Source organism: Vipera berus, assembly GCF_964194415.1.
Source record: "Vipera berus genome assembly, chromosome: 2".
In the NCBI taxonomy this organism is placed as follows: domain Eukaryota; kingdom Metazoa; phylum Chordata; class Lepidosauria; order Squamata; family Viperidae; genus Vipera; species Vipera berus.
Genome location: NC_138203.1, coordinates 212,135,420 through 212,252,838, shown reverse-complemented (window position 1 = coordinate 212,252,838; position 117,419 = coordinate 212,135,420). Strand labels below are relative to the sequence as shown.

The following is a 117,419-nucleotide window of genomic DNA, read 5'->3' as shown; positions in this document are numbered from 1 at the left end:
GTGACAAACAATGAATTATGACCCTTGCTTGTATGTACATGATAAGGTCAAATGTGGTTATCAATTTTTTATATTCCGTGGAGGGATTTGTTTTAACGATAATCATACAAAGGGTGTGCTATTATCAGTAACTATTGTAAGCTAATTGAAAATGTTAATCCTGTTCATAACATTTTATTTAAATTGTAAATTTTCTTATCATACGTGTTAAGAGATAATAGCCTTAATTAGATAGAAATTTTTTTAAAAAGGATGAAAAGGAAACTATGCTTGATTGGTAATTTTTGCTAACAATCATAGTACTTTTGCATCAGCACTAATATACAGTACTGATGTGGTTTAGAATACCTGATATATTCTAAACGTATATTTCAAATATACGTGAAAGTTGTCTTCAAGAATTCTTGTGAGCAAATGAGCTATGGTTCCCCCCACCCCCCAAAAAAGACTGCGCAATCCCATCTAACACAGTGTATACAATTTTTCTTTTTTTCCCCTTTACAATATGTAAATAGCACAAAATAAGTTGAGCAGCACTAAAAGAAGGACAGGTAAGCAGACACCAGGCTAAATCCTGAACATCCTAAGAAAAACATATAAACTAGAAGAATTGGCGTAAGCCAGCTCTTCCCAAGCTACAGTTCTCTTGATTTGTTAGATTATAACTCCCAGAAAGGCACCGTATGCAATGCAGCATCATTTTATTATTATTCACCAATCCAAGAATTAACCATAGTATTCTGGTTCAAACGAGTCCCATTTCATTTCATTAAAATTATGACATTCCCCAGACAATGAAAAAAGATCAGAAATAATTTTGTGATAACAAAAAGGAAAAAGACAAACCTCACGTTAAACGTTTTAAGTGATAAAAATGCCATTATTTTAAAAAAAAATCAGCTGTAGCATACTGTATATAACATTTTGCTTGCCCAATATAGTGCTATTCCAGGGCAAAGAAAAATCGATATATTAATTTATAATTTTGTATGCAGCTTTTTATCTGACAGAATGGTAAACTCTGCAATATGAAGAATAAATTGCTGACTCTTGAAACCAGAAATTAAAGACTAATCTCATGGAGACATTCCTCTATGGTGGAGACCAATGATTTTGTCATATCTGGGATAAACCTCAAAGCAAAATCTGCTTATTAACATAAAACCTCAAGCTTTTTGTGGTAGTATAAGGGAAAAAGTTTGCCCATTTTCTTTCATGTGTACAAAAAATGTAAGCAAACAAATATTCAGGGTGCTGATTCTAAAAACAAACATTTGGCAACTCTGTTTATAAAACAACAAACCTACTACATTTTATCTTGCATAATTGGGCACAAGTCACAAACAAAATTTTAATGCAATTCCTGTTTAGAATAAGTTTTGTTTTATGCAGGCATCCACAAAGAAAAGAGGAAGAATGGCATTAATTCTTTACAGAAGATGGCTGACTGTGCGATGAATAATAATGATGATGATGATGATGATGATAATGATGATGATGATGTTGGAAGGGACCTTGGTCCAGCACCCTGCTCAGGCAGGAAACCCCTTACCATTTCAGACAAATGACTGTCCAGTCTCTTCTTAAATTTCAGCAAGATGCAGAGGTCTTCTACTAACTGTCTCTACATACCGGTATATTGTCTTGAGTGATCAATAGGTTTAATAGGTACAAAAGGCTGGCGCACGCAAAGTTGAATTATAATAGCACTACAATTTTCAAAAGCTATTACACCAATTCATAACTCTCATCACTTCATGAAGGTCTTTAAATTCATAGTGCCTTGTAAGTATATCTGTTATTATCTTTCCTGTGGGGTAGTAATCAGCTCATCAATCCCTTTCAGCTATGCATCTCATCCAGAATAGTAATTGACACCAATGTGCTTTACACAGTAATTTTCTATGATTTGGAAATTGGACTGCCAACTTTTATTGTCCTCATGCATAATTGTGGGACTAATTTATGCATCCAGATTAATTATCTTCAGGTATGTAGTCTGCTTCTGTGGATGAGAGGGTGACTAGTGATTGCTTTCTATTAGTCCAATTGTTCCCCCATAGTGAAATAAGTTTATACTCATGGATTTTCTGTACTTCCAGCCCATTTGTATCCATAACCTTCTACTTATCTGAAATGCTAACTACCGGTAGCATCAGATCTGGTTAAATTGGATGGGTGACCATCAAGAAACAGTAGAACCATAAGCTAAATTGGAAAAGAAAAATATCAAAATATGGTACTGTCGCCCCCCTCCATCAAAAAAGACATAGAAATATCCATAAGTCAACAAGACCTGAACTCAACTCAGAGAAAATTTTATCTGCCTAATAACAGCTGCCAATGCTTAGATTAATTTTTCTTCAATTTTGGCTCTGCTTGTTGGACATTCTGAAGATTTTAAGCAAATCGACTGGAAGACTCCAAGCTTAGAATAGAATTCTTTACTGGCCAAGTGTGATTGGACACACAAGGAATTTGTCTCTGGTGCATAAGTTCTCTGTGTACATACAAGCAACAAGTGATAAATCATAATCATAAAATATAATCATAAATCATAAGATTTATGATTGTGATAGTCATAGGATACTAAATAACAATCAACATAAATCATAAAAGGTAAAGGTAAAGGTTCCCCCGCACATGTGTGCTAGTCGTTTCCGACTCTAGGGGCCGGTGCTCATCTCCGTTTCAAAGCCGAAGAGCCAGCGCTTGTCCGAGGACATCTCCGTGGTCATGTGGCCGGCATGACTAGACGCCAAAGGCGCACGGAACGCTGTTACCTTCCCACCGTAGTGGTCCCTATTTTTCTACTTGCATTTTTACGTGCTTTCGAACTGCTAGGTTGGCAGAAGCTGGGACGAGTAACAGGCGCTCACTCTGTTACGCGGCACTCGGGATTCGACCCGCCAAACTGCCGACCTTCTGATCGACAAGCTCAGCGTCCTAACCCACTGAGCCACCGCGTCCCCAACATAAATCATAATAGGATACTAAATAAAAACAATCAACATAAATCATAAGGAAATAGGTAATAGGAAAGATGAGAAGGATAATAGTAATACAGCCCTACTAGGTTAGTGTGACATCCCAGGGCATAAGACAGTGTTGTGGGAATTAGTTGTTTAGCAGAGTGATGGCATGGAGGAAAAAACTATCCTTGTATCTACTGTAGTTGTTTTAGAATGCAATGCCCTGTAGTGTTGTCTTGAAGGAAGAAGTTGAAATAGTTTATGATCAGGATGTGTGGGGTCTGTTAATATTTTCACAGCCCTCTTTCTAGCTTTTGCAGTATACAGGTCCTCAGTAGAAGGCAGGCTGGTTGCAATTGTTTTTCTGCAGTCCTAACTATTTGTTGAAGTCTGTGTCTGTCTTGTTTGGTTGCTGCGCCGAACCACAGTTATAGAAGTGCAAATGACAGACTCAATTTCTTTGTAACTGTATCAGCAGCTTTCTGAGTTTTCTGAGTTGGTGCAGAAGGAACATTCTTTGTTGTGCTTTTTTGATGAAATTTTTGATGTTAGGTGTCCATTTTAAGTCTTGACATATTATAGAACCTAGAAATTGGAAGGTCTCTACTGTTGATACTGTGTTGTCTAGTATTTTAAGAGGTGGAAGAATAGGAGGACTTCTCCAAAAATCTACAGTATCAACCCTACAGTTTTGAGCGTGTTCAGTTCAACATTGTTCCAGCTGCACCACAAGGCCAGTTGATCAACTTCCCATGTGTGCAGATTCATTGTCAGCTGAAATGAGACAAATCACTGCTGTATCATCTGCAAACTTCAGTACTTTAACAGAGGGGTTCTTTGAGATGCAGGCGTTGGTACAGAGAGAAAAGAGTAGTGGAGAGAGCACACAGCCTTGGGAGGCCCCTGTGCTAATTGTACAGGTATCTGATGTGATTTTGCCTAGCTTCACCTGCTGCTTCCTAAGCTTGTGATCCACTTACAAGTGTGGTCAGGCACAGCGAGCTGAGTCAGTTTAGTGAGAAGAATATCTGGAAATATGGTACTGAATGACGAGCTGAAGTCTACAAAAAGGACCCTTCCGTAGGTTCTGGGAAATTCAAGATGTTGTAAGATGTACTGCAGTGACATATTAGTCTGCCAATCTATTTGCTTGACAGGAAAATTGCAAGGGGGTCTAACAGTGGATTGATGATGGTTTTCAGGTGGGCCAGCATTCCAAGGACTTGTTTCTATCTATCATTGAACCACACCAACATTTTTCAACGATTCCAAACTAGTGCTTTTTCTCTTGCCAAACAAACTAGAAAAATTACCCACAGTATTTGGGACATTGTCTTCCTTTGCAGATGGGTTGCTTGATGCTTGGAGCCATCATTACATTTGAAAGAAAATTATCTGTGACCATCTGATCAACCCAGAAGATGGAGCAATGGAAAATATAGCAAAGTACAGCTGCAATGTGCCTAGTTAAGAAGATTGTCCATAGCATACATACATTCTTGATTCAACATGAATCAAAGGAAATTATTCAGCTTCCTACAGGACTTGTTTTGTCAAACTTGAGATTTATTATAGTTACCATATAGCTTTTGTGGGCTACAACCCACAATGGCAGATGCCAGAAATACAACACTGATAATTCACAAAATAATAGTTTCAGGACACCGAGAAAGATCCTGATGTTCAGAATGAAAACAGAATCCTTCAGATGAATTCACTATTTCTTATTCTCTTGATTTATTGGATCTAACTCCAGTGGTCAGTGGATTTCATATGTAAACCAGCAATTACAGCTGCCAGAATGTGCTTTTTCTTTCCCAGTTTGTAAAAACTTTCTGAACAGCACTGGACTGGGCACTCTCAAAAGGCCTTTCTCAAGACAACAGTGTCTGCTGGGGTTGGGAAGGGGTCAACAGTGATAAGATGGTGAAGGGAGCATTGTGCTGTAAAGCCCAAGCTTTTTAACGTATGCTAAAGTCATTCTTTCTGCCTTCTTGTCTATTTTGGCTGCCACAGTGTACGCTTGCTGGCATTAGTCTTAAATAGGTCCTGTGGATAGTGGGAACTTGGTTACTCATAAAAGGAAATCAAATGCATAACTATAGGACGAAAGGTACTTGGCCCAGAAGCTATCTTGGAATTTATGTTGTTGTTAGTTGCGAAGTCGTGTCCGACCCATCGGGACCCCATGGACAACGTTCCTCCAGGCCTTCCTGTCCTCTACCATCTTCTGGAGTCCATTTAAGTAAATGCCTACTTCTTCAGTGACTCCATCCAGCCACCTCATTCTCTGTCGTGGAAATTATGGTTTGGACCATTTTTTTTTTAAAAAAAAACCTTCTTAACCTTCATTTCTTAATCTTAGCACTGGAGAATTCTGGGACTTGAAGTTCACACCTCTTAAAGTTGCCGAAGTTGAGAAACATTGATTTAGACTGTGGTGCTTTTCACGCCAGGGAGAGCAACTTAAAATATAGCCTCAACGATGATGTCAAAATTGTGGGTTCCCCACACAACTGACGTCTATGAAAAGAAACATGGAGAAAAATACTATTGTGGCTTTCACTCTACCTCCAGCACCGGCGGCGGCGGCGTCTTCTGGCAAGCAGCAAGTTCTAGACTCGCCACCAGAGGGCGCACCGAAAGGGCCATTCTGGTTACTGCGCAATGCGGTCCCCTTCGGGAGCTTGGTGGAGGCGCGCGCGACTTCTTATTTCCAAGGTTGGAGCTGCTCGGGGCCGTTGGCTCGATTTGCATGTTAAATTTTAAAATAAGGACAGGCGGAGGAATTTTAATCCGTCAGGGACTTTAGAACCCGAGGAGGCTCCTTAAAAGCAGACCTGATGGAAGTAAAAGATTGCACGTATGAATCCATCGCGCCATAGGCTTGGAGACTTGGAGAAGTAATACTCGCAGCAGCTTCTGATCAATTTTAAAACCGGAGGCACGAGAAAGTGGGAAAGAAGGATCGGTTTTCTCACTGGCATCTTTGGTGGATCCTCATCCTTGATACCGGGAAGATCTCTGACCAATGGGCGGAAGGATGGCTTCCGTCGTGGGCGGGCTTTAAGAATGGCCTTGAGTAGGCGCACGAATTCAAGGGGCTTGTGCCCAATGTCTTTGCAAGCCCGGAGGCATAGAGCGGCGGAGCTGTCAGTCTTCATCTCTCGGACGATCTTCTTCCCAGACCATTGGAAAAACGATGCCCATGTTGGCAGAAGGGGGCTTGGCTTATTGCATTGGCATCACCTTGCTTTGTCTAAGAGAGTTTGCAGCGGAGCCTTCAGGATGGACAGGTAAATGTTTGCCTCTCTCTGCAACTATGCACGCTAATATTATAATTAGAGCTGCTAATTGAGTAGACATCCAATCTATTCAACTAGACAGAGCAACTTGACTATGAGTGTAAATATCCTCAGCATTGGAAATAATGTTTATTTTTCCTTTAACCGGTAGCATTAAATAAAAGGGCATTTTGCTGGAAATAAATGCTCTCAGCTCTAGGGAATGGAGCAAGTATGAGATGTTAGCATTTCTGGGAAGAGGAAACAATGAGGTGTGTGGTTAGTTTTCATAAGTGCATAAGAATTTGTGCATAAATAACAGGCGTAGAACAGATTGAACAGAGGAGCAGAATTGCTGTTCCTCACCTCCTTGTTCTGCTTTTATTGCTACTGTAATTGTTCTGCTCCCAAGAAGGGTTAATTCAGAAGCAGTGCATTTGTTTGCGAAAAGATGTTCAACAGGTATGCCCAGGAGAAATGGAATTGCTGAATTTTTTTCCAAAACAACACCCACAACCTGGTGTCAGCAGAACCCCGAGGGATAGCTTACAGCAGCTATAATTTAAGAGTCACAGCCTCCAGTTGGATTGAGGTAGAAGTTTTTAATTTTAGTTTAATTGGAAAGGTAAGAGGAGAGAGAGCAGCTTGCCTGTTTCATGGTAGGCAAGTGGTTTTTGCACTATGATAGACAAGCCACTTCACTCTGGTCACTGCTGTCCTTGGTCATTTTTTTAAACATATTCTCTTTCCTCCCCTGAGAAGTTTTCAGCCAAATCAAGTGGAGAAAAAAATCTGCCACTTCCTCCTTTAGACTAAATGACAGGATGAATTATACATTCAAATATGTTTCTTTTCCAGCAGGTCTAGCACTCATCAGATGTGTCAAATATGTAAGGGAGTCAGTTGGGGCGGGGTGGGGTGGGGGTTGGAGGGAGGGAGGGATCCTACAAATGATCAAAACCAAATGTCCTCAAAGCTTTCCAGCCATGGATGGGAGGGATAAAGCAGCCGAGGAATCCACCAATCAGGGCAGTGGAAAACATGGTCCCCACAAAACATCACACCATCATTGGACAAAAGATAGAAAGGAGTTGAAAGTCAGAAAGGAATTCCTTGAGCCAGTGTTGCTTCCAGCTAGTTTACACACAACACTAGAGCAAGTTAAGGCTGGATAAGGAAAAAGCATGTATCAGGCATGAAAACTACATTTATTTATTTATTTATATCCCACCTTTATTTTTTATATAATTAATTCAAGGTGCTGAACATACCTAATATTCCTTCCTCCTACAATTTTCCCTATAACAACAATCCTGAGAGCGAATGACTAGCCCAAAGTCACCAGTCAGCATTCATGCATAAGGCAGGAGTAAAAACTTTGCTAGTTTCTAGGCCAGCACCTTAACCATTAGACCAGACATGTCAAACACAAGGCCTGGGGGCCAGATCTGGCCCGCAAAGTGGTTTCATGTGGCCCGCGAAGCCATCCTGGAAACAGTGAGGGAACAGCCCCCACTGCCTTGGCCCTGGCCCAGAGACCCTCCTTCTGCCAGAGACCCTCAGATCTGTCCCACTCCTGCCCAGGCCCCCATAGGCACCCTTGATGCGAACGATGTAGAGCTGGCCATGCCCACCCAGTAGGCCATACGCACTCTAGCCACGCCCACCCCGTAGGCCACGCCCACCCAGGCCACACCCACCCAGCCCCTTGAGGGCAACCGCAATGCTGATGCGGCCCTCAATGAAATTGAGTTTGACACCCCTGCATTAGACCAAACCTACGTTGCTGCTTGAGGTGGTCAGCGTAGGGTATAACTAGTGTCGATGAAAAATAATAGAGCAAAGATACAGCTAAGACAAAATACAGTAAAAATGATAGAATCTTAAAATAGAAATTGTATTATTGTCAGGATAATACAGAAGATAAAAGTAGTAACACCTAGAGCTGCAGAGAAGTAACAGTAAGAAAACAAAACTTAAATCAAAAATAGGATAAAGAATAAAGTATATGGAGGAATGCATTTGCCTCATCAAAAAACCTGTATCAGCTTTCTTATATTTACTTCAGTGAAGTAAATAACTTTCTTTTCTGAACATTTTAATAATAAAAGACTGTTTAAGTGTAGTAGACATTGTTTCACTTCCTGCCTGAATCTGTTACCATCCACAAACTGAACCAATGATGACTAAGAGGCTTATGCTTCATGTCAGGGATCCCCAACCCCTGGGCCACAGCCCACTACTGGGCCGTGAGCGGTTTGGAACCGGGCCGCAGAAGTGGCAGGTAAGTGTGCATGAGTGCAGGAAGATTCTCCACTTTGCGAGCAGTGGGCAAGTGTGTGCACGTGCACTCCATTTGCGTGACCGATGGGTGCGCACATGGACCTGCGTGTGCTCTTGACAGCTGCTCACATGGAATCATCCCCTCTCCCCTGCCCACCTGCCGGCCCACAAAGCCGGATAGGTTGGGGAATTCTGCCTTATGTAGGATAATACTTACGTTCTGCTCTCAGCAGTCACCAACCAAACCTAGAGATAATGTGCTTTGGGACAGCCTTTTTAAAAAATGGTTCCTAAACCTTGATTGACACACCAATGGCTCCTCCAAAGTACATCCCTTCCCCAATAATTGTTCATGGCCTTTGTAATGATGAGCACATATCTGAGCAGTAGCTTCCCTGCTCTCTTTCTGTGAAAAAACTTCTGATCAATTTAGAAATAAGGATGATTATAAATGGAATTACACATACCTACAAAAATAATAACTCCTTTTTCTGGTGAAAAAAACCGGTGACCAAAGATGATACTTGAATGTTCTGTTTTTGTATCTAGAGATCAGGCAATGTTTCACAAGACAGGTATGATCAGTGGTTGAGGGAACTAGATATATGTTAAAGAGAAGAAGTAGGAAGGACATGATAACTATCTAAGGGGTTGCTACAAAGAAGAGGAAGTCCACCTATTCTCCAAAGTACTTGAAGGCAGAACAAGAAGCAACGGATGGAAACTAATCAAGGAGAGAACCAACCTAGAAGTAAGGGGAAATTTCCTGACACTCATAACAATTAATCGGTGGAACAACCTGCCTCTAGAAGTTGTGGATGCTCCAACCCAGGAAGTTTTTAAGAAGAGATTGGACAACCGTTTATCTGAAATGGTATAGGGCTTCCTGCCTGAGCAGGGGGTTGGACTAGAAGACCTCCAAGGTCCCTTCCAACTCTGTTATTCTGTTCTGTTCTAACACTATTTTATTTTTCCGATATTTTTAAGTGTGTAATATGGTCAGATAATTTCTGTTGCAGGGCATATCCCAATAAACAATATGATGACATACATATTGGGTATGTCTAGTTTAATGAAGAGAAGGACGAGGGGGGACATGATAGCAGCCTTCCAGTATCTCAGGGGCTGCCACAAAGAAGAGGGAGTCAAGCTATTCTCCAAAGCACCTGAAGACAGGAAAGAAGCAACAGATGGAAAGTAATCAAAGAGAGAAGCAACCTAGAACTAAGGAGAAATTTCCTGACAGTTAGAACAATTAATCAGCCTCCAGAAGTTGTGAATGCTCCAACACTGGAAGTTTTTAAGAAGAGACTGGACAGCCATTTGTCTGAAATGGTATAGGGTTTCCTGCCTGAGCAGGGGGTTGGGCTAGATCAGGGGTGTCAAACTCAATTTCATTGAGGGCCACATCAGCATTGCGGTTGCCCTCAAGGGGCTGGGTGGGTGTGGCCTGGGTGGGCGTGGCCTACTGGGTGGGCGTGGCTAGAGTGTGTATGGCCTACTGGGTGGGCATGGCCAGCTCTACATCGTTCGCATCAAGGGTGCCTATGGGGGCCTGGGCAGGAGTGGGACAGATCTGAGGGTCTCTGGGCCAGGGCCAAGGCAGTGGGGGCCGTTCCCTCACTGTTTCCAGGATGGCTTCGCGGGCCACATGAAACCACTTTGCGGGCCGGATCTGGCCCCTGGGCCTTGTGTTTGACATGTCTGGGCTAGATGACCTCCAAGATCCCTTCCAACTTTATGATGATGATCATGATGATAATGCTGTTAAAGACGGAATATTTGGAAAATACTAGATGGGTCTTTTCTAAAAATAAAGGATACTGCTGAAGGGAAGTTGGAAATATCTAACATGATAAATGCTGTTGCTGTCTTAATGGATTATGAATCATGGGTTTTTTCCTCTGATGAATTTTACAAGTTCATAATAGATCTTTGAGCAATTCCTTATATTTCTCCAGCAATGAGGAACACTCCCCAGATGCCCCATGAAATTATAATCCCTCAGTGGAGAGCGGATGCAAGTTCAGGCAATCACAAGGTAGGTTTCTAAATTACAATTGCTAGCAAAGATTCTGTTATTCTGATGATTCTTCCAGATACTCATTTTTGATCTGCTCATGGCAAGAATGGCTTGCCTGTGGCTGGTTGCTCGGTAGCTGCAGTGAAGAACCAAAGCAACATAGTTTGCTTGTGTTTGTGTATGTGCGTGTGAGAGAGAGAGAGAGAGAGAGAGAAAGAAAAGATGTAGCCTTTTGAGGCAATATATAGGAAGACAATTAGACTGAAAGTTAAAATGAGTATCCCATTTTGAGGTTTGAATGGTTTGATACTAATAATTTCCTCTTCTGCAGAAGGAATCAACCTTTGCCAAAACCTGTCTAAATGTTAAGCGTTTGTTTTTCCTTCTCATGGGTTTGTTCTGGGGGAGAGGGTTTAAAAAAAGTCAAGATGATAGCTGAAAATTTGCAATTAAAGTCCCTGCGTTTTAACATCCCTTGTGCACACGACACATATAAAGAAAAAGGGAGGTCGATCACGCAGGCATTGCACCCATTGTCACCTTTAAACCTTTCCAGTGGATGTCTCTGCTGCTTCTCCTAGAAGTATCTATAAGATTCAGCTGAATCCAAAGTGAGTTGAATTGGAAAAGTTCAGAAGTTGTCTGGATCAAAGCAGGGCTTCTCTAGATAAGATGGAATGTAAATCCTTTCTCAATGATGTGGAGGAACAGGAAATATATCTCAGAATACTGATCACTTTTCTTCTTAAGCTAAGGAAAGCACCAGCCTACAGAGCTGCCCCAAAGTAGCTGATTGATTTTAAATGGTTCATCATTCGTCGCCATTCTCCAACTGCTGCACTTAGATTCTGAAATTTAGCAAAATATTGCCTGGATTGTCAGTGGAAAAGAGAGACTATAGAGACTAGTGGTTAACATATTACAGTTACAAGTGTGGGAAAACTGCTGGGTGTCCTCGGGCCAGTCTCTCCCACTCAGTCCTAGGCAGAAAGCAAGAGCAAACCACATCCACAAATGTTAACACCCCCCCCCCCCCAAAAAAAAAGAAACTTCATGGACTTGTCCGTGTAGTTGCCAGAATGAGAAGATCAAAAGGGGGGGAAAAGCAGAGAAACAAAACAGTGATAATAAGAGAAAGAGAAGAAAAAGCATATCAATTCTTTCCAACTGTAAAGGTACTCTTGTACAACAATTTTTCAGTCCAGTGAAGCAAATGAAGCAATGAAGCAAACTGGATCCCCTCAGAAGCAACCAACATGCTGAAAAATCTTAACTCAAACCTGCTGACAAACTATTAAAAAAAGAGCAGTTCTGTATATAAATACAAGGTGTAAATAAACCTGGCATATACTTGCATATATTTTATTTATTCATTTATATCCCGCCTTTATTATTTTTTACTCAAGGCAGTGAACATATCCCATACATATTTGTCCTCCTATTTTCCCTACAACAGCAACCCTTTGGAATGAGTTGGGCTGAGAGTGGCCCAAGGTTAGCCAGCTAGCTTTCATGGCAAGGGCGTGATTAGAACTCATGGTCTCCCGCTTTCTAGCCCAGTGCCTTAACCATTAGACCAAACTGGCTCTTTATGTACAGAGAAACACACAGACACACAAACACATGCATAGAATCTGTTATCCATATACAGGTGGTCCTTGCTTAACCACTTCTGTTTAGAAACCATTCAAAGTTACGATGATGCTGAAAAAAGTAGCTTTGGAGTCAGTCCTCATGCTTATGTCCTCCATTGCAGTGTCCTTCCAGCCATGTGGCACTTTGCAACCAGTAAATGGCACTTATGACCATCACAGCGTCCCAGAGTCATGTGTTTGCCATTTTCATGCTTTACAGACAACTTCCAGTAAACAGTCAGTGGAGAAGCCAGCAGTAAATTCACTTCAGGCAGTCCTCAACTTATGCCAATTTGTTTCACAACTGTTTGAAGTTACAGTGACACTGAAAAAAGTGAGTGAGAACAGGTCCTCTCACTTACGTCTCTCACAGTATCCCCCAGCCACTTGATCAGAATTTGGGTGCTTGGCAACTGGCATATAATTATGACCACTGGAGCATTCCATGATCACATGATCACCCTTTGCGACCGGAGGACTTCTGATAAGCAAAGTCGAGGGGGGAGGGGGAGAGCCAGATTTGTTTAATGACTGCTGTGATTCGCTTAACAAGCATGGCCAAAAGATAGGAAATCAGGTGTGACTCACTTAACAATTGCATCGCTTAGCAACAGACCTTTCAGTCCCAATTATGGTTGTAATTGACTATAGCAGTTGCATGATGTCTTGCTTAATGACCATGAGTGCTTCACTTAATAGCTGCAGCAAAAGTAAGGTCATGGCCATCACAGTCATATGATGTCTTGTTTAATCACATGTCACGTGACAAAGTTGCTGATGCCAATTGACATATTGTAATTAAGCAAGGACTAGCTGTGTGTGTGTGTGTGTGTGTGTGTGTGTGTGTGTGTGTGTGTATAGGGGGAAGTTATATACTTCTTTCCCATTTTTATCCAACAGACGTTAGGAAGCTTCAGATTTTTAAACTGAATATTTGGATTTGACTTTGGCAAGTCAGGTGATCTCTACATCAGTCCAAGGAGATTCATTATATTTTCTCAAATGGGCTCTAGACCAAAGTTTGAAAATTCAAACTTTGATTCAAAAAAGATCCCCTGGTTGCAATATTTTATGATGTACAATCCATAGCTGGTAATGCAGGTGGTCTTCAACTTATAACCATTCATTTAGTGACTGTTCAAAGTTACAACAGCACTGAAAAAAGTGACTTATGACTATTTTTCACACTTATGACCATTGTAACATCCCAGTGATCACGTGATCAAAATTGGGATGCTCGGCAACTGGCATGTATTTATGACAGATGCAGTGTCCCGGGGTGATGTGATCACCTTTTGTGACCTTTTCACAAGCAAAGTCAGTAGGAAAGCCAGATTCACTTAACAACCATATTTGCTAACTTAACAACCGCAGTGATTCACTTAACACCTATGGCAAGAAAATGGGGCAAAACAACTTAGCAACAGAAATTTTGGCTTAATTGTGGTCATAAATCAAGGGATGCCTGTAACCTTTACTGGAACCAACTGGTTATACTTTTTTTATATTTCTGAGGTACTTCTAGCAAATATGCATAATTGCTATTGTGCAAATGAAAATACTTTTTAAAGCTGAAGAGCCTTTTGTCTGTTAATAAATGTCTTGCATAACTTTCTGCTTGGTTCCTCTTGTTGCTTCCTCTTTCATTACCTGGGATAATGTGTGAAAATGCTTATCTCAGAGTAACATATTAGTTTTCATAGTAGTGAAGCTTTTGATGTGGAGGTCATTTTACAGTATGATAGAGGTCCTGAATAGAACAATGAAATTATTTGTGTATAGTTCATATAAACACTTCATCTTTTGAATCATCAATTTTTATTGTGGATAAAAGAGGAAATATGCAATATGTTACCACAGCATTAGATGGGTTGCCTCTGAATTGCTCAAACTGCCACAAAAAAGATAAAATTGCCTTTATATTACTAAAATCTCATGCAAGAACAGAATGGCATTGAAAAAAGTGACTTATGATCATTTTTCAGACTGTTGCAGCATCCCGATCCATGGTCACATAATCAAAATTCAGATGCTTGGCAATTGACTCATATTTATGACAATCGCAGTGCCTTGGGGTCATGTGACCAGCTTCTGCAACCTTTTCACAAGCAAAGTCAATGGGGAAACTAGGTTCACTTAGAACTGTGTTACTAACTTAACAACTGCAGTGATTCAGTTAACAACTGTGGAAGAAAAGTCATAAAATGGGGCAAATTTCACTTCAAAAATGTTTCACTTAGTGACAGAAATTTTAGGCTCAACTGTGGTCATAGGTCGAGGACTAACTGTATACAAATAGTCCTCAACTTACAAAGATTTGTGTAGCAACCATCCAAAGTTACAGTGGTATTGAAAAAAAATTATTTATGACTGGTCCTTGCACTTACAGCGGTCATAGCATCCCTCCAGACACGTGATCAAAATTCGGGCTCTTGGCAACTGGCATCCATTTATGACAGTTGCCTTGTCCCAGGGTCACGTGATCGCCATTTGCAACCTTCTCAGCTGGCTTCTAACAAGCAAAGTCAATGGGGGAAAGCCCGATATTCTGTGTGGCCACGTGATTCACGTAACTGCAGTGATTCCCCTAACCATGGCAACCCAATCCCCCCCCCAAGAACTGCTTTGCTTAGCAACAGAAATTCTACTGCCAATTGTATAGTAAATTGAGGGCTATGTTCTGTTCCAGCCTACTACCGGCCCTGCAGAAATGTCACGGACAATCCCTTTTCAATAGTCAATAGGCTGAAAGTAAGCCAACCAAATTTATTTACACAAATGAAACGAAACAGATCCAAAACAGAGCAAAACAAATACTAACCACAACTAAATCAGAAGCTGTTCAAACAGTTGCCTTCAGCAACCAGCACCTCCCACACATTACCCTTTTAAACACAGTTTCAAGGCGTGGCTTCTCTTTGCCTCCTCCCGAGATGCCTCATTGCCCTCCTTTGTTCATTCCTGCTTGTCTGCCTCCTGCTTCGAGCATCCTTGAACAAAGCCAGCTGTGAATCGTCTTCGTCCAAGCTTTCAGGCTCACACAGCTGGGTCTGAGGAGGAACAAGATGGGAGGGGCCTGGCTGAGAGCTCTGTGATGCCTCAGAACTTTCCTCTGCAGGCTCTCCAATCCCCCCCTCCTCCTCCTCCTCAGAATTGTCCGATTCAGCTGCCGTACCCACAGGCTGATACTGAATCACAGCAGACTACCTATATTGGTAGATGCAGACTTGGGTGCAGTCAGGACATTGTTTCTTATGCCTAGTTCAGGACCATTAAAGAAATCCTGAAAACATAAAAAAAAATCTTGTTTATGCATTTCAATTGGTCATATGGCTCTTCCCAATTATTATATATTTATTGCTTTACTTTATAAACCTCTTTGTATATTTGGGCGTCCATAGTCACTTTTTTTTGCCATCTAATATCTTTGGTAAAGTGACAGCCCAGACTATACACTGTGATAACTGCTGGCTCTTGCTTAAGGAACTGGTGTTATATACAAGACTCGGATAGTATGAATCAGGAGTAATGATTGGATTCAACCTCTCTTCGTTTTCTATTGCTCCAGGCCTCGGGCCAATGTTGAGCATTCTTTTAGTCCCTACCCAGTTATTTTCTATAGAAAAACAAAACCAAGTGCAGGGAGCAGGTTTTGGTGATATGAGATCATTCAGTTGTTGGTCTTTGCTGTTCTGACTGTATGGTAGCAGCAACCAAAATACAGTGAACACACGCAGAATGTTATTTCCTTTTCTGTGCATGTGGCAGTGTGCTTTGGTTCAATATCCTTTGAGTTTCATTTGTGACCAAATCTTGCAGAGTAAAGGATGGGAAGGATGTGGTAGCCCTGTGCCTCATGCAGGAAAGAGTATTGTTATTCTGTTTTTTGTTTTTCTTGAGTTCAGTGTTACATAGATTGCCTAACAAAGAAAGGCATTGCACAGAGAGCTGTCAAGCTGGAACTCTGTCCACCTCTTTATCCTGGGGGGTGAGCTGTATATCTGTGCAGCCTGATTAACTTAAAGGAAGAAAAGTTGTGCTGAATTTATCCAATGGAGAAAGGGAGCTAGCGATGCTAAACTGCAGACTCAATATTTATTATCTTGTCCTTCAAATTGATCATATTTTAGCATTGTGCATGAATTTAACTGAATGTAAACTGAAAAATTCTAAGAGGAAAAATTCCTGGTGGGTAAAACAAAGAGTTCTTCCATGGCATTAATTTGAGCAGTCCTAAGGCATTGTGAATGTCCTGTCTTTCATTCTACTGTAACCTCTGTTCTGATTCATATTCCCTTGCTTCAGTTAAATTCGAAGAGAAGGAACAATTTCTATGGACCTTTGGCATCTTGGGAAGCATAAATTGAGACAGTATGCAATTGAAAAATGTAAAGATCATAACTAGGGAAAGAACAGCAACCACAACCTCACAGACATAAATACGCTTTAAAATGAAGTAGAACCAGTGCTTTTTTCCTAAAAAAAAAAGTGCCGGAACTCAGAGGTGCTGTCACTGGGAGCAATGCTGGAGTCTTGCTACGGTGTTGCTGCCCATCCTTTGCACCCCCGCCCCTGCAGCTCGGAGCCACACGCCGCGGGGATTTCCCTCCCCACAGCCGCCGTGGGGATTTCCCTCCCCACAGTTGCCATGTCGTGGCCCATGCTGAGCCCCCACCCGGAGCTGCTCTGAACCCCGACCCAGAGCTGTGTTCCTCGTAGCAGTGGTCTCCGGCGCCAAACAGCTGATGGCCTACGGCACTGGCACTCGTTCACTTACTGCCCCATTGCTTCCAAATGCAGTGAGTGAGCAAGCAAGTGGCATTTGGAAGCGTTTGGAAGCGACGGGGCAGTAAGTGAGCGAGCGAGCAAGAGGCCTTTGAAAGAGACGGAGTGAATGGGGGAAAGACTGAACGAGGTGACTTTGAAAGAGATGGAGGAGTGAGTGACAGCGACTGGAGGCTTTTGCGAGCAAAGGGTGAGAGAAAAAGGGAAAAGTGAGGGGGAGAAGGGAAAAAGAAAAGGCACTGACTTCTGACTTCCTGTTACAAGAGTAGAAGGAAGCATTAACATTGAATCTCAACTTTTTGCTTTTCTATAATATTATAAACTAGCCATTTCTATAACAATAAATGAATCTAACCAATGAAACCCAAAATATCCCCTTTTTTAGTCATCACGTTTTTGACACCTTGTTAAGCACTGGTGGTGCTTGAATATTGTCATGTCCTAAAAGTGGTACAATTTCTGAAAAGGTTGAAAAGCCCTGATGTAAATGCAGCCTAAATAGTTTATTGCCATCCTATTTGCAAATAATATCTTACTTACCTAGTTGAGATGGTGTAGTTGGGCAGCAGGGAGGGGTGCAAAGTTCCTGCCTTCGCTGCAGACAACTTGCCTGTGCAATGTTTGCTGGCTGGGTCTTTTGGCGCACTCAGCATCAATTCCTATTGGCTTTCAAAAGCCAATAGGACAGGCATAGGCAACCTTGGCTCTTTTATGACTCATGGACTTCAACTCCCAGAAGATGTTACATAACATAACATCAACTGGAAGATGTTAAGCTGTCCTTCTGTTTCTTTCCTTCCCAAAAATTGTGTTAATGAGTCCTCTCTAAGCTCTGCTGATCAGCTTGTCCTGGATTGTTTTGCCGCAAAACAGAACATCTCATTTTAGATATATCACATATAATTGAAGATTGTAATTAGTTGCGTGTGCACATTCAGCAAGTGTGATATATTTGTGCTGGCATTTCTAGGCCTCTTTCCAACCACATCCAGAAAAATTTGTAACAAACGTTAGAATTCTTAAGGCCATGTTTGGTATTTCCCAGCAATCTGTTATTGGAAGGAAAAAGCAATCCCTGCTGCGTTACTGATCCCAGAGAAGCATTTGCATGTATGCAGGTATCCTTAGGGTGCCATAGTTATGGATGAGAAATATTGGTTGCAAAGTTGGCATTTCTGGATGTAATACATATATTTTGGACTTATTTTTGTTTCTTTGCATGTTTGATATTTTTAAAAGGGCATATGCTACTGACTACACTACCAAACATGGCCTTAAGAATTCTAACGTTTGTTACAAATTTTTCTGGATGTGGTTGGAAAGAGGCCTAGAAATGCCAGCACATATGTAACATCTTGCTAGGATACATGACCACTGCTTGTCCAGAATGTGAAAAGTGAAAGATTGTGACTAAACAAAATTTTAATGTACAGATAATACCACCAGAAATTATTTTAGCCTTTTTAATAAATGTTATTGATGTTAAGCTCACCATGGAAAACATCATATATTGTTATGTATATACTAGGTTAATTATTTAAAGACTGAAGTGCAACATAACTAGATTCTAAATAATCTATTTTTCAAAACACACAAGTCCAAACAGTAAAAGTAAAGTCCAAATTAAGAATATTTCTTTCTTAAGAATTGTTTAATTTAAAGTGGTTTAGTTGTAATAGATGGTTAGATTCAAAATAGTTTTCAAGAGTATGTACAAAAGATACTATTTTTTTCTAGCATCAGCTAAATTAGACATATTATATTGAGAAAAATGTTTCTCTTTTCTTTCCTGTTACCTTTATTGATTTCATTGCAGAGATGTTAACATAGGAAATAGATTATTTTGTTATCTAATTTTACCTTCCAAAAGACAGAAGTAGATGAAAAATGTGAGGTTCTTTCCTGTTGGCTTTTTTGAATTACCGTATATACTTGAGTATAAGCCGACTCGAGTATAAGCCGAGACCCCCAATTTCACCCCCAAAAACTGGAAAAAGTTATTGACTCGAGTATAAGCCGATCCGCCGTTCTGCAAGCCTCTGCCGCCAGCAGAGGCTCGATCCGCCATTTTGCAAGCCTGAATACACAGGAATACCCTGTGTGGCCGCGGCTCGTCGGCAGGTCTCCGTTCCTCCTGCCGACCTTTGGGGAGGTTTGGGCGCCTCCCCAAACGTCGGCAGGTCTCCGTTCCTCCTGCCGACCTTTGGGGAGGTTTGGGCGCCTCCCCAAACCTCCCCAAACCTCGGCAGGTCTCCGTTCCTCCTGCCGACCTTTGGGGAGGTTTGGGCGCCTCCCCAAACCTCCCCAAACCTCGGCAGGTCTCCGTTCCTCCTGCCGACCTTTGGGGAGGTTTGGGCGCCTCCCCAAACCTCGGCAGGTCTCCGTTCCTCCTGCCGACCTTTGGGGAGGTTTGGGCGCCTCCCCAAACCTCTGCAGGTCTCCGTTCCTCCGCGCAGACCTGCCGACCTTTGGGGAGGTTTGGGCGCCTCCCCAAACCTCGGCAGGTCTCCGTTCCTCCTGCCGACCTTTGGGGAGGTTTGGGCGCCTCCCCAAACCTCCCCAAACCTCGGCAGGTCTCCGTTCCTCCTGCCGACCTTTGGGGAGGTTTGGGCGCCTCCCCAAACCTCGGCAGGTCTCCGTTCCTCCTGCCGACCTTTGGGGAGGTTTGGGCGCCTCCCCAAACCTCGGCAGGTCTCCGTTCCTCCTGCCGACCTTTGGGGAGGTTTGGGCGCCTCCCCAAACCTCCCCAAACCTCGGCAGGTCTCCGTTCCTCCTGCCGACCTTTGGGGAGGTTTGGGCGCCTCCCCAAACCTCCCCAAACCTCGGCAGGTCTCCGTTCCTCCTGCCGACCTTTGGGGAGGTTTGGGCGCCTCCCCAAACCTCCCCAAACCTCGGCAGGTCTCCGTTCCTCCTGCCGACCTTTGGGGAGGTTTGGGCGCCTCCCCAAACCTCCCCAAACCTCTGCAGGTCTCCGTTCCTCCGCGCAGACCTGCCGACCTTTGGGGAGGTTTGGGCGCCTCCCCAAACCTCCCCAAACCTCGGCAGGTCTCCGTTCCTCCTGCCGACCTTTGGGGAGGTTTGGGCGCCTCCCCAAACCTCCCCAAACCTCGGCAGGTCTCCGTTCCTCCTGCCGACCTTTGGGGAGGTTTGGGCGCCTCCCCAAACCTCCCCAAACCTCGGCAGGTCTCCGTTCCTCCTGCCGACCTTTGGGGAGGTTTGGGCGCCTCCCCAAACCTCGGCAGGTCTCCGTTCCTCCTGCCGACCTTTGGGGAGGTTTGGGCGCCTCCCCAAACCTCCCCAAACCTCGGCAGGTCTCCGTTCCTCCTGCCGACCTTTGGGGAGGTTTGGGCGCCTCCCCAAACCTCGGCAGGTCTCCGTTCTTCCTGCCGACCTTTGGGGAGGTTTGGGCGCCTCCCCAAACCTCGGCAGGTCTCCGTTCCTCCGCGCAGACCTGCCGACCTTTGGGGAGGTTTGGGCGCCTCCCCAAACCTCCCCAAACCTTGGCAGGTCTCCGTTCCTGTTTGGGGAGGTTTGGGCGCCTCCCCAAACCTCCCCAAACCTCGGCAGGTCTCCGTTCCTCCGCGCAGACCTGCCGACGTTTGGGGAGGTTTGGGGAGGCGCCCAAACCTCCCCAAAGGTCGGCAGGAGGAACGGAGACCTGCCGAGGTTTGGGGACGTTTGGGGAGGCGCCCAAACCTCCCCAAAGGTCGGCAGGTCTGCGCGGAGGAACGGAGACCTGCCGAGGTTTGGGGAGGTTTGGGGAGGCGCCCAAACCTCCCCAAACAGGAACGGAGACCTGCCGAGGTTTGGGGAGGTTTGGGGAGGCGCCCAAACCTCCCCAAACGTCGGCAGGTCTGCGCGGAGGAACGGAGACCTGCCGAGGTTTGGGGAGGTTTGGGGAGGCGCCCAAACCTCCCCAAACAGGAACGGAGACCTGCCGAGGTTTGGGGAGGTTTGGGGAGGCGCCCAAACCTCCCCAAAGGTCGGCAGGAAGAACGGAGACCTGCCGAGGTTTGGGGAGGTTTGGGGAGGCGCCCAAACCTCCCCAAACAGGAACGGAGACCTGCCGAGGTTTGGGGAGGTTTGGGGAGGCGCCCAAACCTCCCCAAACGTCGGCAGGTCTGCGCGGAGGAACGGAGACCTGCCGAGGTTTGGGGAGGCGCCCAAACCTCCCCAAAGGTCGGCAGGAGGAACGGAGACCTGCCGAGGTTTGGGGAGGTTTGGGGAGGCGCCCAAACCTCCCCAAAGGTCGGCAGGAGGAACGGAGACCTGCCGAGGTTTGGGGAGGTTTGGGGAGGCGCCCAAACCTCCCCAAAGGTCGGCAGGAGGAACGGAGACCTGCCGAGGTTTGGGGAGGTTTGGGGAGGCGCCCAAACCTCCCCAAACGTCGGCAGGTCTGCGCGGAGGAACGGAGACCTGCCGAGGTTTGGGGAGGCGCCCAAACCTCCCCAAACGTCGGCAAGTCTCCGTTCCTCCGCGCCCTGCCTGCCTGCTTCTTTCCGCTGCGGAAAGAAGCAGGCAGGCAAGGCGCGGAGTTTGGGGAGGTGCGCGCGCACCTCCCCAAACCTCCCCAAACTTCGGCAGGTCTCGGACGGCGGTGGCTTGGGAGAGGTGCGGGCGATCCCGGAAGCACCAAAGCCTCGGCCGCGCACAAGTCCTCGGTAAGTTTTTTTGTTGACTGGAGTATAAGCCGAAGTGGAATTTTTCAGCCCAAAAAGTGGGCTGAAAAATTCGGCTTATACTCAAGTATATACGGTAGCTGTTTTAGATTCTAAAAGTTTAGTTCCTAAAGAAGTAACCCTGTAAATAATTTTAATGTCCTCCTCTAGTGCAGGGTAGGCAACCTTGGCTCTTTTATGACTCAAGGACTTCAACTCCCAGAATTCCTGAGCCAGCATGGCTCAGCTTGGAAACCTCTCCCTTTCCCCTCAGCATGGCTGGCTCAGGATTTCTGGGAGTTGAAGTCCACGAGTCATAAAAAAGAGCCAAGATTGCCTGCAATAGGCTTTCGAAAGCCAATAGAGGGAGCTTATTTTTTTTTTTTCAAAAAAAGGTGCCGGAACGCCATTCTGAGCGTTCTATGAGAAAAAAAGCCCTGAGTAGAACACATACAGTAAGCATCTTTTATGTGGGCGGAGGTATTTCCAAGGATTTGGAAGTGTTTGATATTGACATAGTATTAATGAAAATGAACCAAACAACCCAAAAAAGATGGAGGTTAAATAAAAAGAACAGAGAGAAACTAAAATTATCAACCAATATTCTAGTTTATCCAATTACCAACCAATATTACCCAATTACCAATCAATATTTTACTTTATCCAAAAAGAGGAGGCGTCCTCTGACAAAAATAAAAAAAAATCCAAAGGCTTTGTAGGTGGAAAGGATTGTGGCATGGCTGGAAAGCTCATTGTAATAATTTGAGGAATGTAGGTAATAGAACTTTAAAATTAAAATAGACATTTTCTTTCATAGTTAATGAAATTGTATATATAAGATGACATCACAGAGAGCTACCAGAGTGTAGTGACCTAAAACCTAGGGGTTGGACTAGGGCTGGGGAAGTCCAAACTATTGTCCTCCCTCAACCAAAGAAGCCCTCTAGGAGCCTTTGGGGCAACTCACTTAGCCCAACCTGCCTCACATGGTTGTAGCTGTGAAATAGAAGACTACCATCTGAAATTCCTGGAGGAAAGACAAGATATATATCTAACAAAGAATAAACAGATAATGGATGGATGGATGGATGGATGGGTGGATGGATGGATGGATGGATGGAAGGGGTCAGCAACATTTAACAGTGCACTGAGTCATAAAAATATGCTTGGACTCTAGATAGAGTACAGTACATATTCTTTATCTTATTGTTTGTGTGCTCAGCATTTAGTGAATGAATGAATCTGTAATTATATTTAGTCAGCTGTAGCTGGGGGATTTATATTTGTGTGGTGTATCTGTATCTATGGTTGACCACAGGAAGTAATGTTTTAATGTGATGTTATCTGAGAAGATAGAATCAGGTTTTTAGATGTTTTTTGAGGTTGAAAGCTTAAAAGTAAAATAGGTATGTTGTGGCTTAATAATCTATTTAGCTTTTAATTTTCAAGAACACCACAAAAATTATGCTACGGAAAACAAGTGATTTGCTTTCAACTTTTATCAGTGTGGTCTGGGGAGTTAGCCTCTATAGATTGTGAAAAATGAGCTGGGGGACTGCATACAGGCTTCATGTTTCTATCCCACATGAAAAGAGAAGTAATTTAATTTTACAAAGAGAAAACAAGACCTAATCCATGATGGTTAAAAAACAAGGAATCTATTCACCTAGATCAGGGGTGGGAACCATGGTTTCCCACCCCTGACCTAGATAGACTATGTTCCCTGTATCCTGTCATAGATATTAGGGTAGAAAAAAGAATGTAGAATACAAATACTGTACAGAAGGTGCAATGTTCTACTAAGTAGAATGTCCTACTAAGACTACAGGGGACAGATGGTTATGCAAAGCTATGAAGATGACAGCAATTCTTTAATAATATAATTTGAGCTGCAGGGGCCCAAATTGCCATTTTCCTTCCTGTTCATTGACAGTTTTAATTCATTATATCTAATATGTATGCTGGCAAGGTTATGCAGGGGAAGGAGACAACAGCTTGTTATTTTGTTCATGTTTGTTGCAGTGCCTATATTTGGTTCCTCAGCTCATAGTTGACAGTCACACAGAAGATCACTCTAATTGGCCAACTTCCCCACAGATGTAGCAAGAACTCTATTACCTTCTTTTTCAGAACCTGCTGCCAGTAACTGTCACAACACATTAATTTCCTTTTAAGCTGGGTTTTCTCTATACAGTTGGTCATGTTGCATGTCCATATACTGTAGAAATGATGGTGGCAATTAGAGAAAAGGAAATTCTTCAGATTGCAACATCTGACACCAAGATGTTTTAACGGGCTCTTAAAGATACTGAGTGGTATGTCAAGGAAAAGATTATAACAAATGTGGTTGAAAATACTTGGTGATATTTCAAGAGGCCCCTTGTTGTACGAAGACATTTGGTTTGACCCCTTTTTCCAGAAGCCACCTATTCATCAAACTGGTATCAACCAGAAAGCATTGTACAGAGGTAAATTGGTACACATGCAGAATCATAGCTTTGAAGGAGATGACTTAGATTATCATGTCATACCCTCTACTCAGTAGAGCAATCCAGATAGAAACATCTCTAACAGATAATATCAAGTTTGCACTTGAACACATCTGGTGAAGAAGAATTTCCACCTCTCTGGGTAATTGTTTCCACTGTCAAAATGCTGGTACAGCTAGGAAGGTTTTCATCACAATTAGTAAGAAACTGTCTTGCTGCAGTAGCATGGTTAGGAAGGCATGCATTCAGTATCATTGAGCTGGAATGCAGGAGTTGAATTTTAATTCAATGTTCATCAGAAACTGACTCCAAAAATCAGCTTCTCACAGTTTTTCTCTCTTTTTAATTGTAATTCAGTGTACCATTTGCAAGCACAGAGTAGATTAATGGATTTGAAGTATAGTATCAACTGATCAAGAAACCTATGTCAACAGAAGTAAGGAAGAGCATGAAGCTATAATTTGAAGTTGGCTTGCTCTGAAATTTGAATCCTGAAAATTCAAATGTTTACCGAGACAGCAAAGGAATGGGTGTATGTATCCACAATGCTTCAGTGTATGGATATGTATTGATTTGGTAACTGTTAAATTTTATATTCTATGTAGCATCCATTGAGAGCAGAACTCAGGATAACAGCTGAAGGAAGAAACTTTATTGTGGATGTTGAAAAGAACGAGTAAGTACTTGAAATCTTATTGTCATAAAGAAAGGTATAAATAGTCAGACAGTGCAGTGCTTCAGACTGGATCTCCAAATATTGCTTTGGGGCACAGGTGTAGCCCTTCCCTATAATACTTTGAAGTAGCTGTGACTTCTTCCAGGATCTCAGAGCCCTAATAAGTGTTTTTTTTAAATTCATTAAGCAAAAACATGAATGTCTTTTAGTAAATGTGGTCTGGCTGTATTAAAATTGCAAGCAATAATACATGGTATTTATTACTGTAAAGTAGCTTCAGTATTTGCATATCAAAGCAAAAAAGTGCGATATCAACTTCTCAGCAATGAAAATTAGCATAAATTCTAGTATACTAAATGAAAATTAGCATGAACCTTCATTTGGGTTCTTAAGAAACAAAGAAAGGTAAATATACATGCATTTGGGCAATGAGAGAATAGCATTAAAAACATTTAGTCTAATCCTATTATGAAGTGTGCATCTAGCTGCCAAACTCTCCCTCCACAGAGAGAAATTTTCATCCTGTTTCCTAGTGATTTGGATCTACATCCTAGTATAAACATGACTCTCTGACCATCTGGCCTTAAATTTCCAGCAATATTTCTGAGTTGTATAAAGCAGTACAGGCAAAGCCACTGATGCAGCAGAATTGGAAGAAGCAAAATCATAAGCAAAATTTAGTCATATAGTAGCATGGAGGACAATGATATAACCACCAGATATAATGAAAGATAATGATATAAAAGCATCCTGGGAATTAACAGTGCTATTGCCATGCAGGACTTGCTCTCAACAGGCTAGCAAATATATGCAATCTTTACTTTTTTAAAAAAATCCCATTTATATCCCGCCCTTCTCTGAAGACTCAGGGCGGCTTACAATCTAAGAAGCACAAATCAATGTGCTTAGCAATAGCCTTCATTCTATGTATATGCCTGCTTATTAGGGCTTTCGGGGGCCCCCAAGCGGCATTTTTACAAAGTCAGCTTATTGCCCCCAACAATCTGGGTCCCCATTTTACCTACCTCGGAAGGATGGAAGGCTGAGTCAACCTTGAGCCTGGTGGGACTCGAACCTGCACTAATTGCAGGCAGCTGGTGTTACTTAGGGAGGCATTAGCCCACTGCTTCACCAAGGCTCTTGCCCAGTAGGCTCACAATTCATCCAAACGTTCAAACATAGCCATTCAACTTTGTAAGGGATTGAAAGAAACAATCGATATGGATTCATAATTTTGTGTACTGTATGCACATAAGTACTTTAAACTTAACCTTGTGTAGATTTGAAGTATTCTATACATTAGCTATTTAGTTTTTTGCTAGTAGAATTTTTCTTATTTATTTATATCCCACCTTTATTATTTTTTACATACAACTCAGGGCACAGATGTATCTATTACACCTTTTCCCTCCTATTTTCCCCACAGCAACACCCTGTGAGGTGACGTGGGCTGAGACGGACTGACCCAAAGTCACCCAGCTGGATTTCATGGCTAAGGCAGGACTTGAACTCACACTCTCCCCCTTTCTAGGCTGCTGCCTTAACTACTAGACCAAACTGGCTTATTCTAAACAAGAAGTTATTGAACCCCTTGGCCATCATCCAGATATTCCAATACCACTGATTTTGTAATTTTAAGACACTGAGGTAGGGGAAGAAGGAGATTTCTTTTTTAAAAAATGCAGTGGTTGGAACATAGAAAAAAATCCGTAGAGTTTGTATATTAAAGGTAAAGGTAAAGGTTCCCCCGCACATGCATGCTAGTCGTTTCCAAATCTAGGGGCCGGTGCTCATCTCCGTTTCAAAGCCAAAGAGCCAGCGCTTGTCCGAGGACGTCTCCGTGGTCATGTGGCCGGCATGACTAGACGCAAAAAGGCGCATGGAACGCTGTTACCTTCCCACCGTAGTGGTCCCTATTTTTCTACTTGCATTTTTACGTGCTTTCGAACTGCTAGGTTGGCAGAAGCTGGGACGAGTAACAGGCACTCACTCTGTTACGCGGCACTTGGGATTCGACCCGCCAAACTGCCGACCATCTGATCGACAAGCTCAGCGTCCTAACCCACTGAGCCACTGTTTCCCTTACTGAGCCACTGCGTCCCTTGTTTGTATATTATAATAGGTTAAAAGTGAGGAGAAGATAGAAAGCCCAGCGTCAGGCTAATCAAATATGTAGACTAGAGATGGGCAATTTGAGGGTAAATGGCCACATTTAATATTTGTAGAAATACAGAAATTTAGGGCTTTGATGTGCTTCATAAGTATTGTGCTTATGAAGTCAGCCAACGTTTTCCATTTTATTTCTGGGTCGTTCAAGAGACATTTTGAGGTACTTGCTTTAAAAAAAATCCCCATGAAAGAAAATTGTATTAAACCTTCCTTAAAGTACATGTATTCTGATGGCTAGAGCTGAAATCCTGTGCATAGGGAACAAATCCTGTCGACCACAGAGAAGCTTGTTTAAGTATTAGGAAACAGCAAATAGTTGCGAAATTCTCTTTACCAGCAGATGTGCTTGATTTTAGCATCTGTTCAGAACAGGATCTCAGTTGGTATATCCCATGAAACAGGAACATTTATCTTCTCTATTTGGAGACCATTCCCAATCTGGCAGCCAGACTGGGAAGTTAAAACCTCTACAGCTAAGGATTTATTATTTATTTTGGTATTAAAAGTGAGGTATGAAATAAGCATTTTTCACACTTTTTTAAAACTTTGAAGTCATCTGAGTCCAAACCTCATTTGGCTGGGATCCAAAGAATTGGAGCCAGATGGAAAAAGGTCTTAACCTGTCATGTAGCCATGAAGCAAAGTCCCTAGTTCAATAATTGGGTTAAACGCCCAGGCCCATGAACCCCTAGCAAGTCCAGTTGCTGAGGGTGCTCATACCCAGAGGACAATGCATCATCACCATCAATGAACTTGATAGCTTTTTCAAAATTCCAATGAATATAAAGATTGGCAGTAAAAAGAGGTAGGGACAAAATATGAGGTAGGTCCAGGGCAGAATAGTAGCATTCTGGAAGGCGATTTTGGATTCTACTTTATTTGAGGCTATTTGAAGATATACTGAGCACAGTCTGACTAAGATTAATTTACATTTGCCTTGATATTGCCAGCATTGTGTCAGTACAAAGCACATTTAATTCCACAGGAAGTTACTCTTATTTACATACAATCTCTGAATCGATTCCCAAACACCCGGTGCACTCAGTTTGTTTTTCAAAAATGGGTTGTTGAGATGTTTAAGTTCTGCAGCTGTAAAACAGAAAGCCCAGAGTAGAAGGATATCATGAGAGTATAACATTGGCCATTATTGTCAAAGAGCATCAGATGTTCACAGATGTGTTTCAAAGCATAATTTTCTGGAAGGAAAAAAGAAAGAAAGAAGCCAGTCCTCTGACTGAACTTAAGGAAGTCTTGAAGTTGTGATAAAAACAAATACACTGTTGTAAGTCTGTGTTTAATAAGAATTAATTGCTTTAGGTCAACACTGGCCATCTGCACAGGCCAACTGGGGACACGTTCAGGAAGGGAAAGAGAGGATATTGGTTTAATAATGGAGGCAGTAGCATCTTCAGGGGGTGGCAAGGGAGGTTAGAGTGATACAAGTGGAATCCTGTGACTTGATGCAAGATTTGTCCCCTTTTTGATGCACATTATTGTGTCCTCCACATATCCCAAAGGGGCAGAGTTATAGTTCAATGTTGCTTTTTTCATTGTGACCAAGGCTGCAAGAGATTATAGATGCTACTGAATGGTTGTGATTAATCATTTTAAAAATATTTATTTATTTATTTATTTATACATACATACATACATACATACATACATACATACATACATAATTGTATGTTGCCCATTCTAAAAGCCTCTAGGCAGCTAACAGTCAACAGTTCTTTAAAAGCAAACACCTAAATCAAAATACAGAAAGAACATTCATACAAACCAAACAAGCAAACAAACAAAAAAGGCAGAAACCACTGACTAGTGTGTTGTAAAACATCCTCTTTCTGACTTATTGGAAGAAGTGAGTTTTAGCAAAATCCCAGACAACCTTTTACTTTTGATAGGCCCAGGAGACAGGAAATAGACCGAATCTGCACTGGGAGGAAGTTTAAAAGAACTGGGGCACTAATGGAAAAAGCCCACCGTTTTCTGACAGCAACGAGGCCTGGAATTTGTCTGTATGATCTGGTTGTACCAACAGATAAATACAGAAAAAAGCAATCCCTCAGATAAGCAAAACTGGAGCTGGGTAGAGTTTTATACAGGTATCCATAGAAGAGGTTATCTGTAGCTCAGGGTTGAAAATGAGGGGTCCTTGATGCTCCCTGAGCTTGGTTGTTGTCTTGCAGCCATTTTATTACCAACCTAGGTAACTTCATCAGAGAGCATCAAGGACTCTTCTTTATACAGGTGACAACCACCACCTTGAATCATACCTGAAAGCCCATTGGCAATGAATGGAGTTCTCAAAGCAGAGAGGAAGTTGAGGAGCACACGTTCATCACTGCCTTTTTCAAGAGGCAACTGGGCTTTCTTGTTTTTCTTTGAAGACATTTCACTTCTCATGCAAAGAGCTTCTTCAGCTCTTAGCAACGTCTTCTTCATCCATGACCTGGATGACTGAGAATCTCCATAGACACATTCAGCACTGTTTCAAGTGCCATATTTTGTAGTAACTGTAACTTCCAGCTTTCAAGGGCAGCCTTATGTAACTCTTTACACTGTGTCCTGGGGATGATCAAAGCATGACTGACAGAGCCTCCCAGTCGAATAATGGTTGCAACTGGTGTATCAGATGTAACTGTGCAAAAATCTTCCTAGTCGCATCTGTCACCTGTTCCTCAAAGCAGGACTTGTGAGTCTAGGAGAATTCCCAAACTCTGAACCATCTTTGAATCGGGGGACAAAGATGGTGCTTTCCTGGAATGTTAGGCCCAAAAACTCAGAGCCAATCTCTCCATTGATAGATTAAGCTTGAGTCTCTTTCTCCCCATTCAGCTCCCATCAGCCTCTAGGCATTGGATCAGCGCTTCTCTCGCATTTGCTTGTTCAGCGTGGAGCTGAGATGTATACAGGAAGTCCTTAGCTTAGGACCATTCAAAGTCATGACAACCTTGGAAAGTGTGTTTTACAGGTGCTTTAAAGCATTTCTGGCCCTCATAAAATGTCATGCCAGCCCATCCACTCCTCCCCCGTGACCATATGATGTCCCGCAGCCACATGACCACAATTTGTGACTTTTTTTGCTAGTTTATTGCAAAAAATACTTGTTTCAGATAATATATTAAAAAATGTGTGATTCACCTAACTACATGATTCAGGTTTAACAACCACATGATTCACTTAATGACTTCTGTATCAAAAACTGGGTCCAGTCAACTTAACTTAAGACCAATATGATTTATGAGGGCAACTCAGAAATAAACCTCCGTTTGGTTATCAATGACAGACACTCGCAGATACAGAACTTTTATTATGCACATTAGAAAACTCCAACATTACATTACTTTTCAACATAGTCACCATTCAAATTGAGACACTTGCCATAGCATCTTACAAGGTTTGAAATTCCTTAGTAGTAGTTGCTCAGTGCCAAATCTGGGCTATGGGAGTGTGTGATCAAAAACATCCCAACAGAACTGCTTCAAAAGTTCTTGGGTGCGTCTAGCAGTGTGAGGGCGAGCATTATCCTGCACCAACACCACACCGGAAGTGGTGCCATAGAAAATCCTGCCAGATGTGAAGATGCCAAAGGAGTACTGCTAGTGAAGTTCATGGAGCGTGGTTCAACCATCAGTTCAGAACTCTACAGTGAAACGTTACGAAAACTCAGACAAGCCATCCATAACAAGTGTCGGGGTATACTGACTTCTGGTGTGGTGTTGGTTCATGATAATGCTTGCCCGCACACCGCTGGACACACTGAAGAACTTTTGAAGCAGTTCTATTGGGATGTTTTTGATCTCACACAGACGCACACACCTTATAGCCCAAATTTGGTGCTGAGCAGCTACCAGTAAGGAATTTCAAACCTTGTAAGATGTTATGACAAGTGGCTCAATTTGAATGGCGATTATGTCAAAAAGTAATGTAATGTTGTAGTTTTCTAATGTGTATAATAAAAGTTCTGTATCTGCGAGTGTCTGTTTTTGATAACCAAATGGAGGTTTATTTTTGAGTTGCCCTCATACAACTGAAATTCTAGTCCCAATTGTGGTCGTACACTGAGGACTATCTGTAGCTGAATATCATTCACATATTGATGATATCACACACAGTGTTGACAAATGAATTCTCATGGTGGTTCAGATTCCAATAATCTAATCTTGTCTTTCCAATTTACTTCTTTTTTAAAGGAATTTAAGCAAAGAAATCTGTTTTCTGTAAACTGTTTCTAATAAAGAATGGACAATAACCAGAGCCTCAGTTTTGAAAACCCAGGACCAACATATACTTTTACTTTTATTAAATTTGTATACCGCCCTTCTCCCGAAGGACTCAGGGCGGTTAACAGGGCATATATAAATAAAAATACAAAAATTAAAAAGGAATTAAACAAGTGCCCAGTTAAAAATTACAATAACAATAAAAGACCCATTAAAAAACCCTAACGTTCCCCATCAGGCCAGACCAGCTAGTTCAAATAAGTGGGTCTTCAGACCGCGCCGGAAGGAGCGAAGGTCCGATGCCATCCGGAGCTCAACCGGCAGTTGGTTCCATAGCGCCGGAGCGCCCACAGAGAAGGCCCTCCCCCTGGGGGCCACCAGTCGACATTCCCTGACCGGAGGCACCCTGAGGAGGCCCTCTCTGTGGGAACGCACAGGGCGGAGGGGAGTTGACGCCGGCAGCAGGTGGTCCTCGAGGTACCCCGGACCCATGCCATGTAAGGACTTGAAGATCATAACCAAAACCTTGAATCTCACCCGGAAGACAACTGGTAACCAATGTAGCTCGCGGAGCAAAGGTGTAACATGGGAGTACCAGGAAACTCCCAAGACAACTCTCGCGGCCGCATTCTGTACCAGTTGGAGCCTCCGAGTGGTCTTCAAGGGAAGCCCCATGTAAAGAGCATTGCAGTAGTCCAGGCGAGAGGTCACGAGCGCATGAGTGACCGTACACAGGGCATCCCGGTCCAGATAGGGCCGCAACTGGTGCACCAGGTGAACCTGGGCGAAAGCCCCCCTAGTCACGGCTACTATATGGTCTTCCAGAGTAAGCCGTGAATCTAGGAGGACTCCCAAGTTGCGAGCCCTATCCATGGGGGGTAAGGACTCACCCCCCATAAGAAGAGGTGGAATATTTTGAATGCACAGAGTGCACAGCCACTCAGTCTTGTCAGGGTTGAGCTGAAGTCTGTTCCTCCCCATCCAGGCCCGAACCGCCTCCAGGCAACGGGACATCACATCGAGGGCATCACTGGGGTGGTTTGGGGTCGAAATGAAAAGTTGGGTATCATCGGCATACTGATGATACCCAACTCCAAAACCACGAATGATCTCACCCAGCGGTTTCATGTAGATGTTGAACAGGAGAGGTGAGAGGACCGACCCCTGAGGAACTCCACAAACGAGAGTCCTAGGGGTCGACCTCTGCCCCCCTGCCAACACCGACTGCGAGCGTCCCAGGAGATAGGAGGAGAACCACTGAAGAACTGTGCCTCCCACTCCCAATCCCCTGAGACGCCGCAGCAGGATACCATGGTCGATGGTATTGAAAGCCGCCGAGAGGTCTAATAGGACAAGGACAGAGGAATGTCCTCTGTCCCGAGCCCTCCAGAGATCATTCACCAGAGTGACCAATGCCGTCTCCGTGCTGTACCCGGGCCTGAAACCCGATTGGAACGGGTCTAGATAATCCGCTTCATCCAGGACCAGGGGAAGCTGATGCGCCACCACACTCTCAACAACCTTATAGTGTTCTCCATGAGGCCACATTGGTTTTATGTATGCCATTAAACTTTCTGTCAAGTTAGTGCTGTGCAGGGCATAAATGCTGCTGCAGCAGTTTGTAAAAGCATAATTCATAGCTTTTAGTGGTGCATGATCCCAGTTGCTCATGATTTATTCAAGAAACCATAGTTTGAAAATGTATGTATGAACTTAGACATTAGTTTGGAAAAATCTTATCATCCACCAAAATCGCTATCCAGTTCACCTAGAACCAGGCTATCCATAATGTAAACCAGCTACAGCAAGTATTATATCTGTAATATATGTAAGTTTAAACACTGTTCAATGTAAGAAATACTAGTGACAGCTCCTTTGACAGCTGACAGCCGTACACGCGGTTTCCATTGACAGCCCCACACACGGCTACAAGTGACAGCTGAATCTGACAGCTGCACATGCGGTCCGCACGGATTGGAGGAAACCGAAACGGCGGGAAATATCCTAAGGCGGGGATTGGACAGAGACTCACCAGCTCTATATAAGGGGGGTTCACACTTGCTTGTCGTTCCTGTGAGGCAATAAACAGCTGTTTGAGTTGAAGCCTGCTGTCCTTGAATCTGTACCGGGAACCCGCCGCAATACGCTACAATATCTGCCATATATCATGTGAGATCTATCATCTAAACTATTCTGCATTGTGTTATCTGAATGATATCCAGGAGACTGGGGGAGGTTTGCCAACTTGATCAGGGCAACAACCCAACTCAGGAAAACAGTGCCTAGGTTCTTACCTCATGCTGAACCATCGTGCATTTGCTTGGAGTTTCAGAAGTTGTGTGAACCCAGCCCGTTGTGGCTTACTCATTTTGTTATGGCTAGCACTATGTGTAAGCCAAGTCAATGTGGAAATGCATGAAGGCAGTCTGAATACTATTCTTCCGCCTGCAAGTTTTGTGAAAGAAGAAAGAAAAAAGACACGGAGGCCATGGCTCTTTGTGTTTCCTGAAGTTTCATTGTGAAGGATGTTTGCCCTGAGATGTGGCATTTTGCCAGAAAAATTCCTGAGTAGCCAAGATGTGATGTAATTAACTCCATGACTAGACCAGCTGGCACAGGAAAAAGTCCTGGCATCCAGCTGTATTCAGAGATCTAATTTTAGAATTACTGTAGTTTGGAGCACAAAACTCCCTCATTGCCAAGCATACTGTACCCTTCCTTGTGTCAGGGCTACTCTGAATGTCCTCCGGAGGTGGACAAATTCGACTGTGCTGTTAATCATTGTCCATCATTTCCTGCCTTGCGGTTTCCTTTCCAGTGTTTCCTTTAGAGATTGGAAAGGGGAAAGATTGTTTTCAAGTTTGGCTTTGGGTCGGCAGGATAGCAGAACTTTTCTCTGCAGGGATGCCCTCGCATTAACTTTTGCTGGTAATTTCCTAGATGCAGGGATACTAATGGAGGCTAATGATTGGATGCCTTGACCCTTTCCTGCAGAGTTTGCAAAGACTATCTGAATGGTCAGAAGAAGAAAGCTGCCACCTGAGAATTTTTAGTTCATCTTCCTTCTGGAATAATGATTTCATTTTCTGGAGGCCAGGCAAGGAAGCTTGTCTATCTAAGTTATCTGTTCCTCATTGCAAAATTTCCTGGGAGGGAAGTATGCTTCCTTCCTTTCCTTCACTGGTGACTTTTTGGCTCTGCAGTTTTACAGTGCAACCCCTTTGAGTGATAATAATTTAAAAGAGGGGGGGGAGGAGAGAGAAGCAAGCATTGCTTGAAAAGTTGCATTCTTCACAAATAGGAAGATGCTGAAGTAAAGAGGATTGAAATCTCTAGCTTTGGCAGAGCATGTTGAACATCAGCATCTAAAAAGGATGACTTTATCCTCTTTTTAGCTTAGGGGCTGGGTGTGTTAATGAAAGGGTGGCTTTCATTCTTAGCCTCTCAGTGATCCCAGATCAGCAAAATATAGGCTGAAAGATGTCAGTGCAAGCAGCTTGTCTAAAAATACAAGCTTGAAACCATAGTATAATAAATTGTGTGGATACAGCAGATAATCCTCACTCATACAGGTGATTATTTGCCTATAGCAAAGAAGCATTGATGTTCCAATCCCACACAAAAAAGGTTCCCCTTGAAATTACATTTTTCAGGAGAGTTGGTTCATATAGTGGCCGTGACTAGGGGGGCTTTCGCCCAGGTTCGCCTGGTGCGCCAGTTGCGGCCCTATCTAGACCGGGATGCCCTGTGTACGGTCACTCATGCGCTCGTGACCTCTCGTCTGGACTACTGCAATGCTCTTTACATGGGGCTGCCCTTGAAGACCACTCGGAGGCTCCAACTGGTACAGAATGCGGCCGCGAGAGTTGTCTTGGGAGTTTCCCGATACTCCCATGTTACACCTTTGCTCCGTGAGCTACATTGGTTACCAGTTGTCTTCCGGGTGAGGTTCAAGGTTCTAGTTATGGTCTTTAAGTCCCTACATGGCATGGGTCCGGAGTACCTTGTGGACCACCTGCTGCCAGCGTCAACTTCCCTCCGCCCTGTGCGTTCCCACAGAGAGGGCCTCCTCAGGGTGCCTCCGGTCAGAGAATGTCGGCTGGCGGCCCCCAGGGGGAGGGCCTTCTCTGTGGGTGCTCCGGCCTTATGGAACCAGCTGCCGGTCGAGCTCCGGACGGCACCGGACCTTCGCTCCTTCCGACGCGGTCTGAAGACCCACTTATTCGAACAAGCTGGCCTGGCCTGATGGGGGGATTTTAGGGTTTTTAATTGGTTTTTATACTGTATTGTTTTATTGGGCGATTATTTAATTCTCTTTTTAATTTTTGTATTTGTTATTTATATGTGCCCTGTTCACCGCCCTGAGTCCCTCGGGAGAAGGGTGGTATATAAATTTAATAAATAATAATAATAATAATAGATTTGACTGCAGGTTAATCAAACGTGAAAACTAAGTCTGCAATGATTAAAAGTAAATGTTGTCTTTGATAGATGAATCTTGGTTCTTGGCCATTACCTAAGTCTAGTATTTGGTACTGAATATATGCAGTCATCATTTTGTATTTCATAAATTCCAACACTTCCTTAGAGAGATAAGATGGTTTTACAGAACAAAATTCCTCTCTGCCCTTTTAAACAAATACACATGTAAGAAGAGCTGTGCTAGAACAAGACCTACCAGAGAGTTCCATAGAGAATTGTTCAGTATGAAACAAGGATAGGAAACCTGGTACACTCCAATACAGCACCCAGCGCCCCTCAATGCTGGGAATTGTAGTTCATTAGTAACAGGATGAATGTAGGTTTCCCATCTCTGAAAGGTGGCATATTTGTAGCCTTCCAGATGTTAACCAACAGTTTCTACATCCTCAGCCATCCTGACCAAGAATGAAAGATTTCTGGGACATAACTTTTAAAAAAAAATAATAATTTGTATACAAAAATCAGCAGGTCTCAAACCAGAGGAGGTATCTGGTATGGTATCTCAAGTTCTTCTGGAAGAGACTTTATAACAAGTGCTTGAAACTGCACCCTTGCCTGAAATAAAGGGATTTGTGAAAATAGCCTTGGTCTATTATAGTCTTCATCAGTTCTCCAGAGCTGTTGGGTCTACAACTCTGAAAATGTTTAAGTAGCATGGCCTCTGTCTCTGCTGTCTCAGAAGTGCTGACAGTAATAATATAATTTAAAGGACTTTTGAGATTTTCTGTATTTTATGCCAGTTAAGATGTTACTACCACCCATTCTCAATCACTAGGTACTAAAGAGAGTTGCTCAGAGTCGCATTAACGGTGAGATGGGTGAAATGTAAAATTAATAAATAGAGATGTTCATCACAGATGGTAGACTTTAGATTGAGATAAGGAATGGATGACATTTTCGAACTGTCAGAAGTTACAAATCTAGGCATCCCAGACAACATAGTCAATGAAAAGGAATATTGGGAGTTGTGATTCAAGAACAGCTAAAAGCCCACAAATTTCCCAACTGTGTCCCGAATAGTCAGAGATATTGTCAGTGTTATGGATTTGTACAGGATTTTGTTGTCTTTTAATTGTGTTACATCAAATAAAGATCTCACCTTCTTCCATCATGGAAGAAAGAGTCTCAAAAGGCTCTTGTCTTACATAACTGCAAGAAATAGACAATCCTGGGTCAAAAAGCAATGTTAACTTAATATGAACATAGTTGAAACAACATAGTCAAAGCAAGGAAGGTTCTGAAGGAAGTTTCAAAATGTTAAGTAACAGGCATTGGCAAATTTGATAGAAATAGGATTAATCAAGTTACTTCATAGTTTTAATGTCAGATTGATACAATCATTGTTTTAGTGCTTGAATTACTTCAGGCAACGGCTTTTATTCCAGAAGCTTCTGGTTTTCACTGGCCACTATTCATAATCGTTAAATTGAATTATGCTTTGTGACTTGTTTTGGAGGTATAATTTACTCTGGAGATATGGTTCCTCGGTTCAGATACTCTGAACTGGCTACTCTTCCAACAATCTGGTGTTTCTCAGATCCCCCACTTTCTTCTGTTAAATGTGGGGAAGATGTCTTTGATTTTGTATTGGAATCAGAGTGTAGGATTGGGAATGGTAGAAGATTATTCTGCTGAAGTATATCTACAGCACGTAAACAAGCTCATCTTGTTTATTTCCTGTATGTTGGACATTAGTATGTAGACAATGAAGATTATGAACTTTGCCTAATCAGTATTGTTCCTGAGTTTTCACTGAGTAGTGCAATCACATGTACTATTCCCAGATTAATCTCAATTAAGTTATGAATAACATTGAAACCATAGTTGAAAATTATTGAGGTAAAAAGAGTTAATCCACCCTATCCCGAAACCTAGAAGAATAGCCTTGGAAGTATGGAAAGCTGAGTCAACCTTGAGCCCATCAGGATCAAACTCCTGACTGTGGGCAGAGTTAGCCTGCAATACTGCATTCTAACCACCAGCGCAGTGGTTAGAAAATTTGTCTTAGGTATGTTTATCCGTTCTGATGAGGTTTTCCCTTGTGTAAGAGATGATGAACTCAGTAGAACAGTTTTGCAACAAAGAAACTGTGTGTGTCTATACTGGCATACTGGCATTTTCTACCCAAAATTTCCATCTGCCTCATTCATAAACTATTTGCATCCCTTCTCTTCACATTGTGTTAATGGCGTTAATGCCACAAAATAGAAACCCCCTTCACTGCAGGCGCCTTCGTTGCTCCATCCCCTACTCTGAAGATGGAGGCTTTGCTCGGAACAATGGTGTCATTGACACAGTGGAGCATAGCCAAAAATGTGCTGAATAGGGCTGGAAGGGAAATTCAGCCTTTAAAACATCTGTATGTTGTGGCTACAGGCCAGGTTCTCGCTCATTCTCTGGATGGGGCTCTGCTCCTGAGATTTCTACTGTAATGAAAAGTGGCAACAGCTGTCTGCTTTCAGCCAACATCTGTATTTTAGCAGAAAGGATGCTAACTCTGCAGGCCACAGTTAAGCTATATTCACCACACAGTGTATTCTTTCAGTGAAAAAAGAATGCAAACTTTTGATCCTAATAATCCTAAACATGCAAACTTGGAAGTTAAGTCCTACTGAAATTAATTGAGCTTACTTGAGAATAAACAGGTCTGAGCCCAAACTTTATATAATTCACGGTTATTTTACCCTCTATTTGTTCTTTTACCTGGCGTTTTATTTTTCTCCCTATGTTTTTTCAGATGCACGTCCAGCTAAACAAAGCAGCTGCAGCAGCTAGAGATAAAGTCAGCCATTGCTATTTTCTATGATTGCAGCACTTCAAAAAACAAATATAAAATTTACCTTATCACTTTGAACAGTTTCCTTTCCCAATCAGTGTGGTCAAAATTAGGTCACTGGTTGCGTTGCTGTACTAACAGCAGTTTAAATAAATATTGCAGGTAGTCCTTGACTTACAACCATTCGTTTAGTGACCATTTGACGGCACTGAAAGAAGTGACTTACACCTGGTCCTCACACATACATACATTGCAGTAACCCCATAGTCACGTGATGAAAATTGAGGTGCTTGGAAATCAGCATGTATTTGCTACATGTTACAGCATCCTGGGGCCATGTGATCCCCTTTGCAACCTTCCCAACCAGCTTCTGATAACCCAAATCAATGAGGGAAACCAGATGCTCTTATTGACTCCATGCTTCACTTCACAACTGCAGTGATTTGCTTAACCACCATGGCAAAAATAAATTGCAAAATCCAATTTCTTAGCAAACGATATTCTGGTCCCAATTGTGATTCTAAGCTGGGGACTACCTGTATTTGACTGATCGGATTTACAAAAGGAAACCAGTGACCTTGAGGACACAGATAACCTCCAAATGGCCTCAAGGACTCTCTAAAAGAATGCAAATGACCAGCTTTCTGCAAGGAGTATAAATCTTTCTGTTCCCCACCACTCAGTTAGAGCTGAAGAAGCTTCTTGGATGAGAAGTGAAATGTCTTCAGAGAAAAAGAAGAAAGTGTAGTTGCCTGAAAAAGCAGCTTGGGGACAATCATGACCTGGATGACTGAGAATCTCCATAGACATTAGGTTAAAAAGGAAAGATTAATTATAGCAAAAAAAATAAATAAAAAAATTCATAAGCTCTATTAATTTATACTTTAATTCATTGATTGGCCGTGAAACACCTATCAGATTCTCCTATCAAAATTGGGAATCTCTGTAACTTTGGCCATCTGAAGAACAAAGTGATTTTTAGCTTTTTTTCTTTCTCCTGTTTCTAAGATTCCGTTTTTTTCAACGTAAAGAATACAATATATAACTTCTGAAAAAGGCTTCATCCTGAGGTTAAGTCTAGCCCCTCTTAACATTCTTCACAGATATTTTACAGGTGTAGGAAGAAGAATACAATTGCAATTTTCACAAAATGATAACCCCCCCCCCCCAAATATTTTGGCCCCAGTTTGAGAAATCTGCTCCTGAATATTCGGGGAAGAGCATGTTGGACATTGTTCACTGTCTTTAAATATAACACATAATTCTTGGGACAAGAAGCAAGTATTTATCTCATTGGTTAGAGACATGGGTATTAGAGTAATTGGTACAGCGACCCACTTCTTTCAAGTAATATTTCATCATTTTGCAAAAAAGTTATGGTTTTGTGTCTTTTGTTGTGGCAGTTACATGCAGGGAAACCCCCATGTACATTATCTTGTTCTCTCAAAGAAAAGCAGGATACATAGGCAATAAATAAAAGCAGCAAAATATCTGAAGATGGGGGGGAATCTTAAATACAATCAGTCAGTTGAATGATTATGTGCCATCAAGTCATTATCAACCACATAGATGGATAATAGTTTGTCCCTAATCTTCCAATAGTGCACTCATCAGTCTAACATCAAAGATCAAACATACTTAAGGGGGGGGAAAGGAAGTGGTTCATTTTGTTTCAGGAAAATAGTGTAAACTATCACACATAGACCACATTGATCTTAGTTCCTCCAAACTCATTAGCCACATATTCATAAGGTTTGCCATTACATACATTTTTGTGGTAAGATAACAAGGAAATGGATGACTTTGAATAAATAGGTACATCAGATTTTATCATGTTCTTCAGGGAATAAAGACCACAGTAGCCATCATCATATTGAAATAATTAGTCATTCATCTCTCTATGGAGATTCTCAGTCATCCAGATCATGGTTCCAGTGAGGTCTTTAGTGGACTTTTTTACATCCACAGTCAAGAACCATTGTTGAAGAGCAAATTTTAAAGTTACTAAATATGCTCAGTCCCAATGACCTTGGTAGATATCTATAGGTTTGCATTGCTCATTTATTTCCACACTAGCTAAGAATTGTTAGTATTGTATCCCTAGCACCAGGTTGAGAAAAGCTAACATAAGGCTTACATTATAGAATAATTACTGACCCTGTTGCTAGAGAATCAGCTTAGTGTAGTTCATGAAGTTGTTTTGTGTAGTGGATTAGAAATTGGAATAGTTTAAATTCTAATTCTGCCTTAGTCATGGAAGTTAGGTTAATGTAGGCATTCTCTCTCTCTCTCTCTCTCTCTCTCTCTCTCTCTGCCTTAGGAAGAAGGTAGTAGTAAACTACTATCAAAAATGTTGCTAAGAAAACTTGGACTTGTCAATTTAATTGGTAGACTGATTTAAAGGTACATTCACAAATATACATTTTCTTTGTTAGCATTAAACATTGGTTTGTATATCTAAGATTCTGCATCTTGGTGGGCATCTACCACCCAGCTCATAATGACCCTGGATCAGTGGTGGGATTCAAATATGTGAGCAACTGGTTCTCTGTGTGGATGCCATTTCCGGAAGTCCATTCTGGGCCTGGGTAACAAAAAATTAGTTACTGGTTCTGCCAAAGTGTTGCGAACCGGCTGAATCCCATCACTGCCCTGGATGGCTTCCAATTGTCAATGAGAACTCAGTAATGGGACAGGAAACAGACACCTTTTAAAGTATATGTTTAGTAATGAAATGAACATGTAGTGCAGCAAAATGATTTTTTTCAAGGTCCATCCATTTTTTATGTGTTCAGATTGTCTGTGGGCTGTGAGCCAAATGAGCTCAGAGGTAATGATAATGATGAGCATGGATAGAGATAGAGCACTAAGCAGTAAGCCCTTTCTATCATTAAAGTAACAGCTTCCTGATGACCCCAAGTAATTAGAGGGGGAGGCTGGAAAGGAAAGTAACCAGGATACCCGAGAAGAAATACAAAGATGATGGGCAGAAAGTAGGGTGGCAATGGCTCAGCGACAGAGTAGTTATGGTGACATGGGAGATGGAGGATCCCCTTAATTCAGAAATAACATTTGAGTCCCTTGCCTTTTTTCTTATTGCAACCAGTGTCTATGCAGCTTCTTTCATCTACTAGATTTTCCTACTGAATTCTGACATCTAGTAAGCAGATTGTGTTGTATAACAAGAATTTTGGAATTACTTTTAGGATTATAGAGGTATATTAGTTACTAATAGTGTCTTCTGATAATTTTACTAGGGAAACAAATGTTTTTTTTTTATTGAAAAGTTTTACAATACATTTTATCTTTAACAATCCCTCCCCCCCTCCCTCCACCCAACCCTTCCTAACCCTCCCTAGCCCTCCCCCCACCCCTTCCCCCCTCCCCGACTTCCCAGAGCTAAATACAAGGTATAAAAGTAAAAACAATCATAAACAACCATATGTTAACAACAATAAACTATTAAGTCTATCGCACTCTAGCTCATATAAAATGACTACAAGCAGTACTAATATCACATAAAAAACTTATACAAATACTAAATGAAACTTTTTATTTTTATTTTATTTTAATTCCATTTATATCCCGCCCTTCTCCGAAGACTCAGGGCAGCTTACAAGCTTAGCAGTAGCCTTCATTCTATGTATATGCCTGCTTATTAGGGCTTTCACACACCCCCAAGCGGCATTATTACAAAGTCAGCTTAATTGCCCCCAACAATCTGGGTCCTCATTTTACCTACCTCGGAAGGATGGAAGGCTGAGTCAACCTTGAGCCTGGTGGGATGCAAACCTGCACTAATTGCAGGCAGCTGGTGTTACGTAAGGAGGCATTAGCCCACTGCTCCACCAAGGCTCTTTTTAGTCCCATATTTGTTCTGGATATAATCAATCCACTTTTTCCACTCCATAATATAACGTTGTTGCGAATGGTCTTTCAAATAAGCCGAAATCTTTGCCATTTCCGCCAGGTCAGAAACTTTTAAAGTTCATTCTTCTATAGTCGGCAGTTCCTCCTTCTTCCAATATTGACCTACTAAAAGTCTTGCTGCCGTAATTAAGTTCAACATCAACTTAGTGTCCACGACAGTATTATCCGTAGTTACGCCCAATAAAAACAATTGCGGACAAAACTTTATCCTTTGCTTAAATATCTTCTGCATATTCCACCAGATTTTAATCCAAAAAGCTTTAACCTTTTTACATGTCCACCATATATGAAAATACGTTGCGTCTTCTCCACCACATCTCCAGCATTTAGGTTGATAATTCGGATACATACTTGCAAGCTTTTTAGGATCTAAATGCCACCTATAAAACATTTTGTAAAAGTTCTCTCTTAAGTAGGAAACAAATGTTGAATGGGTCAACTAAATGTTGAATGGGTCTGCTATAGGATTTGGGAAGTTATTACTCCATCTCCAGCTTTTATTAGATTTACTTATTATATTTATTCTATAATTGATAAAAGGATAGTACTATAGAAGTGGAAATGTGTTCTAAATTATTTCTCAAAAGTAACTTTAGAGGGGAAAAAGGTCAGCTTTTTAGTTGTTAAACTGACAGTAGTAAGACAAGAAGAGACTAGAGCTAAGTATTAAACTTTACCCTTTTCATATTTTAAAATATTGTACATAATGTTTTACTTTGGAGTTTCATACAGACCTGATAAAAGTGTATTCCTATGTAAGGTACATGGCATTTCTGACAGAGATGAGATATTGATTAAACTCAACTTGTACAGATGGTATTACTGTCTAAAATGTTGGTTATCCTAAATTCTAGTTTTAGGATTTAAGGAGCCCTTGATGAATCCTTTATTTGCAGAAAGCAAGGCATACAAACTGAAAATTCTTTCTCTGAGATTACATTTTAGGCAAAAGGAAAATGGTAACAATATTAAAGTGGTTGTCTCTCATCTGGGAACAGTTTTAGTCATCTTGATAGCATCCCAAAATCTGTTTTGACTATTGTTAATGTTAAATTTGTGTTACTAGATAGAAATCAGATGATGCAGTTTTGTTTGTTCCTTGTAAATAATCCCAATATTTCCTGTTTCTTTTACTGTCTAAAGAATGGCATCATAGGCTGGAGAACAATAAAGGGAAATGAAGGGATAGAAAGACAATATAAGGAATATATAAACAGTATTAATTGTATATATAGTGCTCTTAATAGCATCACACTGTTGAGGTACAATTCAGCCATTCTCATTTGTTTGAGACCTGAAAGTTGGAAGAGAGCAAAGATATTCAAATAAGATTCAATTATGGGTATAAATATATGGGTATATATAGAAAATGTAGCATATTTGCATATACTTGAATAAGCAGCTATGTGGGTAATAAATAAGCAGGTTCTGAACCCTGAACAAATGTAGATCATTGAGACTCAGACATAATAATAAAGTTTAACTGCATTTAGTTTCACTACTCCACAAAGCAATCTTGACTCAACCATTCTCCTGGCCACTCTTTGCTAATTGCTAATGTCGTTTTCCAGACAAGAAATGGCAAAGAAAATGATTGATTTTTGAAGATGCATGCTGTCCAGACCCTTGGTATCATAGGATATATAACTGAGCTTATTTTGCAGTTTTGTTTGTGGCTGTTTTGGTTAACCATAGTCTGAAGATGCAACATTAACAAAGAGCAAGGGAAAAGCAAAATTAGATTTGTTAGAGTCTTACAACGAGAGGATAAAAGCTTCCATGACTGATCCATTAACCTGAAGTTTTTCCAGAGCACATTTGGTGTACAAAATACTTAAGTTTCTCTTATCTTTTCTATGAATTCATGAGGTGAAGAATCACCAACCTATGGAAGGCTAATGACATGAACAATCATATGTTTATAGAATTATGAATGGTACAAAAGGAGTGAAGAGAGAAAGACATTTTTCTTTCCATCTCATATTGCATTATGCAGATTGTTGAAATGTCAGATTGGCCACAGGAAATCAGATGTCCAGCACAGTTTTAGGAAGACTATTTTTTCACCTGCTAAATTGGTTTTACTTCATTTTGCCATTTTTCTTGACACATAATGTTGACATTTATTAATCATTGTCACAACTTTAATCTAATTTTTTCATGAGTCTGATTGGTCACTTTTGCTAAATGTTAGAACTGGTTACTGAGGACATAGTTACAAGATTTCATTGAATATTCAAATAATATTAATATTATTTTTTTCCTCCACCCCATCCTTCTCTGTTTCTTCATTTTTGTTGGTAGGGATCTCTTTGCACCAGATTACACTGAAACTCATTATACTAAAACTGGAACAGCCCAAACTATCTTCTTGAACAAAACAGTGAGTATCAAATGTAATTTGATGAGACAAATCCATTTGAACACAAACCTGGTTCCAACTTTGATAGGCTTTACACAGAACAAGTCTTGATTTCACCCTGAAAAAAATGATTTGGAGGCACAAAAAATTAAAAAAAAAATCAAGCGAGCAGTTTCAAATATACTCTGTTTCAAAGCTGGGGAAGTAAATAAAGAAACATTCATTGGTCTTTTGCTTTTTTCCAGATGAGTTCATTGCTAAGTGTAATGATGTAATATGGAAGTAGTGATTGAATAAGAATCTGATGGGGGATTTTTGATAGTGGCTGCTACAGTTTTCATTTCTTCACTGAGTTATCTTTCTTTGAGTAAATATGATAAGCCACTGTATTTTTTTTTATTTCTTCACTGCCCAGAGTAATTTTGGAGTAGTATTTAACATTGAAACTTCAACAATAAATAAATACAATTCAGATGAGGCAGAATACTTAAAACAGCCAAAATAGAAATAAGTTCTATTCCTTTTCCAAACTGTGATTTTATTTTAAAAAGTAAAACTCTTGCAATTTGCTACATCCCACATTAGCAATTTAACAAATATTGTTTCACAGAATCCGCTGAAATGTTGAGTGAAATTGTTAAGTGCAATGATGAAGAGCACCGCAGAGCACTGCTGTTACAACTGCAGTGATCCATAACTACGTACGTAGAATTAGCTTGCAATTTGGGTGTGGCCCTTGAAATTCCATACAAAATTGGCAATGAACTACATTGGTGTCTCTAGTGCAGTGCTGTCTTGCAATGATATGCTGATGGCCCCCTGAACTATAGTGCCAACCCCCCACACCCCAAAACACTAGAACTATGCAGCTGAACTAATATGAAGCCGTGCTATAATGTGCATTCTTTCTGATTGCCATGTTTTGACCTCTCAACTTGCACTTTCTACTTGTGTATTGTCTTTTTATGCTCTAGCCCAGGCATGTCGCAGGCATGTCAAACCCGCGATGTCACATGACGTTGCGCGACGTATCGCGACATTTCCCCCATTGCCGGCAATGGGGTGAGCACGGTTTGGGCATGATGCATCTGGCCCACAGGCCAGCAGTTTGACATGCCTGCTAGCCCATGCCCTACATCATATTATTATTATTATTATTATTATTATTATTATTATTATTATTATTATTATTATTATTATTATTATTATTATTATTATTATTAATTTTATTTGTATACCACCCTTCTCCCGAAGGACTCAGGGCGGTGAACAGGGCAGTACTTGTTAAAAGACAAAAGACAAAATACAAAAATACAAAAATTAAAAGAGAATTAAACAGAATGCCTATCCCTTGCTTTTTTCTGCAGAGGACTCTTCCTGTTATAAAACTAAAAAGATTGGCTATAATCTTTTCTTTTGCCTCAATAGCAAAGCTCCATATGTGAAAATCCCAGATTCTAAATTTGTGTGTTGTTTCTACCTGGATGTGGTCCAGGAGCTGACCTCTCAACTTCTGCTTTCTGCTAAGTGGGATCTGAAAGCTTGTTATCCTCTCAAGGCCTTCCAAAACTAACTTATGCCAGTTGGCTCTTGTCCAGCCGGACCTCTCTTATAAATTAACTGACTGGGAAAAATGTAGACTGTCTAGCAGCACTTCAGATAGGTTTACAAATAAGTGTACATAATAACACCTTTCTTCTTCTCTTTACTGTAGTTTTCTAAAAGAGGCTGACTGTGCAAAATTGTAATGGCTGTTGGGTTGCGGATTTTTTTCTCCCATTTGCTAGTTTTCATAATGGAATTCTATGTAGTATAGTTTTATCATTTTGCAATATGTTGTGGTTTTTCATAAGAAGAAAACTGTAAAATACTAGCTACCCCAGAAGTCAGTAAACATGTTCAGGATATTTGCAATTCAGGGTTGAAATGAAGGGTGCTTGGTGCTGTCTGAGCTCGTCCATAACATAATTTCTGGCATTGTCCAAACCTTTTGCTAAGCCATGTTCAATTTAAATGTTGTTTATTGGATAACTACAATTGCTGGGGTTTATCAAGACAAAATTAACTGTAACTGTATTATGGTTTAGACCAATCTGGGACACCCAGCCATTATGGACAATTCAGCTATAAGTTTTTATTTTACTAGGGGTGAGTAGAGGGAAAGATTGAAAAGCCTTCCTATCTCCAGAGGGTTAAATAAGCCATAATAGCGTCACTTTTATGCCTTTCATGCCTACTTTTCATGTAACATTGACGTAGATCCCTACCAAAGGAGCGGGGAAAGATAAACGAATCTGCAGAATGAGATTACTTGCTCTTGACACTTCCTTTCACCCTCTCAGGATAATTGCTTTTACCATGGAAGAGTGAGGGCCATTCGTGAATCAAGTGTGGTGCTCAGCACATGCAGAGGTCTACGGTGAGTTTCCAGCTCTTTCATGCGTTCTCTGTCTACAAAGTAACATTTGCACAATCTCATAATTTGCTGTTAAAATATAGAGTGATGACCAAAGGACTTTAAAAATACTAGATGAATCAGGGGTCTTCAAACTTGGCCCTTTTATGACTTGTGGACTTCAACTCCCAGAATTCTTCAGCCAGCGTGCCTGGCTGAGGAATTCTAGGAGTTGAAGTCTACAAGTCATAAAAGGGCCAAGTTTGAAGACCCCTGAGATAAATGAATAGCTAAATAATGATGGACAAATGAGAGCTTTTCTCTGCATGAAGCTCTGCTATTAAACCAATATTTCTGAGGATGATCTCAGAAGGAGTCAGTAAGCTTTATTTCTACTCTTCCTTCCAAATACCACAAGATAGGGAGGGGCTGCTTTTGGCAACAGGACTGCTGCTGCTGCTCCCTTTCCTTCTCCTCCTCCATCATCACCAACAACAACACTAGGGACTACACTGAGATGATCGCATTCGGGGGTGGGGGGTACTGATACACTCATTTGTTTTAAGAAACTTGACTTTAAAAAAGAAGTATCCAGCTACACCTATTTTACTACTTTGTAAAAAAAAAAGCTGCTTCAGAGTTTTGCAGCAAATTTTTCTAAACTAATTTTAAGAGGCTTCAAGGGCCATAAAAAAAGAAGATAGACTAGCTTCACATAACTCACAAGTTGGAAGTTAATTATCCTTACTGTAAAAACAAATATGAATTTGTATCTCCATTTTCTGGGGATCTATAGAGTCTTCCTGTTTGGCTTATTTGGAATAAGATAATTGACTGTCTATCCCAGGGGTAGGCAACCTGGGTTCTTTTATGACTTGTGGACCAACTCCCAGAATTCCTGAGTCAGCATGGCTCAGCTTGGAAACCTCTCCCTTTCCCCTCAGCATGGCTGGCTCAGGAATTCTGGGAGTTGAAGTCCACAAGTCGTAAAAGAGCCAAGGTTGCCTACCCGTGGTCTAGCCCGGTATTATCCATCTTAACTGATAGCAGGTCAGAAGAATTTGGGGTAAGTGGGTTCTTTTTCCAAGCATCCCTGGAGACATCAAGGATGAAATCTGGAATTTCTGTATACAAAGCAGGTCTCTTCAAAAACAGTACAAATAATCCCCAGTTCTCACAAATGCCAGGATCTTTCCATTTTCATTCATTCTTACCTTTCTGCTTCTTTAGCCTGATACTATTTATCTCAGAACAGTTTTCTGAATTTTATTTTGGTCTTGTGCAGAGAAGAGCAACAAAAATGATTAGAGGTCTGGAGGCTAAAACATATAAGGAAGGGCTGCTGGAATTGGGTATGTCTATTCTAATGAAAAGAAGGACGAGGGGTGACATGATAGCAGTGTTCCAATATCTCAGGGGCTGTGAATGCTCCAACACTGGAAGTTTTTAAGAAGAGACTGGACAGCCATTTGTCTGAAATGGTATAGGGTTTCCTGCCTGAGCAGGGGGTTGGACTAGATGACCTCCAAGGTCCCTTCCAACTTTACTATTATGATTATGATTAATATTTGTAGCAATCTTGCAAACATCTGATCCTTACTATAGTATGAAGTTCTCACTTAGTAATGGGATTTTGTAAAATCCTTGGATAGCAATGAGCCTTTGCTGTTGATTAACATATGCTAATTCTAGAGTGCACTTAAGAAATTAAACACATTGTTTTTATAAACAGGACTTGGTTTCCTTTTGGTCACTTCAGGGCCTATTGAAAGCTGGGCTTCTGTCCAGTTAGGAAATAGCTTTGGCCATTTTTTTCAAATCCTCAATAGCCTCAAGCCAAACTTAATGTAAACAAATTGTCTGGGTTTATAAACAAAATAAAGTCTGCCTTTTATGGCTGATACACAAGGCCTGCACAAAATAGAAAGCATCACAGGTGCAAGGTGAGTCACTTTGATCCATCCCTCCTTTTTCAGGTGTTTTGGCCCTGGCTTCAAAATTTCCAACAAAAATTGTAGTTCATTGTTGTTAATTTTTTGATCGACTGTACAACTGTTCCATATACTGGCCATTCTTTACATTGTTCTAATATCAAAATAATTTGGGATTCCTGGTAAAAAACTGAAGCTAAACTTTTGCATATATTTTTAGCTCTTATGGGAAAATAAAGCACAACTAGGAAATGGACTGACCACAATAATTTCTTGCTTTGTAAATTGGTTTTCATTAAAAACCCATTTGGAACTCAGTAATTATTTCTGAATTATAGCATTTATAACAAATATAACAAATATAACTTAATATTTAAATAAAGCAGTTCTATATGTAAGTGTTTACCTGAAACTTAATATTAGCTTTTCTGTAGAAAACAGGAGTAGGCTGTGAAAACAGCAATATTGACTAAAACTCATTCCACATATATGAAAACATGCCAGGCAATAGTGCTATTAGCTGTTGATCACACTCTTATTTTTTATTTATTTATTTATCTATTCCCATAGCTACTTACCTTACAGACATGACTATGTGGTGTAACATAAATAACTGTAAATGAATAACATATAAATATTCCATATTTTTAAAAAAGCAATATTATTAAAAGACTATTTACTGGCAGAAAAACATCTGACTAAAGAGAGAATTTGGTTTTTCAGAGGCTGATCTCCATAATAGTTTGCAATAGTCTTCAGTGACTTAGAAAGTCTTCCTTCCAGAAAAGACTGAACTTGAAAAAAAAGAGACACTACTAATTAATTTGTTTATTTATTCCTTTGTTTCAATCAATTTATATGGCTGCCCATCTCACAGCAGTGACTTTGACATAAAGTTAAAACTCGATTTTAAAAGAACAACTAATAACAATAGCAGTAAATTGACATAGACTGGTTAGGTTGCTTAGACCTCTGTATTTTAAAGGCCTTTCCATTTTATCATGAAGCCTTTCTACTTCCATTACTAATTTTACTTTAAGATTCTTTTGTTCTCTTTGTTTTATTGTAATATATTCAATATTAGTCTCCTTATAGCCATTTAATAAAGTGGAATGGTCTTTTGGGGGGTCTTAGAAATAACCATGTCTTTTCTTTGTTGAATTCAAAATTTAAAATCCAGGATTTTATTAAAAGTCCTGGTTAGCTTTGGAAATCAAGAATAAAATGGGCTTAGCAACTTTTCAACATTACTAAATGTCACTCGTGTAAATACCAAGTCTGAACTACATCTTACTAAATTCTGCTGTTGTTCTTTTTCTTTGTTTTAGCTGATTTGCCTTCCCTGCCTTCTGATGGTTTGTTGAATTGTTTTTCAGTGGCCTTATACTTATAAGCAACAACATCAGTTACGTCTTAGAACCTCTTCCTGATAGTCAGGAGCAGCACTTAATCTACAGGTCTGAGCATCTCAAAGTTCCTCATGGAAGTTGTGGAAATGAGCATTTGGAATCAAAGGTGACAGATTGGCTTGCAGAGTTGACAGGCCGAACTGAAACACGTCACCACAGGGTATGTCTGAGTTTTGCCTCTTATCTTACAGGGTGTAGCAACATCAGAGTGAGGGGGGAGAGTGGGAGGGAGTGAGGAAAAAATAAATGTTGCTTTTTTCCAGCTTTCAAATTGCTCTACGTGGGCTATTTCAACAATCATTCAATCACCGACAGTTAGAAAAAATAGGCTAGTTTATTATCCCAATGCTAATGGATAGAAAGCTGAAGCTGAAAAGTACAGGTAGTCCTTGCTTGTTGACCACTCTTTAGCGACCTTTTGAAGTTGCAACAGTACTGAGCTAGTAATCAGTCATGTGATTACCAATTGTGACCTTCCCTGCCAGCCTCCCATAAGCAAAATCAAAGGGGAAGCTGGCAGGGAAGGTTACAAGTTTTTCAAGTAAATCTATTCTCTCCCTCCCACCCCGCCTTCCTCAGGACTCAAAATCATTCATGCACACCACACCACTGCAACCACTGCTGCTGCAACAACCCATACATCCTTCTCCACCTGGTAGCAGCCAGCCCCAGGCCTTAAATCACTTGCATGCACTTTTGCAACCTTCACATGCTCCCCCTCTCCCCCCCCCCCGCTTGGCAGCAGCCACCAACACCCTCCCTCCCACACACACATACAACTGTTTCATCTCTTTGTTGGCAAACAATTGAGCAGCGAAGAACCAATTCATTTCTGATGTCCTTATAATATTTTCATTGCTTCATAAGTTGCCCTTTTCTATCCTGAAAGTTCCGGTAACATCTGTGGGAGATGAGGTAATCATTCTGGCATTGTTTATTTATTAAGAAGGTATATTCTTAAATAAAAATAAATAAATAAATAAATAAACAAGCCCAATGGTTTTTCTAAAGTAGAATTCAGTCAGTTCAGAAGGCTAGAAATATTTTCTATACTTAGTGACTTAAATAAATCATAATTTAAATCTTGTGATAAAGTAATAGGAACTAATATTTATAGGAGAATAGTTCAGTGAGTATTCTGGACTAAGGCTTAATGTATTGATAATAAAATAAAATGCAAATAATTTGTAATTATATATCTCTGTGTGTGGCCGATAACTGAGAGTAGGACTGAAATGAAGTGTAGACATGATGAATCATCTGTAAAAGAGCAATTCCTATATATAGCTTAAAATGTAGTTTGCTTGAGAGAAACCACTGATGCTTATTATGAACAGTTGCTCCTCTAATGTATGACTGGTCATTATTTCTCTTAAAATGAACATATGTACAGAAGTTTATTGTTTGACCAAAACAAACCCCAAGCGTATATGTATATGTGTATATATATATATTGTGTTTCTGCCATAGGTGAAGAGGGATGATCAACAATCAATGAAATATGTGGAGCTTCTATTAGTAGCTGATTATGCAGAAGTAAGAAAGTCTCTTATTATATCTGATTAGTGGTGAACCCAGGGCAGATAAGAGCCTATCTACACATAACATGGACAAATCAGTGATTCAAAGTCCCAGTTAGGTTATGTTAAGAGTGGTTATGGGGAAATCCTAGTATCAGTTTTGTGAGAAATACTTTTGATTGCATACTGCCAAAGGTTAAGAGGCAATTCTGCCATGTGCCCAGTCAGTCTAGAACTCCAACTATGAGGATATGATTGTTTCTGAGTAGCCTGCCTTTAATTGTTGATCCTTAGTGTACTGAGGAGCTCTGGGAATGAAGCAGCTGAAAAGGCACCCAGAATACTGAAGGCACAAAATAAAGAAAAATATAATTAACACAGATACAACACAGTAAGAATGGTGCAACGTCAGGACAGATTTATTGTGTCTGAGGATTTATCCATGGCAATGTTTAAGGTAACCTGCATTCTGTTTGATCTGGGCATGTGAGAAGATTTCCCACTAGGCCACTGTGGCTGATTTTCAAAACATTTGTAGACAAAATCCCTCAGAGTTAAGTAACACTGATACAATGAGCTAGCTGAGATGATATTTTATAATGTAATCTGGGATTCCTTGGAGTTTGTAGACTGTGCAATAGTAGCAGGGTTTTATTTTTATTTATTTTTTTATTTTATTAGATTTATATACCGCCCACAGGGCATTTTAAAATCATACCAATACAAAGTACAAGTTAAAAGACAAATAAAAGATTAAATTATCTCTGAAAATAAAACCCCAGTTAAAATTCTCAGCCTGGGTCAGAGAGCTCAAAGAGCCAAGTCTTCAGGTCTCGGCGGAATGAACGTGGGTCAGGGGCAGTTCTGAGCTCCACGGGCAGCTGGTTCCAGAGGGCAGGTGCACCCACAGAAAAGGCTCTCCCCCTGGGTGTTATCCGCCGGCAATCTTTTATCGGCGGCACCCTGAGAAGACCCTCCCTCTGCGAGCGCACTGGATGAAGGGAACTTGATGCTGGCAGCAGGTGTTCCCTTAAATATCCCGGACCCAAGCCATTTAGGGCTTTATAGGTCATCACCAGCACCTTGAATCTCACCTGGAGGGCAACCGGAAGCCAATGAAGCTCACGGAGTAGAGGTGTTACATGGGAGTATCGGGAAATCCCCATCACAACTCGCGCGGCTGCATTCTGCACAGGGTTCTCGGCAAATGAACTCTGCCATCTGCACATTGGACCAAACCTTTTGATGGTTTTAAGCTTTAGCTAAAAATTTAAAAATTTAAGAGGAGGCAAGTGTTTCTTTGATTGCAGCGCTTACCTGTTTAGTTGAGTTCATTCTTTGTCTTCCACCAGTGGCACTCTAGATATCTCTTAATCCATTTAATCTCTCTTCATTCTTACATATATCATGGATAACACCAAGTTCCCCAGGTCAGGAGAGACCACTTGGGCACAATCTTGTCTAAACCTCACTCACTTCCCTATTCCAGATGGCGACTAGGGACTTGGCAGGACTAAGCAGCTGATCTCAATAACCTCCTTGCTCAGGAGAAGATCATAGCTACCAAACTGTGATCTGACAATGACAGAGGGAACAAACAAAGGATTACTAATTCCAGATCACAAAGATACCACTCCTTCAAGAACACCAAATTGGGTGTATGATCATTATTCCTAGCTGTGTCCTGGAAGAATAGATGGGTCCAATAGATAGAGATGTAAAAACATTCTGCCTTAATGTGTCTGGAATCTGTTTCTAATCATTTTCTGGAAGTATCTAGTATCATTCCCAATAGGACATTAGATCATTCATGAATTTTTAATTTTAATTCCTTTTCCTTCTGCCCTGTTCTTTTCAAAGACGGAACTTCTGCTGACATAATATTTCTGGGGTAATTTGATTGTCTCACCGGCTATTTACTTGACTTATTTTTTTCCCTACTTTTAATTTATACTTGATATAAAGAAGTATATATTCCCAGCCATGGTGACAGCCACATTCATAGTCACAGCACGTATCCATACATCGTGCACCTGAGTCTTCAAGTATGTCACTCAAAATTTGCAAAGTATAAAATGCATAATATTATACCCAATAATTTTTTATTCAATTATGTTAGAGTGAATAAACCATCTTGTCTTACTCATGAATTATAGCTAAAATTGTGCAGATCCTGCTGAGCTATGGCTATAATATATTCTTAATGAAATGAGCAAAAGTGTCATTTCAATTTTCTTTCCCTCTAAGAGAAGGTTTGTGTATGTATATGTGTGTGTGCATGTCTGTGTGTATGAGAGAGAATGAACAATAAAGGAGATTCTTGAGATTCCAAATATTTCCTTTCCATTTTTGCTTATATAAATTAATGCACTTAATTAAATTCTGTTTCCTAAAACAGAAATGGGCAAGTTCTTCATAATAAACTCCCAAAAATGAATAAATAAATATCTTACATCATGCTTTATTAAAGAAAAAGTTTATAAAGCCCACTTAAACCCATGGAATGGAGGGGATGACAAGGGAGATGCAGTTTTCTAGATATTCTTCCAATTAACTCTCATTATCTCCATGAATTATGCCCAACATAGCAAATTACAGAAATGTATATTCATACATTCAGGAAGGATGAGTTGCCATAAGGCTAAATGTAGGTAATGCAACCAACTGACCATGAGGAAAAAGGATTAAAAATATTGTTTCCTAAAACACTAGCTTTTGTTCCCAAAGATCCAAATGCTTCTGAAGTCTGTGCCTAAGACAGTGCTTTAACTGTTGTAGGTAAAGAATGGAACAAATGGGAAGCAAAGTTTCCCAGATTTCTCTGTTGGCTTTGGTAGTTGGGATGCCATTCATATGTTATTGTTAAGCACTTAGCAATAACAATAGCCCTTAGACTTATATGCACTTCATAGTGCTTTACAGCTCTCTCTAAGCAGTTTACAGACTCAGCATATTGCCCCCAACAATCTGGGTGCTCACTTTACCAACCTCGGAAGGATGGAAGGCTGAGTTAGCCTTGAGCTGGTCAGAATTGAACTCTTGGCAGTGGGCAGAGTTATCCTGCAATACTGCATTCTAACCACTTAGGTGGTGTCTACTTGGTTTCTTGCTGTGCATCTCTATCATGCCCAATCTTGTTTCCTATTAATACAATACAGAGTTTGTTGCCCCTTGTGGGCTATGCTTCAAAAGAGATAGGTCAATTCCAGGTTTCTGTTATTCTAGTGAAGTGAGTGCTGTAAACATCTTCAAGACTTCGAGTACCCATTTTATTCAAAAGTCCTACCACCTACCTATCCCCAGTTAAAAATTTCAACCCATATTTGCCCTGTCCATTATGTGTCAAGTTTCGAAGCAAGGTTTTGCTGGTGTGACAAATATTGCTTCTCAGCTTGCCAAGGAACTTGGGGGGAGGGAAGAGGTGTGGAATGCAGACTTCAAGGATTAAGAAGCCAGACTGTGAGACTAAAGGACATTACACCAGGTGTCTGGCCAGACCTAGAGATACTTTCTCATAACAATATTTTTCCACTTGATTGGGCAAAGTGACTTGGCCCAGAGGGAAGAGGAAGAATTGAATGCTTTTATTATATGGGTTTGGGAGGGGTCTTGCCAGAGCTGGTTTTGTTTTCATTAGTGCCAAACTGATGTACTCAATAAAGTTTTACACTGAGTGATTGGAATGTCTCGAAGGTGTTTGCTTGGTTGGGTTCATCAGTTGGAACCTTGACATTATGGGCTGGTGCTACTTACATATGGCCTGCAGGCCGTACTTTTTGCAAATGTGATGGAAACACTATTTCAAATTTCATATGACCAAAAACATTAAAACAGTGAAGGAGAACACTCATTGAATAAACATGTGTACACTTTACATTATTTATTTGGAGTCAGTGTTTCATTTAAACATGAGAATAGAAGCTAGGGAAAAGAAACTTCATTAGTCATGATGATCTTAACTCAAAACTTGGTTTATAATATCCATGGGATTGACTTAGATTTCAAATCCTGGCAGCTAGGGCTGTAACAGGAGCTGAACATAGTATATTGTCTACAGCTAGAAATGGCAGCACCTTATTCATTGTATTTATGAAAATGTATATTGTAACATAATTTTGACTGATTTTTTGACAGTTCAGCAGCACTGATTGTGGCTGAATTTCTTTTTCTATTTCAGTTTCAGAAAAATAAATATGATCTTCAAGCAACCAAGAAAAAACTACTGGAAGCTGCCAATTATGTAGATAAAGTAAGACCAGATATATGTTTTGCAGGAAAACCTGTTATCTTTTAAAATAACAAATCAGGAAAAGATGCATATTTAACTTCCTATTCTGTGTAATTTCCCACATTTTCCAAAAAAAGAAAAACAGAAACTAATGGATAGAAGAAGAAGAAAAAAAAAACTTGGAGTAAATATAAGGTTGTGGGAGAGTTGCCTTTTAATTTAATTATTCTGTTACTGAGGAAAAAAATACAGCCACAGAACAATTAATATTTATCTTCTAAAAATATATATTCTTTTTATGCAAAAAGAAAAGAAAATTAAAGAAAAAAATGAAAAAAGGAACATACAACTATAGGGAAAAAAGTTTAAATACTCAGAAAATTCATGTTATTTTATATATCATGCAGCCAAATTTTAAGATAATATGTAATAAGTCTTTCCATGCTATCAATGGAATGTCACTTTTTAAATGGAAAATATTACATATCTGTAATCCTGGATGGTAAATCCAGAATAACTCTGAAGTAATGATTTTCCTTTCTACTCCTCATCCATGATCACATATCAAAATTTGGGAATCTGCAGTCATGAATAATTATGGATATAACTATAGATTCCAAAATTTTGGTATATAGTTTGAGGACATCTTCACATCTTTAAACAACAGTGATCTTATCATATGTGCTGAGAGCAAGTTTGGTGGAGTAGTTAAGGCGTCAGGCTAGAAACCAGGAGACTGTGAGTTCTAGTTCCGTCTTGGGGCACAAAAGCAGCTGGGTGAGTTTGGGCCAGTCACTCTTTCAGCCCATGGAAGAAAGCAACGGCAAATTATTTCTGAAAAAACCTTGTCAAGAAAACCTCAGAGAGTTGTCTAGCTAGTCTCCAAGAAATGGACACAATTGAGCAGAAGATTAAAAAAAAAAGGAGTAAGTGTCATAATACAGTTATAACCAACACTTTGTAGACATTATGTGAAGAGTCTATTGCCTAAAGAAATTATTTAACTTATCTCATTTTAAGATGTAGCAATATGGTTGATATTTTAAAACCCTTTCTCATTGATTCAATAATATAGGATATCTTGAAGATGACTAATATCAACCTTAGTAATAAGAATTTTTCTATTTCATTTTTCCTCTGTGATATTGAAAATGTGATGGCAGTGTTGAATGAAAGACCACTGATGGTGGGTGGGTGCTTTTGGAGCAGAGAAGTGGTATAGGCTGCTTTCATGCTTCGCAATACCTTTTTTGTTTGAAGACCAATCCCAGAAACCTGGAAACCACAAAGAACTCAATTCAGCAGAAGTTCTTTGGAACATCATCATATTGTCTGTCATGGACATTTCCTTCTCAGGGAGAAATAATAAGAAAGAATCTGGCACAAAACCTTCCTAGGAAGGTGGCTCATATTAGAGCTGTTACATAGAGACAAAGCCTATTGGTTAACTAAAACTTTTCTACTTTCCCCCCCCCTCCTCAATTTTTAGTTCTACAGGTCGTTAAACATACGGATTGCTCTGGTTGGACTTGAAGTTTGGAATGACTATAATAAGTGTGACATCTCTGAGAACTTGCATTCAACGCTTTGGTCATTTCTTGCTTGGCGACGCAAATTGCTAATACATAAAAAGCATGACAATGCCCAGTTGATTACGTAAGTTGCTGATTTTGGAACCAGCATGACTCCTCTTCTAGATGCCAATTACAGCAAGACCAAATCTGGCCTGCTGGGCTGGATCAGTACCTTCTCTTGTTTTAAATGGAGGAAGGGTGAAGCTTCCTCATAAGTCTCTCTTCTTAAGTTCCTCCCTGTGAGATCATCTATCGTACTTCGGATGGTATGCAAAGTTAGATCTGATCCAGTTCCTCACTGTTGTCTCAGGAGAGTGTGTAGTGCAAGCAGTCATCTTAGGTTACATAAAATCATCTCCTTTCAAAATGTAACTGCATGCATACTGTAGATGGACAAATTTTATTCACCATTTGGTTCTCTCTGTCTCACAACATGGTACAGTGGGATGTCCTATGGCAATACTATTGGCTTGGCCCCTCTGATGGCTATGTGTTCAGCTTATCAGTCTGGAGGAGTAAATATGGTAAGTTACACTTGATAAATAAATACTTGCCTTGTTCAAAAGAGTGAAATAAATAGGAACAAACCCAGAAAGAAAAGATGTTTTGTGCTATAGGTCCCTCCCACCTTTTCTTAAAATTGGTGGGTTGTTTTTGTTTTGTTTTTGTCAAAAGGGTGGAATTTCAGGATCTAGTTCCTTTAATAGACATTAGCTCTATGGTTTGCTTTAAAAAACAAGCATGGGGAAGGGAGAAGAAAGAACGTTTTGCTGGTAAGTTTGTCCACAAAGGGGTGAAAATAATCAGCGGGGCGCTCTGTTTGTTTCTGCTAGTTTTTGCCCAGATTGTTTTATACAGGCTGCAACTTTAACCAAATAAGACATACTCACCCAATAAAACTTGCTAAGAGTAGTTATTTAAGCATTATCCTAATGACAAAGTGAGGTCTCTGTATTAACTTGATGATCCAATAGTTTGTTTTGTTGACCAGCTACCACAGCATTCTCAGGAGTCTTCTCCAACACCAAAGTTCACAATTGTCAATACTATAATAAAGTTGGAAGGGACCTTGGAGGTCATCTAGTCCAACCCCCTGCTCAGGCAGGAAACCCTATTCCATTTCAGACAAATGGCTGTCCAATCTCTTCTTAAAAACTTCCAGTGTTGGAGCATTCACCACTTCTGGAGGCAGGTTGTTCCACTGGTTAATTGTTCTCACTGTCAGGAAGTTTCTCCTTAGTTCTAGGTTGTTTCTTTCTTTGGTTAGCTTCCATCCATTGCTTCTTGTCCTGCCTCCAGGTGCTTTGGAGAATACTGTTTGTATGCTGCTTCTTCAAAATCCAAATTTCACTTTCATTGAGCATCACAGGAAAAATCAGTGCCTGCACAAATCTGATTTTTATTGGTAGAAACACATCATGGTATCTGAATATCTGTCCAAAGTCTTTATGGTCACTGTACCAAGGGCCGCTGTGTAGCATGTTTCTTGACCGATGGTTCCTTTACTGTTGATAGTTGATCCTAAAAGGCAAAATCTATCCACCACTTCCATATCTTCATTGTCATTTCTAAGTCTGCTTGCTGTGCCTATTGTCATTAGTTTATCGTTCTTTATACAATAAATTAGATTATATCTTTATAATCTTGCATTCATTTTTATTGTGCTCCATGACTTTCATTACCAAATGATGTATAAACCTACTGCAGATTCCTGTGCTTATTGTAGGTTTTCCCGAATTTTTACTCAGGGTTGTATTCTTATGTAGTCATGTATCATTATTTTTAATCGTATTTTTAATTTGTTTAAATATTTTTTTCTTGTGCAGCGATGTTTAAACACCCAAAGTTGTTTATTTCAGATGGGCAAACTTATACATTTAATAAATACATTAAAATAGATGGATGCCATTGAGCATAGTAAAAATGGACAGGTTTGGGCTCTGATCTTAATGCACTCTGCTTGCCTGAATGGGCCAGGAGGGGGAATATAAAGCAGAATAGTAATATTAAGTCACCTTAATTCTATGCTTGGATAGGATCACTCTGAAAATGCCATTGGAGTTGCTGCCACTATGGCCCACGAGATGGGTCACAATTTTGGCATGAATCATGATTCAGATGGCTGCTGCTTTGCCAGTCCCAGAGATGGAGGGTGTATTATGGCTGCTGCAACAGGGTAAGTTGTTCGTGCATATGTACAAAAAAATCTGCAGTAGTGGAAGTGTTTCACTTAAATTAAGTCCTTCACAAGGAAAGGGACTTTATCTGAATTACTATTTTGTCCATGACCGATACAGGATCAAAACAAGCAAGATGATGGACAACAGTGTCATAAGGCAAACACCATCCCTTTTTTACGTACAGATGTTCAAAAGAGTCAGGGCTTATATTGTAACATAACAAGTTTTTAATATTGTATTTAAATAATATTAAATAATTCAATATTATAAAATAATTTCATACTGTATATGACATTGCACTACTCTTTTTCAGTCTTTCAATAGAATTTAATTTACTACTAAAATCAGCATTAATTTTAATTTTTTGAGGTGTTTTGTACATAAAGAATTGAGCAAAACATTGTTAACATTTAGAGGGTATCAGTTCAAAACCAGATTCTTTCTTTGACCCCAAAGAGGTTATGCAATGCTTGTTTTCACCTTTATAGGCAAATGTTTATGGAGATATTTAGTCATTCAGGTCATGGTTGTCCCAAAGGTGCTTTTTCAGGAGGCAATTGGATTTTCTTTTTTTTCTTTGGAGACGTTTCTCTTCTCATCCAAGAAGCTTCTTCAGCTCTGGCTGGATGGTGGGGGATAGAAGGATTTATATTCCTTGCAGACAGTTGGTCATTTGCCTTCTCTTAGAGAGTCGTTGAGGCCATTTGGAGGTTTATCTGTGTCCTCAGGGTCACCTGAGTAGTGTAAATGTGTGTGGAGCCTTCTTGGCTGCAGGATGTGAGGACACAGATAAACCTCCAAATGGCCTCGGTGACTCTCTAAGACAGGGGTTGGCAACCTTAAACACTCAAAGAGCCACTTGGACCCGTTTCCCAGAGAAAAGAAATCATTGGGAGCCGCAAAATGCACACGCGCATGCACACACAAGGGGGAGGAGCTTGATTGAAGAATTTAGTTAAAAAGAAATAGAGGCTGCTGTGCATGAATTCTCTCTCCTTCCCTCCCTCCCTCCCTCTCTTTTCCCCTCCCCCTCCAATCTTCTGCTCACCTGGCAAGCTGGCTTCATGCTGTTCTCCAGCAAGCTGACACACATTCTTATTGGACTGGTTCTCCTGCCCTTGGTCTGCCAGTCCTCTTCCCCCACTCAGTGTGAGTATGTGTGTGTGTGTGTGAGAGAGAGAGAGAGAGAGAAAGCTGCTGCTTTCTGCTGCTTCCTGCAGAGACACAGCAAAGGCAGGAGCCTCACCCAATAAGCTTGTCAGCTTGTTAGAGAACAGCATGAGGCCACTCTCTTTTTTACACACACACACACACACACACACACACACAGAGAGAGAGAGAGAGAGAGAGAGAGAGAGAGAGAGAGAGAGAGAGAGAGAGAGAGAGAGAAGGGAAGCACAAGTGCCTCTCTCTGTCTCTCTCTCTGCAAATGGCAGAGGACGATTGGGAGCTGCAGGAGAAGGCTGAAAGAGCCGCATGCAGCTCCAGAGCCGCGGGTTGCCGACCCGTGCTCTAAGAGAAGGCAAATGACCAGCTGGCTGCAAGGAATATAAATCCTTCCATTCCCCACCATCCAGTCAGAATTGAAGAAGCTTCTTGGATGAGAATCAAAATATCTTCAAAGAAAAAACAAGAAGGTCCAGTTGCTTCCTGAAGAAGCACCTTTGGGACGACCTTTATAGGTAATTGATCCAGATGTATCTCTGGCTCTTCAAAAACCAAACATCTTCCAAAGGCAATTTTTTCCGACTAGGAAAATAATCACAGCAGCTGGCAAGTTAGAATTTGTCTTTCGAAATTGTAGCCCTTGTTCTAGAATCTCTAGATGATTAGGGACATAATTGTCATTCAGCCAACATCAACTTTCCAGCAAAGTGGACCAACTTTTTCCCCCTTTTCCTTCCTTCCGATCAAGTAGTAGTTCTCCTTTTAGGGAACTAAGTCAAGTGAGTCACCAAGGTTACAATAATATTTATTAAAGGAACAAGTAGAGCTTGTGGCTTGGGGACTGTTGTTAGATTTTCTGCAGGATAAAGAGAAAAATGAAGTTTTGACTTTAAGATGTGAGGATTAGATTGTCAGATAGAGGTAGTCCTTGACCACAATGGGGGCCAAAATTTCTGTTGCTAAGCAGGACAGCTGTTAAGTGAATTTTTGCACTGTTTCATGATCTTTCTTGACACAGTTGAGTGAATCACTGCAGTTAATAACATGGTTTTTATGGGCACATGAGCCAGTTGCCAAGTGTCCAAATTTTGATCATGTGACCATGGGGATACTGCAGTGGTTGTAAGTGTGAAAAACTGTCATCATTCACACTAACACACTATGTTAGTGTGTATTTTATTGGTTTTTTTTTTAAAAAAAATAATTAATAAAGCCCAACTCTGGAGCTTTTTGGAGGTAATAATGCTTAAATAATATCACTCAGTTCCATACTGCTCCTTGGGTTTTCACAGGGCGCCCTTCCCCAGAGTCTTCAATGAATGCAATAGGAAAGAGCTGGAACGGTATCTGCAATCTGGCGGTGGGATGTGCCTTTACAATATGCCAGATACAAGGACCTTATATGGAGGACAGAGGTGTGGAAATGGGTATCTGGAAGAAGGGGAAGAATGTGATTGTGGAGAAGTAGAGGTAATTCCTTTTGGTTGGTTTCACAGATTTTCAGAGTCAACTGGAAATTAGTATTTAGGTATTCCTTAAGAAATAATGAGAAGTACAGTATGTTCCTCTAGTTGCCTTTCCCATTATAGCCTCCACCAAATATTTTTCTGGTTTGAAAGCTTCTGTTTATTCTAGACATGCCTTAATGTAACTTAGTGAACATGGGGAGAAGCTTCAGAGTCAGTTCCTTCCACCCACACCTCCTCATTTCCCTTTTTTGCTACTTGAGAGGAACATTGCTCCTCTTCTTTCTAGAGTTTAGAATCTGCTAATGCAATCCAAAAACATTTGAAATTAATTATTCAGATAAAATAGCAGTGAGCCGATATTGATGCTATTGTCCGAGAAACTTAAGAGCAGATTCCATTGTTTGATAAACTCGGACCTGATGTTTATTTGAGAATTGAAGCATTTGAACCCCAGATGTGACATGATTAAGAACCAACTTTGAAGCTTCTTGGAGATTGTTATGCTTGGCATGAAAAGTAAAAGCATGTCTAGCTACAATCTTACAAGCCACCCAGAAAGACAGCCCAATGCTTTCCAACATTTTTAGATCTAGAACATCTGTTCTGTAAGTGCAGCACGTGTCATTTCTGTTATTTCTTCTGCAGGAATGTCATAATCCTTGCTGCAATGCTGCTGATTGCACTCTGAAGCAGGGTGCTGAGTGTGCTCATGGAATTTGCTGTCAGAAATGCAAGGTGGGATCGCTTTCCTTTTATCTGTGCCTTTCAATTTCTGTTTGGTTTCTTAATTTTAATATACATAATAAAAGGCCTGAATTTCCATTTGAATCAATCACTCTGATTTGGAAAGATTGTAACTATTGTGTTGTGGGTTGTGGACCGCATGGCAATGAGGAGGCAGATGAGTACCGCATGTCAGCTCTTTATTTGTGGTAGGCGTGTACTGGACAAGGGGGGGCTACCTGGACCCCTTATATACTTAGCTAGGTGATGCTCTGGCCAATCCATCCATCCGTATCTCCCGCCGAAACCCTTTCAGCCAATCCAACCACAGCACAGCGCCCCCTGGTGGTACCTGCAGAGCTGCTGCTCACACCCCATACATAACACCAACCTCAGGGCACACATCCTCTTCTGAGTCACTGCAACAGGAAGAAAAGCAAGGTTAGGTTACATGACTGCTTCATCTACTGGTTAGAGGACTGGTTGGTGGCACAATGTCGCTAGGATCCCTATAGGAGTTGGGGAAGGAGTAGAGATTGTGGGGAAGGCTTTAAAGAACCCCAGCTTCAGTCAACCAGTTAACCATCTATCAAGCAGCGTGTGTTAACATGCCACACTCTTCAAGGCTCTATGGAAGGCCAGCAGGATTGGGCCAACCTAATCTCTGGAGGGATCATGTTCCAGAGGGCTGCTGCCATTCTTCTTTAGGGCCCCACCAAATGACATTCCTTGGCTGACAGTACCCACAGCATGCCTCTCCTGCCGCATTGCACAGGAGAGATAGAGATAACCAGGTTCTGATTTTCTCAATTTTATATCTTTGGGAAGCCACTCAAAGCAGCTGTTTTGGCTAAAATTAGTCCCACCCTAAGATTAGAACAACTACAAATGGAAAGTGTGTCTTTCAAGGAGGCAATTGACCTAGCCGGGTCTGAAGTTTAAGCATTTTCCTGCTTGCTTGGGTTACCAGCCTTTTTATATGTAGTATCTGGCAAGACAAAACCTCATTTAAGGTTTTCTCTGACCCTGCTTCTTACTGATAGTTTTCTGTTCTCTGTTATATTTTACATCAGAATTTCTCCACAGATTGAATTTCATTTTTTGGTAGGGTGGAGAAGATAAAATATACAGACAAAAGATTCCTGTGTATCACTTTACATTATAGCTTTCCTAGAAAAATGTACTTAAAATAGTCTTGGTATGCTGGGTTTTTCCCATGCTCCTCCTGGAGGCCTTTTTTTCATAAATGCATCCCTTGACCCTACATTTGTGGCCAACTGGTCCGGCAAAGCCACTCAATATGCAACATTTGGATTTTTGCACACCACTGCCGTCTGATATTTTGGATTGTTTGTGGTGGCATTCAAAAGCTTAGATCTTTACATGGTGGCTTTAAAAGCTTAGTCCTTCACATGGTGACAGCTGAATACAGCTGTCTGGATACCATCACAGAGCAAAAGTACCTTCCATGCAAATTCAAGCACTGACCACACCTCATGTTATGGTTAAAAGTGACAGTGTTTCTTAAGTGTTGCATGCACACAGCAATTCCTTTCCCTTTCTTCCACTTGTTAAACAGATGAAACTTCAGAATCAGCATTGGGTGCATGATCTTCCTGAAAATAAACAGTGTAGTCTAGTGCTATCAGAATATTGGCTGTTAAAATAATCATTTAAAATTTTTATAACATATACCAGACCTTCTACATAAGACAGAAATCAACTTCCACTTGCTCTGTCCATTAAGCCACTTGCTAAAAGTTATCAGTGCATCCACCAGGAGCTTTTAAGCAATAAATACGATTTAAAAAAAACAAAACAGAAAATGCTGGGAATTGAACATGAAATATTTTCCATCCCAACTTTGTGCCCTCTCTCTCTCTCTCTCTCTCTCTCTCTCTCTCTCTCTCTCTCTCTCTCTCTCTCTCTCTCTCTCTCTCTCTCTCTCTCTCTCTCATCTGGGCTGTCCTGTGGAGAAAAGGTATAAATGATTGGTAATGAAGATTACTGAAAACAAGTCTAGATTAGGATATGGTCCAACATTGCCTTTGTTTGAAAAAGTTTCCTCGGGTATTTGACAAAAAGAGATCCTTATTATAGAATTGAGGCAACAAAAATGTAATTTGGAAACAAATAATAAGACATTTCTTCCCTTTAGTGATGCTTCTAGAATGAGGTTGAATGGAAATGATATTTGCTATAACAGAATGAAGGGAACTGAAAGTCAGGCTTGTCTTCAGAATAAATATATGATATATACATATTTAAGTGCCTAGATCAATGCTTAGCCACCTTAACTGCAATTCCCAAGTATTCCATACTACCCTGAAATAAACGCCCAATTACTTTCCTTCGTTTAGTTGGTTTCACCTGGAACACTTTGCCGGGAACAGGCGAGAACATGTGACCTACCAGAATTCTGTTCGGGCAAATCACCATTTTGCCCTGCAAACTTCTATCAGTTGGACGGTACACCCTGTGAGAATGGGAGGGCATATTGCTACAATGGAATGTGTTTGACATATGAGCAACAATGTTTGCAGCTCTGGGGATACGGTAAGGACGACTAATCTCTGTGAAAGACAGAGGGCCCCTTGCATTCACAGGTGTAAGGAAAAGGAAGGAGAAGATTGTTCTTATTTTTAGTTTATGGAACTATAATTACATCAAGGAAGAAGAACAGAGAAAGGGAAAATCCAGATGTTCATCTGCAGAGGCTATTGTGATCAATAAAGGCCAGGCAACTACTTTTATGCATAGTTCTGAGCCTTGCTTTGCTGAATTATGGTTTGTTGGATAACATGTTGATTGAGTCCATATAACTCTACCTTAATCCTAACGTGAACAGCTGGGTTCATACATAACACACTAAATCAGAATGCCACAGTGTGACCCTAGCCAAATCAAGTCTGGGTGATTTTTTAAAAATTTTATTTTTAAGTTGAAAATTGATTCCAATTTTCATCCCAAGGGCTAAAAAGCCTTTTTAAAATGCAGTGTGACATTTCTTATGCTTATATTACAAATGATGATACATATAGATAGATATGTGAGGATGGAGGTTCCTTCTCAGCTTTTTGGTTGGTTTCCAAAAATTTTGCAACCAGGCTAGGTAACATCTTCAGTGAAATTTGGGGGGGGGGTGTTCTTCTGCTTATAAGGGCTTCATGTGGTCAGTGGGTCTTGTAATGGGGCGGTCATGTATCTATATCTAACATATCAGCATACAGATATGTTGGATATAGGTAATGTTCTGAACCAGCCCTCTTCTAGCCTTGTAGTAAGGCAAACCCCTATTCAGATAGAAGAGACTGGAGAGCGTTCAAGGCTAAAAGGCGTCTGCCAAGATTTATTACGCAGTTAACAAAAACACTAGAGCTTGTCTTCTCAAGCGGAAGAGTTGCTTTCAGCAACCAGCCCCTCCCCAAACACTCCTTTTATTGAGAGCTCAGGGCGTGGTCTCCCTGTGCCTCCTCCCGAGGAGTCCCACAGCCTTTCTTTGTTTGTTCCTGCTCGACTGCCTCCTGCGTCGGGCGTCCTTGAACAGGGCCAGCTGTGGGTCATCATCCTCCGCACTCTCGGGCTCACGCAGCTGAGAAGAGGTCCCCGGCTGAGGGCTCTGCAAAGCCTCCAAACCATCATCAGCCGGTTCGTCTCCCTCCTCCCCCTCATCTGAGTCATCCGATACATCGGAGCCGGCTGTCGGACCCACAGGCTGGCCCTGAGTCACAACAGGTAATCATAGATTATTTGCACATGAATAAACATGTCTAGCAAACCCCATGTGGATTATATGAAATATATTTTACAGAGTGAGCTAGGACAGTTTTTCCTGTCCAAGTAAAGCAACAATTTTGTCCTTACTGATAGGTTCATACCCAATGCTACGCAGCTGTGTGATACAGTTGATAAGTTACCTTTCACAAATACCATACATGTGAATCTTTTCCATACAGGAGCAAGGCCAGCCCCTGACCTTTGCTTTGAGAAAGTTAATGCTGCTGGAGATTCCTATGGGAACTGTGGGAAGGATATCACTGGGAATTACAGGAAGTGCGACGCAAGGTAGAAAGACACAAGGATAACTGTTTTCATGTGAGATGAGATAATTCGGTATCCTCACAAGTTAAAAGATGAGAAAATGAATTTGGTCTATATTACGAATAGCTGCAAATTAATTGGCAATTTTGTTGGACAAAATTGTCACTTTTGCTTTGCTTATATTAAATCTTTCAGAACAAGTTCATACCGTGACTTGCTGGTTGTGAAAATAGTGAGATTATTTTTCATGACCTCCTATCTATGAACATTTTCCCGCTATTCCTTGTTATGTACATAAATAATATGTTAATTAAACAGCAAAGAAAGGACTCATGAGTTTTATTTTTTTTTAATTTTAATTCCATTTATATCCCGCCCTTCTCCGAAGACTCAGGGCGGCTTACAAGCTTAGCAGTAGCCTTCATTCTATGTATATGCCTGCTTATTAGGGCTTTTGCCCCCCCCCAAGCGGCATTATTACAAAGTCAGCTTAATTGCCCCCAACAATCTGAGTTGTGTGAATATGAATATATCATCTAAAGTAAAGAAGTAAGAAGCTCCTTACTTCTTCCAGCAGATTTCTCTGAAAAATCTTTTGAAACTTAAAGCTTTTCAACAATTCCAGACTGTTTTCATAAGTAACCCCCCTTTTTAAAAAAAATGTAGGAAAAAAAAGAAAATCCATCAATACTTTGGTCCCAATATGGATCAGGACTTTCCACACTTGATACTGATTGATTTGTGCTTTAAATTGTAAGCCGCCCTGAGTCTTCGGAGAAGGGCAGGATATAAATGGGATTAAAAAAAAAGAAAGATATAGTGTTCCACGGTGGGATATCAAAATGCTCTTTACAACTATAAGCATGCTCATTTTCTTGCAATTCCATAATCCTTAGATACACAGGGCCAACAAAGGTTATATTAATGAAAAGCAGAATTAAATTTAACTCGGAAAGTAATAGAAAGTCACTGTAAATGTTTGAGTACATGTACATAATTCTGGAGATCCACCAAGAAGTAAGTCATTGCTTTTTTCATCAACTAAAATCTTTTCTGTGGGCAATGTCATACATAAAGGTTTTTAGTTGATGAAAAAAGGAATGGCTTATTTCCTGGTGGGTAGACTCTATATGAAATTGGGTTTTTAATTACCCTGTTATTGGTAGGGTAATCTTGAGGTCAGTGAACATGAACTAAGATATTCAGTATCTAAGTAATATACTTTTCAGCACGTAACATGGAATGTGATTCACTAGGTCCCTCAAGACTCTTCATTTTATTGGAAGTGAATAATGTTATGGAAGCCTGTGTGTTGGGTGGGCGTGAAGTTAGGATCTTAGCCAGACTCACACATTTTTTTTCTTTCCAGAAATGCTAAATGTGGCAAGATACAGTGCCAAAGTTCTGCTTCCAAGCCTGTGGAGTCCAATGCTGTTGCAATTGATACAACTATCAAATTAAATGGAAGGGAAATTCATTGTCGTGGTACCCACGTCTATCTAAATGAAGAAGATGAAGGAGATATATTAGATCCAGGTCTTGTGATGACGGGAACCAAATGCGGTGACAGCCATGTAAGCCCTGGCTGCCTGTTGCACCTTATTCCACTTCAAAAATACATGTTTGCCTCTTCCCAGAATTAACTGCATGCAACAATTTGTTTTAGAGGTTTAATACATTTCTGAGAAAAAGAGAAAAACCCGAAAGGAGTCCTCAGAATCAACAACTTGGAGTAAGAAGGACACGCTGGGTGTAGCTTCCCTCCCTTAGAGCAGGCTGCTCTTTGGCTAAGATCAGTGCTGTCACTCCCATCATAAATCTTGAATCTGGATGTATTCACAATCTGCACAACATGTTGGATGCTGCACTACAGATTTATGGAGTTTGGGGAAGGGTTAGTTTAGTAACCCTTCATTCCTCATAAACTGTTGCTCCTTCTTCCCTTATATTAACTTCCCTTATATTAACCATGCTAGGCTTAAGCAGATGCTGACAGTAATGGTCTTGCCTATGGGGTAAGTGCAAGAGTTGGCTTCTCAGGGTTGATGCAGTGGTTTTACACCCCAAGCCTGCCTTATACCCAAATCATTTAATAGCATTATTCCTGTACTGCAGCATTTCTTAAACATTTTTACTATATTAAAAATTACTCTAGTATAATTCTGAATGTTTGGTTTCTCCTACAGGTGTGCTTTGAGGGCCACTGTCAGAATACCTCCTTCTTTGAGAGTGGAGATTGTGGAAAAAAGTGCAACGGCCATGGAGTAAGTATCTGCCTTGTATTTCTATACCATGTGACTGTATTTATTCCTTGCTTACTTGGCCAGCTCTCATTCTTTTACTTGCGTTTCAGAAAACTAATAAGCTATCTAGATAGCATCCATGGAGAAAGATGTCATATCAAAGATATGCTTGGTTGTAGAAGGACTTCCAGTTCAATTAGAGTAGGAGAATTAGTTTGGTATGGTGGTTAAGGTATTAGCCTAGAAACCAGGAGACTATGAGTTCTGGTCCCACCTTAAGCATGAAAGTCAACTGGGTGACCTTGGGCTACTCACTCTCTCAGCCCAACCCACTTCACAGAGTTGGGGTGGGAAAATAGGAGGCGGGAGTATGTCATGAACATTGTGTATGTTCACTGCTTTGAGTTACTCATAAAATAATAAAGGTGGGGTCAAAATCATACAAACAAATAAACAATCAATCAGTCAATCAACCAACCTCTGGAACAGGAATCAAACACATTGTTTAAAAACCATTCTTGTTTAATTTTTACATTATCCAAAATATATTTTAGAACAGAAATGTACACTATATGTGTCCTTCTAGCACCTCATCTGTGCTCTGCCAGCATCTTGAAATAATGTGGCTAAAATTTGGCAGCAAAATGCTCATTTTTAGTAAGCAAAACAGAATAGGAATTAATGAGAACAGTATGACGAAAACAGGAATAACAAATATAGCCTTCTCCCCTTTCACTGAACTTGGCATGTCAAATGGCTTTCGGTGGCTTTTTTAAAGGTACCAAACTTTAAAAAAAACACATACACTCTCATTTTAGGAAAATAATTTTTCCATCCTATATTAACACATGAACTGCATAATAAATAAGGGATTAAAAATGCATGCCTGTGCAACAGCTTTTAATTTAAAGTAAAAATTCAATTACTATAAATGCTTTTACACTTTCCATATTTTGACCTGAGAGAGGTTCAGCAGAAGTTAAGTGGAAGAAAGAGAAACAAAGTGCAAAGCATACTTTTGTATTTATGATCTGTTTTTCTTGGAATTTGTTGTTGTTAGTTGCGAAGTCGTGTCCGACCCATCGCAACCCTATGGACAATGTTCCTCCAGGCCTTCCTGTCCTCTACCATTTCTTGGAATATTTAATAGCAAAAATCGGATTGTTCACTAAGCAGTCGTGTTTATGGCAAAGTGATGGTTGAATGGTGAGACACAATAAAAATGTTAGAGTAGTTGTCCATCATTCAAGATTGAATTGACGCTTTTCTCACAGTTTTAAACAAATCCTAGGGTTCTCTTCAGATAGGCTATGAAGTGTTATATAGATCTTAAATATCAAATGTTGGATGTGGCGGCTTTCCTTAAGCTGTGGTTTTACATTTGAGAAGAAGTTATGGCCATTTGTTATGGAGAGGGTATTTATTGGGAGGTTAAAAATAGTGGGATGTCATCTCTGTTCCTCTTCAGGAATGCACATATAAGTAACAGTGAATTTTGAAGGATGGAAATATATCCTTTGTGACTTAAGTGTGAAAAATGAAAAGAATGTTCGAACACTGCATTTCTTGGGAGGTATGATGGATATAACCATGGATTGTCTGGGTGACTTTTAGATACACTGAGTTCTAACAAAACCCAACGCAAATTGCAAAAGCTTCTTGTGCTCTTTGGATTGGCATGAGCAGGGTGTTTACTACAGAAATAACACTGATGGTGTTCTCTCAATACAGACTTGCAACAACAATCACAACTGCCATTGTTTCAGCGGATGGGCACCTCCATTTTGTGATAAACCTGGAAAGGGAGGAAGCCTGGACAGTGGCCCCATGCTTGAAAAAAGTGGGTCTAATTTGTATTTTAATTTGATTAATGACATTTGAACAGAGTTTGTGGGGCATGAATTTGGGTGAGCAGATGAGGTACAGGACCACAATGTTTTGAGTGGTCCATACCAACATAACTGAGGGAAAGATAAGAGTTTTTGGCAAGTGAAGCTTTTATCTCTTTCATGTTCAGCATTGGGACACATGACCCAGATATGTCATTCACTATTACCTGTTCAAATACTGGCATCCTACAGTGGGGTTTTTTTTGTGTGTGTGGTGGTTGTATTGTAGCACAATCAGTGAATTTGAATAATTTTGCCTTTTTTTCCTGGTCCAGATCCTATTCCAATCATCATAGGTGTCCTGATTTCCATCTTGCTTTTGACTTTAATTGGAATAGCTTTTTGCTGTTACAAATGGAGAGCCAAACTTGTGCCAATTAAGAAGACTATCTTTGCTCCCAAGAAAACCCAACAGTCCAGGTGAATGAATGAATGAATGGTTTGTCAGTAAATGAGAAAATTGCTTTTTTTATGATAAGTAGTCATGAGGGTCAATGTGATGATGTTGCTCATATCCCCTTATATTTCTTTTGTTTTCTGGATACATATGCATGACAAGCCAGTATTCTTTTATTTATATCTGTATTATAAAGGTACCATTACAGTTTCTGGAAAGGCTTTGGAGACCATATTTAAGACTTTTAGGGAAAGGTTACCTATGGCAAATCTCAGTCTGTAGATCTCTGTCCTAAATTGATTTATAAACACAGTGCCTGAGTACCTATAAGAGGTGAATTACACATAAGAGCCTTAGTATAGTGTGTGAACTATAGTTTGAAATATATTCAGGGCATAATTCCACTTAATTTTTAGATAAAACATTCAAACCTGTCAGTACTATAGATCTCCTGCTAGAAACCCTGTTATGAAAAGAAGTTTCTTGTTATACTTAACAAGAGATTTCACACATAGAAATATGAATTGTTGCAACGTGTCTACTGAGTATATTGGTCTTTTTCCAATGTTAGTCTACATAAAAACATGTGATTTTATTTGTAAGACATTCTTTATACAAATAAAGTAAGTGCAAGTGCAAAAATCGTTTATAATACTTGTTTGTCTCTATTGTTTGGATACAGCACACCTCCTTCCATTCAGAAAGAAGTGAATGGACATGCCAACCCAGCATTCAAATTGAAAACTCCACAAGGACAGAGAAAGGTACTTTGAAATGACTAATTTCTAATCAAACCTCTGTTGAGCCATGCTCTGATTCCTCAGCATTTTAAAATACACCATCAAAGGAAATAGCTGTACAACTGATTTTCTTGTTATGTTCTAAGAAACTTGTTCTATTTGTCAGTTACCATAATCTATGAACTAGACCATTTTGGGATCTTCACCCATTTTTTTTCTCACTGCAAATCATTATTTATGTATTTATTAATTATTTGTTAATTTATCTTATACTCGAGGCAGTGTAAGTAGGGGATCTGTCATTTTACTCGTACAGCCATTCCCCCAGGGGAAGGCTGGTCTGAAATATAATACCTGACTCAGTTACTCAGTGAGTTACTTAGTCAAGTGGAAGCTTCCAAGCTCACCATCTTAACCACTATACTATATTACAACATCTCTTAACTTTGTTCTATTTTAGAGTTGCAAATCGTATTTATTGCAAAAAATATTTCTAATGAGGAACATGTATAGATTATATTTTAAATGTAGTCTTCCATGAAACCAAGTGCTGGAGCCTATAAAAATAAGGACACAAGAATAAACAGAAAAATCCACATATACATATATATAAACACACACACACACACACACACACACACACACACACACACACACACACACTAAGGCAAAGCAGCCAGGACATAAAATATATTTGGCAGCACTCATTCAAGAAAGATACTTAGAAAACAGAAGTGTAGTGATTGCTGTGAATGTGTTTGATCTCTGTGAGTATTTGCCAGAGTAGGGAAAAGGTAAAGATAAAATGAGTTTGACTCCCTGTGACTTAATGGACACATTCCTCCAAGCAGTTTGGAGTTGTTCTTTGACTTCCAACTCTCACTTATAACCATGCAAATCCCTTGAGATCCCCCAATTAAGCATAAACTAAGTCTATCCTGGTGGGACGCGGTGGCTCAGTGGGTTAGGACGCTGAGCTTGTCGATTAGAAGGTCGGCAGTTTGGCGGGTCGAATCCCGAGTGCCACGTAACAGAGTGAGCGCCTGTTACTCGTCCCAGCTTCTGCCAACCTAGCAGTTCGAAAGCACATAAAAATGCAAGTAGAAAAATAGGGACCACTCCGGTGGGAAGGTAACAGCGTTCCATGCGCCTTTGGCGTCTAGTCATGCCGGCCACATGACCACGGAGACATCCTCGGACAAGCGCTGGCTCTTCGGCTTTGAAACGGAGATGAGCACCGGCCCCTAGAGTTGGAAACGACTAGCACACATGTGCGGGGGAACCTTTACCTTTACCTTAAGTCTATCCTACTTCGTTTTGATCTCAGATTGGGTCAGTCAGGTGCTGTCTTCTGCTGTAGCCGGGGAAAAAGTTGGCTATCAATCAGTCACAATAACTAATAATATACCGTAGAAATGCCATCTTCCTCTTTGTATAATCTGTTTGTAGATTACTGCTATACAGAATGCACTCTCAAAATCTGAAGTGCTGTATTGCCAGCCACCTGCAGAGTTCAAGAGACAGGGGCCGCCACCAGCCCCGGCTTTTCCAGCTAACTCTACAAAGAAACCCCCCTTTCTGGAACATCAGACCGAGGAGAAACATTTGCCCAAACGAACTCCACCAAGCAGGCCTGCACCTCCACCTCCCAACGTCATGGTTCAGCAGGTGAAGAATTTATATAACTATGAAATCCTCTTTGTCAGTAACTCTGGGTAAGCTGTACAGGTGTTTTTAAAAATAGCGAACATTGAAACAACTACATTTGGTATTTGCTAGGAAAGGTGTGCTAGTGAAACTTTAGAGTTTTGCTTCAGTGGGACTGTGCATTGTGTATAATTGGACCGTATATTTTTCTCAACACAGATATAAACCGTGTATCATTTGGGTGTGTCTTATATGAGATTGACTGTCACTTGTACTGACATGACCTGGCCTATAAGGAGAGCGCTCATCGTTCTTTTGTGTAAGCAAGTATTGGCAAGGAAAATAAATAGGATTATATAGGGACAGATGGGTTTTTGACTGCTGAATTGATGCAGCAAGGGAGCCTAGTGGTTGATGCGGTAATATACTGAAAGTAGTCCAGGACTCAGCATTACCGTAAGAGAAGTGTTTATTCTCAGAATGGTTTTGCTTGTATATATCAGAATGAGAGAACTAAGCTTTTTTAAAAAAAGATTCCCATCAATAAATAGCAAAAGACTTGCATTTCTGTATTTTGGTGGGATTACTGTCAAAGTTTAGCAGAGTAGTATATAGGGGCTTGAGAGCTGCAAAAAGGGAGAGGGAGATGCTCCTCACAAACCAGATTTCTCTTACTGCCCTTACCACTTTGTCTCAAACCAGGTTGAAGTTGGTTGGCAAAACCAATAAGGTTGAAGTCACAGCACCACCTTGTGTCTGATGAATTTCCCTTCCAATCTGTTTTCTGACTAGAACATCCCCTCATTTCAGTGGCCAGGAGGTGTGACCAGGCAGGACTTTATTTTTGGTGTGGCGTAATGTGTAGTTGGTTTAGTGAACCAACTACAGATTTTTAACTTAGCCTCGTGGCTGAACCAAAGCATGTCTCAATATTATCTTTCATTAGTTCCTAGGCCCTGGCAGGCTATAATTGTTCATTCATTGAAACCAAGGGTGCCCAGCTTTTCCTGAATTTGATTTTGCAAATACATTGTGGATGTTTGGACATGACAATTATGATGCTTAGATTCGGAATCTGTCTGATCCGATTTATCTACAACAACCAGAAAGTCTGGCATGGGACTGGAATGAAGAGAACTATGAAACTGATGCAGCCTGAAGAAAATACTGCTATTGTATTTCATACTAACTGTTGTTTCTGGACTTCCTGTAAGATCAGTCTCATATATAGCACATTGCACTACTCTATACAACTAGTTGCTAGAGCATAAACATAGAAATAGAGAGGCAGTGCCATATGCATATAGGTAAAACCAGGGATAAAATGGGCCTTTCAGAGGAAAAGAACAATGATTTCTTCCTACAGATTCTTAAATCCCATTCCATACTTTTTCACATTGATTCCTGACTGATTTCTGCTTTCTTATATGGAAAATCAGCAGCAGTTGAGGAGGGGTGTGTGAGCCCTGGGCGGACAGATAAACAGATAGCAATAGCACTTAGACTTTACAGCCCTCTCTAAGCAGTTCACGGAGTCAGCATATTGCCCCCAACAATCTGGGTCCTCATTTCACCCACCTCTGAAGGATGGAAGGTTGAGTCAACCTTGAGCCGGTAAGGATCAAATTCCTGGCAGTGGGAATGCAGAGTCATCCTGCAATACTGCATTCTAATCACTACACCACAATGGCTCTTGATACACACACACACACACACACAGAGAGAGAGAGAGAGAGAGAGAGAGAGAGAGAGAGAGAGAGAGAGAGAGAGAGAGAGAGAGAGAGAGAGAGAGAGAGAGAGAGAGAGAGAGAGAGAGAGAAGCATGGTGGGAGAATTTACTATGTTTTTTCATATACATCTTCCAAAAATGCAAATCAATGCATATTTCCTCTTATTATATAATATAATTCATAAAGCATGAAAAGGAAGAACAGATTATGATTACCTTAAATTGGCCTTCTCAAATCTGGCGGCCTCCAGGTGTATTGCATTGCTGCCCGTGAATTCTGAAGTTGCAACATCACCACATTTGGGCAGCTTCAAGTTGAGGAATACACCTTAAATCATGGATAAGTACTGTTTCTTCTGCCTAATAAATTGCTTTTCTGAGCTCTTAATAGATATCTATTTATCTATCCAGTTATAAGATCTGTATTATGTTTATTCTCTCCCTCTCCCTCTCCCTCCCTCCTCACAAAAACTGAAGAATTCTTACTTTTTGCCCTAGGATTCTTCCAGACAAAGACCACCTCAGAGAGCGCTTCCGGCTAATCCAGTCTCTTCGAGCAAGAGGACGGGATTGTCCAAAGTGAATACAGGAACAGTACCATCATATGGCACTGCAAGGAATACAGGAATTCATGTGGTCTCGGCAGAGGTGAGCTATAAAATGGTAACGAGGATATATAAGCAAAAGATAAAGGAAAAAAATATTCAACTGGACACCTAATATCATTTTTCCCCGTTGTGTTTTGGAAAGGACAGAAAGATAAGTTGATGTAAGAGAAGAGTAGTAAAGATATTAAGATAATTGTAGCATGATATTTTCCAGGAGTAGAAAAGCCTAAAATTCACCAACAGATGCAAAAAGCTTGAGACAGTGAAATGTCACTGGAAAATTCTCAAGGCTCCAGGTAAGTCTTTCATGGAAGACTCTAGTCCAGGGGTCTTCAAACCTGGCCCTTTTATGACTTGTAGACTTCAACTCCCAGATTTGCTCAGCCAATTCGCTTCATGAAAAGTATTAAACCCTGAATTAAAAGGTGAAAACAACACATTGAATCTTGGCCCAGGAATGACAGGGAAGGAACAGAGTCACAGATCTCCTGGGAGATGATGTGTGATTGGGTCCAGGCAGTGGTAAATGCATCTCTGAAGATGGTTCTAATGGTTCCCCTGGCTCTTAAAGAGGCAGTGGTTTGTCCCCTCCTCAAGTAGTCCTGCCTGAATCCAACGGTACTGGCAATTTTTGTCTGGTTTCCAATTCTTCAATTTAGGGAAGGTTAAAGGAAAGTCATCAGTTTACAGCTCCTGTAGGCCAGCATAATGTTGGTTGAAGATATGAATATGTGTATACTTTGTATGCGGACTAAACCAATGTTGTTGACTGGGAACTCACATGATTTGTGGTAAATGCCCAGCTGATAGAGTGAGGAATACGGATCTTAAAATTATTGTATCAAAGCTCAAGGTAGTTGTATTTTGGGAAGGAAATTGAGTGAATTATTGCAATGTGTACCTGAATGGTCAGCAGTTAGTGCAAGTAGGTACATTTGTGTACTTGGGTAGAAAATTTGCTAAATAAGGGAATATGCAGAAATTTGAAGAATGCAAATTCTGACAGAAGCCTAGTGGGTAAATAGGTAGTCTAACAGAATATTCTTGGAAGGGACCTTGAAAGTCCAACCCCCCTCCTGAAGCAGGAAACCCTATGTCATTTCAGACAAATGGTTGTCCAATCTCTTCTTAAAAACCTCCAGTGTTGGAGTATCCACAGCTTCTGAAGGCAAACAGTTCCACTAGCGAATTGTTCTGTTAGGAAATTTCTCCTTAGTTTTTGGTTGCTTCTGTCCCTGATTAGTTTCCATCCGTTGCTTCTTGTTCTACCTTCAGGTGCTTCAGAGAATAGGTTGTCCCTCTCTTCTTTGTGGCAAAAATGGCTAGAGCCTGCTTCACCCACTTTATAATATGGAAGTGAGACTTTAAAGTGTTAGGAAAAATTAGAAGTCAGCTGAATGAAGTGGAGAATGGATGATTTAACTTGCCGGATAAAAAAAGAAGAGAATCAACAATGAACAGGTGATGATTGAGTATAGATCAAAAACAAAATTGAGTATTCAGTATAAACATTTGAGTGGGGATGTGTAGAAGGAGTAAATGGCTGAACAATAAAGAGTATACCAAGAAAATTATGGCTGGATGAAGTTGATGTGATCTTTAAAAAGAGAGTGGTAAATTTGAAAGAATAAATGGCAATATGTGAAATTGTGTATGGATGTAGAAACAAGGAAAGTTGCAAAGCTGGAGAGCTACTGAATAGTTGCTGTAAATTCATTCCATTCAGATTCTTCATTAACTAAGAACAACAACGTATTTTTATGGTCAGTGATCAGTGCAAACAGGAAGTAAATTAGAGAAAGCATTTTAGATTGAGATACAATGCATATTTAGTAGCCATTCTATTTTGTTGCATTCAGCAGAGCTATGTGGATAAGACCATAATTCACTTATGGAAAGAAATGATGTGTCATTTAAAATGTTTGGATGTTGGAAATCTCCATTGTTCCACCTAAATGCAAATATACCTCTAGTTCAGGGGTCTTCAAACTTGGCCCTTTTATGACTTGTGGACTTCAACTCCCAGAATTCCTCAGCCAGCGTGCTCTAGTTTCTTCTACCTGAGACAAAACAATACTAAAATTCTTTTATCTTTTGTAGAATCAAGCCATGAGAAGTCCTGGAGCAGCACATACTATGAAGTTTAGAAACTGAATTTTGTCCTACGTTTCTAAAATCTACATCAATTCCATTTGGTTTCACCTGGAATTTTCAAGGGCTTTGTTTTTTGTACAAATCTCAGGCCTAAAGTAACTGAGGCCAGTTTCAGAGCAATCTTTAGGAAAGGACCCATATTTTGTGGCATGGGCTGATGCAATTCTCTAGAAAAGGTCTACAGATCTCCCAGTACATACCAAGGACCTTTCTCCATTAGATTTGTTTATTTAAATTCACATGCAGAGAGAAGAAGAGGACTTAATTATTCCTGTAATTTGTTGTTTCAACAATAGACAGATTGATTAATCAACTTTGCATCATGGAGCCAATACATCTATCTCTGAACACTTTCGGGAACAAAATCTGAGGTCCTTTGAAGAAGAGGGAAATGTGATGCACTAACAGCATCTCATGCTGGTGAAAGATCCTCCCAAACTACTTTACATCATATAGAAGAGTTTCCTAATTTGAAGAATTTTGCTGTATATGCATTTAAGAGAAGAATTTTCTTTCCTTTTAAGGAATCTTCTACTTACATATAGGTAAAATCTTATATTCTTCCATGGAGACAGCTGTCAGCCCAAAGTTTTTTCAGTCCGTAGTTTTTCAGAATTCAGAAATTTTAAAATTTTAGCAATGTAAGTGCAGTGAGTTCATATTTTGCCTTGAACTTCCACAGTCCTCTGAGGTATACTCAGGTCTACTTGCCTTGGAATTGTAACAAGTACTGACCAGCTATGCAGGGGTGTTTTTGTGATGGCAAATGTTTCCCTTCAACCTGGATGGTCTTGGCATTATTTCTGCTCAGCTGTATTTGCTTCAGGTATCAGCTGTATTTGCTTCAGGGATTCAGCCAGTTTGCACCACTTCAGCAGAACCGGTAGCTATTTTTGTGTTGCCCAGGCCCAGAATGGACTCCTGGAAGCGGCATCCACCCAAAGAACTGGTTGTTCATATATTTGAATCCCACCACTGATCTTATGTATCTCTGAAATGCAACTTTGGGAAGTGATTGCTGAGTTTTCCTTAAGTGTTATATGAGGAAATTCCAACAGAAAGTGAAGAATGGAGAGATGCTTCCATTATGATGCCCTTCTCTAGCCCAAAAGAAAATATGTTGAAGTGAGTTCATAAACCTTTTATATGGAGGAAAGTGGGATGTTTTAGAGGGGACTCGAATAGAGAAGAAAATGACAAAAATTAGTTTGGATTGTATCATGCATGGGGCAGGGGCAGGATTTTTTCCCCCTGTTTTTTTGTAGGTGAAGTAGGGTAGGTTATTTAAAGCTGTATTATGCCTATTTTAGGTAACTTTAGAGTTTATTTATTGTCTGTCTTGAAATGACAGGAACCAACATTTTGCGGTACAGTTGGAGAAGGTGCAAAAAAGAGACTTTTTAAAATTATTTTACTCTGAGGGAAGTTGCAAACCCTTGTCCCAATACCCCATGGTGTGCCAGCTTCTCCTGACTCACGAGAGCCAATTGTTAAATGTTCTTGAATTTTGTGAGCTGATTGAGAACAGAACTCTGAGCTATAATGCCTAGCATATTTCATGCACCAGGAGATCCTCATGGATTTTGCTGCATGGATTTTACCTTCATGAGGACAAAAAAGGCTGAGAGATATTATCCAGGGTCCACACAGTGCTTTTGTCACTGCTGCACCTCAGTTAATATTACCAAGACACTCTACTTAAGGTAGTTCTTTAAAATGTATTTATCTTTCATATAAAGGTAAAGGTAAAGGTTCCCCCGCACATGCGTGCTAGTCGTTTCCGACTCTAGGGGCCGGTGCTCATCTCCGTTTCAAAGCCGAAGAGCCAGCGCTTGTCCGAGGACGTCTCCGTGGTCATGTGGCCGGCATGACTAGACGCCAAAGGCGCACGGAACGCTGTTACCTTCCCACCGTAGTGGTCCCTATTTTTCTACTTGCATTTTTACGTGCTTTCGAACTGCTAGGTTGGCAGAAGCTGGGACGAGTAACAGGCGCTCACTCTGCTACGCGGCACTCGGGATTCGACCCGCCAAACTGCCGACCTTCTGATCGACAAGCTCAGCGTCCTAACCCACTGAGCCACCGCGTCCCTTATCTTTCATATAGACTGAGATTATTCACTTAAAACATTTCAAAACTGTCCTTAATGTAACTAGTAACTTTTTATACTTTCCAATTTGGCACTGGCATAAAGAATACAGCAAATTTATAATAAGAACAAAGTCATCAGATAAAGTACCACAGTAACCATTATAACGAGGAATTTCCTGATTAAAATGCAATGCAGAACTAATTATAAGTGTCCTGTTGATTAGTGTTTTCCTGCCATTCTACTTTACTCATCCAACATTCAAAGTTTTATAAGTTTCTCATTCCAATTCATTTGAGGATACCTAATGATTCAGCTTAATTAGATATCCATCACAGTTCACAAAGCTCAAAATAGGCCTTTTGATTCATGGTGCTAGTTGGGCAGTTGATAAAAGTCTATTGTTTGTCTATCTGTGTTCCACAAGTTGTCTTTGCACTGTAAACAACCATGAATCCTAGTGATATAATTGTAATACTGAGTCATATACGCGTGAGTTGTAATGGGGGTCTCCCGATACTCCCATGTAACACCTCTACTCCGCGAGCTGCATTGGCTTCCGGTTGCCCTCCGGGTGAAATTCAAGGTGCTGGTTATCACCTATAAAGCCCTACATGGCCTGGGTCCGGGTTATTTGAGGGAACACCTGCTGCCGGCATCAAACGTCCTTCGCCCAGTGCGCTCTCACAGGGAGGGTCTGCTCAGGGTTCCGCCGGTGAGAGATTGCCGGCGGGTGACACCCAGGGATAGGGTCTTCTCAGTGGGAGCGCCTGCCCTCTGGAACCAGCTGCCGGTAGAGTTGAGGACTGCTCCCGACCTCCGATCATTCCGCCGGGGCCTGAAGACCTGGCTCTTTGAGCTCTCGGGCCCAGGCTGAGGAGAAAATTTTAACTGGGGTTTTAATGTACAGGGTGAATTTAATGCTTTTTAATTGGTTTTAACTTTTGTATGTTTTGATTTTTAATTCCCTGTAAACCGCCCTGAGTCCTCAGGGAAAGGGCGGTATACAAATGCAAATATTAAATTAAATTAAATTAAGTTCTCAGATTTTAAGCGGTGCTTCTTTTATCCTGTGGATTTTTTTCCAGTTTGTTTTGCAATATGTTGGTGCTAAAGAAATGATGTTTGGTTTCTGATGATGTAAAATTACCATGGTTAGTCTACGTCAGTTATCCTACATGCTAGTTCAAGAGACCATACAGAGAACTAAAACCATGTTCCTGAAAATATTATTTCAAGTTGGGCATCAGCCACTTTTGATTAATATTGGGCTTGTCAAATAGTATTTTAATTGCATACCTACATTGCCAGGGTACAAAGTAATATTGTATGTTTAAGTTTCATACTGAATACAGTATTTGTAGCCTCAAGAAGAGCAAATCTTTCTCATGATCTTTCTCTGGTGCTCATTACTGCCTAGCAAAACTACACAGTTATTTATCTTATCTTTTTTCCATGTTTGCAGTAGCTGAAATGATCATTTTTAAAACCAAAGTATTTTGTGCATTCCTAGGTGTATGTTTCAAACCCACACCAATCTAGCAACTCTTTTACAATAGGAAAGTATCTAGAACAGGGGTCTTCAAACTTGGCCCTTTTATGACTTGTGAATTTCAACTCCCAGAATTCCTCAGCCTGGCTGAGGAATTCTGGAAGTCCACAAGTCATAAAAGGGCCAAGTTTGAAGACCCCTGATCTAGAAAGTGCATCCGTCATACAGAGTTATTCTTGGTCCTTTGAAGATGATACATTTCCAATATTATCACTATAATGTCATTCAAAATTACAGTTGCAGGAGTTGAAGCCTTGCTGTAGCCATATCATCCAGGAGACAAGTAATGACTAATCCTTAATGAACTGCAAACACATCCTACATTCTCAGTCTTGCATATTCTGAAAATCTGTTTCCAAAACCTTGCAGAATCCTATTTAAAAAATCCTTTTTTTATTGAAAAGTTTTACAATACATTTTATTTTTAACAAAACAAAACCCCTCCCAACCCCCTCCCCAACACCTCCCTCCCTTCCCCCTCCCCCCTCCCCGACTTCCCAGAGCTAAATGCAGGGTATAAAAATACAAACAATCCTTTACTGAGGTCCATGACAAGTGAAGACCCCCCCAAAATCATATTCTTAATTTAGCACTGCTTTGAGTAAACATGCACAATCCTGCCTTTTCTTCCACTAACCTTTTTTGGCCTATTTCATATCGCTTCAAGGTGGCCATATTTCCAAGAATATTATACAGCCATAAGGATATCTTTTTAATCAGATAGCCAGTTCTTAAAACAGTGACTCCCTCATAACTTCTAAAATTAGCATCCTGCTCCCTTGTCATTGGTGCACAGATACACCTGTGTGTTCTCCCTCTACCTCTAGTGCAGGACTGTCAAACTCAATTTCCTTGAGGGCCACATCAGCATTGCAGTTGCCCTCGGGGGGGCGGCGGGGGGGGCGGCCTACTGGGTGGGCATGGCTGGAGTGCATGTGGCCAGCTCTACATCTTTCATGTCAAGGTTACCTATGGGGCCCTGCGCAGGAGTGGGACAGATCTGAAGGTCTCTGGCAGAAGGAGATGGGACCGGGGCAAATGCTAAGGCATGGTCCACTGGAGGAGCCTCACTGTTCCTCTTCGGCCATGCGGGGGGAAGCTGGACGGTGGCGCAGAGGTCAAATGCCTAGCCCAGCCCTCAAACACCCGCAGCACTAAGCCCAGCCCCAGTCCCCAAGGGGGCGCCCAGCTGCACTGCTGCTGCTGCTGCTGTGCTTGCTCTCCTTAGCCAGGTTGCTCATGATGGGTACGAGGGCTCAAGTCAAGAGGGAGGCCCACTCCCTCTCCATGTGAGGAGACCTGGCTTTGTATCCAAAGCTTCCTTAGCAATAGGATGGGAGACCCCCCCAGGATAGGCCAGGAGGAGGGGGCAAGGGGATGGTGAAAGGGCAGCAGGGAAGGACTAAGGCAGGACTTCCCTCAAACCCTCCCGCTCCTTCCTTCCTTCCTTCCTTCCTTCCTTCCTTCCTTCCTTCCTTCCTTCCTTCCTTCCTTCCTTCCTTCCTTCCTTCCTTCGAGTGGTGGGAAAATATTTGAGATGAGGGAGGGAGAAAAACAGGCAAGAAATGCAGCTGGGGAAGTGTCATCCTTCGTGAGGAATGAAGAAATGCACCATCGCCTGGAAGTGGCCAGCACATGGCCCTCACCTACTTCACATATCCGGCTTGGTGGGCTCTGGTGGAGGGGATGCCATGAGCAGCATGAGAGTTGATGTTACCTGCGCAATGCTGCCCAACCCCCAGCCTGTCTGGTTTTGGCAGGCAGCAGGGCGCTTTCCTCACAGTGCCGAGAGGCTGAGCCGGGTGGCACGAATCTGAAGAGGAAGCGCAACGCTGCTCAGCCCCTGGCCTGCCCGAAGTAGACAGGGCCATGTGCTGGCCACTTCCAGGCGATGGTGCATTTCTTCATTCCTCACAAAGGGTGATACCTCCCCAGCGTGCACCCAGGGGGCAGTGCCGACATGGCAGGGGCTGGTCCCTGTTTCCAGATGGCCTTGTGGAGCTAAGACTGAATGTATTTCAGCATAGATGACCACCACAAAATTGTACATTGGCTCCTGGCCGGCCTGGGCCGGGGCCAAGGCAGCGGGGGCCGTTCCCTCACTGTTTCCAGGATGGGTTCACGGGCCACATGAAACCACTTCGCGGGCCGGATCCGGCCCCCGGGCCTTGTGTTTAACATGTCTGCTCTAGTGGATAACAGAAATTTCCTTGTGTGATAATGGGAAAGAAAAGAAATGGTGCTCCTACAGTTAATGCACGATGGAAGGGATTTGGGTACATCTCCTAATTATGTTCTAGAGGAGCCTTTTCAGATGCAAGAAATGACAGTCTTAACTATATAGTATATGCCTTAATACTGCTAATACTTCACCTAATTCTGTTTTTTCATATGCATAGCATAGATTGGGAGAAAAGTGCTACATGTGGCTACAGCTCAATACATATTGAATCAGATTGGGCTCCTAAAACCTTGTGGAGCTTATTTCCAATTTTAATAACACTTAGAGCTGTGCAGTGCTTTGGATTCAAAGGCAAAAGGCAAGATCAGGGTTCGCCAAATTGGAGGGGGGAGGGGAAGTTAAACATGGAACATTTTCCAAGCCATGCATTATCTGGAGATGATAATTGCTGCATGATCACAGGAAAATATACATTTGATTAAATGAGTTGCAAAGTTCCCTTTTTTGCCTTTATAACTGAAGTACCGTACAATCCTATACTGCACTATAACCATTTTCTCACGTTTTGGAGAAGCTTTTTTAACCATGTCTCACCACTTTGTTTTGGAGTTTACGGTACGATTTTTGTATATAAATTGTTCACTTATACAAATACTTGAATAATGCAGTTGTTGTGCCTTTTGCCTAGATACCGGTATATTGAATAAATTTTGTGATTGTATTTGTATACTTACTTGTTATAAATTGTTGTGTGGGGTCTGATACTATTAAAGGGGTAGGGGATACTACATATGCTGTTCTTTAAACCAATCATCCTCATTGCTGGAGAACTAGAAAAGACAATTTTCTTCAATTTGAATTCAATCCTGGAGAAAATGTGGATTTACCTATGTAGTTTCCTTGCACGCAACAAAACATGAGTCCTGGTGAATCAGGCCACAGGCCCACCTAATCAAGCATTTTGTACCACACAGTGGCCAACTACTGGATGAAACTCAAAAGTTTAGAGTAGAGCAACATACCCCTTCTACTGACACTTCCCAGGAAATCAATAAGGCTTTTTGCCTACGATTCAGGAGGTACTTTAACAGTCATCAGTACAGAAGTGGTTTGCCACTGTTTTCTTCAAAAATGATTTCTGAGTTTTGGGGATCAATTAAAGTTGGCTAGCTTTGTGCTGCTTTTCCCCTGATGATATTTAACTTTTATTTTTAAACCCTATAGCCATCTGATCTGTTAGATTGAAATGGGTTTTTTTTTTCTCCTTTCGTTTGCAGACCATTCAGAGAGTAAATCTCAGATATAGGAGACTTTCTCCAAATGTGATACCTTTTAGGTATATTGGATTACAACTCTCCTTGTCCCATAAAACAAGGCTAATTTGGGGAAAGATGGTAGGGGGACAATAGAAACTAGCAAATGAAACAGATTACCAGCTTAGGAAGTTAATAGAAACAATATGTTCTTCCACATTGAATAAACGAGTTGTGCTAAATGAATGAAGCAAGAACAAATTTCAGTCATTTATAAAGCCATTTGCAAAACTCAATTATACAATTATCTAATTGTAAAATACATTCATTGGCAACAAAGATCTCAAAGGTTTACAAGATTTGTTTCACAGTTTTATTTTTTGTAGTTTTGGAAAAAGTAGTACCTTTGATACAAACCTTCACTGTAATGAAAGCCAAACAAGAGTGACTGGGTTTATACATTCTAAACAAAATCTACATTGTGACTTAGCATAAGGAATAGACACAAAAAGCTGTTTACTGGTGCCAGTAGGGCACAACAGCCTTTAATACCAGATCATTACATCTAACCATCCAGAAAGCTTCAAATATATTTTTCAATCCCCAAAGTCAATGTAGGACCTTAATTTAAAAAAATTCAAGTACATTATTTTTAACTTACTATTTACCCATCCATCTACAGGTTTAAAAGCAAAGAAACAATATTTTGCACCGGAAATAAAGTAGCACATACAAGTATAGAAGAGAATGATTACTTATACAAATAGAGGAGATTTGGGAGGGGTTAGATTTTTTTTATCCCACCTTTATTATTATTTTTTATAAATAAGGTGATGAACATACCCAATACAGGTAGTCCTTGATTTAGCACCACAGTTGAGCCAAACTTTCCACTGCCAAGCAAGACAATTTTTAGTGAGTTGCCCCATTTTACAACCTTTCTTGTCACCGTTGTTAAGTGAATCATTGCAGTTATTAAGTTAGTAACACAGTTGTTAAATCAACCTGGTTTCCCTATTGACTTTGCTTGTCAGAATATCACCAAAGATGACCACATGACCCTTCGGACACTGCAACTATCATAAATACATGTGTCTGAATTTTGATCACATGACCATGGCGATGCTGCAACAGACGAGTGAAAAATGGTCATAACTCAGTGCCGCTGTAACTCTGGTCACTAAGCAAATGGTTGTAAGTTGAGGACTTCTTGTATTCCTTCCTCTTATTTTGCCCACAACAACAATCTGTGAGGTGAGTTAGGCTGAGAGAGCGTAACTGGTCCAAAGCCATCCAGCCAGCTTTCAAACTGGAAACAGAAGGGCAATCCTTTGCAAGGCATGTTTGTGCTACACTGTTACAAAAAAAATTAAAAATTTTACAAAAAATAGGTCATAGAAAACTTTTTTTGGTTTAGCACTTTCAACCATCCCATGAATTATACACAGATGGAACTCTTCCAATAAACCTTATGATGGTATTACTCTTAAAAGTTACATGTGCTCTAGAGTGTGATCCCTGCAGTTGTGTCCATTGCATTACAAAATAGTCTTATTTTATAAATGAGAACTACATTCTGCTGTTGACCAATAAAAAAGCGCAAAGAACTATATAGGAGCTTATTTACAAGTCAGAACAGGCCCATTAATTTAGAAGCACAGAGACAAGACTGAAAACAGCCTGAAATATTTATCCAGAACCCTTTTGTAATGACGTGTTCCTTTAAACTTAACAAAATTAAGTTTGATAATTTTGGACTTGATGCAACCAGTAGTTAGCTCATAACCAGTCATGTCTTACTGTATGTGAATCTTCATAAGCACAGACAATTATAACACTTTAGAACATCTTGGTCATCCAGGCTAAAAAGACTTTCATTAACCAATAAAATAACATAATATGGGTGGCTAGTGATAATTATCATAGGCAGTTAAGCCTCTAACTCAATCACTTGTTATCACTAATTAAATCTTACTAACTTTTGACAGTTTTGATCCCACTTTCTGTGATCATAACTGAGTTCTAAACTATAGAAATTATTTGGCTATAAAGCACACACATTTTCCCCAAAATATCTACAAAATATCATTCCATATGGGGACAAGAACAAAGCATTATCACAATTAAATTATAATTCATATTTATGGAAAATGAAAGATAACTGCTGCTATATCTGAACATCTACTAGTATCAGTAAAATTAATTAAAATAGTGGAAGCACCAAAATACATTAAAATCCAATATCCAGAAAAAGGCTGTAGGGCTTTTTTTGAGACTGCACCATTTAAGAATAAAGATATGACTGAAGGTGCTGAATGTCTTGGGCAACATTACAATCTGGAGGGAAATGTAGCTATTTATTTTACCATATTTTCAAAAAACGACTTGGGTATTCCTAGCTGGAAAAAAAAATAGACATGCTTTCTTTTGAAGTTTTAAACTCTTCACACACTTCAAACAGTGAATATAGCTTTTCCTTGTGAAGGTAGGAGAAGAGTGAAAAAGATCTGGAAGAAACAATGCCACTTGACAGTAGAATATTTCTTCCAAAGGCAGAGGGAATATGCCCATGTGTGATACAAATACAATCATCACTGCTATTGATTCTAGAGTGTGCAAAACACAGTGCCATTGCCAAGGATGAAAAGAGGAGAATCAATATGCAGAAATGTGGAGGTAGCAAGCTGTGTTGAAGTTGGTTGCTATTTTCCAAAGGCACATAATGGTGATGCTTCATTTAAATTCTTCCAGATGCATGTATGTTTTTATGCTGTTTGGCCCCAATACTCTAAGAAATAGAAATATTAAATTGGGTTTGAACTGAAGATCATGAATACTTTGGGTTTGTTATGATCCTTGGTGTCTGGATTATCCAGTTCTATTAAAGTATTCTTGTCATCCTTAATTGCTGGCGGTTCAGTAGAAGTCTGAATTGTTTGTGGCAGATTCTTCAAACTGACATCCATATCCTTGAAAGCATGGAGTAAAAACACTCCTAGAATAATGGTAAGAAATCCACATACCGTCCCAATAATGTCTAGTGCAGACATGGTGACCCACTCTTTAAAGAGGATAACTGAAGTTGTGATTACAATAGTGGTGAAGAGCACATAGTAAATGGGAAATACCATAGAGGTATTGAAGATGTCCAGAGCTTTATTGAGGTAGTTGATCTGAGTAGTAATAGAAGCCACTAATATGAAGACAAGAATCCAGGTCAATGGGTTTTGTAGAACAGGCTGGTGAGTGAAAAAACTCTTGATGGCAATGCCCAGCCCTTTGACAGATGAGACGGAGAAAGCCCCAATCACAGAACAGATGGAGAGGTAGACGAGAATATTGGTCTGGCCATAACGTGGTGCTAGGAAACAAATCAGGACTAAGCTGATAATCAAGAGGATACTGGCATAAACAAGAAAACCTGGAAGAAATTAAAAGACAAAAAAAGTGACAAATCACGACATTTCTATATAAGACAGAATGCAATGCTTAGCATAAGCATTTGCTAGTACAATAAATGGATGGGTAGAACAACACAGCACTGCATTGTTTTAGGAACTTAAATAAATCAATCAGTTTATTGTAAGGGATGAGCATCCTCCTACACATGAAAGAAGAAGATTTAAGTCTACAGAAAAACAATTTTTTTAAGGACACGACCCTATGGCCCTAGAAAACCTTGGAGGAGAAGATAAATCTAGGAGACAGATGTGAATATCTATGATGTCTTGTTGCCTGCAGACCACTAGAGTTGGGAAATTACTGAAATATTCCAATTATTAAATTTGGGGCTACTTTGCAATGGATCATACAGCTCTAAGGATAAGATTATTTTCTCTAAAAGGGTGCACATCAAAAGCGGTTCCCTGTATCTCATCTCAAAGTCCAATTTTTTTATTGAAATTCAAAATGAAATGTAAAAAAAAAAATTGGCAATAGGACATGAGAGTTTCATTAAAGATTTTCTTCCTGGAAAGAGAAGCTAGACAATTGGTGCATTCCATGGGATGCCACCGAACATAAATTTGTACAAAATCATGGCTACTTCGTGGAAGAGTCACCCTTGTGCAAGACCTTTTACAATCATCACTTTATTGCCCCTGGGAATCTGGTTCAGATAGGAAAACATTCCAACTAAACACAACACCTTCATTTCTTTGCTGCCTTATTTCATAAGCTTACCGGGTTCCTTCATTTTTGAAAACAATTCTCCCAAAGTGGTTATTTCCTCTTCTTCAGGAGCATGTATCACAAGAACTGTACTACCCACAATGCTCAGCATGCAGCCAAGTTTGCCCAGTAAGTTCAGCCGTTCTCCAAGCAAATAAGAGGACAAAATGGCACTGGGCACAACAGACAAATACAGAAATACAGCCTTTATTCTTCCTGTTACACTTGTAAGTTACTGATAAAAAACACAAGAGTCCTTACAAAACTGTACTCTATTAACTGACATAAATTAAAATCACTGAAACACAAAACTAATATGCATGGTCAATTACAGAGAGGGGGAAAAACAGGACTTGAGTACATATCTGGCTATTGGCGTATTAGTACAAGATTAGAAATCCTTTTTTTCTACTGACAAGCCAAATCACATTATTAACACCTAGGCCTAGAATAAATATGGGATAAAAGAGCAAATTGGAAGATAGTCACCTTATAAGCACACTAAGTGCCCCGAGTGGTGTAACAATTGTTGCAGCTGCAAAGGCATATGCGGCAAAGTTGGCAGCCTCTCCTCCACCCACTGAGCAAATAGCCACCAGGAAACAAAAAAAGAATAGGTGAATTACTATTATATTATATTACTATTTAAGTTCTCACTGATCAGCAACTCTTGTTTCCACTCAGTTTCATACAATTTGTCCTTCGAAGAAAACATTAAAGCTTAGGAACTCTAAGGAAAAAAATTATCTGTCCAGGTAGGCCTCGACTTATGGCCATTTGTTCAGAGATTGTTCAAAGTTACAATACTGCTGAATGAAGGAACTTATGCCTAAAGTCAGGGCTTTTTTTCTCATAGAATGCTCAGAACGGAGTTCCGGCACCTTTTTTGGATGGAACCTTGAAAGGTAGGCAAGGCGGGTTGCATGACATGTCTGAGTTCCGGCACCTTTTTCTTTTACAAAAAAAGCATTGCCTAAAGTTATGGCCATTGTAGCGTACCCCACTATCACATGATCAAAATTCAGACACTGGCAGTCCACCGGCACTTCTGACCAAAGGCTACCATAACTCCCTCCCACCTATCTCTCCCCCACCATCCCTTATGCCCTTTTGGTCCCCTGCTGCCCTCCCATCTGGCCTTCATTGTCTTCTTGCTCCCTCTGCTGACAAGGAATGTCCGGCCTGGCTGCTTTGTGCTGTGAAAAAGAAGAAAAGACTAAAGCAGCCCCTGAGCTGCTGCAGCACACTTAAAATGCCCCTTTGCAAAGAGCTCCTGGGTGAGGCTGAGGCTGGCTTTGCACATCAAAAAAAAAAAAAAAGAGAGAGAGAGAGGCTAAATTAGCTTAAACTTAAATCAGCTTAAAGAAGTCTGGGTCACCTCGTCAGTAGTGGGAGCAAGAAGATCAGCGGGTGATGTAAAGATCTTGGAGTGCAGGGTGGCAAGGTCAACTGGGACTGGACTGGGATAGTTTTTTCCAGGGAATGGCAAGCAGCCCCAGAGTTGTGCAGTTCTGGAGCTATTTGCCAACCAACAAGGCAGGGTGCAGGACAGCCAAAAGGGTGTGTATGTGTGTGTGTGAGAGAGAGACAGGTGGGTGGAAAAGTTGGAGATAGTCCATTACCTTACTGATGTTTGTGGTTGAGTAACCAACCTTGAAATGGGTTGCTAGGGTTGTGTCTTTGGCTAATGACTGATAAAATTTGCTTAAATATGGCAAGTGGGATTGTCAGGTGGGTGGTTGCTAAGCACCTCCATTATAGTCAAATCGCTTAGTGATTGGAATTCTGGTCCCAACTGTCATCATAAGTTGAGGATTATCTGCAGAGCAGTCTTTGTAAGACATTTGGGTTCCAACAAAATGTCCCCCAAGTTTTCCAATAGATCAGGATCCAAATCCAGTTTGTCAATATCTCTTTGTCAGTAAGAAAATGAATCCAAATTATTGAGCAAATGATGCTACACTCAAATTGCAATGCAATAATCAATGACTTAAGACAGTAGCTTCCAGAGGACTAGCACAGCAAAAATAGAAAAATATATTGTAGCATGTTCAAAATTAATACCTTTATTATGGTATATATTTTATGTGGGCTGGAGTTAACTGCAAATATTTCCTGCATTCCAGTCCACCAAAGCTCATACCACTATAAATTTGTCAGTTGCCGAAGGGGCTACATGGCATATTGCTGGCTCTAACCAGCAAATGTCTCTTCTGAAAACTGAATCATTTAAATTCCGGAACATTCCTATGTTATGGTGATAAGTTCTGGGGAAAAAAAATTCCACAGGCTTCAGCGTAACTGCTCAAAGAGGGCTTTAAGCGTAAAAAGATCTTTAAGCATAAACTCCTTCAAGTACAAAAAGGCCAAAAAAAAAGTTGTAGAAACAACTTCTGTTAACTGCAGGATACGAAGTAATCTTTACAGCCCAGGGAAACACAGAGGGAGTAAACAAGTCCTCAGTAAACATCAAGGTTAAATATTTTATCAGATACCAACCCAGGCCTGGGTAAATAATCATACTTACTGGTTAGCAAACCAGCCCACCACAGCCAGTCCCTTAGATAGCCATGACCTCCATCTCCTGGGGAAATAAAAGGACATAAATAGAGAAGCATTTTGTAAAAAGGTTCCATATAAAATAATATGAATTTCAAACAGAATGCTACAGTAGCTAAACATAAAAGAGAGAAAGAAACAACAGCTTGGACTGAGAAAAGGACAGTTGACTTGCAAGCCACAACATACATATGTTCAATGACTTTGAAATGCCTTTCAGAAAGTAAAGGAAATACTACCTGAACTGGCAAGCTCTTAAAATCCCATCGTCCCCCACACATGCACACTCCTCTTGTGTGCATGGACTGAACACTCACAGCTTAACATTTCTGAAATTAACTGCCACAACCTTATGCTCTGACTTGGAACATTTCACCATATGACATAGTGTACATTCTTACAGACTTGTTTTTCAACATTTTCTCCAGAAATATTATACTAGAAAAAGTATTACTACTCTAGGAAGCGGGACTGGATTATTAGTACATTTGCAGCTGTTCTGTGAATACTGATTAGTAGCATCTCTAGTGTATTTAAAATGGCAAACGGGATGAATTCAATGTGATATCTGAAGGGGTCTTCAGAAGCCAGAATGTATTAATGACTTCTCCAACCTGGAAGGTAAACACTGTGTTTTCTCACAACCACTGTTCCCAGTCAGCATACCCTTGATTGTTCTGGATTGTTCTGGGTTGAATTCCAATACGACAATGCTTCGGGAAATCTGGTTTAAATGCCACTAGAGTTCTTTTTCAGAAAATAGATTTTTTTTTCCTGTCCCCTCTCTTAAGTCAACAAATCCATACCTATTTGGCCTGGACTGAGGGGTTTAATGTTTTAAATTGTGATTTTAATTTTTTGCGGCTAGACTTAATTTAATTTTATTTTAATTTTATATTGTATTGTTTTTAAATTTTGCCTTGTAAACCGCCCTGAGTCCTTTGGGAGTAGGGCGGTATATAAACCAAATAAATAAATAAATAAATAAATAAATAAATAAATAAATAAATAAATAAATAAATAAATACCAGCCCTGGTGCCTCCTTTCTCCACCAGTCGACGCAGTCCTTTCTTCTTGAGGATGACACTGGTGCCAATGAGAAAGCTTGAAAAGATAGCCATGGCCAAGCCAATGTAAAACCCATATTTGTCTTCAACTTGTACCATCCAGTTGGAGCTTAAATTAAGATTTGTATGGGGTGAAACTGGAGAACTGACATTCTTAATGATTTGACAAACAGCATGATGATTCAGACAAGCCAGAGTGATCAGAGACCCTAGTAAGACAAGCAGGAGAAGATAAGATTAGAAATTAAGACATTAATAACTAGCAGCCCTTTTGTCTTTAATTCTGCATGCAACCAGATTATTATTATTGCTAGAAAACTTATTTTTCCCTTTGGATTCTTGCCCCATGAATTGACATTTAATTACTTCTTAGCAAAACTATGAGGTTAAAAATATATATTCTAAATCTATGCAAGGTGAAGAATTTAGAAATAATGGCATCCAGATGCCTTAAAACACAACCTTATAATAACCCACAATCTGGAGGTATTCTTCTTGGACTGCAAATATTTTCAAGGCTTATTTCAGTCTTGAAATTCATTTTAGAGTAAACAATAATCTACTGCTTTCTTGGTTTTTTAATTACATATTTCTAAGACAATGACATTATTGCTACAAACCATTGTCCTTCTAATGCACATTTTTGCATTTGCCTTGCTCTGCAATAAATTACTATTTACAAATCGCCTTTGACCATTTCCACTTTTAAAAAGAATCATTGATCCTGAGATAATCTACAAGAACCTTCAAATTATACACACCAATTTAGTAAATATTCAGTGAACTATTCCAGTGTTTTCCCCAAGGAAAAGCTTTGTCTCCATTTTATTAGATGGAAATAATGAGAAGATAATATTTTTTTTCACAAGTTCTGAGATGTTTCTCTATTCTCTATACTAAATTGCACCGGTATGGTTGTCAGAAAATAACGGGTGGGGGGAATTGCAGGTTTTCCAACCTCCATCCTCATCAGCTGCTCTGTATGGGAAAAAAATGTAGACGTGGACTTGTGAAAATTTAATTGAGAGAGCAATGAAACATTATCTAGCAGTGGTGTAAGGAATGGTTTATGCATGTTTATTTTATTTTATTTATTTTAATTCCATTTATATCCCGCCCTTCTCCGAAGACTCAGGGCGGCTTACAAGCTTAGCAGTAGCCTTCATTCTATGTATATGCCTGCTTATTAGGGCTTTCATACACCCCCCAAGCGGCATTATTACAAAGTCAGCTTAATTGCCCCCAACAATCTGGGTCCTCATTTTACCTACCTCGGAAGGATGGAAGGCTGAGTCAACCTTGAGCCTGGTGGGATGCAAACCTGCACTAATTGCAGGCAGCTGGTGTTACTTAAGGAGGCATTAGCCCACTGCTCCACCAAGGCTCTTGTTGAGTATAATTATTTTAAAAACTTAATTTTATTACATTTATACTTTTGCTAAATATTTCTTGTCAACTATCCTATCTTCAGAGCGGCCTGGGAAACAGGAACTCATCTGAAACAGCAACTCATCTGAAATGAATTTATGTATGGAGAATGAAGGTGGATTTTCTAAACTTTCTCAGGGTACAATAAGCTTTGAACCTTTCCCCTTTCTCTTCAGGTCTGAATGTGAGTCACCTGTGCATGTGAAGATGGATATGGACACTGTATGAGAATGACAAACTATTTAGATTTCCTCTTGCTATGTAATTCATGTTGTAATTCTGGCATTCAACCAAAACTTCAAATGGAGTTTTATCCAGAATGGAGAAGAATCAATTGAGAAAGATAAAACTGCTGAGGATTTTTTTTTTAGCACTTAAACGTTAAATGACAAAATGTAACTATTACAAGAAAAGCATGAGAATCCATACAGGTCATCATGAAGGGAATATTTCAGGGGTGTCAAGCTCAATTTCATTGAGGGCCGCATCAGCATTGCAGTTGCCCTCAGGGGGCCTGGTGGGTATGGCCAGGGTGGGTGTGGCCTACTGGGTGGGTGTGGCTAGAGTGCTTATGGCCTACTGGGTGGACATGGCCAGCTCTACATAGTTGGCATCAAGAGTGCCTATGGGAGCCTGGGCAGGAGTGGGACAGATCTGAGGGTCTCTGGCAGAAGGAGGGTCTCTGGGCCAGGGCCAAGGCAGTGGCGGCCGTTCCTTCACTGTTTCCATGATGGCTTCGCGGGCCACATGAAACCACTTCGCGGGCCGGATCTGGCCCCCGGGCCTTGTGTTTGACATGTCTGGAATATTTCAAAAGAACAAAGTCTTTGCAAAATAAATTCAAGAAATTCCATTTTAAGAAAAGTGAATATTTAATAATTAATATATCTCATTATTTAACATCTTATTTCAATCAGCTTGCTGTTTACATTTTCTAATAATCATTTGCTTTGTAGAAAGTGAGACTTTGTTATATTCGTAATTCATCTCTTTCGTGTAATGACTCCTTTTGTGCCTAAGACAACACCACTTTTTGAAAGACCCACCAATGGGCTTTGTGATAGCAAGCGTAGTCCAACAGTTTAGAACTACTTTGTATAAAGAGGTATAAATATATTTAGAAAATTAACCAATACGGGTAAAGGATTATTAAGAAATAAAAGTATAGAATTTTACTAATAACAAAATACTGTTTAAACTGGCTTATACATCTGTAATATTATTCTTATTTAACAAAGAAGAAATAAGAAAAAAACACATTTTTAGTTAGGGCACTAAAGAATACTGTGACATAGTCAAACATAGCTTCCTTACAAAAATCTGAAAAAGTAAACAAAACTCCTTGTACTTATGTCCTAGATGCTTTTTAATTAACATATACTTTATTGGTTCTATATTTGTAACTCTAGCCATCTTGTAACCAGTCCATTGTTTGGATTTAAATGTGTTAAAGATTACTTCAATTGAATCTTTTTTAATTTATTTATTTATTTATTTATTTAATTATATTTATATACCGCCCTTTCCCGAAGGACTCAGGGCGGTTTACAGGGTGATTAAAACAAAAAATACAAAAGTTAAAAACAGATTAAAAAGTTATATCCGTCCCTGAACAAATAAAACCCTGGTTAAAATTAAAATTCTCAGCCTGGGCATATATTGAGCCCCTCTTCATTTGTGTGTGTGTGTGTGTGTGTGTGTATGTGGTGTGTACTGAGCCCCACTTCATTCGTGTATGGTGTGTATTGAGCCCTACTTAATTTGTGCATGTTTGTGTATATTAAGCCCCACTTGTGTGGTGTGTCCTGAACCCCTTAATTTGTCTCTCTGTGTGTGTGTATGTGTGTGGTATTGAGCCCCACTTAATTTGTGTGTGTGGTGTGTACTGAGCCCCTCTTCCTCCGTGTGTGTGTGTGTGTGTGTGTGTGAGAGAGAGAGAGCAAGCCCCACTTCATTTGTATGCGGCAGTCCATTCCTTTACAAACAGTATGTGTGAGCCCCGCTCCATTTCTCTGCAGTTTGTGTACCCCCGATGTGCTGCAAACTGTTTTTTATCCCGTGTGTGTGTGTGTGTGTGTGTGTGTGTGTGTGTGTGTTTTCTCCTAGTCCAAGACCCCAGGGCTTCTGAAGGGGCGAGGAGAGTAGTCAAGGTGATGGGCACCATTTTGACTTTTTTGACCGGACACCTTTGTTCTTTGTTCTTTGATAGCTCTAATAATACTAATGAAGCACCCCACAGAAATATTTATTCATTAAAAAAATATTTAACTTAAAAAAGATTCAATTGAAATGATCTTTAACACATTTAAATCCAAACAATGGACTGATTACTAGATGGCTAGAGCTGCAAATATAGAGCCAATTCAGTACACGTTAATTAAGAAGTATCTAGAACACAAGTACTATTTCTAAAATCCTCCTTCATTCCCTTTTCTGTCACTTCTTTTTCATTATAACATACAGTACAAGGTTTCAGAATTGATGGGATTATATTCTTGTGAATTCCTCTTAAAAATTAACTAATTGAGCCAAAGCCATACTGTAATTTAAAGAAAAGCATCTGAAAAAGAGAAGAGCATAGATTTTTGGAAACAACTATAGCACACTGTCTTTCAAGATAAAGATAGAAAATTTTATATCACTAAACATATCTTAATTTATGAAACAGAAAATGATACATGCTGTAATTTAACACTGAGTTGGGAAACTGATACATCCTCAGTTTCCAGATTTCAAACAAATCATGTCTATCATAAGCATCAAACACTGGAAGTTTTTAAGAAGAGACTAGACAACCATTTGTCTGAAGTGGTATAGGGTTTCCTGCCTAAGCAGCAGTTGAACTAGAAGACTTCCATGGTCCCTTCCAATTCTATTCTGTTCTATTCTATTCTATTCTATTCTATTCTATTCTATTCTATTCTATTCTATTCTATTCTATTCTATTCTATTCTATTCTATTCTATTCTATTCTAGGTTTTTGTGAATGTTCATGTTTAATAAATTTATTATAACTTCGTATATAGAGAACTGATATTTGTACTTTTGAAAAAAATAACCTTGTTTATTTCAAACGTGGCACTTTAATGTGCAGCTCCACTAAGCTCTGGATTAAGTTGCACAAACTTCCAAGTGATTTGGAATTAACAGTTCAGAAAAAAAGGAAAATAAATCAAGCTGATTCATTAAGGCAGCCACACCTTTAATACTGTTTTTAAAAGCAGCCATGTTCTTTTCCAAAGCATTTCTTCTGAATGAATGTCAAAACCTTCCCAGCCCTATTCTATACTTTCTGTGTCACACAGTTGGGGAATAGATACATATTTCAAAGACAGAAGACAGTCCACAATATTGAAATATCTAATTGTTTGTACATACCACAGTAGTTGCCTAGGCCAAGAGCGTCCTGCTCTAGGAGAATATAGAAGTGCCACCATTATTCTGAACCTTATCTATCATTGCCTAAACCAGGCATGTCAAACTCGTGACGTATCACGACTTTTTCCCCATTGGGCCGGCAATGTGGTAGGCACAGTTCTGGAGTGATGCATCCAGCCCATGGGCCAGCAATTTGACATGCCTGGCCTAAACTATGGATCCATGTTAACTTAAGACAGCTGCTACTGAACTATCAGAAACAAAGACTGAAGCAGATTGTTCTTTAGAATTGTCACTTGTTAGGACTCCCCCACCCAAAGTCTGCCTTCATATATACAACAGAATTGCATAAACTATCATAAAGCATTTCTCATGAGAAGAGATGCACATTCTTAATGTTAATGTCCTTAATGAAGAAGTGAAGTATAGTGGGTGAACACAATCTAGGAACGTTAACAGTTTCACCAAAGCTTTCCAAATGGACCTTCCCAGGAAAAAGGATTCCCCCCCCCAATCTAAGTATGTAATGGATTTTTTTTCTCATACAATATACTATAAATAGCCTTTTCTGTTTCCTCACCCATCACAACCCTCTTCCCAGCCATCAAGGTGCTTGTGATCATCTTTAAAGCCCTTCCAGGTATGGGCTGAGATTATCGTGTGCCCAGGTTACCTTGCTTGTTCAATTACATTGGCCCACAGGAATGTTAGAAGCTATCAATCAATCCACACAGCAATAGGATAAAAAGTGTTCCTACATTCCAGTCTGTAATGAGCCCTAATACCATTTTAAAAGAGATAAAATAAGTCAAATTAAAATACAAAGTAACTATGTTAGTTAACAAATTACAGGGTCCAGGAAGAGACCCTTCTCTGCTGTTGCCCCAACCCATTCTGTCCCTTGAGGTGGATCTGGCCCCTACCTTTCTTATATTCCAGAACAGCATTAAAATCTGGGTCTTCCAATTGCCACAGGGGCTGAAAAATAATATGCAACTCTGGGCGTAGTTCATGGCTTAATTTTAATTTTTGCATGGATTTTATGGATTTTTTAAATCTGTAAACCACCCATAGTCACTTCATTAGTGAGTAGTGAGATGGGCAGTGTATACATTTGATTCATAAATACATACATTCCTGAATGTCATGGACATTTTGGAATTGCATATTCAAAAATTGTAGTGGTACAAGATATCAAGAGAACTTGACAGGGCTCCTTTGAGCAAAACAGGAAGTGTCATTTTGTTTGCACCAGACAACCCTGGATCTAAACCACCTACTTAAAAAAAATAAAAATTTAATTTATTCTTTCATTTGGTTTTGGTACCTTGTTTGTTTGTTTGGAGTTTTAATAACTAAGTAGTAGTATGCATTTAAATGTATACATTCACAAATCAGAAATAGAATAGAATTGACAGAATCATTACAGGAAAAAATGTTAGCAGCTCTATGTTTATGAATTTGCTAAAACTGCTTAAATACAAAAGGAGAGCTAATGATCAAATATATTGAAGGAACAGGAAACTCAATTCTGTCTTTTGTCAAATTAAAAAAAAGAAAATTGCTGTTAAATTATATCTACAGCGATGCAAATATAGCATAATGGTGTTTAGACCCTGGCACTTTGCCTAATACAGGACAGTCTTTGTCAGATTGAAAACAAAAAGAGAATTCTTATTGTTTCTGAAGCCACAATGCCCTAATGTCATGCAATAGCTAGCCATTTCCTTCTTCTGTGGTAGTTATTCTCAAAAGCAAATAATCAGAAATAAAAAGGCTGCAAATGGAGAGCTGTTATTAAGCTCTTGATTAAGACAGATTCTGCAACAGTTTTTGGTAAGAAATTAAGTTCAAAGTCCTCTCTGATTAGATAGGAATTGAATGTTAGACCTAGTCCATGTATAGAGGAGAAAGAAATGGTGATAAAGCAGAGAGCATATTAAAGAAGCAAAATGGCTTATTTCCTTTCAAACTTTTAAAGGAGAAATTATTTTTAACACTCTTGTTAGAGTGTTAAAAAAGACAAGCTTTTCAAATCAGGAAACTGAGTCCCTTTGTCTAAGATCTAAAAGGCTCATTTTGTAGAGGAAGTTAGGTATCTTAATTTATTATGGGGTATTTTTGCAAATTCATACACATCTATTTACTTTATTTACTTGCCTTTCGTCTAAATTTCTGCTGATTCTGTTACAGAATCTCATAATTAACCCACACAAACCTGTCAACCATGGGAAAATTTTAACTAGACACATGTAATAAGCCATGCTCCCCAATAAATATGGTACTGGGAACGACTAGCAATGTCTACTGACTCTGACAAGTGGATTTAGTTTATGGAAATGAGACTCAGCTTTCCTCCCACAAGAATAAATTAAATCTACATTGGTAATTTAACAACAACAGAGTGGCAAAGATTTGTGCAGGAGCAAAAGGATGAAGCCTTAGTATGCAAATTGGAGAACATTATTGCTCTGAAAAAGTGATTACACATCAGTCTGCAGGATTCACAGGTTGCTTTCCTGGATCAGGCTTCCAATAATTCTTTCAGGATCCACTGCCTGAAGAATCTCCTTCCAGAATACACAAACCCAATCCTTTGCTTAGCAAAATGCAGAATGAACTCTATAAAAGAAGATGGAAAGCTGAGCAGGAATTGTGGGAGGACATCAGGCAATCACACCCTTGCTCCTTTCACCTCCATTTCTAATGAGATTTGGTTTTCTGATTTCACAAACTTTGTAGGCTTAGGACAAACAGGAATGGCTTGATGGGGCTGATTTGTTCTTTATATACTTTGATTCCTCTGCTTGGTCTTGCCCCAGTTGTATCACAGGAAGATGACTACATTCCACCAGCCTGAGTTCCAGTTTTGTGTTGAGAGTTACTCACGAATGCCAAAGAGAATGTTTTCAAAAGCAGGCAACCTTCCTCACATGAACCATACAGCTGTCTTGGATCTTGTGTGGTTTCGCCATAAATTAAATTAAAATTAATTCCTGGCTGAATCCTTAGTCCCAAAATCAGTAAGTATGGCAGTGCAAACTGTTTTACAGCTGATTGCAAAATTAATTAGGAAAGTGGTAAGTTCATTAAAAACAGCCACCTTTCCCTCAGCTAATGTGTTTCCCTTTTGATCCAGCGATTATATCAGTGTTTCTGGATCTTGGTAGATGAATTTTAAGAAGTATAGATCTCAACTCCCAGAATTCTACTTGGGAAGGCGAAGGTGAATTATACAGTAGGCTTCGTTCTTGTTAAATTTTGTAGGAGCAAAGGGACGAGGAGGAGGAGGAGGAGGAGGAGGAGGAGGAGGAGGAGGAGGAGGAGGAGGAGGAGGAGGAGGAGGAGGAGGAGGAAGAGTTGAGTGGAAACTTCTGGAAGCCAAGAAAACAGGTAGCAGAAGAAAGAGCTGTGCCAAAGAGGAGATAAGGAGGACCAAGTTGGGGAAAGAGCTGGGATGGAGGCCTTATGTACTTTCTGATCTACGTTTTAGAAACTACCCTTGCCTTCTTACATCTCTCCCAGGGACAACAGGTGAAGTTAGATTCGTCCGGAAGGTTGAGGAAGATGAAGGTTTCTCCCTAAATCGTTACGCCTCGCCACGCCAGGGCGAATTTGGAAAGGAGGAAAGGTTTTCCGTATATCTGAGCAATGCAAGTGGGAAGGGAAGAAGGGGGGGGGGCTCCTCAAAAGCCAACCTGGGGGCAAAGCGGGCGCGCTCACTCACCGCCGGCACAGCTCCGGTTCACCCACAGCGGCTCCGGGAGCTCCATGTGCGCTTTCGGGGGCGAGAAGATCAGCACATTCCTCGAAAGCAGCCGCGGAGGAGACGCGGCAGGGGGAACCTGGAGACGGGACGAAACGCGCGCCTGATGTCTCCGCCGGTTCGCTTCGGTTCGCCGCCGCCTCCCTCTTTCGCTGTTGGCTCTCTTCGGCCGTCAGCTTCGGAAGGAAGAACGGCCTTCTCTCCCCTCCCTTGCCCTCGCCCCGCCCCGCCTAACCTGCGCGGAGCTTGAAAATTGCCCTCTGGCGAAAGTGGAGATCGCACCTGCCCCAGCTGGATACGCCGCGCCACGCCGCGCCCCTCCTCCTCCTCCTCCTCCTCCTCCTCCTCCTCCTCCTCCTCCTCCTCTTCTTCTTCTTCTTCTTCTTCTTCTTCTTCTTCTTCTTCTTCTTCTTCTTCTTCTTCTTCTTCTTCTTCTTCTTCTTCTTCTTCTTCTTCTTCTTCTTCTTCTTCTTCTTCTTCTTCTCCTTCTCCTTCTCCTCCTCCTCCTCCTCCTCCTCCTCCCTCCTCCTCCCTCCTCCTCCTCCTCTTGCTTGCTTGCTGCCTCCTCGCGCTAGCGCTCCGTCGCAGACGTCTCGTCCTGGACCTACGGTATGAGCTCGAGGGGCTGAGGAGGGGAACCAGGGGCAGCCAGGAGCAGGCACTCCGTGCCCTTTTTTGAGCATAAATTCGGCCACCCTAATCCTATTTTCAAAGGTGGAAAGCCCATCCGGTTTTTTTCACTTTTTTTTTTGCTTTTTAAATTTTGCTTATGGCATTGCACTCTTCCTTGTTTCGGCAAGATACGATTTGTCGAGTGTGAGCATACCCCACGCTTATGTCACCGATGGTGTTACCTAGTCAGGTAATAAAACGTCTGCAAGCACAAAGAGCACCAAGGACTCCACAGTTCAACCATGAGCTCCGTACATTATTTTCTATTGGATTTAGTATAATCTTGTTCTAAGTGATTCAGACCCTCATAGTCTCCAGGTACTGGACCGGGATATCAGCAGTATCGCCAGTCTTACCTGGAATAGCAATGCAAAGCTAGGGGATCAATTAGCCTACTGATAATATCAAACCCCAAAGTGCAAAGTGACTACTTCAGTGGTATCATGTGGATTGTTAAATGGGATGGGGGAAGAGGACTGATTCCTATGGTACTGCCCAAGGAAATAGCCACTGAGCCTATCTGCCCTTCCCACCGACTACCTACTGGGACTGACCACTGAGGGAAGAGCAGAACCATTGCAACACTGCCTGCAGTCTCCAGACCCTGCAGGTAATTCAGAAAGATACCATTCCTGGTGGCAATGAAAGCTGCTGAGAGATCTAAAATGATCTAGAATCTTATTTCCCCCAGTTAAGTCTTGGCCAAGATTATCTACGAATCCAGCCATTGTTGTCAGAATGTCCAAACCTGAACACTCATCTGCCCTCTCAAGAGAGCTCTGCAGTTGAGTGTTCACCACTACCTCAGCAACCTCCCCCAAAAGAGAAGGTTGGCAGTAATTGTTTAAAACCCTTGGATTCAGGGAAAACTTCGAGAAATGGGCACACCACAATCTCCTTCAAGGTCACTGGAAGGTTCCCTCATGAATTGAGGTGTAGCAATCTGTCAGCCTCAAGAAACAGACATCTCAGAAATTTCTTTACTGTTGAATGGTAGAATAAGAGAATCCTGAACACTCTTCCTCTTTCTCAAGATTCTTTAATTATTTCTCAAAGTCTTCCTTAAATGCCACATTCCTTCCGTTCACATTCCCAAGTATAGCTCTGCATTCCTTCACACCATCTACCAGAAATAGGAAACTCCAGCTGCATGAAGAAGCCAGGAGAGGTGAAGGTCCAGCATGCAAGTGGTAGAGGATTTCCTAGACAGCATCCTATCCATTGTGCAGACGATCACAAGTCAAAACGAATCCCAACCGAGCAAGATGATGCCCTTGAACCCTGCTTACAAGAAGTCAAGATTTGAACAATCTGAGTGACTTCACCAGCAAAACTGTAGCAGCAATTCAACTGTTAGTTGAATTCATTTCTTGTCTTTCTCCACCAGCTATGTATGAACTGCCTCTGCCAATTCACCTTCCAGAGACATGGAAGACATCTTTCAAACCAATGAACCAGATCCTCAGTGGATTCATCTACTAACTAGAATCAGGGGTGTCAAACTCAATTTCATTGAGGGCTGCATCAGCATTGCAGTTGCCCTTAGGGGGCCGGGTGGGTATGGCCTGGGTGGGCGTGGCTAGAGTGCATATGGCCTACTGGGTGGGCGTGGCCAGCTCTACATCGTTCGCATCAAGGGTGCCTATGGGGGCCTGGGCAGGAGTGGGACAGATCTGAGGGTCTCTGGCAGAAGGAGGGTCTCTGGCCAGGGCCAAGGCAGTGGGGGCCGTTCCCTCACTGTTTCCAGGATGGCTTCACTTCGCAGGCCGGATCTGGCCCCCGGGCCTTGTGTTTGACATGTCTGAACTAGATTGTCAGGAAAATCCCCAAACATCTACCAGAAAATATCCAGAGCTACTTGGGGAGTGGAGAGACAATTTGAATAAGCCCAACCCTACAGAGGTCACAGATGGCAGTTGCATTTGAACCAGAAAGTGATCTGATCATGGTAAAAGGTTGATGGTGATACCCTCCACATTTAGATCATATAATAACTGCTTCAAAGCAAAGGCACAGTCCAAGGTTTGTCAGACCCAAGATCATCTGAGATACCTTTGGGTTTACCATAGGGGTCAGGACATCTAGAATCTGTCAGTCATCAAATGGATGCTGAAGCTCTCCAATATAAACAGGTGGGGATTTTCCACCAGCAGTCAGGGCAGAAGTCCAGGAATCGATTCTGCTAGGCAGCAGGGTGACTGGTAGAACAATTGGGCTCCTAGCTTGTTTTCATAGACCAAACTAACCCATCAGCACTCAGTTCTACCACTATGAACAGTGACCATGGTCATAGGTAAGATCTCCCAATGGGTCAACCCTATCTCCCTTCTCCTGGCCTTAAAGCTGATAGGTGATCTGAAACCAAGCTGAACAGATTTCAAAAAGATCAGTTTTGCTACTCTCATCCAGCTAGATCAGGCATGTCAAACTCGCAAGGTCACGTAACATCATGTGATGTATCGCGACTTTTCCCCCATTGCTGGCAATGGGGTGGGCGCTGTTTCGGAATGACGCATCCGGCCCATGGGCCGGCAGTTTGACATGCCTGAGCTAGATCTTTGCAATATTTGTCAGATCCTTGTACAAGTAAGTCCTCGATGTTTGACCACAATTGAGTCTAAAATTTATGTTGCTAAGTGAGACATTTGTTAAGTGAGTTTTCCCTCATTTTACAGCCTTTTTTGCCACAGTTATTAAGTGAACCATTGTGTTCAGTTAGTAACACAGTTGTTAAGTGAATCTGGTTTCCCCATTGACTTTGTCAGATCATAATCCTGGGACACCACAACTGTCATACATATGAGTTAGCTGCCAACTATCTGAATTTTGATCACATGGCCATGAGGATGCTGCCATGATTGCAAGTATGAAAAATGGTCATAAATCACTTTTTTCAGTGGCATTGTAACTTCGAACAGTCACTAAATGAATTGTTATAAATCAAGGACTACCTGTACTTGCCCATCATTAGACTGTGAATGGAGAAGGTCTTATTGCAGGGTAGATCTGGCATTTCAGATGGTTTTGTTATGCCAATTTATTTAGGTGGATGAATATTTCTTTTAACTGTGAATCTTGCTGTTGTTTAGCATTCTTAATAGAGATCTGGCATACAAGAGCAACAGACAAGACACATGAATAAACATCATTTTCAGCTAGAATCATACATTTGAATAAATGTCATTACAGTGAGGGGACGCGGTAGCTCAGTGGGTTAGGACACTGAGCTTGTCGATCAGAAGGTCGGCAGTTTGGCGGGTCGAATCCTGAGTGCCGCGTAACAGAGTGAGTGCCTGTTACTCGTCCCAGCTTCTGCCAACCTAGCAGTTCGAAAGCATGTAAAAATGTGCAAGTAGAAAAATAGGGACCACTCCGGTGGGAAGGTAACAGCATTCCGTGCGCCTTTGGCATCTAGTCATGCCGGCCACATGACCACGGAGACGTCCTCGGACAAGCGCTGGCTCTTCGGCTTTGAAACGGAGATGAGCACCGGCCCCTAGAGTTGGAAACGACTAGCACGCATGTGCAGTGGAACCTTTACCTTATAGTATGGTGAGCTCTATGGTATTGCCTGATTGTCAGTGTAGAGAAAAAGATGTTCAGCACTGGCTGAGCTAAGATATTATGGCAAGATGAAATAATTTATCACTCTGAGAATGGTGACTGGACTAGTCAGGCTTTATTGCTTTAGGCTCTCCTTAGTCATTATTATGGCTTGCTGGCAGACTTAGCAACAACCTGACACATTTGTTCAACACTGAGATCCCTTTGCTAGCTTTAATCCTCCCTCAGTGTCTCCAACAAATATTTTTACAATTCATATTGAAACATTCACATTTCACTGACACAGCCAGAATAGTTTAATGCCAAATATATAGGTAAGAACTATTTGGTTACATTGGGATACTCCCAAAAGATGAATATTTTTCACACAAAAATGTCTTTAGAGTGTTTCACAAGAAGTCCAATGTGTACTTCCTTATCCAGACCTTATCAGCTTTATCTGCTGCTCAGTTTAGGCACATCATGTTTCTTTTGGCTGGTCTGTCACGAAGACATCCATGGGATTTACAATCCTATTGGATGCCAGCTGATAAACAGCTTCTAGAACAATAGTGGAAAGACATGGGAGATTACAATAAAAGATAATATCCTTCGAATTCCTTTTATTTATTTTTTTTGTGTCAGGCAAGGCAATTGTAGGATAAAAGCACAAGATGAATCATATGTAAACACCAGAGTTAATGGTGGGATATTCAACCTATGTTCTAATTTAGAGGTACATTCCCAACAAAATATTGTGCCAGTTCTACCTCACTCGTGATATTAAAGACTATTTTGACTAAAGAATTATCAAAGGTAAAGGTGCTATTTTAAAAGTAAAGATAGTCTCTACTTTCCACCTCAGGCTTTATGCTTGAAGCCTCCCACCCAATTACCATGTCTCACCTCGCAGCATTTCTGTGATCAGCCAATGTTTGCTTGATGCCATTTCCTGCTGTTGTCTTTTGCTGGAAACAGGTGATAAGAATGTAGGGTGACTTTTCTGGCCTCAGCTCATTAAAATATTGTGGAATTAAATAATTAAATAAAACAAAGTCATGATAAGAAAAGGTCCTTTCTTAAATTAAAAGTACAGCTGTACACCATAAATGTCATTCAACCCAAATAGAATGGAGCCTTAAAGAGCTGAATCCGTTAAAAAGTCCCACCAAGTCCCCTTGAATTTGGCCCAGTGAAACTTCTATAAAGAACATTGTTTTCTTAACAATGTAGCCATACTTGAAATACTGGTTTGCAAGCCGGGTGATGTGAATCTGAGGTAACTAAGAATCTGGAGTGTAGGTTAATGCAATACTTCCCAGTGTGTTACTTGTCTGAATAGGAAACTTCAGGGATATTATCTGATCAAAAAAATTTCTTTTAATACTTAGAGTTTCTCATTTTTATAATATAAAAAGTTTCTTTGTTATAATATTTTTTTATTAAAGTTTAAAACTAGAAAAATAAAAAACCTAATACAAACTAAGAAAAATATAATAAGAAAAAAGAAAATTAAAGAAAAAAGATGAATAAGAAATTATTTCCCCTGCATCAACTACAATTATAGTACCTTATCATCTTCTCTGACATTTCAACAAAAGATCTCTTCTCCTCATATCTCATTTGTAATCTATAAACAAAATTATGAAGCCTCATCACTCAGTCCTAATCTGCATAAGTCTGTTAAATTATTAGAAATAACAACATACATACATACATACATGTCCAATCATTCTAGCCATTGTCTATCCACTGCAGGATGAAGGCCTCTTCCGCATGTTTCCAGCCAATGTGGTCTTGAGCTTTCCTTTGCCAATTGGGCCTGCAATACTTGCTGATGTCACCCCTCCATCTTGTTTTAGGTCTCTTTCATGGATGCTTTTTACCAAGTGGGATCCATTCTGTGACTGCCTTAGTCCACCTGCCATCAGTTCTTCTTGCTATGTGACCAGCCCATTTCCATTTCCATTCTTTTACTCTCTTGATGACATTGTATACTTTTGTTTGTTCTCTAATCCAGGGGTCCCCAACCCCCAGTCTGCAGCCAGTTAGGAACCGGGTCGCACAGATGGAGGCATGCGGCAAATCTACAGGGGTCTGGGCAGGGGCAGGAAAGTGGCAGGGCAAGCCGGCTTGCTCAGTGCAAAGGTTCTCCAGCATCTGCGCTTGCAACTGGCTTGCAACATCTGAGCTCAGCGTCCTTCCTTCTCCTGCTTCTTGTGCTCTCTCTTCTTCTGCTTCCTCCTCCTCTTCCTGCTTCCTCTCCCTCCTGCTACTTTTTCTTCCTCCTCCTCTTCTTCCTCACTTTCCTCCTCTCCCCCTCTCGGCACCCCAGTTGGACTTGTGCTCCCTTCATGTAAATCTCCAAGTTTGCACGGCAAGCACGCGCCAGCCCAGGTTGCAACCAGGGGCTTCCCCAAAACCTCGTTGGAGGGGGATTCCCCTCCCAAGGCATAATGTTTGTGAGGGTGCTTTCTCAGGGTGCAAATAGGGGCAAGGAGAAGCTACCTTTCACTTTAAGCACTGCCTTTTCAAGGGAATATCTCTCTTGTTTGTATCTTTTCTAAGACCGCTGAGTTTTTTTGCTTTTGTTTTGATGGTGCTCCAAGTGCATGTTTTGGCAATTTCCTGCCTGCTTTCGTGGTTAATTTGGGGTGTGGGTGTGTCTGTGTGTCTGTGTGTTTGTGTGTGTGTTTTGTTTTGCTGGAAGGCTGAGTTTAGTATTGCCTCTTTTTCTTCCCACTTTCTTACAAGCAGAAAGTCACTGGTCTAATCTAATACAATGCAGTAATAATAGAAATACAGTGCATTATTTGTTTGTTTATTTAGAAAATTTAGAATAAATATAATGAATAATCCTGAAACACCCCCCCCCCCGCCTCCCTGTCCATGGAAAAATTGTCTTCTGTGAAACTGGTCCCTGGTGCCAGAAAGGTTGGGAACCTCTGCTCTAATCCATGTGCAGGTCTTTCTATCTTGTCTTGTAAAGTCAAGCATGTATCTTTCCACGGTTCTTTGCACCATATCTCATAATTAAATCAGTTGTATATTCCTTTACTTTATTTTTAAACACAGTAACATCACTGTCTCCAAACAACCCCCGTTTCAAAAAAATATCTTCTTCCCATCACTTATCTTTATTTATTTTTTTGAAATCTTGTCATTTGCACGCATGTGCGGGGGAACCTTTACCTTTAAAGAAAAAGTAAGAGCTACCAGAAACAACATGTATATTTTAACCTTCATCAAATAAGTCCACTCTGTATATCTTCTGTTTACTTTTATGAATCTTGCTGTTTAATCCCTTCAGTTCCCACAGATTGATTTCTTCTGCTCTACACTTCCTGACATTGATCTGGAATTTCAGCAAATATTGCCTTTGTGTTCATTAAATAAATGCAATGATCCAGTTTAAGAAGGTTAACTGATAATTTAGAGAAGAAGAAATTCCTGATCTTTCAGACTGGGCTACCAACAAAAGATTCACCAAAGTAAGAATGCCCCGTAAAGTTGAAATACATGTGCTGAATATTACAGAAGACTAATTTCATAATCTTGTTTTCTTATATTCATATTCACACATGCACACACACACACACACATACACACACACACACACTTTATGATTTGGGGAAGCTGAGAATACCCCTCATCACCCAGAGTTGCTTATGGTTCATGGCTATGTATATAAAACTGTTAAATACATATAAAAATAAACTTGAAATTTAATTGATGTAAAAGATATAGGTATAATTTCTCATCAAATGCTCAAAGCAATGTTGTGTAAAATGCAAAAATTGTGTAACTTTCTCAAATAATATTTATACATAACCAATAGAGTGGCCATTTCAAGTGCTAAAATCTGAGAATGAAAATGAGTTAATGCATGTGTGAAAACAGGAAGGGAATCATTTCAAAAGATTAAATTGGATTACAAAGGGAATGCCTAAGCAAAAGAAATAGATTAATACATCAGCCAGACACTCAAATTAGTGTTGTGTAATAGCATAGGCACTATAGGAGGAGAGCTGTGTTAACCTATAGTAACCTGAAAACCACTTTTTATAGGTAGCACCTCTTCTAACTAATTCTGTTAAAAGGCATGAGTTTTCATGATCTGCAATTCATCAGACTCATTACCAGACATCTTCCGATTTTCAATATACTAGTTTCATTTTTACTTCATTGAAAACCAATTCCTGACTTTTGTATTCTGCATTTTGACCCTTTTTACTACACATTAGAACATCTTATTTCTGTATCCAGCATCTCTGCCCAAGTCCATCCATCTCAGAGAAGATTTCAATTCTGCATTGTTCAATGAGGAGAAAAAGAAAATACATGTAGTCACATTAACTCATTTAAGATCTTTTGAAATGGACTGGTTTTAAAATTCTCTTTGAAGATGTCCAATGAAATTTAATTAAAATGATTGTCTTTAGCTTCTTGAAAGGATGTAAAAGGCATTTGCATAAAGTAATGTAAACATGAGGTCAGATTGCACCACTGTTTTGAAATTAACATTGAGATATTAAGGCAGGATAAATAGCTATTAAAATTTTAAATCTATGTAATTAGAGTGGCTGGTTCACACAAGCCTAGTAAGGTGTTCCCTTTTAGCCAGCTTTTATTTTTTTCCTAAAGGAACAGGTTCTTAGACTGCTCCAATTAAGATGACCCTCCCTGCTTCCTGCCTTCTGGAATTCAAGCCAATTAACAGTAAGTACTTTTAAAAAAAAACCTTGTGAAAAATGGTATTAGAGCAATGCCCATTTTATGCTGGTTGTACCACTTCTTGGAAAACTGGTCTAGCAAGTGTCAAATGCACTTTTGTAATTGCATAGACTAATTATGTGCAATGTGCAGTTTGTGCCGCTTAGCTTAAAGACAATTTAGAGATTGATGCTGGAGTAAAAAGATATCTCAATTTGTATGTGTCATACGGAATGTGCTGGATATACACATAAGTGATGTATATATGCATATCCATGTGTATATATGCATCCAACCATAGTCCTTGACTTATGACCGTAATTGAGCCCAAAATTTCTGTTGCTAAGCGAGACATTTGTTGAATGTTCCCCTATTTTATGACCTCCCTTTCCACAGTTGTTAAGCGAATCACTGCACTTGTTAGGTGTAATGTATTGGCCTTAATTGCTGCAATCAGTTGCACAACGTAGTGACCTTAATTGCTGTACTGAAGTGAATGATTGCTTAATGGTTCTTGTTGCTGCAACCCAGACTGCCTGTCTCCAAGCTGTTAACTATGTTTTGGGCGGGAATTGTTACTTTAAATCTATTGGTTGCCGCCTCGAGGCAAACCGTATATATAGCTGTTCAGCAGCCACTAGGGCTGCTTCTGTTGTTACTTAATAAACATGCTTGCCGTTTCACCGCTTTGCCTCGTCAAAGCCTAACCGAACATAACATTAGCACCACGGTTTTGAAGTCAATCTGGTTTCCCCATTGACTTTGTTTGTCAGAAGCTGAAGTGCATTTCCACCACAGGCTAGGGCTTTTCCCTCCGAGTTACTCTTTAAATTTGTAGAAAGACAAATAAATTCTTACCCTTAAATAAATATACCGGTACTTGCTTCTGTATAGATTTGCTGAATGCATGTATATACCTTTCTCAGTTAATGTAATCTCATCTCAGCTGCTAATTTATAGGCGAATGAACAAGTAAAACAGAATTTGGAAGAAGTTGCATATAGGATAACTTTATGAAATAAATAAAACCTGCACAATATCTGGGGGGAGGGTTATTTGCCAACAGGACCAACATAAAGCTTTGATAACATTCAGCAGTTAAAGATATACATTTAGGAAATCCATAGAGGGAGAAGGCAAATTCTTTTTCACAGAATTGCATATTATTAACAGCTTTGCTGTTTTTCTATGGCTGCTGGGGGAATTTTTGCAATACAATTTGATTTTAGATAGTAGCTTTATACTTGATCATAAATTTTCTTAGTATGGTAAAGTAAAGGGCATTTTGGGCCTTCAAGGTATTCTTGCTTATGTCTGAGTATTTTAAAGAAAAGCCAACAATACAACAGGCAGATGTTGTCTATTCAATCATGCCTGATTCTCTGCAATTCTATGGACTAGCTCTCTCCACATTTTCCAATCTTATGACTTCTTTCACCTATTTTACTTGACTGGTGTTGGCTTTAAGGGTATATAATCAGTGTGAAGGTTAATTTTATTTCATTTTTGAAGCCTTATTACTTTTTACTCATGACCATTCTAAGCAGAACTACCTTTTCCAGTGAGTTTGATCACATGACTTGGCCTAAATAAGTAAGACAGAATTTTGTAATTTTGCCTTTCAGTAATATGTTTGTTTTTATACACAACAGTTCTTACTTGTTTGTCACTTTTGCTGTCCAAGGAGTGCACAGGAGCCGTCTCCACTACTGCAGCTTGAATGAATCAATTTTCATCCTGTGTGGTTTTTCATGGTCCGAATGGACAAATAAAGAATTAATAAATGCAACTTTCAGTTTCTTGATCTACCAGAATATATCACACAGAATATATCACACAGCAGAAGAATTCTTCTTCATCATCAGTAGCCCTTTATGTGAATATTAAAGAAAGTAATTTTACTGTTATTTCACTTACACTACAAAGGTGTATAATTTGAAGCCTAATGCTGAGCAAGGCCACTGCAAGCCTTCAAGACTGTCCCTAGAACATTTCCAATGATTGTTAGTAAATTGCTTTAATATGACACATTAATGCATGCATCGAAAGTGATGCTAATAATGCTAATAATAATCTGATGTAAATTAAATTCAAAAAAACCTCATTACATTCTGCCACACTGATGATAAAAACTCTTATTTCCCAAACAGTAAGCATCTTTCATCCTGGAAACAATTATCCAGGTTTTACTCTTTTACTCATCCATGTAAAATGTTTGGGTCATGGCTTTAAACTCGCCTAAGAGGCACAGAGGTGTTTCATAGAAAATTAGGAAAAACTGTTTATGGCCCTTTCCTACCATTGCTCCTGTTTGCATTTCCCTTTTTGCCATTCTGCAAGATCACCAGTTTATGAGTGGCAATTTAACGTTGCAGACATGACACAGCAGTGGAATACCCAGATTTATTTGTAACATCAGGTGATTCTGAAATGCCCAATTCAAGGAAATTCATCTTGTATCCTAAATCACAGGCAAAATCAAGTGCTGGAGTCATTTTTTCACCCTTGTGTTCACACATTTATTATTTCAAATTCCCCCCTCTTGTTAATTAGATCCATCCCAACTTTATTGTACACATTGTTTGAAACTGCAATACAGGTCATCATCATGTCATCGCACGCAAGGTATCTTATTATTAGAGAAGCATTGGAACAGCAACAAAACCTCTGTTGACCAATGATGAAAGAACAAAAAATATAAAACAATATATACCATTTTCTGCTGCTTAGCAAATATGATTCAAACACCATAGCTGATCACTGCTGAAAATATACTGCACCATAAATAAATGTAAAGTCATTGTACAAAAAAACTTAAGACATTTTTCATACAAACAGGATACATTTGGAAGAATTACACAAAGATTTTCCTTATATTTTCCTTTTAAAAAAGATTGTGTTTATGTTCTCAAATATCCAATACTAACGAAATGCAGAGTAATACAGAAAAGCAGGGGAATTACTATGGGCACTGATATATCTGACAAGTGCTGTTGGGGAAAGGAATAGAATTCAAGCGTAATGTTCATTTCAAATCATTTCAAATTGTTTTCCATCTGAAATAATCAAAACCAAAATAAGAGCAACCTAACTGAGCTAGAGAGAATCAAAATGTATTGAAGAAATCACTGTTTTGTACTTTTCTTAGTTCAGAGGACTTATAAAGCATTTTTGTAAATTGCTAATTCCCATGAAGAATTACTACCAACCAAACTACATGTTATATGTGGTCAGATAATTTCAATGCACCAAAACATTTTTGTGGTTGTTGAAAATTAAACTTGAAAGTTGCAAATTACTGAAAAAGAGGTAGTTAGGGCCTCTCAGTCCCAATTTTTCTGTTATTTGCCTGTTGAAAAATCATCTTTTCCTTCTCAATCATAAGAACAGGAAATACATGGTTTTGTACTTAGATTAACATGAGCCCAACATCTGATAAGTGAATAACACCACCTGGTATAAAAAATAGGTGCACATTTAAATTTCACAAACATGCTTTTGAAATGTGTGGGAATAAGCATTATCTGCAACCAAGATTTCCATTCCTATGCCTTGCATGAATTCTATACACAGGTGGACTTCACACTTCATCAAGGCAAACAATTGTGCTATATGTCTCTATGGGGTTAGGCTTTGTGGAGTTACAGATAGCTTTACATTGGCCCATCTTTATTATTATTTTTTGAGACAGAAATGGTGTCCTCATAAACGTTGGAGTACTATCTTAGCATATAGTTTGGGATGAGTGATTTACATTTCACAATTTTGCAATGTATCTCACAGCAGGGGAAATTAGAATAGCATTCTATGCAGCCCAATACAAACATGAGGCAAGTCATTCAGAGAACGAAATCTCAGAGGAAAAAATAGTCTCTAGCACAGGGGTTTCAAACTGCCAGCCCGCGGGCCAGTTTCATCATACCGAAGCCCCGCCCACCCCATTCCCAGCAATGCAAAAAGAGTCGCGATACGTTGCAACACGTCATTTGACGTGGCGAGTTTGACACCCGTGCTCTAGCAGATGGATCAATATTTTACAGTATTATTTAAACAACCTGAGTGAAATAGATCTGAACTTACTTTGAGGTTCTCTAACACTCAGCGATGAGACTTTCTACCTTCAACAAAATCTTGCTTTTCTTTTCAGCACCACACACATACAGATAATATTTAGGATTTCCCCACAAGTAGCATTGATTTTTTTCTGGGAATGATTGAGAATTCTTTTGTAATAGTAATATAAAAGCAGAACCCAACAAACCTATTTCACATGATTGAAAATGCTTATTAGAATTACTGTTCTCTAGACACTTCTTCAGAAAACAAGATATAAAATGTTATACTAATCCTACAACAGAGACTTTGGCAGGATAATTTGTTTTGAACATAAATGGAAAATTTATGTGACATTATCCTGCTCTGATGGGTAGCTGCATTTTTATTTATTTATTATAATTAATGACTGCTTTAAGAAGAATAAAAAAGAAAGGAACAAGGAGCAGAACACCTGCGTATCTCGTCAAGTGAATTCAAAATCAATCACAAACATATTCATGTTTGGTTTAGTTTTTAAATTTTGCTGTGTTTTTTTAAGTTGATCAAGGCTTACTATGGTAGAAACAGTGATGTTAAGGAGTGATGGCAGCAGTACTTGCTTTCCATAAAAACCACAAAATATTTGAACTGTTCCAGCAGAAATTTAGGATTGAAAAGAGTAGAACATTTCCCTACTCTGAATTCTTGTTCACCATTGCTGTATGTGTTCAGAGTCTAAATTCTATGAGCATTTCATATTTACATCACTACAAGAGACCCCTATTTAACCACCACAAACCCACTGAATGAATGTTAAGGGTAAACCCAGTTTCAGCATCACACCTGAGATATTACACTAAATCAGACATTTGCACACAAAGTTTTCACACATGTTGACTTCAATTCAACCTGGAATCTGGCATGGCAAGGTTTGAGCTCATGTGAAAAACAAACTATGTATGATTAGGTGAATATCTCCTTTGTACAAATAAGCAAACTGTATATCTGAATATCTGCTTTGATGGTCTTGGATAGAGGGCTTAGTGTTGCTGATATCATGGTTTTCTGTTGCATGAAAAAAGCTTGAAAAATATCTTGCCACTTGAATAGCTGCCTTAGTAGTTATACATGGGAAACAGATATGATATGTGAAACAATATTTCATCAACTTCTTTTATGAAAAGATGTAAACCTTCAGTGGAAAGGAGGGATTTAAAAAAGGCCACATACTTAATACTAATAATGTTATGCTGCTGATGTTGCTTAGGACATAATGTTCTTCCAAGATTGAAAATAGAGAACATTAAGCTATTTTTCTTTGTATATTTATCAAACCGAAAAAAGTTAGTAATTCTGGTTTAATAACACCTGGCATTTGATGAAGGGTAATTAAATATGCATTTATGATAAAGAAGAAAAAGCACAGATGAAAATTTCTAAAATCTAAATGATGGGGAAAAAATCTTAGCTAGATTGCCCCTCTTTGGCATCTTCCCATCAGGGGTGGGGTCAAAATTTTGGAGGGCTGCAAATTTGGCAAAACTAGTCTTCAACAAGATAAGGTTAAAAGCCAATTGTTATGGAAGAGGCAGGAACTGTTGGGAAACATCCAACAGTGGAAAAGCCTGTCTTTATTTCTTGCAGATTAAATAACAGGTAAAGACCTCTACCAACATCTCCTCTCTAAGAATTTCACAGATCATTATCTTAAAGTGGCACCAGCAACAAATTACCAAGATGTTCTAATGATTGAACCTCCATGAGATCAATAGAAGACAATTATTGTCTTACATACTGTCATTCATTTACATAAAGGAACTTTTTAATGCACTGTACCCTTGTAGTTCTCAACAAACAAGAAAAACTGTCCAAATCTTTAATATTTTTTACCCTTAATTTTGAAATTGTAAGCAACTATAGAGCAACTTATATTTTCTTTATAGAAAATTAATCTGAACAACTGAAATGTTAAAGAACTTTGTTCTAAAATTCCTCTTTTTGCCCTGGAGAATTACAGGGGAACTTGCTTGATGAATTTTATCAGGTCCCTTAGAGTATATCAAAAGAACTCAGAAATGAATTATTCTCTTAAGGGTCTTAACAGATCCTCCCTTTCCTTTTATGACCTGCTACATCGGTTCTGGTAATTAAACAAGTTCTGCTTGGGTAATTAGACTTGCTAAACTGGGTAGCTTTTATCCTCAGAATCTATTTTACT

The 117,419-nt window shown here is 40.2% G+C and overlaps 2 protein-coding genes across 2 annotated transcripts; one reads left to right on the top strand and one right to left on the bottom strand.

Moving 5' to 3' along the window:
- The first annotated feature begins 6,131 nt into the window (after window positions 1–6,131).
- ADAM19 (ADAM metallopeptidase domain 19) lies at window positions 6,132–82,418 on the top strand. The gene is made up of 23 exons (XM_081319542.1): window positions 6,132–6,268; window positions 10,501–10,580; window positions 24,734–24,804; window positions 44,692–44,770; window positions 47,092–47,168; window positions 50,452–50,644; window positions 51,955–52,020; window positions 56,182–56,253; window positions 57,722–57,888; window positions 58,249–58,330; window positions 59,843–59,982; window positions 62,446–62,623; window positions 63,268–63,357; window positions 65,706–65,901; window positions 67,302–67,410; window positions 68,756–68,960; window positions 69,573–69,650; window positions 71,361–71,469; window positions 71,794–71,938; window positions 72,598–72,679; window positions 74,105–74,323; window positions 76,530–76,679; window positions 78,740–82,418. The coding sequence occupies exons 1-23, from the start codon at window positions 6,175–6,177 to the stop codon at window positions 78,791–78,793; spliced, it is 2,736 nt and encodes a 911-aa protein (XP_081175668.1). The 5' UTR covers window positions 6,132–6,174; the 3' UTR covers window positions 78,794–82,418.
- Window positions 82,419–88,673: 6,255 nt separating this feature from the next.
- Window positions 88,674–102,245, bottom strand: NIPAL4 (NIPA like domain containing 4; the record flags this gene model as incomplete). Its single annotated transcript, XM_081319039.1, has 6 exons — window positions 88,674–89,290; window positions 90,052–90,212; window positions 90,529–90,619; window positions 92,567–92,623; window positions 93,627–93,875; window positions 102,200–102,245. The coding sequence occupies 6 exons, from the start codon at window positions 102,243–102,245 to the stop codon at window positions 88,674–88,676; spliced, it is 1,221 nt and encodes a 406-aa protein (XP_081175165.1).
- Window positions 102,246–117,419: the final 15,174 nt, after the last annotated feature.

What these genes read in the sequence shown, in the direction of transcription:
- ADAM19 (XM_081319542.1), top strand. Translation starts at nt 6,175, where the DNA reads ATGCCCATGTTGGCAGAAGGGGGCTTGGCTTATTGCATTGGCATCACC. An exon ending in GTGATTGTGGAGAAGTAGAG is followed by an intron (nt 62,624 to 63,267) that starts GTAATTCCTTTT and finishes TTTCTTCTGCAG; the next exon opens with GAATGTCATAATCCTTGCTG. An exon ending in CCAACGTCATGGTTCAGCAG is followed by an intron (nt 74,324 to 76,529) that starts GTGAAGAATTTA and finishes TTTTTGCCCTAG; the next exon opens with GATTCTTCCAGACAAAGACC.